Source organism: Barbus barbus, assembly GCF_936440315.1.
Source record: "Barbus barbus genome assembly, chromosome: 4".
In the NCBI taxonomy this organism is placed as follows: Eukaryota; Metazoa; Chordata; class Actinopteri; order Cypriniformes; family Cyprinidae; genus Barbus; species Barbus barbus.
This window is the reverse complement of record NC_136732.1, coordinates 11,784,082-11,928,260: the sequence shown is the minus strand read 5'-3', so window position 1 is coordinate 11,928,260 and position 144,179 is coordinate 11,784,082. Positions and strand designations below refer to the sequence as shown.

General features: G+C 37.4%; 8 protein-coding genes across 11 annotated transcripts; 3 read left to right on the top strand and 5 right to left on the bottom strand.

The window, feature by feature from the left end:
* Window positions 1-3,568: 3,568 nt before the first annotated feature.
* sco1 (synthesis of cytochrome C oxidase 1) lies at window positions 3,569-11,787 on the bottom strand. 4 transcript variants are annotated; one of them, XM_079405928.1, is made up of 8 exons: window positions 11,680-11,785; window positions 11,541-11,603; window positions 10,141-10,254; window positions 9,892-9,982; window positions 9,556-9,753; window positions 8,600-8,692; window positions 8,394-8,509; window positions 6,303-6,681 (listed from the first exon to the last, which is right to left on the bottom strand). In XM_079405928.1, exons 4-8 carry the CDS (start codon window positions 9,920-9,922, stop codon window positions 6,547-6,549), a joined length of 573 nt encoding a protein of 190 aa, XP_079262054.1. In that variant the 5' UTR covers window positions 9,923-9,982; window positions 10,141-10,254; window positions 11,541-11,603; window positions 11,680-11,785; the 3' UTR covers window positions 6,303-6,546. The 4 variants fall into 4 exon arrangements, with proteins under 4 accessions (XP_079262053.1, XP_079262052.1, XP_079262054.1 ...); XM_079405929.1 differs by having other exon boundaries at window positions 10,141-10,257; window positions 11,680-11,765; XM_079405927.1 differs by having other exon boundaries at window positions 3,569-6,681; window positions 11,541-11,787.
* Window positions 11,788-12,088: 301 nt separating this feature from the next.
* On the top strand, window positions 12,089-38,576 carry LOC306862817 (transducin beta-like protein 3). Its single transcript, XM_079405830.1, has 23 exons — window positions 12,089-12,259; window positions 12,370-12,421; window positions 12,502-12,597; window positions 13,485-13,532; window positions 13,610-13,751; window positions 15,176-15,260; window positions 15,358-15,528; window positions 15,607-15,682; window positions 15,833-15,929; window positions 17,286-17,497; window positions 17,599-17,740; window positions 21,163-21,221; window positions 21,348-21,454; window positions 22,112-22,247; window positions 26,319-26,549; window positions 29,395-29,465; window positions 29,682-29,838; window positions 31,229-31,287; window positions 32,146-32,249; window positions 33,944-34,015; window positions 34,407-34,565; window positions 34,719-34,812; window positions 37,706-38,576. The coding sequence occupies exons 1-23, from the start codon at window positions 12,228-12,230 to the stop codon at window positions 38,055-38,057; spliced, it is 2,754 nt and encodes a 917-aa protein (XP_079261956.1). The 5' UTR covers window positions 12,089-12,227; the 3' UTR covers window positions 38,058-38,576.
* A 1,003-nt stretch (window positions 38,577-39,579) lies between these two features.
* LOC306862517 (NADPH oxidase organizer 1-like) lies at window positions 39,580-43,097 on the bottom strand. Its single transcript, XM_079405350.1, has 8 exons — window positions 43,008-43,097; window positions 42,455-42,535; window positions 42,297-42,369; window positions 42,021-42,204; window positions 41,723-41,907; window positions 41,518-41,625; window positions 40,996-41,113; window positions 39,580-40,722 (listed from the first exon to the last, which is right to left on the bottom strand). Exons 1-8 carry the CDS (start codon window positions 43,071-43,073, stop codon window positions 40,113-40,115), a joined length of 1,425 nt encoding a protein of 474 aa, XP_079261476.1. The 5' UTR covers window positions 43,074-43,097; the 3' UTR covers window positions 39,580-40,112.
* A 4,652-nt stretch (window positions 43,098-47,749) lies between these two features.
* gid4 (GID complex subunit 4 homolog) lies at window positions 47,750-54,534 on the bottom strand. Its single transcript, XM_079415410.1, has 6 exons — window positions 54,188-54,534; window positions 53,428-53,487; window positions 51,928-52,035; window positions 51,696-51,797; window positions 50,647-50,777; window positions 47,750-50,542 (listed from the first exon to the last, which is right to left on the bottom strand). The coding sequence occupies exons 1-6, from the start codon at window positions 54,374-54,376 to the stop codon at window positions 50,479-50,481; spliced, it is 654 nt and encodes a 217-aa protein (XP_079271536.1). The 5' UTR covers window positions 54,377-54,534; the 3' UTR covers window positions 47,750-50,478.
* A 2,295-nt stretch (window positions 54,535-56,829) lies between these two features.
* LOC306868056 (dynein regulatory complex subunit 3-like) lies at window positions 56,830-61,113 on the bottom strand (the record flags this gene model as incomplete). Its single annotated transcript, XM_079414047.1, has 12 exons — window positions 56,830-56,940; window positions 57,287-57,418; window positions 57,581-57,694; window positions 57,781-57,861; window positions 58,631-58,762; window positions 58,866-59,040; window positions 59,134-59,246; window positions 59,403-59,522; window positions 60,033-60,179; window positions 60,329-60,495; window positions 60,569-60,685; window positions 60,960-61,113. The coding sequence occupies 12 exons, from the start codon at window positions 61,111-61,113 to the stop codon at window positions 56,830-56,832; spliced, it is 1,563 nt and encodes a 520-aa protein (XP_079270173.1).
* Window positions 61,114-61,657: 544 nt separating this feature from the next.
* On the top strand, window positions 61,658-92,150 carry tom1l2a (target of myb1 like 2 membrane trafficking protein a). Its single transcript, XM_079410949.1, has 14 exons — window positions 61,658-61,752; window positions 73,677-73,761; window positions 77,291-77,369; window positions 77,647-77,796; window positions 79,069-79,203; window positions 79,298-79,459; window positions 80,872-80,988; window positions 81,486-81,619; window positions 81,832-81,874; window positions 82,928-83,108; window positions 83,257-83,374; window positions 83,455-83,530; window positions 91,178-91,214; window positions 91,436-92,150. The coding sequence occupies exons 1-14, from the start codon at window positions 61,701-61,703 to the stop codon at window positions 91,573-91,575; spliced, it is 1,509 nt and encodes a 502-aa protein (XP_079267075.1). The 5' UTR covers window positions 61,658-61,700; the 3' UTR covers window positions 91,576-92,150.
* Window positions 92,151-96,018: 3,868 nt separating this feature from the next.
* LOC306868734 (sterol regulatory element-binding protein 1-like) lies at window positions 96,019-118,723 on the top strand. Its single transcript, XM_079415041.1, has 19 exons — window positions 96,019-96,830; window positions 100,097-100,609; window positions 104,377-104,546; window positions 104,645-104,791; window positions 105,003-105,221; window positions 105,387-105,501; window positions 106,116-106,270; window positions 106,445-106,622; window positions 106,719-106,903; window positions 107,009-107,270; window positions 108,466-108,632; window positions 109,932-110,100; window positions 110,223-110,331; window positions 112,176-112,285; window positions 112,569-112,701; window positions 113,959-114,124; window positions 115,196-115,378; window positions 115,906-116,017; window positions 117,090-118,723. Exons 1-19 carry the CDS (start codon window positions 96,728-96,730, stop codon window positions 117,308-117,310), a joined length of 3,417 nt encoding a protein of 1,138 aa, XP_079271167.1. The 5' UTR covers window positions 96,019-96,727; the 3' UTR covers window positions 117,311-118,723.
* Window positions 118,724-126,920: 8,197 nt separating this feature from the next.
* Window positions 126,921-139,047, bottom strand: LOC306868047 (retinoic acid-induced protein 1-like; the record flags this gene model as incomplete). The annotated part of the gene is made up of 4 exons (XM_079414034.1): window positions 126,921-127,055; window positions 131,994-132,043; window positions 132,770-132,863; window positions 133,300-139,047. 4 exons carry the CDS (start codon window positions 139,045-139,047, stop codon window positions 126,921-126,923), a joined length of 6,027 nt encoding a protein of 2,008 aa, XP_079270160.1.
* Window positions 139,048-144,179: the final 5,132 nt, after the last annotated feature.

The window sequence follows — 144,179 nt, the reverse complement described above, 5'->3', positions numbered from 1 at the left end:
CAATTCAAGTATATTTTTGTAAAATATATATATTTTTTGAAAATATACTAAATTACAATTATTTTAAAGTGTGTTAAAAGTTGTATTGTGAAAATAGTCAAAAGCATGCTGCTAATATACTTTTTGTATATTTAAAAATAGTAAATGTTTAGTTAGTATTTGCAATGTACTATTAAAACAGGAAATATATTACAAATACAATAAAGTATACTTTTTTTTCCCACTAGGGTGCCCTTACTTTTCATCTGTTGTCTAGAAGCATAAGTGAATGTGAGCAGTGAGGAGGTTTTTGTCATGCTGTGAATCACTGTGATACCCATTCAGAGTCATCCCATGTCTTACAGTAATACACTGCAGAATCATCCACATCCACATTACTGACTGACAGATGATAGTCTGACTGGGTTGGATAAGACACTATAAGTTTAGACGAGGAGAATCCAGATCCAAATGTTGGAGATCTCCAGCTGTGATAAGAGTTTAAAACAAACTGAGATGCTTCTCCTGTGACCTGTTTATACCAGTGTCCACCATCAGTAGAGCTGCCTGTGTTACAGACCAACGAGAGCGTTTCTCTTTTACTGACTGTGATTAATGGAGGACTCTGAGTCACTTCAGTCACTCCACTGACACCTGCAGAATAAACACACACCATCACTGATACACAACACTTAATCTTTTTTTTGTTTGTTTGAATTTACAAACCCAATTCCAAAAAAGTTGGGACACTGTAAATTACGAATAAAAAAGTAATGCAATAATTTACAAATCTCATAAACTATATAGAGAATATAGATAACATCAAATGTTTAATGTGAGACATTTTGAAATGTCATGCCAAATATTGGCTCATTTTGGATTTCATGAGAGCAACACATTCCAAAAAAGTTGGGACAGGTAGCAATAAGAGGCCGGAAAAGTTAAATGTACATATAAGGAACAGCTGGAGGACCAATTTGCAACTTATTAGGTCAATTGGCAACATGATTGGGTATAAAAAGAGCCTCTCAGAGTGGCAGTGTCTCTCAGAAGTCAAGATGGAAAGAGGATCAACAATTCCCCCAATGCTGCGGCGAAAAATAGTGGAGCAATATCAGAAAGGAGTTTCTCAGAGAAAAATTGCAAAGAGTTTGACGTTATCATCATCTACAGTGCATAATATCATCCAAAGATTCAGAGAATCTGGAACAATCTCTGTGCGTAAGGGTCAAGGCAGGAAAACCATACTGGATGCCCGTGATCTTCGGGCCCTTAGACGGCATTGCATCAGATACAGAAATGCTACTTAATGGAAATCACAACATGGGCTCAGGAATACTTCCAGAAAACATTGTCGGTGAACACAATCCACCGTGCCATTCGCTGTTGCCGGCTAAAACTCTATAGGTCAAAAAAGAAGCCATATCTAAACATGATCCAGAAGCACAGGTGTTTTCTCTGGGCCAAGGTTTATTTAAAATGGACTGTGGCAAAGTGGAAAACTGTTCTGTGGTCAGACGAATCAAAATTTGAAGTTCTTTTTGGAAAACTGGGACGCCATGTCATCCGGACTAAAGAGGACAAGGACAACCCAAGTTGTTATCAGCGCTCAGTTCAGAAGCCTGCATCTCTGATGGTATGGGGTTGCATGAGTGCGTGTGGCATGGGCAGCTTACACATCTGGAAAGGCACCATCAATGCTGAAAGGTATATCCAAGTTCTAGAACAACATATGCTCCCATCCAGACGTTGTCTCTTTCAGGGAAGACCTTGCATTTTCCAACATGACAATGCCAGACCACATACTGCATCAATTACAACATCATGGCTGCGTAGAAGGAGGATCCGGGTACTGAAATGGCCAGCCTGCAGTCCAGATCTTTCACCCATAGAAAACATTTGGCGTATCATAAAGAGGAAGATGCGACAAAGAAGACCTAAGACAGTTGAGCAACTAGAAGCCTGTATTAGACAAGAATGGGACAACATTCCTATTTCTAAACTTGAGCAACTTGTCTCCTCAGTCCCCAGACGTTTGCAGACTGTTATAAAAAGAAGAGGGGATGCCACACAGTGGTAAATGTGGCCATGGCCTTGTCCCAACTTTTTTGAGATGTGTTGATGCCATGAAATTTAAAATAAACTTATTTTTCCCTTAAAATTATACATTTTCTCAGTTTAAACATTTAATATGTCATCTATGTTGTATTCTGAATAAAATATTGAAATTTGAAACTTCCACATCATTGCATTCTGTTTTTATTCACAATTTGTACAGTGTCCCAACTTTTTTGGAATCGGGTTTGCACTTTTTGTATGTACAGGTGCATCTCATGTTTTTTTTTTAAATAACATTTCAAAAATGAAAACATTTAAAAAGTTCCTTTGTTTTATTTTTTGATGATTGGAGCTTACAGCTCATGAAAGTCAAAAATCCAGTATCTCAAAATATTACAATATTTGTAAACTATATATAATAGTTTCAATTAATGATCATCCCTACAGTATAAATTCTGTGTGTCTCTTGTTCTTTGAAAGTTGACTGGAAGGAAAAAATTGGGCAGGAAAAGGTGCACAAACAACAGGGATGACAGCAAGCTTGAGAATACGATCAAGCAAAGCAGATTAAAACACTTGGGAGAGCTTCACGAGGAGTGGACTGAAGCTGGAGTCAATGCATCAAGAGTCACCACGCTCAGACGTCTTCAGGAAAAGGGCTACCAAGCCACTTCTGACACAGAAACAACGTCTGAAGCATCTTACCTGGCTAAGGAGAAAAAGAACTGGACTGTTGCTCAGTGGTCCAAAGTCCTCCTTTCAGATAAAATAAAAATTTTGCATTTCATTTGGAAATCTAGGTCTGGAGAGGCACAGAATCCAAGCTGCTTGAAGTCCAGTGTGAAGTTTCTGAAGTCAGAGATGATTTGGGGTGCCGTGACATCTGCTGGTATTGGTCCATTGTGTTTTATCAAATCCAAAGTCAATGCAGCCATCTACCAGGAGATTTGGGAGCACTTTATGTTTAAATCTGCTGACAAGCTTTATGGAGATGCTGATTCCCTTTTCCAGCAGGACTTTAGCACATGTCCACACTGCCAAAACCACTTCCAAGTGGTTTGCTGAGCATGATATTACTGTGCTTGATTGCCAACATGCCTGACCTGAACCCTGTATGGAATCAATGGGATATTTTCAAGACAAAGATAAGAAACAGTCAATCCACCAATACAGACGAGCTGAAGGCTCAACATGCCGCAGCATTGCCACAGGCTGATCGCTTCCATGCCACACTTCACTGATATCAGAGTTTGTGCTAAAGGAGCCCCGACCAAGTATTGGGTGCATAAATTAACATACTTTGAAGAACTTGAACTTTTGTTTTGCAAATCCTTTTGATTGTTCTTAGGAAACACGCTAATATTTTGGGATACTGGATTTGACTTCCATGAGCTGTAAGCTCTATAATAAAAAAAAAAAGCAGTTCTGAAACTGAAAAACCAGTTTCCCATGTTCAAACTCCGAGTTAGGAACCTCCTTACTGAAACAGGTCCCAGCTCCTTTTAATAAAAAAAAATAAAAACACTTTATTGAAGTATGAGATTTATTTGGATTACAAACAGGTACACCATCTCCTGAATGAAGCACTGAATTAATCTCCAAAATGTGAAATTTTTTCCGACGGACAACTCTGCACGATTTAATGCATGCATAGCCACGGGCGGTTGGGCAACAGCTCTTTTTGTCAGGACACTGGCCATCATGGTAACACTTTCTATCACACACTGGAGGCCTCCTCGGTTTGGGACATCGACCCGGCCTCACTGCATGGACATAGATAGTCAGTCCATTTAGTGGCATTAAGTCTCCAACATACAGCACTAAACTGGGCATGAGGAGTTACACCTACAGAGTGAACCATTTTATTCAGGTAAATTAAGTAAAGCCAATCTGTGCTTGAAACATTGCTATGGGCTTAATATTTTAAACATTGAAAATTTGATGAGTTATATTAAAAGACATGAAAAAAAAAAACAACTCAAAAACGATTCATGAGCCAAAAATGAACGCAAAAACATACCTATATATGGAGCCATACAGTGACGTCCACAACCATTGCTGCAGCATCTCTCTTAATTTGGACATTCACGGTCATCGTCACAGAACACAGAACAAGCTCCTATTCTAAAGCTTTCATTTGGACACGCTCCAGGCTCTGCTGATATGCAGGAAGAAGAAAAGAAAAGAAAAGAAAAAAACCCACACACACACCACTGCTGACAGTCTCATTCACTGGAAAATAATAGTTTTTGGAATTTCAAAGTAAAGATCATTGGAGTGCATTTTAAAAGAAAATACCACTTCAGTCTGTCAATTGCATTACTTGCTGCTTCTTTGTAATTGTGAAACCTAGCATTTTCTGAGCAGAAAATGTTCATAACATTTTATTTCCGTTTCTTTTGGAAGACCTCTAGCAACCATTAACCAAAATTCACTGAAAACAGGCAGCAAGCATGCGGTCACAGAGTCCTCCAGAGCAGTCTGAACCACATCCTCCACGGGAAGGCACAACCATCAGCTCCTCTAGACAGTGACCGGGTCTTATAGAAAACGATTCAAGAGGATCATTAGGGGAAGCCAGGGAGCGCTGTAATAGTGCATTTCTGTATTTGCAAGGTTTGTGTATCAAACCTTAAAATAAAAATGTAGGCTTATATATTTATCAGCTTCAAAAGAAAGTAATAATATTCATCCCTAAACTGTCAATTGGCTTATTCAAGTGCAAGAAGCTATATTTAGTTGCCCAGGCTATACTGCATGTAGTTGTTAAAGAGGGGAAGATTTTATTATTTTTTTTCCAGGATTTGATGGCATGGTAACAATTTTGAAGTCATATTAATACTAGTGTTCTTGTTAAAAAAAGCCTACCTTGGTCTTTTTCGTTTTCCTTGTAAAATGAAGAGGAAAGAAGATGCCTAAAAGAACTTAAGCATGAAAGTTTTATGTAGCCTACTTAAGCAAAGGTACTGCATGGGTTTGGAGTCTTATTTTGTAAAGTAATTATTTCTGGATATTATATTCTGGATATGCAGACACAATAAAACAGCAGTCACGAGCTGTCATCTTCTCGACCTGCGCTCTCACGATGATCTCTGCACTGAACTCTACCAACCCTGATCAAACTCAGCTGCCTGTAGCTTTTAATAGCCTGATCTTGAAGACCTTGATTAGCTGGATCAGGTGTGTTTGATTAGTGTAGAAGCCAGTAAGAGCAGCATTACGCCGATTTCACACCGCAAGCGTGAACAGCATGTATTTTTTTCGGCGTCCGTGTTAACGCCTGTTGCACTGGTCAATATAATTGATTTTCAATAGCTTTAAAACCTTGGTTAGGCTATACCACGTGGTATGGAAGATAATGATAGACTACAATAGCCATTGAATTGAAACGTTGATATGCAGTGCTGTACACTGTAAAAACGAACACGTTGATTCAACTTAAAATAATTGTAACCTGGCTGCCTTAAAATGTTGTGTTAAATGAGCTAAAAAAACGTATGCGTTTTAAACATATGTTGGAGTTCCTTAAATAATTAATAGTTGGGGTAACAAAGGTGAAGCTGAATATAGACATTGCATGTAATGTGTACAGCGTTACCGGTGAAACCTTGCTCTCTGCCGCTTCAACAGCGCCTCCTGCTGGCAGATAATTTATTTGCATATATATATGCCTCCACAAATAGTGTAAATCTGTGAGACTATGGTATAAATAAATTCAACTTTATAACAGTTTCACTGCAATTCATGTTATAATGTTAGAATTAAAGAACAATAAACATAATACATGAACTATGGACCTATAATTTGACTTTACATGTATACCCTTTTTTTTGTTAATTATTATTGATTGATGATTGATCCAGGGGGGACTGGGACAAAATTTTAGGCCGGGAAATCTCACACTCATCCAGGCCATCCCACAAATTCTGAAACACAGACAACCCTATTTTTGTATGGCCATTACATTAAAAGGTTTAAGACTAATAGGTTTAGTAAAATATGAGTATATTATGGTGTAACATTTTTGTGTAATAACCTCAAAATTTACATACAGCTTTTCTGAGTCATTTATATAAAACTATGTTGTATCAACAGGTGTCTCCTGTGTTAGTAAGAATTGGTGTTCAGAAAGTACTCACCTACATAATGAATTTGACTTATAGAATTTACAAAAATAAATCATGAATTTATGTATTGAATGTATTGGTGTAAGGTTGTGATGTGATATGGTACCACATAATTCATTAACAAAAAAAAAAAAAAAATCTAAATCAGAAGAATTTATTGAAGTTGAATTATTTGAATGTCATTGCTGTTCACTGAAACTAAAAACAAGTGTCAACAAAAGTTGGACTGTAAAGAAATGGGGAATGTTGCAAAAGTCTTTGATTTTTTAAATTAGAATTGCACTTTCAATATATTATCAATATAACCCATTTCACAGAGAAATGACGGTATTCTGAGACGGAAATAAGTGCTCTAACATGTGCTGAAACAATGCCATTTCACTTATTTTCCATGCTTGTTCTTCCTCATGTAGGAAGCGATGGATGATGAGATCTCAGCAGATTTCTTGTTCTGTCCAAAATACTCAAGAAACTGGCCATCAGGTCCCACCAGATACATTATGATGGTGTGATCAACCTGCAGTTATGAGAAAATACAATATATGCATGCTGAGTACAGGCTTGTGAGATTATTAGGAATTATTTCATTAAACAGACATTTCACCCAAAAATTTAAATTCTGTCATCATTTGCTCACCCTCAAGTGTTTATTTCTTCTGCTGAACACAAAGAATATGACCCGAATTCCGGAAATGTTGGGACATTTTTTACATTTGAATAAAATGAAAACTGAAAGACTTTCAAAATCACATGAGCCAATATTTTATTCACAATAGAACACAGAGAACATAAATGTTTAAACTGAGAAATTTTACACTTTTATCCACTAAATGAGCTCATTTCTAATTCAATGCCTGCTACAGGTAAAAGATGGCACGGGGCAACAAAGGGCTGAAAAAGTAAGAAATTTTGAAAAGATTCAGCTGGGAGAACATCTAGCAACTAATTAAGTTAATTGACATCAGGTCTGAAACATGATTAGCTATAAAAGGAATGTCTTAGAGAGCCAGAGTCTCTCAGAAGTAAAGATGGGCAGAGGCTCTCCAATCTGTGAAAGAGTGCGTAAAAAGATTGTGGAATCCGCTGTGCCATCTGCAGATGCTAACTAAAGCTCTATCATGCAAAAAGGAAGCCATATGTGAATATGGTCCAGAAGCGCCATCGTGTCCTGTGGGCCAAGGCTCATTTAAAATGGACTGTTTCAAAGTGTTCTATAGTCAGACGAGCCCAAATTTGACATTCTTGTTGGAAATCACGGACGTCGTGTCCTCCGAGCTAAAGAGGAGGGAGACCTTCCAGCATGTCATCAGTGTTCAGTTCAAAAGCCAGCATCTCTGATGGTATGGGGGTGCATAAGTGCATACGGTATGGGCCGCTTGCATGTTTTGGAGGGCACTATGAATGCTGAAAGTTATATAAAGGTTTTAGAGCAACATATGCTCCACTCCAGTCGACGTCTATTTCAGGGAAGGCCTTGTATATTTCAGCAGGACAAAGCAAAACCACATACTGCAGCTATTACAACAGCATGGCTTCGTAGCAGAAGAGTCCGGGTGCTGAATTGGCCTGCTTGCAGTCCAGATATTTCACTTATAGAGAACATTTGGCGCATCACTAAACGAAAAATACGCCAAGGACGACCACAAACTCTCCAGCAGCTGGACACCTCAGGCAAGAATGGGACCAAATTCCAACACCAAAACTCTAGACACTAATAACCTCGATGCCCAGATGTGTTCAAACTGTTTTGAAAAGAAGAGGAGATGCTACACCACGATAAACATGCCCCCGTCCCACCTATTTTGAGACCTGTAGCAGGCATCAGATTTGAAATGAGGTCATTTTGAGCATAAAATTGTAAAATGTCTCAGTTTGATCTATGTTCTATTGTGAATAAAATATTGGCTCATGTGATTTTGAAATTCTTTTAGTTTTAATTTTATTCAAATTTAAAACACGTCCCAACATTTCTGGAACTCAGGTTGTATATTTTGAAGAATGTTGGTAACCAAACAGTAGACAGTAGCCATTCCAAGGTATTTTTTCTCTCTCCATACTGTGGAAGTCAACAGCTACCATCATCTGTCGTCTTTTAGGTGAGTAAATGACAGAATTTTCATTTTGGGTGAACTATCCCTTTACTATAAGGCAGGAAAATATCTGTTGTCTCACATCAGGTTATTACACATGTAAAACTAAATTATTTTACATTATAAACTAAACACTCACAATGTAGTCGTTGTCTTCATCTTTTGGGCCCTGGCTGTAATACACTCTGTAGGCTCTGGAGATTTGCTCAATCTGAGCAGTTGTGCCTGTCAGACCAATCAGCTTGGGGGAAAACTCTGCATGTGAGACATTGAAAATTATAAATGACAAGGAATCATATTACAGCATTCGGTGAGTGTAGAGTGATAAAGATGATCCCTGCTCACCTTTGACATAGGCTGCCAGAGCTTCTGGTGTGTCTCTATCAGGATCAATGGTGATGAGAATTGGTGTTATGTCTGGAAGTGTTTTAATTCGATCTGTGACAGAAAATTAACAGGTTTTGCTTGAAAATGTTTATGGTGTTCTTTCTCTTTAAAATAAATGCCACTTCTTGTGATTTTACTGATTTAAGAATAATTATAATACAAAAAACAAGTATTACATAAATAATAATGTATGTAACGTAATTTAATATAATATAAATTGCATTTTTCATATAACACATTTCCAAAGTCTATTGATACTTTAATATCAATCAGATATTTAAAAAAATATATGTACATTTAAATATATTATATATTTAAAAATAGGAAATCAAGGTCTGAACTTGATTTTCTTAATTTGTATAAAAAAAATTTAATAAAATCAAGCCCCTATTTCATTGCAAAAATTTAATAATTGTCATTATGAACTATTTTTGTATTTAAGAACATCCAGTTCTTGGAATCACAAAAATAATTGTGGTTAACTCTTTTAATATATTAACACTCCCAGTTTCTGTTCATAAAAAAGACTGAAAACAAGTAGCTTTATCATAATTACAGTAGAACATACTGGTGGAAGTATAATAATTTATACGAGGGGCCTCTGAATATGACGTTGGACAATGGGGGGCCTTTAAGTCAAAAGAGTTGAGAATCACTACTTTTTATTTGGAAAGCACATTTCCATAGTCCAAGGACACTTTAGTATGACTTAACTACTATTTTTAAATTGAATAGTAGTTTAAGTGAACAAATACTTTATGACCACTGTATAAAATACAATTCAGCTTACAGACATTTTCATATGATTTTCAAAAATCTAAAACATGAGAAGTGAATCAATGCTGAGAGCTTTATAAAGCATGTAAATCTAAACTGTGGCTCTACGTAATAAAAAAAATGAAATGCTACATTACCAATCTCATCAACAGCCTCAATCATTTTCTCCAGTTCATCAGGACAGATGTCTGGACAGTGTGTGAAACCAAAATAGATTAGCAGCCACTGGCCGAGGAAATCTTCACTCTTTGTGGGTTTATTGTTGTGGTCGATGAGTGAGAATGGACCTCCAAGTGCTGCTTTTCCCATCGACTTTGTTCTTTCTTTCTCAATCACTACAACACCAAAAACACATCAACAACAACGCTCTCATTATGATGTGGAGGACTTGCATAAAATAAGGAGGTCAAAGCAATGCGGTGTATATTAATCACTTATACATGCTGTTCAGGTGCATAAATCCATGTCCTTACTTTCCTCTTTTTCTCTCTTGAAGTATTTCATCCCTAGAAGAAGACCTCCACCCAACGCAAACGTGATAGCAAGAGACTTCCATGTAACTGGCTGTGGAAAAGAGACATCAGTACCATTGGTAAGTCTGATGGAAATACACTTAATAGTCAGTAATGTCTGAAGAAATGTTGAACAAATCTGAGAAGTGCCCTACTTTTGGGCTAGTAAAATGGTAAAGAGAGCTGTGTAGTGCTGTAAATGATGCTTACGCCACTCTTCTTGTTGTTTGATTTGTCTCTTTTAGATGAGGGTGGTGGAGGTAGAGTGGACAGAAGCCGTATGTTCAGAAAGGACACACACGGTGCTGCCCTACACGTCCTTAACTGCTGAAGAAGAAGGTCACATAGAATAAATAAAAGGCAGCGGCAAATAGATATAAAAAGTACAAAAAGCTATAGATTTTATTTACACTATGTTAAAATAGCAGGATTTTCTGCTATTTATACTACTGCAAATAATGCCAATCATCTGCACCTCAGTATTGTAGTACATTATAAAATAGTATGCAATGATAACATAGTGTAAATTATAATTCTAATTCAAATTATTAAATGGAAGCCACCATACTGGGACAATATAAGCCCTCCCTACACCTACACTAACCCTAATCGATACTTTATTTGAAACTTTTCGATTATTTCCCTCATTTTTATTGAAAATAAATGCCTTTCCGATGTGATATGAGATTTGAAAAGCAAGAAAAAGTTCAGCAAAAGGTGGATTCAAACTCAGGTCAATCGTGTCAAAAAAGACCTAATTCACTGCAAAATTTAAAATTTATTTAAAAAGTACTATTATTTGAATGATGTAGGGCCTTGAAAATGAAGATTCCAAAAGAAACAATTCCCAATATCTCTGGAACCGAACCATATAGGACCTTAAAAATGAAGATGCCAAATGGGAAGTTTGTTAAGACCCAATATCTAAAAGGGTATTATATCTCTAACACTTTTTGAATTACACGCCTGCGAACTTTGGAGAAAAAAACTTGAAAATTGCTCTCTCCCCATTTTTGAAAGGTCACCACTGGCACATAATGCAACAAAAATAGCTAAAATCAACAGATTATAATAATAATCTACCGATCTTGGTGTAAAAATAAAATAACGATGCTGCCATCTTTCAAAGTCATTTTTAACCCTGTGTAATTTGGCTCTGAATCTCAGGTGCAAACTGACATTTTGACCCCCCCATGGATTATTCATCCATGACATTTCTTGGCTTTCATTACTATACAGTATATGTCTATCTTTCTTCAGAAAACATATTAGCAAAATAAAAAATTGAGCCAGGAACCTGAATTGACACGGAATGACCCAGGCGATATAGCAGAACATACCAATAGGAATATAATAACTGTTATGAGGGGCCTTTCAATATTGTGTTGAACAATTGGAGTCAAAAAGGATGGGAACCACGTTACAATATAAGTGACATCACATTTAAAGGTACAATAACACAACACATTTAAATGAATATTAAAATTGATTCAAACTAAACTGGTAACACTTCAGTCAGACCAACTACTTTACACACAAAGCCGTAGGTTACATAATTAGTATTTCTGGCAGTATTTATGAATGACTGAATAAAAGAGCCAGTGGCCTACCAGTGTGTTGCTGTGTGACAGCCCTGCAGGCGCGTGCGCTGATCCGGACACACTGCAGGGACTCTGGACATTATAACACTTACTTATACACATCGATCTGAACGCCTGACATCTTAAACTCTTTAAACTGAACACTAACCCCGTTGTGCTTAACATCATGCTTCCCCGACGCGGGACTGACTGTCGGCTTACACAACCTACGCTGCGTTACTTAAGGCGCATACTGACTAGATACCGGATGTGACGTAAGGTAACCGCTTTTTCGCTTTAAATAAAAAAAATTATAATAAACAAACGATTACTTAAAAAAAACTGAAACATGTATTTGTTTTAAATAATTATTTTGCGCTTATGAACATATACTTACAAAAACAGCACTTTCTCCTTTACTGTAGAATTGTAGTGTAATTACATTATATTTTATTATTATTATTATTATTATTATTATTATTATTAATAGTAGTAGTAGTAGTAATCTAAATATTTACCAAATATTTTTGTTTGGCATTCGTTTGTTTGCCGCTAGAGGTCCCTGGAGCTTGAGTTTTAGTGTTGTCGTCACATTTGTGCGACACTTAGATGAACACATGTACCATGCGTGTAAAATATAGGGGTATATGAAATAATACACATGCTTTTAATAATAACTGTATTGTTCACGAGAAGTTGAAAACATCCCGGGTTATCATGGCTGGAAACTCGCTGCCGTTTAAATCAAAGTAAGTGTAGTTTCTCTTCTCGGTGAGAAAGATTCTTTAAAATGTGCTGAATTTATAGTGACTGGTTGAGGTAGACAGCTACTTAATGATCATCTCGTTTGTTTGTTTAGTTATGCAGTCTCCAGCAGCATAGAACCGTTCTATAAAGGAGGTAAAGTGCAGGTAAGTTCATCATTTAGTACATTATCAGGTCCGTGAATAAATTACAGCTATTATTTTACTCGTTTTGTTTCTCCATCCAGATAAGTCATGATGAGCAGTACATATTTTGCACATGTGGTCCAAGAGTCAACATTTTACAAATCAATACCGGAAAAATTGTCCATAGCATTGAGCAGGTCAGTGTCTTACAGTTTGGTTTTATATGTGTTTCTTCAACTATGGGCAGAAATAACTCCCTTAGAACCCCTTTTTGTTTGTCTAAAAACAGTTAACACACCCATCACAGGAGAACCTGGTCTAAATAAATAAATCTAATTGTAACATAAATATTTAAATGATTTATGAGTGTAGATTTTCCATAAAACATATTTTTAGACTAGTGGAAATAAAACATCCAAAATACAAATTTAGGTGTTTATTTTCTTACACTTTATCTAATTGCATCAGCAGATTTAAAGACTATTGATGAAAATATTAATAAATAAAAGGCCATTTAAGTGTACTTTCATGACTATGTAGTAACTTATAGTTAGTAGAATGTCTAAAGTGGACTTAACGTGTAATAATAATAATAAAAAAATACATTTTTACACACATAAAAAGAGATTAAAAGAGATCAAATCCCCAAATCTCCTCCATAAACACTCTAACATGTCAACAAAATGAAACAAGAACTTTGAACTTAGCTTTATCAGACATTCGTATTCCTATTCTGGAAATGTATGCAAGTAAGTGAATTAAGTAGAAATGGCCTTACTTGTATATTAGAACATATAATTTCAGGAAACTTGTAGTACAAAACCGTTATCTTAATGTATTGCGATTAATCAGCCGGGGAAGATATGGTCTGAGATGAGGGTAAAATACATAAATATGGCCTTTAATAATAACAGAGTGATTAAGTGATGCTTTATTTGTGAACTTTATGTAACGAAAAGAAAAAAAGGTGAACTATTTAGTAAAAAAAAAAAAATCAACCCCTGGGATGCAAAAGTGCCCAAAATTGAAGAAATATGACTGCAGATGGTTGCCTGTATTTCTCACTTTTGCTTTCCCTGAGCAGGACGATCAAGAGGACATCACCTCATTCTCTCTCAGTCCTGATGATGAGGTGAGATGAGCTTCATTTGCTTGTCTGCTGCTTCAGCACTAATCTAGACTGAGGTTGTTTCTGCTGTTTCTCTGCAGATGCTGGTGACCGCCAGCAGGGCTCTGCTCCTGAAACAGTGGGACTGGAAGCAGGAGAAGTGCACTCGCTCGTGGAGGGCCATCCACAATGTGCCTGTGGCCAGCATGACCTTTGACTGCACCTCCACCCTGCTGGCTACAGGTCAGACACAAACCAGATCTTTGATGAAATGAGTGACAGTAACACTAATGGCTCGTTTCCACTGAGCGGTACGGGTCAGTACTGTACGATTCGGGACCGAACACCCTGATCCAGCTTGCATTCTCATTGCCAACAGTACCCTTACTTGATGGGCATAGTGTATACCAGAAAGTAGAGATCGACGATAAAGTATATAGCCCTGTTCACACCAACAATGATAACTATAAAGATAACTGTATTAGCGTCCACACCAGCGAATGATATTGTCTGTTTCTTCTAAGCACATGCTCATCTGCCGCTATAAATTCTCGAGCTCATTATAGCAGGATGGATTCTGTTTGGGTGTCAATGGTTTTTATCGTTATCAGCTGGAAAAAAAATCATTTTACGATATCGTTTTTCTGTGCCTTTATCGTTATAGTTGGGGTGTGACCTTGCTGTACTATTCTTTAATATTGAGAACCATTTTATAAAACTACTGTATATCTTTATCGTTATCTTTATAGTTATCATCCTTAGTGTGAACGGGCCTTAAGAGGCTTATATGTGACCCTGGACCACAAAACCAACAAATGAGACCATGAATGCCTGTTAAATATACCCAAAACGAATTGTATCTCATGTTTAATCACTACAGAGACATCAGAGCCAGTGGCAAATGTCGAAAGGACTAGCTAAGCTATTGCTGCTCGAGGCGGAGACAGGATCACTGAGCGCCCGGTGTTCGCCTGGAGCTCTGCAAATTTTCAAATAGGAGCTATCTTTATAAATAAACCACAGATTTGAATTTTAAACAACTACATTCTCACCTGAAAAACTCTTAAAACTACATTTCATGACACAATAACAGTAATATTTCGAAAATTACGCGGGTTTTTGGACAATGACGTTTCATAAGTTCACAAGAACAGAAAATAACGCATATTGAGAAACGACTATTGCCTGGGTGAAAATATAAAATGATAAAATACACTGTTATATTTTTTGTGTTTGCGCACTCTGATGTAAATAAGCCCAACAGCAGAGCGGAACGAGTGAAGGAAGCAGAAGCTTTATCCCCGTGTTTCACGTGAAAGTGTCGATTCTAGTCAACCAATCAACGTTCTGCAGTGAGTTTAGCTCCGCCTTGCTCCTGTGTTCTTTAATTTGTGCGTTGTCAGTAAATCACCCGCAGAAATTTTCACGCCCATTGGCGCTGTTTTAGAATTGCGCTCTCACGCTAATTTGCCCTGTTTCGTAATCCTGGCCAATAGTCACGAACGTGTGCTTCTTTAAGTGCACTTAAATCGCATTTATATTATCTGCAAGTGCTTTATTAAGATTTGAAATATACCTTTTGAAAGTGAACCTGAAGTACACTACAAGTGCACTTTTGATACAAATTAAGCACACTTTTTCAAGATGATTTGTTGCTGTGTTTATAGGTGGTTGTGATGGCACCATCAAGCTGTGGGATGTTCTGAAGCATTACTGCACACACAATCTGAAAGGATCATCTGGTGTTGTACAGTAAGCACTAAATAAACTTCCAAAATTGAATCCGCTTTGAGATCCGTCTCAGCTGATTGATATGCCATCTATAAGAGCTGTAACGTCTCTCTTCTAGTTTGGTTGAGTTTCATCCAGACATCAGCAGACTGCAGCTCTTCTCTTCCTCTGTGGACTGTGGGATCCGGATCTGGGACCTGCGGACCAGCAAGTGTATCTGTGTTTTGGAGAGCCACTACAGTGCCGTCACATCGCTGGCCTTCTCTCCTGATGGCCAAACTCTAATTAGGTAAAACGGCAGGAAAAAGGGAATTTTTTTCCTTGTAATAGTCAAATTTTAACAGAGACGTGCTGTCTTCATTTTCAGTTCTGGCCGAGACAAAATCTGTTCGGTTTGGGACCTGAAGAAGAAGGCTGTTAAGAAGACTGTCCCTATCTATGAGGTCAGACTGTGACTGTGGCCCATGAGCTGCGCATTTATCTTTATAGCACCACAACTAATAGCGGTGTTTCATACCTTAAAAACAAGCAGAATACTCTGGAAATACAGCATTGTTATTTCACATGGAGTTCTCTTATTTGTCGATGTTCAGGCTGTGGAAGGTGTTGTTCTTCTCCCTGGGAAGAGCGATTGCTCTCAGATGGGTGTGAAGGGTGAAGATTTACACTTTGTCACGGCAGGCAGTAAAGGTAAATGCTGTAGTTCAAATCAGAATCCAGTTTAATATAAAATGCTATAATGTAAACTCATAAAAGTAGGAGCAATTAGGGGTGCAATTACCCTCTTGTTGGGGCAGTAACAGTGTTATTTTAGTATTATTCATGTACTATTATAATAATATATATTAATATTATGTGCTTTTGTAGTTTAAATGTTTTTATTTAATTTGTTTCTAAAGTATATTTATTTGTTTTAATTTTTCAATAATAAAAAAAAAATTACTTTATCTTATTTATTTAAGCTAGTTACCAAAGCAACATTTCTGTTTTTTTAATTTAAGTTGAAGGTATTCACATAATATTTATGTTTTAAAATTTTTTTAAATTTATGTCTATTTTTTATTCCATGGATTTTCATCGTTTAAGTTTAAGATTCAGTTTTAATTATCTATGATAACACTAGGAAGTATGCCAAATTTTTTTGGACAAACCACTTCAACACACAGCCAAGAAAAATACACAAAATATTAATACCAAATTGGGTTTTGACCAATACTATTTTTTATTGATATTGGATAGTTAATTTTTTTTATGCACATTTCCCATATTTTTACATTTAGACCTTTGCCATCATCTAATTCTCTCTTTAACCTAATCTTTAAAAACACTAGTAATTTAATAAAACTGTTAATGTAACACTAAGTAAATCTCAGAATGATCTACTTTCGTGCATAACACTGTGATACCTACATTCACATGTAGCATTTAAAATGATTGATTTTAGTATTAATTGCTGCATGTAGTTAAAAAGCTTTTTTGGGTGTTGTTTTGAAAACAAATTTTAAAAAAATTAATTACTGATTCAGCCAGTGGTTTTGAGGTTAATGACACATAACACTGAGACATGATTTATATCTTATTAGAAAAAAAAAAAGTTATTTTATTTTGTCAAAATAAATAATGCAAAAATGCATACAAACCCTTTCAAATTATGTATAAAAAAATATATATTTTTAAATATTATCATTTAAATATTTGCATTTTGGTTATTTGTAGTCTTTTTTTTTTTTTTTTTTGTCATTCATAAAAAAATATGGTTTCACTTTATTTAACAGTACCCGTACTTGTGTGTACTTACATGTACTTACAATGTACTTTTTTGAAAGCACTGGTAATATAAGGTAACTACATAGGGTAGGGTTAGGTTTAGGTTTAGTAGTTATTGTAATTACTATAATAAGTACATGGTATGTACATGCGGAACAGGACTGTAAAATAAAGTGCTACCTAAATTATTTTGGTGCTGTATGGTGCATCTATGCACCGAATATGTTGAATACCCTCAATGTGGCTCTGAGTATTTTGATGTTCTGCTGTTTTCTGCAGGTATTCTTCGAGTGTGGGACTCCAGTTCAGCACGCTGTGTGTTCACTCAGACGCTGCCTGATGCTCCGGCTCTCAACACAGAGGCGGGCGATTTAAACCCACGCTGTCTGATGCATCTTCTGCCCATGCCACAGTCCAACAGACTGGTCACCGTCACTGCGGAGCACAACATCCTCATCTATCAGATGCCCACCCTCACTGTACAGCAGCAGGTGAGCCTTACAATCCACCTTCTACCCACTGTAGATATATGCTAAACTTAATACATATCAGAATCTGGAACAATTTAACATGTTTTTCTCTTCTTATTAAGTTTGTCGGCTACAATGATGATGTCCTGGATGTGAAGTTCCTGGGGAAGGGTGATACACATATAGTTGTGGCCACTAACAGCTCTCAGCTGAAGGTGTTTGAGTTGGCCACTAACAGCTGTCAGATTCTGTATGGACACACAGGTGAGTGAGCCACTAGAGGGCGGCAGAACTGAGGATATTAGATTAGATTAGATTCAACTTTATTGTCATTTATGCAGAGTACAAGTACAGAGCTAATGAAATGCAGTTAGCATCTAACCAGAAGTGCAAGAATATAGTGTTTTATATACATATAAGTGCAGAGTAAATGAAGATATGATTTACAGAATGTACAGTGGAATTGCTATATACAGTATTGAGCAGAGTATATACAGAATATAAATAGGAATGCAATGTAGGGATTGTATGTACATTATGAACAGAGCAATGTAGGATTATATACATTATGAACAGCAGAAACGTGAGAACAGTGGTAATAAATAAATACAGCTGGATGAGTGTGCAAAATATTGATAGAACAATGTATTCTATGCAAAATAGCAGTAGTGCAATATTTTATAGAAATAGTTTACTGTGCTTTGTATAGTAACAACTTTATACAGTTTATATTGTAATAACTTTAACAATGTGCAGTCTGTGCAAAATATGAGTAGTGCAAATGCATGTGTGTAAAGTACTGTGACCAGTGCAGTAATAAGCAGGTGCAGGTTAGATTGGTGGTGTGGCGTTCAGAAGTGTCACAGCCTCGGGGAAGAAGCTCTTCCTGAGCCTACTAGTGCGAGAGCGTAGGCACCTGTAACGCCTGCCGGATGGAAGGAGGGTGAAAAGTCCATGGTTAGGGTGAGAGGCATCCTTGATGATGTTTCTTGCCCTGCCCAGACAGCGCTTATGATAAATGTTCTCAATGGAAGTTAACTGGGTGCCGGTGATCCGTTGAGCAGTTTTCACCACCCGCTGGAGTGCTTTGCGGTCAGATGCAGAGCAATTGCTGTACCATACTGAGATGCAGTTCGTGAGTATGCTCTCAATGGTACAGCGGTAGAATTCCACAAGGATCCTGGGATTCAGGTGAACTTTCTTAAGGCTCCTTAAGAAGTAAAGGCGCTGCTGTGCCTTTTTGACCAGAGTGGAGGTGTTATGGGACCAGGTGAGGTCATCAGAGATGTGGATGCCAAGGAACTTGAAACTCGACACACGCTCCACTACAGCTCCGTTGATGTAGATGGGTGTGTGTGCATGACTCCTAGTCCGCCTGAAGTCCACAATGATCTCCTTTGTCTTCTGGGTGTTTAGCTGTAGATTGTTGGTGGCACACCACACAGCCAGGTGCTGCACCTCATCCCTGTAGGCTGACTCATCGTCATCCTTGATCAGACCTACCACCGTGGTGTCATCTGCAAATTTAATTATGGTGTTGGAGCCATAAACAGGAACACAGTCATGGGTGAAGAGGGAGTACAGGAGAGGGCTCAGTACGCAGCCCTGTGGCACGCCGGTGTTCAGGGTGATGATGGAGGAGGAGAGGTTATCTAACTTAACGGACTGAGGTCTGTTAGTCAGAAAATGTAGAATCCAATTGCAGATGGGTGTGCGGATTCCAAGCTGGCTGAGCTTGGAGATCAGCTTGGAGGGGATTACTGTATTAAATGCAGAACTGAAGTCTATGAACAGCATTCTCACATGTGTGTTTTGACTGTCCAGGTGGGTGAGGGCAGAGTGAAGTGCTGTTGAGATGGCGTCCTCTGTTGACCTATTGTGGCGATAGGCAAATTGGAATGGGTCTAGTGTAGCAGGGAGACAGGATTTTAAGTGGGATGCAACCAGTTTCTCAAAACACTTGGCAATGATGGGGGTGAGTGCAACAGGACGGAAGTCGTTAGGGACCGAGGCAGTGGAATGTTTCGGTACTGGTACGGTATGTTACGTTTACTACACACCACAGGATATACTGTGTGCTTTTAATTCAAAACAGTTTGTTTCAAGCAACAAAAACTTATTTTTTAAGTTTGGCTGTAATGAAAACAGATATGGGGAAGTCGTGGCCTAATGGTTAGAGAGTCGGACTTGTAATCCAAAGGTTGTGGGTTCGAGTCTCGGGCCGGCAGGGATTGTAGGTGGGGGGAGTGAATGTCCAGCGCTCTCTCCACCCTCAATACCACGACTGAGGTGCCCTTGAGCAAGGCACTGAACCCCCAACTGCTCCCCGGGCGCCACAGCATAAATGGCTGCCCACTGCTCCGGGTGTGTGTTCACGGTGTGTGTGTGTTCACTGCTGTGTGTGTGCACGTTGGATGGGTTAAATGCAGAGCACTAATTCCGAGTATGGGTCACCATACTTGGCAGTATGTCACTTCACTTCACATGCAGAAAAAACATTTGAGCAATGATCAAAGATCAGTAGAAAACATGCGTGACTCGTAACCAAAACTAAAATAGAACCAGGGTTATTATAATGAACTAAAACTAAAACCATGAAAAATTGTTACTTGAAATAAAATGAATATTAATTTATTTTTATTTCACTAGATGCCAAGGCAACACTTCTCATGTTCATTTAGATTAACTTGATGTACTAAAATAACTCAAATTAAAGCTGAAATAAAAATGACCAATTACTGTATAGAAATTTAAGAACGAAATTGACAAATAAACAGCAAAATTGCTAAAACTTTAAAATTAAAGATAAAAGATATAAAAGAACTAAAGTAATTTAAAGTATTAATAAAAAGTAGTATCTAAAATAACACTTGATTAAAACAAAAAAGATGAATATTATAGGGTTTCGTGTGTCAGGTGTGTGTGTGTGTGTGTGTGTGTGCGTGCTAATGCACTTGTTTATGGTGTTTCTCACAGTGTATGTTATCATTACATTCATATCTGTAAAGGAAATTCATGCGAAGCTTTCACTGAATGACAGTGAAAAGATTAGACTAAAACATTAATTTTCAATAAGATTTAAAAGGAGTACTGTTGTCATTGTTAACTAAAACAATAAAATTTAATATTCTGCAATTGAAACAAAGCTGTAATGAAATAAAATATAAATATTTGATGAAAAAATTAGAAGTCTGAGCTAAATAAAATCTAAAATTTAATTATAATGCTAACACTAAAACAGAAATAAAATTAATTAAAAGTATATTTAGAAAAATACAAAAGTGCATAAGAAAATTACTAAAACTAAAATTGTATAAATATAATGATAACTGTATAATGCAGCAAAGCTATTTTTTAAATTAGGCTTTGGTTTGCACATTGTTTTGAGGAAATGATCAGGCAGGAAGAACTATAAATAATGTTCTTTATAAACCTAATAGGTGTGTGCTTTCATTGTGTTTTCTATTTACTTAATGAAAGAACCATTGTCAAAACCATTGTTATTTGCAGCCCTACATCCCAGGCATGTAAACGCATTTGTTTTCTCACTTAGGTCCTGTAGAAACAACTGTCTGTAAAACCTTAAAAAGTGAATGCCAGACTGGATTCCACTTCAGTCATCAGTCTGCATTGTTGACATTGTCAGCACTCCGTTATCTTTAAATCGTCTGATAATCTCTTTGCAGATACCATCTTATCTATTGATGTCTACCGGAAAGGTTCCATGTTTGCAAGCTGTGCAAAGGTGATTCTTTCACTTTTTCACGAAAAGCTGCACCGGTGGCTTAGCGCGCCATTCAAAACATCAAATTCTGAATGTACAACTTCGCCCACATTTGGAAAGATGATGTATATGTAATCTTTTGCACAGGACAAGTCCTTGCGGCTGTGGAAAATGGATGTGAAGAGTGGCCAAGTGCACTGTGTGGCTCAGGGCAGCGGACACTCCAATGCCATGGGCTCTATCGCCTGCTCCAGGTCTGATCTCCTTTAGAAATACCACTTCCATCCGTCACATTTAGATCAATAATTGCAACATTCTTGATCATCATAACCTATTCTAATATAGCTCACTAACTTTTTCGGTTGCTAAGCTATGTAGCACTTGCTGGCAAATTTACAGCATTTTATAACCGTTCACTGGTTTGTAAATGAATGAATTCTTAACACTTCTTACTCTTAAGTAAAGTTTCTTAACACATCACTTTATATTATGTGAACTTAAAAACCGTTTCCCTCTTTGTGTACCAGTGTTCTTTTAGCATTGAGATCCTATTATAGTTTTATTAATTTGAATTATTTTTATATTTTAAAAGTTTTAGTCATTGTATTCGTTTCTACAGTTTTTATTCATTTTTGTATTTCAGTTTTATAGTTCAATTAAAAAAAGAGAAATGTTGCATTGGCAGAAGGCTGAAATAAAGTGATATGAATTAGATGTTTTTGAACTGATTTATTTACATAAACGTTTATATTGAATATCGCAAATATACAAAATAAAAACTAACCAATAACAATGGGAGACAGTGATTAACAGTAGCATGTAACTTATATTATTTCGTGAACTGTTCGTTGTTTAATTGTTTTAGTTAAACCTGTTAACTAATAATATAATGGCCCTGTTGCTGTACGCAGGTTAAAGAAAGCCTTCCTGGTGTCGGGCAGTCAGGACTGTACTATTAAGGTGTGGGATGTGCCTGACCCTCTTCCTGATGTGGGATGTGAACCGGTCTTGATGACGGCACGACTCACAGAGAAAGCTCATGACAAGGTGGGTTGTTGCCCCGTCACGTACTAAGTGTTCAACGAAACTGTCAGATGAAACGTGGATGAAAACATATAGAAATTGTTCTGTTGCTTTAGCTTTTCAGGCTTCCATGTTTTGTATTGTCTTTGATGTTTTTTGTGTGCCCATTGTGTCAAAATGGTGTTTAGGAAAATGTGTAACCATCATTCATCTTTTGCTGATAGCAAGACCCAAACAGTTTTGTCCAGTGTTGTGAAAGATGTTAGAATACACTTAAGCTTTTTAAAAATCTGTCTGTCTGTGTGTGTAGGCATTTTGGACTAATTTATTTACATAAATATTTCCCACCATTACACAAACTTTACACTAAGTACCAGCTAGACAAAAATGGTAACATAGTAATTAACAGCAGCATTTAACATATTACTGGTTTGTTATTTTGTGAACTATTTGTAATACATGCTATTATTTGTTTAAATTTAATCCACAAAGTATTTTGTTGATTGCTGCATAACAGATTATATAAAAAGCTGCACATAATTTTTTAAAACTGTATACCTGTACTACAAAACCGTATACTAGCACTCAAAAGGTTGGAGTTGATAAGATTTGTTCAATGCTTTGGAAAAAATGTCTTATGCTCAGCAAGGCTGTAATAATTTGACCAAAAACACAGTGAAATGGTAATATTGTGAGAATTATTACAATTGAAAATAACTGCTTTCTATTTTAATATATTTTAAAATGTTATTTATTTCTCTAATGCAAAGCTGAATTTTGAACGTTTCTCCAGTCTTCAGTGTCACATGATTCTTCAGAAATCATTCTAATATACTGATTTCCCAAAAAAAGCATTTTTAGAATTGTTAAATAGAGCTATTTATAAACATTATACATGTCTTTACTGTGACTTTTGATCAATTAAATGTGTCCTTGCTGAATAAAATTTCATTTCTTAAAAAGAAAAGAATGAGGCTATATATATATATATATATATATATATATATATATATATATAGCCTCATTAAAATGAATCAGACTTCCCAATGTTTAGGTGAATGCATTTGATTATTACCTCAGTTCGTACATCCAGTACAACCCAGCCAACATTGATATGTGGGCCCCATATGGGTTATACCCGGGCAGCATGGGTTCCATGTGGGCATGGGCTGAAAATGGGCAATTTATGTGGGTCCCATATGTTTTTCACAATATGGGTCCCATATAGGTTTGGACATATGGGACCATCGTGGGATCTATGTGGGCTTAGGCTGAAAATGGGCAATTTATGGGACCATTGTGGGATCTATGTGGGCAAAATTATTTCACACTTAAAAAACATCTTTACACCTTTAAACTTTTGGTTAATGGTCACTTTTTAAACAAGGAATATAACCGTTTAATATTTTATGGATCTGATCAAAATAACTCGTTTTTTTTATGAAAATGTGTGAATTATCAATATTACAATTGTACCCTGTGCATTTATCAAAATGCATTTTTTCTTTTACTACGCACATTTTAGCAGGGACAATTACAAACACAAACTCTAGAATATATATATATATATATATATATATATATATATATATATATATATATATATATATATATATATATATATATATATATATATATATATATATATATATATATATATATATATTTTTTTTTTTTTTTTTACAAATTCCAAACTCTGGACTTATATCTGTCTCAAACGGGACCTACACTCTCAAATGATCTTCTGACAACACCTTCCGCTTGACAAAGTAGTCCTGTTGCATTAAGTTTTTAGTTTGGATTTTTTTTTTATCATCATAAAACATATCATAATATAATATCATTGATCTTGGCTGAAAATAAGCGTACATTTAAATTTATAACTGTAAGATTTTAAATATTAGAAAAAAATTCCCGCTCTGGCGCAAGGATACAGTCTCTTCTAAGCACAGTGGAGCGACAGCACGGCCGGAGTCACTTTGATCAGTTCACAGAGGACCAATCGGAGCGAAAATAAGCAGGTAAATTGCATATTTACAATAAATAATTTTATTATCCACGATTTCAAGTATTGAGAACATTGCTTTGACAGTTTAAATTACATTTAAAGTAATGTAGCCTTTAAAATAATGATGTTGTATTTTTTTTCTGGCCGTGTACTCGCTAAAATGTCTGCATAAGCTTAAAACATGTCTTTTTCGTTGACGGTAAGGTGTAGTTTTGTTTTTTGCCTGATGTTAATGAAGTAGGAATCTCAATTGTTCTTTATTTTATGCTTTACTGATGCATTTTGTGGCCGTCTATCCGCCATTTTTTCATCTGAGGGAAAACGGAATTTCCACACAATTTATTATAATAACCGTGTTTGAATGGCAAAATACTGAGTTTTTAAAGTATCTGACATAACTTGCTCCTAAAAGCGGACAAATGCTGCTTTCGAATGCCAGGTAGGGTGGATTTCAAACAGTTTTGAGACCACCTTTCTCTTTAGGCCTTTCTGTGCGCGCGCCTCGCGCATGCGTGAACACCTCCATGAGCTGACAGCTCATATAATGACTAGCCTAATTAACATCAACCCTTCACTTTCTCATTCATGCATGTTTCTTTGAGTAGTACTGTGCTACGCATGTATATGAAAATACAGCAAAATAAACTATATCAAAAGATAATCTCTAACAGTAGACGCTGTAAACTGTAATACACATACAAATCTTAAGTATTTTAAAAGTAACGTATAAGTTTTCGTGTATGTACTGCAGTTAGAAGTTTGATAGTGCTCTTAAGCAATTTATAAAGGATTATAAATGAATTTATACATTGATGTCAGCCACATTTATACATGATTTTATACATCGATTGCTCTCCATATAAAAATACTGTATATATATAACTGTATGTAGAGCTTTATACCATATACACTATTGAAATTATTACTAATTTTGTTTTTAGATAATGGAGTACAACGGTGCAAGTTCACGTACTCCACGGCGACGAATCAAAACAAAAGATCCTTTCAAGATTCTGATGAAGAGGAAATGGAGCCTCAGCTTGACATTAAGACAACATTGGCTGAATGGGCAGCTAGTCAGAATATCTCTGTCTGCTTTGTCAGAATTAGTAACACTAGTTTTCATTTCTTGACTGTTGATTTTTTCATTTTGGTTATGTGAAATCAGATGTTGGGATAGTGTCACCCTATTTTAAATTAAACTGGTAACGTTGGTGTATAACACTTTACAAAAACTTCAAGTTTAATTGAAAATGTCTGAATTATAATAAAGTATTTGATATACTGTACTTTTACATTTTAATTTTTTATTTATTTATTTTTTAAATTGCACTTTTCATGTTTTGAGATTTTGTAGATTAACGAACAGTGGAATATTCAAGCAAAAAACTGACATTTACCTAACTAAAATACTGATTTTGCTTTTATCAATTATTCATTTATTTTTTTATTTTTCTTATATCACAGGTAAATTAGAATTGATAATTATAAATACTGTTCAGGCTTGATGTGTCAAAAAACCTCATAAGAACAGGTACATATGGTGTATGCCATATGGGTTTCAAAACGAGATCAATATGGGTCTTATGTATGTTGCCCAGTTGGGCCCCATTCAGGTTCTATATGAGATTTATGTGGGCTAATTCATATGGGGCCCAAGTGGAACCCGCGGACAAACCCATCTAGGCCCCATATTGGCCCCACCTTGGATTGTTAGCTGGGTCATAAGTGGGACCAATATGGGTCTTATATGTGTTGCCCAGTTGGGCCCTACATTAGTCCCAGTCAGGCCCCATATGAGATTCATATGGGCTACTTCAGATGGGGCCCACATGGAACCCATGGACAAACCCATGTAGGGCCCATATTTACAGCCCATATGGGGCCCACACGGGACCCGTGATAGAATGTTGGCTGGGAATATGACAAGCAACAGCATTGTAGTATTTTATAGTGGAACAAAAATGAAGTTATGTTATTAGTGTTCCTACATTTAATCCATTACTCTCCAGTTTTCCTTAAATGTCATTGTATTTTTCTTCATCCCCTCTTCTGTTGTCCCGTCTCTTCCTCGAACATTCTTGTAGGATGTGAACAGCGTGACTATCTCTCCCAATGACAAGCTGCTGGCCTCTGGCTCTCAGGATCGCACGGCTAAACTCTGGTCACTGGCTGACATGAGTCTGTTAGGCGTCTTCAGAGGTCATAGTCGAGGTATTTGGTGTGTTCAGTTCTCTCCTGTGGACCAGGTCCTGACCACGGCCTCAGCAGACGGCTCCATCAAAATCTGGAGCATTCAAGACTTCAGCTGCCTCAAGGTGAGTTACACGTACATGTTTAGAGAGCTGAATTCTACAGAGTATTTGGTCACACTTTATTTTATTTCGCTATTAACAAACCATTAACTTTGACTTTTGCCTCAATAAACTCCTAATTTGCTGCTTATTAATAGTTAGTAAGGTAGTTGTTAAGTTTAGGTAAAGGGTAGGATTAGGGATGTAGTATTTGGTCATATATGATTTCTAATAAATTCTAATAAACAGCTAATATGTTAATAATAGACAACAAATAAATAAGCTACTAGTTAATAGTGAGAATTGGCCCCTATACTAAAGTGTTACCGAGTATGTTTCAGATTTGTTTGTTTTTTCGTAAGGTAAGGATCTTAAACTCTTTGTTAAAGAGGTAGAAGCCATGAACCAGGCCAACAAGCTATGATGTTAATCACAACATTACTAACTTTGATTGGAATCAAACAAAGAGGGAAAGAACTACAATCCCATGAAGCATTGCAATTTAAAAACTTTTTTAAAAATTAAAATTGAAATATAAAACTGTTGATTTAATTTTGTCGATTATGCATATAGAATCAACATATTGTACATTCATTGCAATATATGCACATATATACAAATATTTAAGTAGTTTGGCAATGTAGGGAAACTGACTCTACTTTAATCTCAGTGCTTCATGTTAGTGGTCAGGCCCTGAAGAGTTTTGATGTGATTTCAGTTCTCTGATTGGTGGAGATTGTCAGCAGAATTATGGGTAATGTAGTTTTTCACCAGGAATTCAGCTGTTAATCATCATTATTAAAAAAAGTATCTCACAGTAGTACTGTCTTTAAAGGTTTATAAGTAAGGGGTTAAAAATCAGTTCCCCTGTGGAGAAAATATATGGGGTTTTTATTTCTGTAACCGACTGTTATGCTGTGTAGTAGTGCTTGACAACCTCTCAAATTGTCGGCATCTTAGTGATGAGTGTGCATGGGCAAATCTGATTTAGTTAAACATTAAACTGCATTTGCAGCCCATTATAAGTCCATAATTTAACGTGTTTCCAACAAAATGTGAAGATGGAATTTCATTTTATTCAATTTGATAGTAAAATGAGTGTTAGATACCATAACGGTGCCAAAGGTTTGGAGAGGATGGCTTTAAAAAATAGCAAGGCTTGGTGGCATTGTTGGTGTAGTGTTTTTTTTTTTTTTTTTTTTTTAAAGCAAATGTTTTTTTCTTTAGTTTAAAATACACTGATGAATCATTGAGGACCAGTAACAAGTATTAGGAAATAAAACGGGGGAAATTTTGATTTTGTATTGACATCACTGTGAGAAATCAAACTGTATTTTTATTTTTGAAAATTAAAGGGATTGATTGTTCACCACAAAATGAAAATTACCCCATGATTTACTCACCCTTAAGCCATCCTAGGTGTACAGGTGCATCTCCAAAAATTTGAATATTTTTTGTAACTTATTTCAAAAAGTGAAACTTTCATATATTCTAGATTCATTACATATAAAGTAAAATATTTAAAAAATGTTTTTTTAATTCTGATGATTAGAGCTTACAACTCACGAAAGTCAAAAATCCAGTATCTCAAAATATTAGAATATTTACATTTGAGATGCATTAAAGGTCCCATATTGTCAATTTCTTGGCTGGAAAGTCTGGAGGAAGACTGGAGAGGCACAGAATCCAAGCTGCTTGAAGTCCAGTGTGAGGTTTCTGAAGTCTGTGATGATTTGGGGTGCTGTGACGTCTGCTGGTGTTGGTCCACTGTTTTATCAAGTCTAAAGTCAATGCAGCTGTCTACCAGAAGATTTTGGAGCACTTTATGCTTCCACCTGCTGGAACTTTATCACCTGCCCACAGTGCCAAAACCACTTCCTAGTGGTTTGCTGAGCATGATATTACTGTGCTTGATTGGTCAACATGCCTGACCTGAGCTCCATGTGGAATCCATGGGATATTTTCAAGAGAAAGATGAGAGAGAGTCGATCCAACAATCCAGACGAGAGCTGAAGGCTCAATAGTGCCTCATCAGAGCCACAGACTGATCGCTTCCATGCCATTCCTCACTGATGCTGGAGTTTGTGTTAAAGGAGCCCCGACCAAGTATTGAGTGCATAAATGAACATACTTTAAAGAACTTGAACTTTTCTTTTTGGCAAATCCTTTTTTTTTCATTGATCTTAGGAAATATTCCAATATATTGAGATACTTGATTTTTGACTTTCATGAGCTGTAAGCTCTAATCATCAAAATTAAAACAAAAAACCGTTTGAAATATTTTACTTTACATGTAATGAATCTAGAATATATGAATGTTTCACTTTTTGAAACAAGTTGCAAAAAATAATGAACTTTTTCACGATATTCTAATTTTTCGAGATGTACCTATATATGACTTTCTTCTTTCAGACAAATACAATTAGAGTTATATTAAATGTCCTGGCTCTTCCAAGCTTTATAATGGCAGTGAATGGTGATCAAGATTTTGAAGCCCTCAAAAAACGACACCAGCCATCATTTAAAAGTGCTCCACACAACTCCAGGGGGTTAATAAAGGCCTTCTGTAAAGCGATGGATTTGTGTAATAAGGCCTTTATTAACCCCCCTGGAGTCATGTGGAGTACATTTTATGAAGGATGGATGCACTTTTTGGGCTTCTAAACCTCCATTCCCTGCCATTATAAAGCTTGGAAGAACCCAGATTTAGTTTTTTTAAATAACCCTAATTGGATTCGTCTGAAGAAAGAAAGTCATATACACTTGAGCAAATCAGAGGGTAATTTTCATTTTTGGGTGAACTATCGCTTTAACATTGACATTCTGTTAGAAAACGGACATTCAAATAATTTCTGTTTTATCTCTGCAGACGTTTGAGGGACATGATGCCTCTGTGCTAAAGGTCATATTCGTCAGTCGAGGAACTCAACTAGTGTCTAGGTTGGTAATCTATTTCCTTACATTTTCTGACCGCGGTTCAGTCGGTTCACATGGACTTTGGTCAGCTATGTAAACTTTCACTTTAATTTTAATAAGAAATGTTTGCAGATTTTTATGATGTTTGCAGTCTTTCACTGCAGTTGGGCTTGTAGTTCATAGACCAGACGCTGCAGCTTTGCCCTAGTGACCCAACTCCATTTCTCTGTCATTCTTCAGTGGTTCTGATGGACTTGTGAAGTTGTGGACTATAAAAACAAACGAGTGCGTGAAAACATATGATGCTCACCAGGACAAAGTGTGGGCTCTGCATGGTAGCAGCAAAGATGACCTGATGGTGACAGGATCAGCTGACTCCACCATCACACTGTGGAAGGTCAGTCCACCTGACGCACCTGAGCAGTGTGCTAAAACACCATTAAACACAGGAATGTGAAATGCAAACTATGTTTTGTGCTGCATGTTTGCACATATGAACTTGCAATCATTAATGTTTCCCTTACCAAGACAAAAGGGCCATTGTTTACCTTGTGGCACTGTTCATTATAATTAATGCATTTCACTTCCTTATTTCTGTATTCTTATGTACTGCTGTTCCAAGCAACACTACCATGATGATGAAGTAGATATAATTTTCTTTTTTTTATGGTAAAGAAATTAATACTTCTATTCAGAAAGGATGCGCTAAATTGATCAAAAGTAAAGACATTTATAATTTAGCAAAAGATATTTGTTTCAAATAAGAGGTTTTTAAAAAAATCTTTGTATTCAAATAAAAGAAAGGTTTCTTAAACAGCAAATCAGCATATTAGACTGATTTCTGAAGGATCATGTATGAAGACTAGATTAATGATGCTTTGCAGCACAGGAATAACTTGTATTTTAAAAAAGAAAGCGCAATTTTACATTAAAATAATATTTCAAAATATTACACTTTTACTCGTTTAACAGTAGTGTGGCTCTCAGTGAAGCAAAATATTGAGCAAGATTTCTACAATATTTCCATGCAGGAGAATTTGATTCATCCATCGTTTTTCGATTAAACATGTAATTGATATCATTGGCCACATCAGCAGAAAAAAAGTAATTTCAGAGAAAGACGATCTTTTTTTATTTTCTTTGTGCTGTGCAAATTGTGTGCCAACAACACACACAAAAATGTAGGCTATGTTTATGATTTACTAATTCAGATGTTGTCTGATTAACTTTTTGTGGCCATGTCAGCAGGTTAATAGCAGATGTTTTACTGCCAGTGCATTATAGCATGAGACAGATGCAGTGATATATCCATGCTGAATACAAATGCTGACATTAATTCTAGTCCTAACTACGTTGACGGATGTGAATTTGAAAAATTGTGCACTAATGAGTTTACCAGTACCAGTCTGTAGCATAACAGTTCTTCTTTTATAGTTGCATATAAAACAAATGAATGGAATTTCACAACTGGAGGATCATTTCATTCACGATTCTTATTAGATAACACACATTACATGACCAAACGTCTGCACATACCTCTTTCTAATTAACAAGCTATTTCTGCTACATCCATTACTGTGTGGAACTGGGTGCTGATCTATAGTGACACGCTCCCAAAGTGGAATAAATAGATCTCTTTCCTGCACAAATAATCATTTTGATTACAGCAAAAGCATTTCTGTTAATTGTTATGGTTGCTGTGTTTTTGTTTTCATTGTCTATACATACTATGCAGTTTTAGTGCATTCGATTGTTTCTATTTCTCATTGTCTTTCTCTTCTGGTTAGGACGTGACTGAAGTGGAGCTGGCAGAGGAGCAGGCCAAACAAGAAGACCAAGTCCTTAAGTAAGTCACTGCCCGCATTGCAATATGTAACAAATGCAGTCAGCCGATTGAAGACTGACTTGGCTACATGTCAAAAATTTTAGCAAGCTAAGTACACACCTTTTTATCTCTTGACAACTGAATCCTGATGTTGAAACAACATTGTTTCTTGAACCCTTAAAAGAAATGTAGTTTTACCTTATCTGATTCCATCTATGCTAGTCTTAAAACATCAAAGCTTATACATAAACATGACAACTGGTTGAATTATGGGCTCGTTATGGTCATAGTTCACCCAAAAATTCAATTCTGTCTGACTGTTATGTAGTTCCAAAGCCATAAAACTTTCATTTGTCTTCAAAACACAAATGAAGATATGTTTGATTATTATTGACCATTAAATATCATGCTATAAAGTTAATAAAGACATCATGAAAGAAATCCAAATCAATTGAGCAGTCTAATTCAAGTCTTATGGAAAAACACAATGACTTTATATAATAAACAGAGTTTTTATTCACAAACAAACATTGATCAAATAAAGCACAAATATGGTAACCTTCCAAAAGTGGATTAAGCCACTCAATTCAAGTGGATTACATTTATTACATCCTAATGAAGCTTCACAATGTTGGTGTAATGGACCTTCATGGACAGAAAATTCTTATGTTTTATTAAAAAATATTGTGTTTTTTGTTTTAAAAGCCTCTTGTTTCAAGCCTTATGTTTTTGAATGATGTGATGTTGAGTTAAATGACTGAATTTTGATTTTTGGGTGAACTACTTTTTTTTTTTTTTTTTTTTTTATAAACCTTTTTGAATTTGATGTGTCACAAACATGTAGTTTGAGTGTTTATGAATTCTGTTTCGTCTTCATAGGCAGCAGGAACTGTCAAATTTACTTCATGAGAAGAAGTATCTGAAGGCTCTGGGAATCGCTATCTCTCTGGATCAGCCGCACACTGCATTACGAGTTATCCGAGGTACTTTTTCTTTCATTTCTCTGCGTAAATATGTCGACATGCTTGCTTTACATTCCAACCACATTTATTTTAAATGAGCACTTTGATTGTTAGATATAAAATCAGGGAGTGCCACATTTTTATACTCCATGATGTTTTTTTGCTTGAAATCTGAGACAGTCCTCCGCTTTTGTTTAATTGTCCTGTTTTGGGTTTTTTTGACTGGATTATTTTTAGAATAAAGTGAATGAGCTTTAGTTTTCGAATGTCGTAACACAAATTTCCGATGGTGGCTTATGATTGTGTAAGATGATGTTAGGTGCATTATTACTCATTGTCTTTGAATGAGGTTCTTTTAACCACAGTCATTTGTAAACACAATATGACAGGTGTTTTCAACAGCACTCCCTCAGAATTTCCAGCGCTCCTCTTTTAGCTGAACTGGTCAAATCTCAAAAATGCCAAATCCAAACTTTCACTATTTGTCAAGAGGTGATGCAATCCTAATGAATGGACCTATTCAAAGTGTTTATTTAAAAAAAAAAAAAAGTTTTTGCTCTGAATATGTTCATATATATTATCCAAATATAATCATCTTGTTTATTTAAAATATACTGTGTAAATACAGTTTACATAAACCTTGCAGAATCTGCTAAAGTACCAAAATAAAAGAGATCATAATTCACAATGCATGCTATTTTTTTTTTTTTTAGCACTGTCCTCAATAAGATATTTTAAGACTCAAGTGTATGTAAACTTTTGAACAGGTTCATTTTTATAAATTCTGTTATTATTTTGTGGTCTGTATGTAAATATGTTTTGTAAAACATCTTATTCAGGACAGTACTAAATAAAAAATAACATGTATTTTGTATGACTCCTCTTGTTTTGGTAAAATAATTAACATTTGATAGATTTTGCAAGGGGTATGTAAACTTTTGACCACAACCGTAAACAAAGTAAATGATATATAAATAATACATTAAGAATGATTTCTATATTGATTATTGTATAATTTAGGGTACATTTCATGTCCATAGATGATAATTATATATTGTTTAATTATTTTATTCTGAGATATTATATTTTATACATTGAGAGAATACATACTATAAACTCACATTTATTTAGTGAACCCTATTTTTCAGTTTGTTTGAAATGACCTTTGTCCCTTAAATTAAAGTTCTTTTAGTGTCTGCTTTTTGAATTGATAAGCCTTGAGTTCAGAAACAATGAACAATGTTAGTCAAAAGTATCTAAATTGTTTCTACATTCTAAATACCTTAGAAAAAGAGTTTAATTTTAATTTTCTTTCAAATAAGAAAATATTTCACTTTACTCATGTCTACCAAAATTCTATTAGATATGTTACTAACAAAACCCTTGAAAACTAAAAAAATGGTTTATCATAAAACTATGTGACTAGCATCATGTGACGTGACATTTTGAGCAAATTATGGAAAATGGCTTCATTTTCTTTCTGTTTGATCTCCAATGATCTACTGTCAAGGAGTATATTAATTACCCATCAACTATGTTGGTAAATTGTTATGGTTTGCAAAATTTGTATGATTTTATAAATTAGAGGTTAACCTGATCAAGAAAATAACATTTGGTTGGCTAGACAAAGCCTGCCATTGAAATTATAAATCAGATTGGTGAAATTATAAATGAATTGATGCAAATGAAATATTTTGTTCTTTAATCCTCAACAGAAATTCGCCAGCAGGAGGATGGGATACAGGAGCTAGAAAAGATCCTCCTGAAACTCCGTCAGGATCAGAAAGGTACGTGTCATATATTGGTACACTGTGTTAGGTAGGGGTGGGCAATTTGACCAAACTCTTATCACAATATGAGTAATGTTATTTCACAGTAATGACATGTATCACAATATAGCTGTTTTTGCTTTAAATAAGAGATTTATTATATCAAAATTCTTGTCACCAATGTTAAAAATGTCACAAAAAATGAATAGTCTACATTTAAAAAAAAAAAAAAAGTAAACCGACAGCAATTAAATAAAAATAATAAACAAATTTCAAGCAATAGGACAAAAAATAGAGTAGAACAAATAAATAAGAAATGTTTCTACTGTTTAATCATGTCTTCCGGTATATAGCCCACCCCTAGCTTTAAGTCACCAGATTGCCTGATTGTGATGTGTTTTGTGTTCAGAGTCTGTGTTGCGATACTCTGTGGTGTGGAACACTAATTCACGCAGCTGTCTGGACGCCCAGGCCGTCCTGCAGGTGCTGCTCACACACCTGAGCCCAGACGAAATCCTGCAGTATCAGGGCACTCGAACTCATCTTGAGGGCCTCATACCGTACACAGGTGGGTTACTGTTTTCATTCCAAATCAGTTCACCCATGATAAACTTAATAAACTGGTCTTTTTGAAGGTGAACACCTGCATAAATAAACATTTAGTGTTTGTGGAATATGCATTGAAAATAGCAATATAAATATGATCGTTTCTCATTTGCAGAGAGACATTTGCAGCGCATTGGTCGTCTCCTGCAGGCCTCAATGTTTCTGGATTACATGTGGCAGAAAATGCGTATTACAGGTGGTAAAGACAGGTAAAAAACAATTTCCCAAAACGTCCTTGTTGTGTATTCATTCAAATAGTGGTGTTTGCTAAGGGAAGCATCAGTATTACTGTTGCTCATGGATAATTATCTGAACAAGCACTTAAACTTTGGTGCAAAACAAGTCTTTAATGTGTGTGCTATAAAAATGAATGATGCAACAACCTAGCAAAGATCTTACAATGTCAGAGGCATGGGAAAGCATTACATCGTTCTCACTAGAGAGCATATATATAAATCTAAGTAGGAATTAATTTCGTTACAGTTGTAAAAACTGTAAACAGTACACAAACAGTAAAGTGCGTCACATACAAAATTCAATTATTTGAGAAGTTGTTTATTTCCTTGGTGACTCGTTCTGTAGAATTACACTAGTCACCACTTAATTACAATCTTTCAGGAAGTGGGTTTAAATAAATACAGAGCACACAGATTTAATTTTAACAAATGTTAAACATTTCTTTCACTGTTTAAACATTCACTCAATAAACATCTAGTCAAGTCAATATTTTATCAGCTTTATAGTATTTAGACGGGGAAATAGTTTGTCGAAATAGTGTCATTCTCCTCTGGCCAGACAAAATCTGTAGTTTAAATCTAGGCTAAAGCAGAGTCAGATTGTGCAAAGGACTCATCTGGTTCCTGTGGTCTTGTCCTGATGGCCGTCTTGGAGACAGGGTCTTCACATCAGTCTCTGGGGCTCATCTAGGTGTCCTGGCTGTAGAGGTCATCTCTAGGTGCTGACCCACCATCTGATCTGGATATAGTCTGGATCTGGGTGGCTACAGTGACCTCAGAATAAGAAAGAAACAGACTAATATTAGCGTAGATGCCATTCTTCTAACAATATAACAAGTACATCAGGTGTTTTGATGACGAAGTGTTCCCGGTTCCAGTTGACATAATTAATGCCTAATAATCCTTTAACGGATTTGAATTATAGAAATGCGATAGTGTATTATGTGTAAGCCAGGTTAAAGAGATGGGTCTTTAATCTAGATTTAAACTGACAGAGTGTTTCTGCTTCCCGAACAGTGTTAGGTAGATTGTTCCAGAGTTTGGGCGCTAAATAGGAAAACGATCTCCTGCCCGCAGTAGATTTTGATATTCTAGGTATTATCAAATGGCCAGAGTTTTGAGATCGCAGCGGATGTGAAGGACTATAATGCGATAAGAGCTCACTCAAATACTAAGGTGCCAAACCATTCAGGGCTTTATAGGTAATTAGCAAGATCTTAAAATGTATACAATGTTTAATAGGGAGCCAGTGCAGTGTTGACAGAACCGGGCTAATGTGGTCATACTTCCTGGTTCTAGTAAGGACTCTAGCTGCTGCATTTTGAACCAGCTGGAGTTTGTTTATTAAACGTGCAGAGCAACCACCCAATAAAGCATTACAATAATCTAGCCTCGAGGTCATGAACGCATGAATTAATGTTTCTGCATTGCTGGATGATTGCTATCAAGAAGTACGCCTAGGTTCCTAACTGATGACGAAGAATTTACAGAGCAGCTATCAAGTATTAGACAGTGATCTAGGTTATTACATGCAAAAGTTTTTGGTCCAATAATTAACACCTCTGTTTTTTCAGAATTTAGCAGTAAGAAATTGCTAGTCATCCAGTTTTTGATATCAACTTACATTCTGTTAGTTTCGCAAATTGGTAAGTTTCATCAGGTCGCGAAGAAATATAGAGCTGGGTATCATCAGCATAACAGTGAAAGCTAACAAGTAAAGCGTGAAAAGTAAGAGGCCAAGTACTGAGCCTTGAGGTACTCCATACTGCACTTGTGACTGGTATGATACCTCTTCATTTACTGCCACAAATTGATGGCAGTCAGATAAGTACGATTTGAGTTCTCATTGACTTTCACTTATTAAACGTCTTGCCAAACTTTCCCTTGCTATTGTCGTCATCGGTTTTCGTTACTTTGGAGTATATAAGTTAGTAAAGCTGTGTGAAGCTGCTTACAAAAATAGGAGTTTCTTCAATTGTTGACACTTTTCCTTGAGTAGCTTATAAAATGAAGAATGCCCAAAATTTTAAATATAGTGTCAATTTAACACTCCGCTATTGTAGTCACCAAAACATGTAACATGCATTTGAAATCTCAAAGAATAACACTAATATGTAAACCATATGCACTAAGTCAGCAGAAAGTCTTGTACAATCTGCACATTTTTGAAAAATCAGGACAAACGTTACTACCTGTGCCTCATCATGGCCATCAGCCGACGTCTGGCATCACTCATTGTCAGTGGACACGCACCATTAGTATTCATAAATATCAACCCTTGAGATGCGAAAGTACCCAAACATCCAGGTATTGTGAAAGAATGAGTTTTATGACAGGACAAATATGGTGGGTGTTCTCAAACTTTTAAATGTGCACACTACCTTTCAAAAGTTTGGGGTAAGTCAGGTTTTCTTTAAAGAAATTAATACTTTTATTCAGTAAGGATGCATTAAATTGTTCAAAACTGACCGTGAGGACATTTATAATGTAACAAAAGTTGTCTTTTGAACTTTCTATTCATCAAAGAATCCTTAAAAAAAAATATAGCACTATTTCCACAAAAATATGAAGCCGCACAACTGTTTTCAACATTGATAATAATAAGAAATGTTTCTTGAGTAGCAAATCATTATATTAGAATGATTTCTGAAGGATCATGTGACACTGAAGACTGGAGTAATGATGCTGAAAATTCAGCTTTGCATCACAGGAATACATTACATTTTCAAATATATTAAAATATAAAAAAAGTTATATACTATTACTGTATTTAATTTAATGGGCATTCTTTCAAAAACTGTGCGCTTCCCTTGTCATTCATTTGAAAGTTTGTTAAATCACCTGTTGGCCTGCTGGTTTTCTCTAGTGTGAACTTGGAAGATGATGATGAGATGGACACCAGTCCTCAATCCATCTTCATCATAGACAAGCAACCGATGGATATTCAAGCATCTCTCCAGCAACAAGATGATGAAGAGGAAGATCTGAAGGATTCAGAAAACAGAGAGGAGCTTCTTGATGAAGATGAAAGTGTCAGCACATCTAAAAGCGCTCATGTGAACGGCATGAAACCGAACGGTGTGAACAGTGTCGTAGATGGAGGTCAGGTGTCCAGTGAGGAGAGTGAAGACGAGGATGAAGTCATGGAAGTTACCACCAAATCTCTTCCTACCGAATCTACAGATTCAGACCCCTCCAAAACGGCAGATATAAGGTGATTGGCTGCTGTAACTGTCAATCATGAGTTTTTTTTATTCAGTACTGATTTTTGAATTGATGGACTACTTCTGATCTTTCAGAATTTTCTGATTCTTCAACACAGCGTCGCTTTCATTTAAACAGGGGTTTCCTGTTTGTATCACCACACCAATTGCAAAATACTGTTAATGTTTTTTATATTGTTGTATTTTTTCCTTCTTCAAAATAAATAATGCTCATATCAATTGGAGAAGAAAAGTATTCCCCTTCATGTGTTGGAAGTAATGTTCAGCTTGGAGGAATATCCCAAGTTAAATATGTTTGAAAAAGCAAAACTTGTTTATAGTAATGCTTTTGCAATTATCTAGAAGTCAGTGGGTAACATTTATAAATAGGAATGAACGTTAAAATTAAACCACTAAAAGGATGATTTAGGCTTTTTTACATATCAAATGCAATACATTTTAGTGAGTGGTGATATGTTTTAAACAAAAGTGTTCTCATTTTATACGAAATTAAACTTTAATTGTGTTTTTTTTTTAGATGCTTTTTCTGTGATAATCAACAATGTCACCGTCCACAGAACTTGTACTTATCCCAGAACATTCCTTTATTATCTGACTCTTAAGAGTATCACAGTGCTGCTAGCACTGTTCAAACAACATTTCCAAAAACATGCTTATTATAATAGTGTGTATTCAGTCCTTTTAATGATACTGTGGCTTTTTAGCTGCTTTGGTTTTCCTGAAATGTTCAGTATCTTGCGCAAGCAGTGAGTCTTGTCTGCTTTAAAAAGTATCGAATGTTGGACATCTGAAATTGCCATCAGTGTCATATGCTTGAGTTGAAAGAATGCAGGGTGTATACAAAACACTCAAATTTTTGACCGAATACCATCGTTTAATTGTCTGATTAGAACAATGTGTACAGTTTGACTGCTGACTTGTATTGGGTTTACTGTGCACTAGGCACATCCCATCCACTAAAGTCTTGGTTATAGAAAGACATGGTAGGTGAAATACGAATACAAAAGCTAAAACCAGCTCTTTAAAATGTCAGGTGTGTCCAATCCTGCTCCTTAAAGGCCAACGTCCTGCAAAAACTCTGCAAAAACAGTGTCCCTGCAGGAGTAGGACTGGACACCTCTGGTTTGTGCCATAGTGATAATAGCAATTAACTTAAGACAGGAATAGCCTGGAGAGCTACTTTCCTGCTGATTTCACTGCCAACATTTCAACACGGCTGGATGCTTTATCCAAAGCGACATTAACTTTTTTTTTTTTAGTCATTCATGCACGGGAATCAAACCCATGACCTTGGTGTTGCTAATGACAAACTCTACTCTTTCAGATACAGGAATAAATGAGCTGGTTAAGGTGGGATTGTTTGAGTTGGAGCTAAGGATAGGAGACCTCTGACTTGAAAGAACTTATCTGGTCCTAACCTGTGTTTTAGAAATCTTCGGCATACATTGTGCTTAATATGATATACGTCTTTAACAATCCATTTGTAGGAATGAACACTCCAGTAATGCCAGTCTTTCGGTTAAATATTTTATTTTGTTTACAGGCACACAACATGGGGAAAAATATGCAAAAAGTCAACTCTTAAGAGTATACAGTGTTCAAGTATAATATATGTCAGGATATACAATGCATATAAGGCACAAGTGATATTTTCCACTATGGAAAAAGAGGGGGAAACTAAGAAAGATGCAAAGCTTGGATAAATATTCTATAGAAGATTGTATAAAAGATTAAAGATTTCTAGGTTGTCGATCATTATCTTTTCTTCAGTTAAGAGATAATCTATATTTATCTGATCCAAAGAGCAGCTTCTCTAGAAACATGTAGACCCATAATTTGTAACATATGTAATAATTCTGTTCCAAGAATAAGATCTAAACTTTGTCCTAGTAGTATAAATGTGTAGCAAGAATCTCTCCATAATTTGTCCATCAAATAATCACATTAGCATCAAGCAAGTGTTATGGTAGTGGACATTAATGCTTGTCTGGACCTGGACTCTTGGATGCTCTCCTCAAACATGTAGCCTGAAGTGCTTGAGACATCGGCCTAACTGGTTCTCTGCAGGTTTTTGCGTGTGACGGTGGTGCAGCGTTTGAGTATCTCCTGAGCTTGGGGTCTGGGTGGTATCTTGGGGGTGGAGGGCATCTTGATGAGACTGGGGTCTGATCTGCTGCCGATCATCTTGACTTCTTCTGCACTCTCAAAGCTCAGGCTGCGAGAGGAGTCAGGCATAGGGGTGCGACTCTGGCGCAATTGCTCTTCCGCGTCCAAGCGGTTTAGCGAATCGCTGGCGGACAAGCTGCTGTCGTTGTCGCTGAGCTCTTCACTGTCGTCACTCAGACTGCTTTGCTGGCCATTCTCAACAAACTGCACTCGGACTGACGGTGGAGCCAGCTGTGTTGTATAAGCATCCGGCAGTCTACTCATTGATCGTGACATCTGCTTATCTATAGGGTCCAGGGTGCTTCCTGGAGGTCTCAGGTTGCCATGGGATCTGCTGAGCTCACGGCCGGAGACCTGCAGGAAATTTCCTCCAGGATGTGCCAAGTCAAGAGTGGAGCTGGTTATCTCCCTCTTAGCAGGCATCAGGTGCATTCGTGGGTTATTGTATGGTTGCAGGTACATAGATGGTACAAATCCTGCCTTTCGATGGTACCTGAGGGATAGACAAAGACAGCTCTCAATCGTTGAGGAGTGATCTAGAAGTAGCATTATGTATAAAATCAATGGGTAATTTGGTTTCATTCTTTGGAAGTAAACAAGGCACAAACTGCCAAAACAAGTCCACAAAAATGAGGATGTAAAGCAAGTGCCAAGTTTGTTTCCAGACTACTGCATTTCAAATGAGCAGGTAAAGGTTTCCTGCCTCTTAGATTACTGGTGTGTATTTCATCTGCTCATTTTCGTAGTAAACGATATGGATATTTACCTCACTATCCACCAGCCGTTGTCGGACTTCTGTAAGACCTCCACCAGAGACCCGATCTCCACTGATAGTTCATCACTGTTCATGGCTTTGTAACTTTTGGCGGCAACATAGAAGACACCTGACGAATGGAAAAATAAGATCCGGTTAAGAACAACTTGGTGAACAAATAAATAGTTTCTTAATATACAACAGCATGTGTTTCAAGTCCAATCAAACACACCAGGACCAGGAAATCAAGGTCTTCGGGATTACTACAAACAGCCAGGCAAGTGTGTTGGGTACTTTGCAGATGTACAAGGGTTATTATTTTGTAAACTGCTACTTTTGATTTGTGCATTTACAGTGATTTGCTACAAAGTGACCAAAATTCATTAATTTTAAAAGTTAGTGGAATAAGCATAATTAGGTTGGTTTCCAAAAAAAAAGGCTGCTTCATGACACAAGCATGTAAAACATGGTGCAGCCAAACCGGTTTTCTTACCAAATAAATACAGCTAGAATATGTTAAAGACCGGTACTTACTTTCGCCATCCATCACGTTAGGACCGTCATCATCCATCTCAGCTCTCTTCAGATACGGAGCAGGAAACCAAGCGAGATGTTTGGCTTCATTTTCCACCAGCCACCATCCTGATGAGAAAGCACAACAATGTCAGCAAACACTGAAGAGAGACTCTGTGCTTTTGTGTAGTCTGGCAAACGATTCAAAGGCCAAATGAGTTCTCACCTTTTTGGTCTTTAATGAGTACATCCACCATCTCATCCACCTCAACCTTGAAGGGCTGGTTCTTGGTGTCCTTGGTCTCATAAGTAGCTATGCATCGGTATGTTTCAGTAACAAAGGGTTGAGTAACATTGTTCATTCCAACATTACCGTTGCTCAGAGAGGTTTCTGATGGCATCATCATGATACTGTCGAACAAAATCTTTAATTAGGTTCTGTTTCAGAGACTTTGTATAGTTTTGAAAATTCTAGCATGTATTTATTATTTTCTGCTCTGCGTGTCTTTGCAGCATCCGTTTACCTGTTTTTTGCAAAGTCAGAATCGAGGTCCTGGGGTTTGGGAAGCAGGAACTGTATGAGCTCTGAGCTGTGGCAGATACGGGGATCGCTCTTCAGCAGTTCACTGCAGTATTCTTCCAGAGCCTTTAGTCTGAGCACCGACTTACTGGGGCTCCACTTCTGCATGTTCTTCTGCACTCTTGCAGCTGCAAATTTTAGTTTTTTCAAAAAATATATTACTTCATGATGAGGGCTTGAATTTGCACATTGTTTAATGAACAACTGGTAAAGTATTTACCTTTAAATTTGGGAACAATCCTTCCTGACCTTCCAATGGGGTTTGAAGGAGGGAATTTCTTCTTGAGTTGTCTCTACAGTAATACGCATATAGATGTTATTCTACTTGACTATATATATTATATATATATAATAAATTAAATGAAGAAAGAGACTTACATGCAGCATCTTGAAGTCTTTAAGCGATCTGTACACAGTAATCTCATTTTGATCTGACCAGAATACAGTGGCCATGTACAACTGGAAAGAGAAGAATATATTAGACACATTTCAGTACTACTTCTTAATTACATCAGTCTTTTTGTTATTATGTAGCTATAGTGAAGTAGCCTATGTTCAGAGTAGTGTTAATGCTGATGAATTCAAATAATATGTGTGTAAAAATTGTACTAGGCTACATTGATTGACACAAACATCATAATCGTATTCAAAACAACGGTAGCCTATATTAAAATGCTAGTTATTTTACAGTGTCCTTGTTACATGTAGGCTATACTATTATAATAACAATAAATTAGGCTATGTCTGTAATTGCATAATGCAACTAACCCTAAACCAAATCCTCATCCTAACCCTAACCATATAGTAAGTAGTACATTTAGTTTAATATTACTCAGTACTTAAATGTATAATTACTGTAACAAGAACACCTTAAAATAAAGTGTAACCTGTAATAAAAAAAAAAAAAACGAATGCAAAAAATGTGTCTTACTTTAGCTACTTCTTTCTGCATCACTCCAAGAAGCTGAATATTGACGGGGTGTCTTTGCTCGCCCATACTGACCAGCTTGCTGTTGTTTGACTGCCTGCTCTCCCGATGCGCGCGTTCTATTTATACCTCCTCCTCCAATCAGAGGCGGGAACGGCGTCCAGCACGCACCCGCTGCTATTTCACAAACCGGAGAGTCCGCTCTTACATCACCAATATTCCTCAAAAAACACTGGATGGAATATAATCTGAGTGTCGATCAATCGATTGATAGTTTTTCTCTTTAAACTTTCTTGGAAGCCTATAATCGACTGTTCTGTGATTATGAACCACTTTATGTGATGTGCCAACATGCCCCACTATTGTCAAGATGTGTTCAATTAACTATTTTCTTGTACAATAATTCTTCAGTTTTCAATAGCGTTCGTCATTTTGAGGTATCTGTCTAAACAAACACTGCTTTATGTAGGCTAAGTAGCCTATACTGTAACTTTAATTGTACAATTAGTCAACCTTAGCCTATATCAAAGAACTAGTACTTTCATTCTACCATTGTACCACAAAAGGGCTGGATTTATATATTTTTGATTTTTTATATTTGTATGTGCATTTTGATTAGCATTAGCTACATTGTATTTTTCATTAAGCCTTTATGTAACCAGGCAAGTCATTAAGAACAGGTTCTTATTTTCAGTAACAGCCTTGCTGGAGAATTAATATCTCCTAGAGGGGGAAAAAAACGAAATGTTACTAAAGTGATAGTTCACCCAAACATGATTCATCCTGCTGTTATGAATTTCTTTATTCTGTTGAATGCAATCTGGTATTTTTAAGGAATATAGGTAATAAAACTTATGGAAGTCAATGGCTACCATCAACTGTTTGGTTACCAACACTCTTTAAAATATCTTCTTTTGTGTTCAGCAAAAGAAAGAAACTCATACAGGTTTAGAACGACTCAAGGGTGAGTAAATGATCATTTTTGGGTGAACTATACCTTTAAGATTCACCTTTATTAATGCAACACATTTTAGAAACTGCTAACAAACAGCAGCAAAGTCCTTATGTTCGTTGAAATTGTTGATGGTGAATGAAGTTCATGATTTTCTTTAAAAGAGTGGTATTGAAAGGAAAATTAAAGTTCTTAAAACTGACTTATATGTTGCAATCAGTCATACTGAGAAATATGCTAAAGCTAGTCTATGTTATGATGTAGTAGACCGGAGAGAATGACTGATTAGGATACTTAGAAAAAAAATGAGTTAGTACTTGTAGCCCTTCACATCAATGCATATGTCATAAAACTGTGCTGACATATTCATAAATCTACGAGTGATGTGTACATAATAAACAAGAGACATTCCAGGAAATAGAAGATAATAAAAAGAAATGGTTCCTGTTGGGTGAAGCTTCAAGGAAATAGGCATAGGCTATATGCAGGGCTTCCTCTCAGATGTTTGCCCAACCTATATTTATTGTTACAACGCTGACTGTATTTAACAGCAATGACTTACTCACTGAAAAAAACCTATCATTAAAATACCAGATGCAGATTTTACATAATGCATATTAGTTTCACTGTACTGATCTTTTTAATTGTAAACATGATTATTAGGGGCATTTTGATATATCATTGATCAGTTTTAGCTTGTTTAGATTTAGTTGTTTTATTCCTTTAACCTTATACAAAAAAAACAGAAATAAAAAGAGATTGTTTTTATTCTATATAATTTAATGTTTATTTGATTTCAAGTAATGAGAACGTTTTTAGTTTTATAGATAGTTAAAAATAATAACACTGCTTTATATGACAAATAAATAAAAACCATACATTACAGGTACCATAAACTCACAGACCATTCATATAACAGAAAAACGACAACAAACCTCTAATATTCATAAATCATAAATACAAAGTGTAGTTACTTCATTGCAAAGCCTATTTACAATACAGAATCTGAAAAGCAATCATACTGACTACAAAAAAAATTCTATACAATAAAGCATACCAATTCAAGCTAATTTTATTCTCAATATTTTAGCAGATAAACACACTGGAACCAGATGCAAATAAAGAACCTTTATTTTAAGAGTGTTCCTGTTTTACTTTCCATCCTCACTCTCTTTGGTGATTATACTCTTTTACTGTTTCCTGAAAACAACCCATAATACCCTTGTGACGTTTAGATGGGCGTTTTCACATTTTCTTATAATGCAAATATAAAAATCGAGTTCACTGCACATTTTTCTTGTATCTTGGACTTTTAAACTCCTGACAGACCAGAAACTCCTTTTTTGCTCCCTGTTACTAATAATAAAACCATCACAAGACAATTGTCGCTTTATCCTTTAGATTTACGCTACGATCCGAATGGTTGCAGCCTTTCCACTATTGCGTATGAACTGTGAAGTCCATGCCGTGCGAAGCAGGTGAATGTGGTAGCTATACTAACACCACAGACACCGATAACAGAGTTTCCCAGAGATATGGACATCAAACAGAGCTGGACCATTTGTGATTCGCTTAACAAAGTCTGTGAATTTTCACCTCAAGCTTTATCTTTTAGCTCTTTGATTGGAGCAGCTTTTGAAACTGCGGCCTCTGTTGAATATTTCAATCATTTGAAGTCACATTAATAATGAACATTGTCCAGCGGACAACATATTTTCATTTTTGACATTGCATTTGCATGATGCACAAAGGTAACATTATATAACCTATTCACTATTGTAACTTGATTTCTTCCTTTAAGACCGTCATTGCGAAAGGAAATTAACTGGCCTCCTGAAGTCCATCATTTCCTGTTGTGAATCATATGGATTGCATTGGCTTTCACGGGATAATATAAAGAACTGTCAGTGTTATTTGATTGTTGACGTCAAGTGCATTGTGAAACATGCAATATGCTGGGAAATTTGTTGGTTTATTACTGTTAGCCACATGACATAATATAGTGATAAAAGTGAAATGCAGGTGTGAATGATAGCAAATGTCCAAAAAACTTGGAGAAAAAGGTGAAACCTACATTTAACAATGGAAAAAATATTTGTTTTAAATACACTTCAGTATTAATTCCTCTTCCTTGAATTCATGTGCAACATATATTTAAATGCATGCACTAAAATTGATAAAATTATCAAATTTATCAAAATGTTTCTGTTTCAAATAAATGCTGTTCTTTTCCACACAAATATGAAGCAGTACAACTGTTTTAAACATTGATAGTATTAAATGTTTCTTGAGCTGCAAATCTGCATATTAGACTGATTTCTGAAGGATCATGTGACACTGAAGACTGGAGTAATGATGCTGACAATGTAGCTTTGATTGCATTTGATTTGATTGAAGTTATAACCCCAATTCCAAAACAATGGGGCATTTTATAAAATGCAGTGAAGAATCAAGAATCTGTGGTTTGTTGATTCCCTTGAAAAGTAAAAATAATAGATTTCCAATGTTTTCACTGACCAGCTTAAATTTATTTTGTAAATATAAACACATTTTGATGTTGATGGCTGTAACACATTCCAAAAATGCTGGGACAGAGGCAAAATAAATGTGAAAATGTTATAGTTTATCTAAGTTACACTGTTTGAAAACAGTCCACAATAAGCAGGTGAATTAGTAATAGGTGAGGGAATCATCATGTTTGGGTATAAAAAGGAACATCTTAGTCTTTGTGGCAAATTTCATGAGATAAGTGTCAAACAAATCAAAAATCACATTTCTCAATGCAAAATCGCAAATAATTTAGGTCTTTCACCAACTACCATACATAGTATTGTGAAAAGATTTAAGGAATTTATGAAAGGCAGGAAACCTCAAGTGAATGTGCGTGACCTTTGAGCCCTCAGATGGCATTGCATAAGAAACCGTCACGCTGTGTTAAATATAGCCACATGAGCTCAAGAGTACTTCAGAAAACCACTGTCATTTACCAGTCTGCTGCTGCAACAAGAAGTGCAACTTGAATCTCTGTTGCAAGGAGAAAGCTATACTGGGCCAGAGCTTGTCTGAGATGGTCAAAAACAAAGTGGAAATGTGTCCTGTGGTCAAATAAGTCCACATTTCCACTTGTTCTTGAGAAAAATAGACGTTGAGTTCTCAGTCCCAAAGACGAAATGGACCATCCAGACTTTCACCAGCCAAAGCAAGCATCTGTCATGGGGTCCATCAGTGCAAACAGCATGGGTGACGCATATGTGTGAAGGTACCATTGACATGGAGGCATATATTGGGATTGTAGAGACATACTGCCATCAAGATGACTTCTTTTATGGGAAGTCCATGGTTATTAGACAATGCCAGCTCTCATTCTGCATGTGCGACAACAGCGTGGTTTGGTAGACAGAGTGAATGCGTTAGACCGGCCAGTATGGTCAATCTGATCTCATGGCAATTCATACGCTTTTTTTAAAGATTTATTTTTGGCATTTTTGCCTTTAAGCGAAGTGGGAGAGAGAGAGTTTCTTTGTACTTTCCCCCAATTAAATAAAGTTTAAAGAGAATTGACAATTCAATTATTGTTTAAAACGTTTTGGTGCATAATGGGTAGATGGTATGCAGAGTTCTGTATATTTCTGAGTCGCTTGCATCTTTTGATGTGTAATACATTGAGTAACCCAAATAAAAAACACTTTCATTTCACTTTCCGTCTGCAGTTTGCACAAACCTATGAGCAAGTCAATCCATGTCCTGAACTCTTTCTCACTCTCTCTCTCACACACACACACAAAACTCACATCCGGATCAATATTCTTTATTTCTTATCCTTTTGTGCCAATAAAAATATCACTCATAATTGTAGAGAATGAAATCATTTGTGTACACCACAAACAGCCCTATATGTACATCCCTCCTTCTGTACTGTAACAGCATGTGCGGTGGCTTTTCATTTGCTTAGCATTTCTTTACATAAATCTTGACCTTCAGGCAGCAGATTATTAGGTGCAGCAAACAAACATCCCACATCTTCATAAACACTTCTTTGTGACAACAAAAGAACTCAAACAGTAAAAGATGTCAAATTTACACATTTTAGCAAAATGTCAATTATTGGGTGTGTTTTAGACATTTTGCACGAGTTAATGTGCAGCATTGGTGGGATTTGGCCATGGGAGGAGCCAAAATAAAGAATTGTCTATGTACAAAATGTCATTAGGACATCTCAACATAGCTAGGTTGAAATGTGGCATGAAACTGTTGTTAAACACTCGCTAGTCTACAATTAAAGAGGAGGTTTTGGCGGATGAGGTACAGCAATCTTTCATTTCAAATGCCTTTTCGTAACACTCACATTCTTATAAGTCTTTCTTTCTGTACAGAGCTTAAAACTAATGATTATAAAAGTGGTTTACAGACAAATCTCTGACTTTTAAGGCAAAGGGTTTGACGAAAGCTTAAATGGGTTTTGTATCATGTGTCTCCCGATCTTTCAGCACCTCATGAGAAGGTTCCTTAAAGCCTCAGCCGTTACATTTTGTGCGTTGGTAGGCTGTAAGAGATGTAGATCGCCAGAGATGCCGTAGCATCACATCACGGCCGTCAAAAATTGCGCCTCGAGGCTGATGGGTAGTTTAAAATAACAGTGTTGTCCACCATCTGGACTGTTTGCTTTGAAAAGTCTTCCTGAGCCCTCCAATAAAAACATTTGCTTATTCATCATGACATCCTTGGCAAGGACAAAGCCATTCTACGGCCTTGCGTTCCGACACGCCGCGTGACATGGGTGCCGATACCAATCAATACTCTCTGAGCTGTCAATATTAAAGTGAACCAGTGAGAAGTGATTATTCTCAAACCTAAGAGACTTGTAAGGAAGCCTGTTTCCACCTCAGAATAATAATAATAAAAAATAAAAAAAAAGTTAACTGCGAATTTCTGACTTTATTTCTCTCAGTTCCAACTTTTTCTTTTCTCAGAGAAAAAGCCAAAATTATGAGATGTTCATTTAGAATTCCGGGAAAGAACAAGTCAGAATTCCAAGATGTAAATTTAAAATTCAGATGTTAACTCCAAATTCTGGGGAAAAAAAATCTGAATTGCAAGATATATACTCTGAATTCCAAGAAAAAAAATAGACTTTCTTTCCTGGAATTCTGAGATAAAAATTTGAAATTCTGAGAAAAAAAAAAAAAAAAGAGCCAAAGCTGCATGATATAAACGTGAAATTCCAAGGAAAAAATTTGAATTGAGAGATGTTAACGTTTAATTTTGTGGGAAAAAAGTCAGAATTGTGAGATACAGATTTGGAAATGTGGAGATATGAACTTTTGAAAGATTTTGTCTCAGAATTTTGGGGGAAAAATTCAGAATTGCGAGATACGGATTCAGAATTCCAAGAAAAAATTCAGACTTTTTCTTTCCTGGAATTCTGAGATATAAATTTGAAATTCTGATGTAAAAATTCAAAGCTACGAGATATAAATTTGAATTCCCAAGGAAAAAAAATTGAATTGTAAGATTTTAAATCCAAACTCTCAGAAAAGTCAAAATGGCAAGAAAAAAAGTCTCAATTGCAAGATGTTAACTAAAAGATATACACTTAGATTTGCCAGAAATAAATGAAGAATTGTGTAATAAAAGTCAATTACCTTTATGTTTGCATTGCGTGGTGGAAACAGGCTTCCGTATACTTGAGATTCTTATAAGCTGAGATTTTTCAGGTTGCATAGCAAAACAAGGAGCGTAAAACTACCAACAGATTTTTTTTTTCCAAGCTCAGAAAGAAATGTTTCATCCAAAGCAGCTTTACCACCATGGGATAATATATATATATATATACCTCTTTCCAAAACACCTGACTCCATTTCATTTCATAATAAAAAATATATCACACGTAGAAGCGAAGGACCCAGCTGCTATATATGTGACTTTTGATGATACACCTTATGTTAATAAAAAAACGTCTGAGGGCCAAGCAAGCCGCAGACAATAGCAACTCTCCATATCCATCATATCGCACACTGAATCTTTGATATGTCTTCAAAAGACGTCCCAGTGTCCCCGCTCACAGTCTTTTCATACAAACTGAATCAAAATAAATTAAAACAAATTTCTAAACTTTTAGATTGGCCATGCTCTTTTATCAAATTACAAGGCGAAAAAATGAGAGAAATATCACCACTGGCTCTTCCATCCAGGGCAAAGAAAAACTGTGATTTTAATCCCCAAACCTTAAGGATCAAAATAGTTTTCTAAGATGATCGGAGGACAGAGGCGTTAAAAACGCAGAAACATAAAAGGAAAAACAAAACGCTAACACTGCTGCGAATCCCCGAATCCCACTCGTTTGATCGGCTTGTGTAGAGAGTCTCCTGAAAGAGTTCCTGCCTCCACCATCTGTACCTCTGTTTATTCTTTCATTGAGGGGAGAGGACAGCCGAGTCCTGGGAGTAATCATTAGACAGTTCCTCTCTTTCTCTGATGTCCATTTCCTCTGTCTGCTGTAGATTCACCTCGAGGACTTCAGTGTCACCGGAACTCGTAGATGGGTGCGCTGTGTTCTGGGACGTGTGTGAGGTTCAAAGACTGATACCTGATAAGAACAGGATACAAATTGGGTTCTTGAGCTGTGATAGGCCTATTTATTGAACATTTATCATAAACGTTCATATTTAATGATTTTCTAGAATTCTATACCATTCAGAGCTTCTGTGGTAGTAGTAACCCTCTATGGTGGCTGTAGACTTCTGGAAACAGATGTAGTAGAAGCCAGCGAAGGAAGCACCGCTGATGTCTTTGATTGTGTGATCTGGAACTAGGAACTGCTCCTGAAACAAACAAACACAACATTTGATTTATTTACATAATTTCACTAGATTTGTATATATATATTTATTTAACTTCTATGGATTTGTAGATATACACTACCGTTCAAATGTTTGGGGTCAGTAAGAATTTTCTTGAAGATGTTTCTGAAAGAAGTCTCTTATGCTCACCAAGGCTGGATTTATTTGATAAAAAAATACAGTAAAAACAGCAATATTGTGAAATATTATTACAATGACTGTTTTCTATTTTTATATATTTTAAAATGTAATTTATTCCTGTGATGCAAAGCTGAATTTTCAGCATCATTACTCCAGTCTTCAGTGTCACATGATCCTTCAGAAATCATTCTGATATGCTGATTTGATGCTCAAAAAAACATTTCTTATAGATTGGATGCTCTTCTTTTCCGGTCTCCATAGGAACCCATTCAAATAGTGCCCATCTGTTTTTAATGTAGCTAACGTCGGCAGCTTCGTGTCATCTAAACTTTGAGGAGTGAGGCACTGACAAATGATGGTCATTGCCACACTGTAAAGTGATATGGAGCCATGTGCTTTTTAAAAACATTTTAATAGGTTTAACATTAGATTACCAGCTCCGAATATATAGGCCTACGTTAATTTGACTAGAAACACTGGAGACCGGTTTAGAGTCAGGAAAAACGTCTATAATTACCAATAATGAAACCAGTTGTGCTGCTTGATACTGATACATCATTTGTTTTCAGAACTCTTTGATGAATAGAAAGTTCATTAGAACAGCATTTATTTGATTATTATTATGCCTTTTATGATAATCCTTACGAGCATCCTTGCTGAATAAACGTATAAATATCTTTCAAAAATCAAGAAAAATCTTACTGATCCCAAGCATTTGAACAGTACTGCATATGGTTTTATTCATAAAATATAGCATACCTTCCACCGCATGAAGACATAGTCACTGTTCTTTAGTTCTTCATAGTCGAAATCATCCGAATTAAAGCTTTTTGCGTACTGATAAAATGCTTGAAACTTCCCCTGTGGAAAAAAGAAGACAAAAACATGTAACAGATCAGGTTCTACTACCACAGTCATGATGCATGATGATTCATAATCGTGATTTATGTAAAGCATTATGCAGACACTGTATCATGACATTATTCATTACCCAGTGTTTACGGTCAACATCCTCATCTGCGTCCCATTTCCTGGTTAAAAAAGGCCGTTTCTTGCTTATGATCTCCCCAGCAAAGAATGTAGTAAGCGTAGGATATTCCTACAGAGAGCAGCAGAGCAGGATGAGTAATGCTTTCCCTTTCAGTCAGCTTGGCTGTGATCGGACATACATTTCTAATACAGTCACACTAATTATTCTAGAAAAATAAAGTTAAAGAACATCAAATCAAATTTATTTGTATATATATGTGTGTGTGTGTGTGTGTGTCTATATATTTATTGAATAACACAATATTGTCAGTGTACATTATATTTGGCCATACTTCCTTGTCTCTTGATGTTTCAATAGCATTTCTTATTTAAACTTAAGTATAGCATTGAAGTTAGTAAGTTCAATTAATCTTAATTAATCAGTTCAAACTCAAAGTGTCCATTTAAAATAACTAGGTTATAAAAAAGGTTTAAGTATTTATGTAGTATTTTTATATATTAGAATGTTTTAATAAAATATACTGTAGCATTCAGTATATTTTATTTTAATAACATATTTTATAAAAAATAATTTTAAAAAAGCCTATATATATATATATATATATATATATATATATATATATATATATATATATATATATATACACATATACATACACGCATACACATTTGTCATAATAAATTAATACTTTTATTCAACAAGGATTGATTAAATTGTTTAAAAGTGACAGTAAAAGGTATTTATGTTACAAAAGATTTCTGTTTTAAATAAATGCTGTTCTTTTGAACTTTCTATTCATCAAATAAAATTGTATTGAAGTTTAACAATTTTGCAATTTTCAACATTGAAAATAATAATGATAAATTATATTTCAGCACCAAATCAGTCACCAAATTATTCAAACGATGAGTAATGGTTGCTGAAAATTCAGCTTTATCATCATTCGGTTTTATTACCCTCATGTAATAAATGACACTTTAAAATATATTTAAACAGAAAAGAGTTATTTAAAATTATATAATCATCTGGATAATCTTGTTTGGCATTATAGATGGCTAGATTGGAAAAAAAAAAAATATATATATATAAAAAAATCAATTCAGGGAAATTACATAAATACCAAAATAACTGTTATATCCGTTTTATATTTCCTTTGACAGTGACACATTATAACTGAGCTGCAGATCAATCGATCTTTGTGCATTCGGCTGTTTAAAGTAGATTTAGACTTCTGTATCTTGATGAAATCACTGAGCAGCACTTTAAAGATCCGTGTCTAAACACACTGTAACCCACTGTGCACTGCTCCAGTATCGCAGACAAACCAGAAGACCACAAAAGCAGAAAATCTCAGACAAGCAAAAGTAGTTTTTGTTTATCTCACATCCTGTCATGCTCTGATCACCAGCAACTAAATATCACATTACAGATCAAGTAAACAGATCACAGTATGATTATAACACAACAAATGCGGTCGCACTGACCACAAGTCTGTCTCACCTCCGTCAGACCTTTGATCTTGAGGTATCCACACAGGTACGAGTCCTCCATGGTCACGTGCTGTGGGTCCAAAGCAGATGTTTTTAATTAAATCACTGATGAACAGATCTGCAAATGTGGGTCAGTGCAATAACATTCAATAAAACTATTAGAAAGTGCTAACTTGGCATCAAACATGAAGTTATGACACTAAAATAGCTCTGTTTTACTTAAAAATGGGTAACTGATCCATACTGACTGTAACTCCATTTGCACTGACATACAATAATATTAGATATTATATTACATACAGTTATATTAGAAAAGTCAGTTATTTCTATCTTTTGCTGTAGTGTGTCTGTAGGAAATATCAGTTTACATTTCCAAACATTGCCATGAATTGTAATAATCGAGTGAGATTTTTGTGCTCCACGCTGAGATCTGATCATCATCATCCAGTCTGTCTGGAGAGACATGAAGAAACACAACAAACTGAGACAGACTCAATCCAGAAGAACTGTGGCAATGTCTCCAAGATGCTTCAAGAAACATACCTGCAAAGTTCACTGTATGTGGACCCCCTAGACAGCATTTATAGACTCAAAACTACCTAGTAGACTGCCTACTTACAAACAAAACATTTTAGGGCTTCGCAGTCACAGTGAGCTGCCTACCTAGACAGCAGTTCTGGACAGCACAGTCATTTGAATTCGCAGGTGCGCTGGAACCCAGAATGCTGCCTAGCTAGGGAGCTCGCTCGTTGCTAAGCATGCGTGTTTACCTGCAGAACCACCTCGACATCGTAGGAGTTTCCTTTGCTCTTCTGGTAGCCGCGGAACTGGGAGCCGCTGTAGAGCAGGGAGGTGTTGACGCCGGGCTGATGGGTATTGATCGGCGGGGGCGGAACGAGAGAGGCCGAGGCCAAGCAGGCCAGCGGCGAGCCCTGACAGCAGTCGGTAGGGACCGGCATGATCGATCGCTTCCACGGGGCTCTCCCCGAGCTCGAGCGGCGCTTATCGGACGCGCGGGAACGGGAGAAAACGCGACACTGACAGCGCGATGCGTAAGTTTCGGAGTTTCTCCCGCAGGACGCGCGGTTACGTCCTTTCACAGCAGAATGAAGGCGAGTCATGTGACACAGCATGCTGTTAATTGATTGGATGACAGACGTCGAGTAACTGTGACGCTGAATGCTCATTGGCTGCTTTGGGAAAAGCATGAAGGGATTTGTAGTTCTACTTGGTGGGAGTCGTTAATGTTGTAGATGTGACAGCTGATTCTAAACAACGAATTTGCCAGTAAAACATGTTTGATGGTCGTCATTTTGTATAAATATATACACAATAACATTCTTGTTGGTATTATGATATTTTTAATGTGTGATATTTTGAAAAACAAAGTACATGAAACACATTTTTTTCGCAGAAAGGATCGTGTTAGCTATGGGAACTAAAGTAAATTTAGATACGTGTAATTGTAATGCTAAATTTACACACACACACACAAAATATATAATATATAGCTGCCTACACCCCATTTGAGAAATGACCTTTTATGTACAGCTCTCTTACAGTCAACAAATGGAATTGCTGTAACACAAGTACTTCCCTGTAGATGGCAGCATTGCATAATACATATATATATATATATATATATATATACAGGTCATTTTCAAAAAATTAGCATATTGTGATAAAGTTCATTATTTTCTGTAATGTACTGATAAACATTAGACTTTCATATATTTTAGATTCATTACAACACAACTGAAGTAGTTCAAGCCTTTTATTGTTTTAATATTGATGATTTTGGCATACAGCTCATGAAAACCCAAAATCTCAAAAAATTAGCATATTTCATCCGACCAATAAAAGAAAAGTGTTTTTAATACAAAAAACGTCAACCTTCAAATAATTATGTTCAGTTATGCACTCAATACTTGGTCGGGAATCCTTTTGCAGAAATTACTGCTTCAATGCGGCGTGGCATGGAGGCAATCAGCCTGTGGCACTGCTGAGGTGTTATGGAGGCCCAGGATGCTTCGATAGCAGCCTTAAGCTCATCCAGAGTGTTGGGTCTTGCGTCTCTCAACTTTCTCTTCACAATATCCCACAGATTCTCTATGGGGTTCAGGTCAGGAGAGTTGGCAGGCCAATTGAGCACAGTAATACCATGGTCAGTAAACCATTTACCAGTGGTTTTGGCACTGTGAGCAGGTGCCAGGTCGTGCTGAAAAATGAAATCTTCATCTCCATAAAGCTTTTCAGCAGATGGAAGCATGAAGTGCTCCAAAATCTCCTGATAGCTAGCTGCATTGACCCTGCCCTTGATAAAACACAGTGGACCAACACCAGCATCACTGACTGTGGGTACTTGACACTGGACTTCAGGCATTTTGGCATTTCCCTCTCCCCAGTCTTCCTCCAGACTCTGGCACCTTGATTTCCGAATGACATGCAAACTTTGCTTTCATCCGAAAAAAGTACTTTGGACCACTGAGCAACAGTCCAGTGCTGCTTCTCTGTAGCCCAGGTCAGGCGCTTCTGCCGCTGTTTCTGGTTCAAAAGTGGCTTGACCTGGGGAATGCGGCACCTGTAGCCCATTTCCTGCACACGCCTGTACACGGTGCCTCTGGATGTTTCTACTCCAGACTCAGTCCACTGCTTCCGCAGGTCCCCCAAGGTCTGGAATCGGTCCTTCTCCACAATCTTCCTCAGGGTCCGGTCATCTCTTCTCGTTGTGCTGCGTTTTCTGCCACACTTTTTCCTTCCCACAGACTTCCCACTGAGGTGCCTTGATACAGCACTCTGGGAACAGCCTATTCGTTCAGAAATTTCTTTCTGTGTCTTACCCTCTTGCTTGAGGGTGTCAATGATGGCCTTCTGGACTGCAGTCAGGTCGGCAGTCTTACCCATGATTGCGGTTTTGAGTAATGAACCAGGCTGGGAGTTTTTAAAAGCCTCAGGAATCTTTTGCAGGTGTTTAGAGTTAATTAGTTGATTCAGATGATTAGGTTAATAGCTCGTTTAGAGAACCTTTTCATGATATGCTAATTTTTTGAGATAGGAATTTTGGGTTTTCATGAGCTGTATGCCAAAATCATCAATATTAAAACAATAAAAGGCTTGAACTACTTCAGTTGTGTTGTAATGAATCTAAAATATATGAAAGTCTAATGTTTATCAGTACATTACAGAAAATAATGAACTTTATCACAATATGCTAATTTTTTGAAAATGACCTGTATATATATATATATATATATATATATATATATATATATATATATATTAAAACATAAAAACTAGTGCATCTCAGTATTTATTTAACAAAAATAACACAGCTGCATACTTGTTTACTAACAACAAAAATAGCCAAATTAGTTTACAGTTATTTGTTTATGTATCTGACTTGAGAAACATTTTAATGGTCCTCAGACAATCGCATGTCCTCCAGCTCATCCTTCACGTAACTAACGTAGTTTCGGATCTCTGAGATGCGCTTGCGATTCCTCTTCACTTCTTCATCATGTATCTATTAACACAAACACAAAGATTCAAACATTTGCATTTTATTTAATAATAAAAAGTCTGTGAGGACAGCTGCATGGTAGGCTGAGCTGTGACAACAATATAATATAATATAATAATTATTATAATATATAATAATATAGTATAATAATAATTCATATATTAATATAATATAATATTAATTATAAGTAAATAAATAAATGTGTTAATTAGTATAAAGTTCAGGCACAGGAAGCTGGAGCTGCATGGTAGGCTGCTACACTATGACAAAACAAAACAAAATAGGCCTGCAATATAATATAATATTGTTAATGTGTAAAAGCACAGGACGCGTGTTCATAATTACGTACTGATTTCAGCAGTCCGCTCATCCAGCTGTTGATCCGTGTCAGTAGCTCATCCTCCCTGTTATCAATCTTCAGCAGGTGGGTGTCATGGGAAGCACTGACTGCATTGGTCACTGTGTCTTTATCTACCAACAGCTACATAGCAGCATAAGAAATGAGGACGAAACAGCAATCAATACTAAAATATGTGTCTGGGACATAAATAGTTACCATGACTTCTTCTTCATTATTCATAACGAATAAACACAAATTCTTATTTGTTTCTACGTTAAGTGATCAAGACTGTTTTCCACTGACCATGGCCATATCATCAGATATTTCCTCCTCTAGCTCATTTTTGACCACCTTCTCCAGTGTTGCCAAGGCAATCTCAAGCTGTTGTTCATGGTGCTGGTTCTCCAGGTCTCGGCACTGTGCAAATGTGTGCCAGAGTCAAAGAAGTATTTTTGAATAAATGTATTTGTATGTGTGTGTGTGTGTGTTTAGGATTTGTTGAATAAAGGATATATCCCTTGCACATATTCAAGAAACCCTCCAACCATGTCTGAGATGTTCCTCTCAAAGTCTTTGAAGATGTCCTTAAAAAAAGCAGATTTGTGAAACTTCTATTCCATTATTATGTTACAATATGGTCCATATATAATATACATTAAAGGAATATTTCTCTCAAAAATGAAAATTTGCTGAAAATGTACTCACCGTCAGGCCATCCGAGATGTAGATGAGTTTGTTTCTTTACAATATTTGGAGAAATTTAGCATAACATGCTCACCAATGGATCCTCTGCAGTGAATGGGTGCCGTCAGAATGAGAGACCAAACAGCTGATAAAAACATCACAATAATCCACAAGCAATCCGCACCACTCCAGTCCAGTCCATCAATTAACATCTTGTGAAGATGCATGTTTGTAATAAATAAATCTATCAAGATGTCCTCTATCCATAATATTACTTTCTCTAATGAAAGTAATCTCATCTGAATCAGGAGAGAAATATGCACAGACCATGCACTGTTTACGACAGTCCAAACAAAAACACAGCTTTTCGCTTCACAAGGTATCAATTGATGGACTGGAGTGATGTGAATTACTTGTGAATTATTCTGATGTTTTTATCAGCTGTTTGGACTCTCATTCTGACGGCACCCATTCACTGCAGAGGATCCGCTGGTGAGCAAGTGACGTAATGCTAAATTTCTTCAAATCTGTTCAAATGAAGAAAAAAACTCATCTAAATTTTGGATCAAGGCCTGAGGGTGAGTACATTTTCACTAAATGTTAATTTTTTGGGGGGTCAACAATTCCTGTAACAAATTAATATACGTCTATAGGTTTTTTTATTCTGACCTCCAGTTGGTCCACCAGCTGCAGGTCCAGACTCATGAGGGTTTCAGAGAGCTGGCTGATCTGCTCCTGGCAGGAACCAATGTGATCTTCAAGTAGCTCGACATCTGTGATCTGTTGCATCTCCACTATTTTCTGCAACAGAATGGGATTTCATTTGTGAGCATTTTGTTGCGTCCAGCTGGTGAGAAATTGCTTGTATCATTTTCCCAGCTTGCCTGAGGAAGAAGAAACTAACCTGCCTCCTGGAGCTTTCAAAATCAGCTGCTATTTGTGCTGCTTTCTGCCGATTGTCAGCCACAGCCTCATGGGAACAGGTAAAAAAGGATTCCACCTCAGCCGTTCTCTGAGCATGCTGAGTCAAACCAGCATCAAACATCTGCACACATAGAGCCTCCATTTTGCTCTTAAATGTACATGGATTGTCAAGGTAAATGGATTGTTTTGAGGCCTTTTAGTATTTGTAATAGCAGTTCTATTATATTTGGCATTCCTGACAAGGATATGACTCAAGCAATGCTTCCATTCCAGGAAGGAGAGCCAGTTTCTCCCCATCAGGATCTTCATCAAACATGCTGTTAAAGAGCTGAGGTCCATTCAAGAACTCCACAAATGCATCCTGTAAAAGAAGGAAGCAATATCTATTCACCAGCGTGAAGAGAATTGCCTAGGCTAGTCCGGTAGAATAAAGTAAGAGGGAATTCAATACAGTAAATGTGTAAATCTGAATTATGAGAACATTAAAGACCTTTATCTAAATGGTAATGGTGGTCACCTTGTGCAGCTGAAGCTCCTCGTTGCTGATCTTCTGAGCCTCCATTGTCTGCTGCTCCTGCAGCTCATTTTGTTGCATTCCCTCAATTGCATACTTATACTTTGTACTGGCAATCTCACGCTATATATGTAAATATATGTCAAACATATTAATTATAAACAGAATCAAATAAACTAAAATATAATAATAAAACATAACAACATTAGGACAAATGTTATCTATCCCTTGTGAAAAAGAAGTGTGCTTAATTGTACTGAATGCGTACTTCAAAACTGTACTTGCAGATAAAATATTAATTAAATAAAAGGCCACTGTACTTATAGAGAGTGCACCTTCATGACTTACAGGAGTACACATGACTACTAAAGTACTTGATTATAATTTTAACCGCAGTGTGTTATTTTATATTAAACTTAAGTTAACATTTTAAGCGTACTAAATTACAACTTCATTACAAATGTGTAACTGAAAAGTATTTGTCACAAGTACTCTTGTAAAAGCATGCTAGTGTGCTTCCTTTTCACGAGAGATATCCATAAGTCCACAAAATTAAGCCAAACAACTATAATTATATGCAGGTCTTATAAAACAGTCAAAAAATTAGAAATGACTACTTAATGTCTTCCTTACCGTTTGTTCATCCAGCAGTCTGTAGTCCAGATAAACTAAGTCTGGAAGATACGCTGCCACAAATGTCTTGTACCTCTCTTCATCACAGATGGGGTTTCCCGCAAGATTGAGAGTGCGTAAATTCTTAAACTTTCTGAGGAATAACACCTGCAGAATTGTATGCGATTTTCTTCAGCTTTATGTTTGAGTGACATTCATTAATTAATTAAATTAATTGGATAAGTGGATAGCTGCATACAATGAAACCAGACACGCTTTATCACACAAATGTATCATATACAATACAGTTGGCTTACATTTTCAAGCTGAGCAATTGCATTGTTTCCAAAAGAGAGGATGTGCAGGTTTTGCAGCGTATCCAGGTTTTCAATGACAGAAATGCGGTTGTTGAACAAACTCAAGTCCTGAAGTTTCACAAGAGAGTCCAGTCCTTCAATCACCTCAATATTATTGAATGACAAATCTGAGGAATACAAGAATTACAGATTATTAGCGTCCGCATCTGTTTTGATATCAATAAGACAACCTGAACTCACCAAGCCAGACCAAATTAGTGAGGTTTTCTAATCCTTCAATCCTCTCAATAACGTTATTATCCAGCTGAAGTTTCGTTAAAGAGGTGAAATGCCACATGTGGTAAATCTTCAGGATGTCTACAAAAAACATCAATATAATTATATTTTGAAAAAAAAAGACCCATATTTTTGTACCATTTTCTTAAGCAATTCTCATTAATGTAATGTGAAAAAAATACAATATATATTTTGTCCTATGGTGTGACGGAAAAATGTAAAAAAAAAAAAACAACCTAACATTGGAGCTCAAAAAATAAATAAATAAATAGCCACACATATATATTAAATGTTAACTGAATTAGTATAATAAAATGATACAGTTTATGTGTGAAATGATCAGTGATGTTCATACTCCTGTAGTCTAGTCTTAGCTGTAGCACGTCTTCATACTGGATGCCCTCTTTCTTGGATATATCTCCAGCTTGTCCCAGAGGTCTCTGTTCCTCAATTGCTTTTTTTAGCATCTCCTCATCTATTACTTTAGGTTCATCCTGTTGCCAGTTCATTTTCCACTGCTTTTGGTGACTGGAGCCGTTTATTACCTGCAGAAACACATGGCCAACGCAAATCAAGCGCAATGACGCGGTATCTGGTGCATATTATAATTATTATTTTGGAGACCTGTCACCATAAAATCAGTTAAACATTGTAGCAGTCATAATTTCAAAGGTCATTTTCGGTAATAAACTCTCAATTGATAACAGACCTGACTGGAACAAGCACACGTCTGCAGGACGCCAACGCAGTTGCTTAGCAACCGCAGACTACCGCTTGCAACTTCCGGAGATTTTAGTAGCTTTGAGGCGGGCTAAAATAATTAAAATAGAATTTCGTTACTTTTAGTTTAAAAATTGAGCCTCACACAGTATGCACCAAATGTTGATGAAATAACTTAAAGCAAACATGTCCATAAATTCATTTGAACTGGAATTTATGTTTTTTAAAGAGGAACTTGATTTCCATGATTGACAGGAGTATTGATCAATCAATTAAAAGTAGCGTTTGTCTAGACCAATCAAACAGCGCTCTGGGCGGGGCTTACGCGCGCTGTCCGCCAGCCTCTCTCTGTCGGCGGATTGTTGTTGTTGTCAAGATGGAGTTCTTGTTGGGGAATCCGTACAGCACTCCCGTTGGCCAGTGCATTGGTGAGTTAGCGGCTTATAATAGCTTCTTCTTTAATATAATGTGTTTTATAACAGTTAATGGGCCATATTCATCCATTGCTCGTGTTAAAATGCTTTAAATGTGTGTATTAGATAGCTGGCAGCATCATACAGTCAGCACTGTTAGCTAAATGATGTGCTAGCCAGTATCTTCATCCGGTGTAAACACACAGCTGTTACCAGGAAACTCTGTTTATTATTGGAAAATTAGACTAAAAAAATTTAAACTAGAGAGTGAGAGTGTTTCGCCAGCAGATTTTTACTCTGAGTAGGACTGAAGCTGAAACTGAAGTCTGTCTGGACTCAATCAGATCACATTCACTCTAACATTTAGGACATTCTTATCATTTATTGAACATTTCATTTTACCACCTCTGGTTGTATATATCATTTTGATTACTCTCAAACATGTAATACTTTGTTTAGTGCTGTAATGCATCGGGTTGACAGTTTGTCCTTATAGTATTTCTTTATAATCATTCAATTCATTATAGTATATTAGTTTTACATTAATAATTCTGTCACTGCTGAGGGATGTAATAATGCGGAAAAAGGATTTTATTTTAAATACATGAAAATGATCTCATAAAATGATACCCTCACGGTAATTTAAACAAAGCCAAAATAGCTTAAATAAATATTATATATGTGATAAATAAGTAACAAAAAGTACTGTTCATTAACCAGAATAGAAATATTCATGATTTTGCTACAGAATGTTTAATTATTATTATTTTTTATTAAATATATTTTAATTTATTAATAATAATTAGTAAAGACGGATGTTCAGATGTGTAAAAACTTTCATTTTTGGGTGAAGTATATAATTGCTATCCACGATTTTTATAATATGTTATAATATATATATATATATATATATATATATATATATATATGTATATATTAATATATTTTATTATTAATATAATTTGACACAATATATTGTTATACCTCATAGTTACAGGACCTTGAATATGTTTCTTTAAATAGCCTATGTATAGTTTTAACCTTAAATCTTGAAGTTGAAAAGTTAATGTTCATTTCATTTGTTGACAACTAGTATTCAGTTTTAATTGCTTTCACTAATAGTTGACATGCGATTTATTGATGAATCTTTAAACCAGTTTGTGTTGGCATGTATGGTCCTGAATTTGGTTACAAATGTCATAAAGCAGCTGTGATCCAGTCATGTGACTTTGGATTTATTGACAGTGCAGGGTGTGCAAACTGGTGCACATGTAGCATCTTTAACCACTGTGACTTGGCTTTCTCCCTGTTTTACATGAGCGGTTATGCAAGGAAATGCCGTTTGTTTGCAGTTGAACGTTTTTATTGTGTTTTTGCGGTGTGTGCATTTGACGGAAGTTCCTAGGTAGCATTAAAATCTCTGAGATCAGAATAAATTGAATGATTTGTCTGTATCTTAAACAGTGGTGTTCTGTATGCCTTACAAATGTATGCTGCACATTGGCACCACAGTTTTAAATACCAGATGATCTGGAAACTGTTATGTTCAGCTGAAAGAATAGTTTTTTTGTGTGTTGTAGGACATTGATCAATACAGGTCAGTTTTGGCAGTGTATGATGAGCTTTTTTTTTTATCAGTGTTAAAGTGAAGTCACGTTTACTGTTCCTCTGCAGCATTTTGTGGGTGAAAACTAGTCATTTCAATAGAAATCTGCACCTTTGGGAGTTTCGCGTGAGGCCGAAAAATTCCCCACGCAGATTTAGCTCGTTTTCAAGTTGGTCACGCAAATTTGCAGCATTGACCAATAGACATCTGCATGGTTTAAAAGTCACTTACATGAGAGCTGTACTTCCTTTGCTATTGACAATATAGGCCTACAATTGGTCTTTTTTGCTCATGAAATATTGCTATCAGACCCCACTTTTAAGGTATGGCCACATTTACCATTGCTCCGCAATATTCGTGGGCAAAATCCAGCTATTACAATATGAATCCAAGCAGTTGGGAGTTTCAGGAAAAATTTCTTTCAAATTTAGTTTGTGTTTAAGTTGGTCATGCAAATTAGCTTTGTTGAACAACAAAAATCTGCTTGGTTTAAAAGTGACTTCTGTGTGAGCTGTGCTTTATACATTGCTGATGATATAATAAACAAAGTGGCTTTTTTGGCCTGCAAAGTTTTGCCAGAATTTCACTAATGCGACCACACCTTTATGCCAAAACTTGCTCTGTGCAAGCATGCAAATCCAGACGTGAACGCTTAGCCATTATATTGCAATTATATTATATTATACTTTTATGTTTATTTCAATTAGCTGTATATCATGTTCAAATGTTGAAATAAGAATCCCTCCTTTGGTTTTGAGACCCAAGACCATGTTGATGTAAATTGATTAATTATTACCCTGCAAGATGTGGGAAAATGACAGGTTTAGGAAAAGACTATAACATATAAGCGAAGAATGTCTCTCTCAGCTGTCATGGCATCATAAGTACATAAGAGGGTGAATTGTATTATGGACACTCTGATTTGATTTTGGTAACAATTTGCGAACAGTGGCTCAATATTTCTCAGCACCATGCACATGTCTCTGGCCTCGGGCCTGTAGGTCATAAGTTGATCCTGCAGGTTCAGGATGTGCTGACCACAGGACAAAATCCTAACAGATGAGCATTTCATTATGGGTCACTTATTGTTTTTTTTCCCATAACTCAGCTCTTCTACAGGACTGTTATAAGAGCTGAGTCTTCAATTAGTAGAGGAGACAGTAGTGTTGTCAAAAGTACCGACTTCGGTATCAGTTGGTTCTAGTGTTGTCAAAAATATCGATATTTCGATAAATATCGATACTGAAATATCTGAACGGTACCAATATTAATTTCCCGAAGTATCGATACACCGATACTAGCCGAGCTGTCACTTTCACTTCTCTCCAAAGGCGCGTGGCCAAGCACCACACGTGACCGCACTCGTCTCCTTCGCTCTGGTTAAATAGCAAAAGTGAAGTGAATAGAAAGATGACTGCTCTGGTTGTTAAAGAACACAGCAGGAGTGCTATCTGTAGGGATCTAAGATCTCCGCGATGCAGAGAACGCGCACGGAATCCAGTCATAAACACGGAATTTACAGTTTAATGCGGAATGTCACGGAATTTGTCAAAGTTTGGATGAATTAATAAGTAGGTCATTGCACTTAAATCAAATCGCGATATGGACTAGTATCTGTAAATATTAAGCAAAAGTCGATTTAAATATGAATCCTGCATGTTCTGCGCGTCTCTGTGTGAATGTGCTGCACGTGCGGTTTTGTTTACTAATGTGGCGCTCGCGATGATTTCAGCGTCTGCCGTCTCAATGAAGACATAAATACATCAACAATATCTCCAGAACTGATCTGAAAGGCACTTTACGAGCATTGTACCATTTAATTTGAGTCAAACTAGCGTCATATCATACACACACAGAACTTTAGAAGTATTCACGGCAACCCGTCAAAATAAAAGTTCGGTTTAACTTAGCCTATTAAAGACCGTGTGCCAGAAATAGGCTATATTACTATTATTTAGTAGAATGTACATAATACTACTACTTACTACTACTGTTAATTTTTTTTAAAAGAAATAATCACAAAATATTTTAATTTTAATAGTAAATCCCCTTCATTTGCCAAAAATGTAAATGTTTAATTTTCATTAATTCAAATATAAATGAATTAAAATAGTTTTATGCCTTCATCTGATATCCAGTAAAATTTAAATACACAACACAGAATTTCTGAGGGGGAAAACACATTTCATAAGGCTACTGTAAGAATAAATAAAAATTGTTTGTATGCATTCAAATAATAGACATGCTAAAACACAGAATTTGGTAACAATAAAACAGGTGAGAAAAAAATAAAACATTTCATACGGCCCAAAACGTGTCATTTTTGTTACACTTTTAATAAATTAAATGTTAAATTGTATAATTTTCATGATTTTAATGAATTAGACATGCTTTTAGATTAATAGCATTTAATTTGACCATTTAAAAAAAAAAAAAAGAGTCCAGAAAAATTCAAACGGAAAAAATTGAATGTAGAAAAAAATAAAATGGAAATTGGGGAAAAATAAAACGGATTTCATAGGGCCCTATATCTGGAAATATTTTGGTTATGAAGCAAATGAGAATATCAACAAATAGAACTTTGGATTTTAATTAGTACATGTATTAGTAAACGTTAGCTTCAATTAACATTTAACTAAGATTAATAAAAGATTAATAAATAAATCAACAAATGCAGTAAATCAACATTTTTTTTGTTCATGTAAAATATACCGCATGTTCTCGACTTGTTACATTTATCTTTAAACTAAAAAAATTACCCCCTTAATATTGTGGCAGTTTTTTTCACCGTGGTATCGAAAATGGTATCGAGTATCGATATTTTTCAAGGTATCGGATCGAAGTTAGAAATTCCAGTATCGTGACAACACTAGTTGGTTCTGAAATGTAAAAAATGTCCATTTCCTGCTAAGATTTGAGGACTGTTGAGCGGATTCTTAAACGGCGCTGATTGGCCAATGTGTTCACACGCTCAACAGATATGACTGTGATTGGCTACAATGATCATCGCTTCACACTCTTCACCGAGCACTCACACAGAAACACACGGGAGCCTGCTTTCAAATGTGTTTTTCGAGGTACCAAAATCTGAAGAGTGCCTCCCCAAAGGGCTACCAGGCTACCACATACTAAAAACAGCTGTTAGAGTAAACATTTTTATTTCTCTTGTGCTTACCAAGGTTGCATTAATTTGATCAAAAATACAATAAAACCAGTAATTTTGTGAAAAATGATTGCAATTTAAAATAACTGTTTACTAATATATTTTAAAAATAATTTCTGTGATGCAAAGCTGGATTTCCAGCATCATTACTCCAGTCTTCAGTGTCACACGGTCCTTCAGAAATCACTCTGATACTGATTTGCTGCTCAAGAAACATTTTGGAAACCATGACACATTTTTTATGATTCCTTGATGAAAAGGTAAAATATAAAGTAAAAAAAAAAATAGCATTTGTAATAAATCAGCTTAATTATTAATTTATTAAATTGATAAATAAGCCGATTTATTACAAATTACAATTACAATTTTTGTTCAGACTCCAAAGTTGAATGGTAGTGTATGTATGAATGAGGAAAGCAACATGAACAAATTGGTACTAATATGGACAATGCACGCTTCAGAGTTCCTTATTCATTTCCTTTGTCATCAGAAGTAGCAGTTCTGAAATAGATAAGGCAATAACAAAGTCAATACCAGTAACCACTGCAAAAACTATATTAATATAAGTTTTTAAAAGGGTCATCGGATGCCTATTTTCCACAAGTTGGTATGATTATTTAGGGTCTTAATGAGAAGTCTATAACATACTTTGGTTTAAATTTCTCAATGGTAGTGTAAAAACACCTTCTTTACCCTGTCAAAATCAGCTCTGTTTTCATCAAGCCGTTTTTTAGTCCATGTTGCTTTAAATGATAATGAGCTCTGCTGACCCCACCCCTCTCTTCCATGGGGTGACGAGCAGTACTGTTTACTTTAGCCGTGAAACTGGCTAACTAGCACATTATTAGGAAAGGCGATTTGCAAAGATTCGTAAAAAAAAAAAAACGTTATACTTCTTTTATAGATGAAGCTGGATCACGAATGATTCGCATGAACATAGACGCAATTAGGCAGATCGGGGATCATAGCATTCACTTCAAAGCAAAAGTAACGTTAATCCTCTGCGTCTTCAGCGGCTCAGATGTCAGGAGTAAATGATGACTGCTTTATTAATTATTATCCAACAGCAAAGCACTTCAATCGCTTAATCGGAGACATCTTGTCCTCCCCTGCACCGGAGTCGACACATTAGCTGACAGCTCTCAGCTCACTCAGGGCGGGTCTAAGGTAAGACGGCTTGTCAATCAACTATCGTGGGAGGGGTCTGTGCAGAACTACGTCATTCTGACAGGAACCTCAGAATAGCCTGATTTGAGAGAGGGGATTTTAAAATAGTGATTTAAAAAAAAAACACTGGGTGGATTTTTATAATTATAGGGTGGATGTGTACACACACTTCCAACACACATTTATGTTCAAACATCTTGAAAAGTGAATTTTGCATCCAATGACCCCTTTAATGCAAATAAATATAATAAAGATCCTTGTAGTTTTGTCATATCAGTCTAGACTGTTGTGAAAGAACGTAGCTACCAAATTGAACCTGGATTACCGATAGAAAGACTAGTGTTGTCAGCCTACATTTTAAGTTTTAATATTAGATTATTACTGATGCACCTCTGAGGTCACTTGAAATGGTTTCCTCAGACATGTCTCGCTGTCATTTTTAGCTGTAGCATGTTCTGTAAGGTCACTGTTAATGTGGCGACAACAAGATTATGTCCTCAGAGAGATTAAAGGATGATGGTAAAAGTGTTGGGTCCCCTCCTTTCAGACCAAAGTGGACGTTATTCAGGTCTGAAACTGGCCCACTGAGGCATGAACTTTTAAGGAAGGAAAACACAGACAAGGACTTAGTGAGGCTTCACATAAGTAGCTTTGGAATCTGAAGCGTTTAAGTGTTTAGCATGACTAAAATATCTAGCTGGCAGCCAGCTTTCTTGTGAAATCTTGTCATTAAACTTCTGTAAAAAAAAAAAAAAAATCCCCAAAATGAAACTACTTGATCTACAATACTAGCCAATTATTAATATTAAAAAAAAAAAAAATTCAATAGTGCTGTCAAACAATTAATCGCATCCAAAATAAAAGACATGATAATAAAACATAAAAAAACATGATAATATAAAAAAAAAACATGATAATATATAAATTAATATACATGTAAATATTTCCTAAATATATACAGTATGTGTATGTATTTACATAATAAATAAGCACAGTACACATACATATATTATGTAAACACAAACATTTATTTGGATGCGATTAATTGTTTGACAGCACTAGTTTGCAAGTATATTAATGAAACATTTTATCACTGATTTAAACCTCAGGATCGTAACATTTCACACATTCACAAACTTGTTCACGAGTCTGTAACTGGACGTAATGACTTGTGGTCAGTGTTGTTATTGTTAACTAAAACTAATACTATTAAAAGTCATTTTTGGTCATTAAAATAAAGCTGAAATAATATATAAATAGAAAAACTTAGCCTAAATGAATATTAGAAATGTTGCTTTGCATCTACTGAGATAAAATAAGTTTAAGTGCTAAAATTATTCAAGTTAAAACTGAAATAAAAATAAAATAAACATATATATATATATATATATATATATATATATATATGTATATATATAAAACGAATAAAATGAAAAGCACAACAAAATTGCTATAAATGAAAAAAATAAAAATTTAATAATTTAAAAATTAAAATGAAAACTACTATAAAAAATAAATGAAAATATTAGTATATAAATAATAATTCAGTTACATTGCTTTTGTTCAGTTCATTCAGTGATGGGTTTGATTAAAAGAGAGTCATTAAAAGAGAATCAGCTAATTAGGAATCAAGAGTAATTCATGAATCTCTGTATGTTCAGCAGTTTCAGCAGCACTATGATGAATATTAGGAAGCACTGATGTGTACAGGTTTGGCTGTATGGCCGTGTGGTGTTTGGCAGAGGTTGGTACGGCCGGTGCACGTGATCCAGCTCCCGGTGTTGGCCAGATGGGCTGAGCACTCGCTGTCTCCCGCCGCAGGGCTGTACTCAGCCATGTGTCTTGCCTGTTTTACACTCGCTTTCTCTACCTGTCTGACATTTTCCAGCACACAATATTGTCCAGTTTTTATTATTTTCTTGCTCTTGTTCATTTACTTATTGCCTTCTGTCTTGCACAAATCTTCTTGAGGAGATTACCGGAGGATTTTCCATAAGATGTTGCTTGGTTTGTTAATGGAATATTCTGGGTTCAGTTCAAGTGACGCTAAATTGACAGCATTTGTGGCATAATGCTGATTACAGCAAACAGATATTTTCATCTCCTCCCTCTTTTTCCAAATAAAAATTCAAAAATGTAGATTACATAGGAGTAAATGAGGATTTAAAAGCAGAAATGTGAATGATATAAGTACTTACATTATTTCTTCTGTTAAAATGTGTGTATTGTTTGAGCTGTAAAGCTGTTTAAGTCATTTTTACAGCTGTTTTATGTTTTTGTTTTTTTAATCTGTATAAGAAAATAGTATTCAAAAGTTTGAAGTAGGAAAGGTTTTGAAAGAAATTTCTTATGCTCACCTTGGGTTTGGAAAGACATGAGGGTGAGAAAATAATGTGATCAAGATGTGTAGATGTGGAGCTGAAACTCTTCTTTTAAGTAATCATCTCAAAATGTCCAACAATTGAGATATCAGCTGTACTGTATGGTTTTTCAGTTTTGTATAGTTGTAGTGAAGCACTCTTCTTCCTCTTTCCTGTACGCACTCTCACGGTGAGACTGCAGCCTTTTCAGCCGATGTCTCCTCATCAACACGACTCCCAGCCAGCCTATAGGTGAAGCAGACATGCTGTTGGACAGGAGAGGAAGAAGAGTGCTGCTGTAAAGTGTGAACTCTGCTCTTGTGTCTAGTGAGCGAGCAGGCAGTAGCAGCAGTCTTCTCTCCGCCTCGTCACATCTGTCAGTTTGATAGAACAGCAGCTCAGGGGTATGAATAAGCTATGAAGTACTTCCTGCGGCTCTGCAGACTACAAGAAGAGGCCTCACCCAGCCGTGAAAACGGTGTTATGCTCCAGACACTTCCCAGTTTGTTGAGCGAAAGTTCACTGGTACTGCCAAGCTGATGTCCAGCGCTGTGGATTGATGGGAGTTTTGGTCCAATTGTAAAAGACACTTTGGTGTAGTAGTCTGTATATTTGAAGAAACCACCCAAAAATTAACATTTGCTGAAAATGTACACAGCCTCAGGCCATCCATGAGTTTGTTTCTTCATTAGAACAGATCATAGTTATCATGCTTTAGATATGGGGATAAAATATACATCAGCTGTGGAGAGATTGAACTGGTGCAGGTTCTACATTTGGTTGGTGTTTCACACATCTGTGGTGTTGTATGTATGTTACCAAAATGCAGACTTGCAGAAACACATTTGATTGTATCTTGATGAACAGAAGTTTCAGTAGCTATGTTTCCATCCCAAGTTACGAATTAAACGTTTTTTTTTAAAAAATGTTTATTAAATGTAGCTAAAATAAATTGTTTGCGACCACTTACCTTTTTCAGTGTAGTTTGCTGGTTGAAAACCCAGATTTGGGAACTAATTATAACAAAGCACATGGACGAGACTTTGCTCAAGCAGTTTAGAACGACAAAACTAGCATTTCAGATGCTGTGCAATTTATTCGGTGTAAATATACAGAATTTATTCTGTAAAAGTGTTTCCATCGTAGTTTATGCGCATGTTATCTTACCAGATAAGACATTTATCCTACTTAGTTTTTTTTATGTGCATTTTTAGAATTTAAGCACATCTTGGCGTTTCCATCCAGCTTTTTTTATGCAGTATCCCAAAATGCTCAAGTATGTGGATGGAAACATAGCTAGTGTGTATTTCCGTTGTTTATCATTGGCGCTTTGTTACTCATGTACACATCCTTTTCATATAACAGAAAAGTCTGTAAATATAGGGCCCAAAGTACTGTTATAATGAAAGAATTTCCTTTTTATATTTTTCACTTTTACCTGCAGTTTGAATTTTGCATCGCATGTGTTGTGGATTAGGGTTTGGGGAAATGTCTGTAAACTTTTACCATCATTTTTTTTTTCAGTGAGGACTTTTCATGTTATTTTGGTGTCAGCAGTCTTGGTGCACTTAGCAAGAATTTTGTCAATGCTTCAAATAGACACATTGGTTCAGCTATATAGGCCTAGTTCACCTATATATGCTCATTTTATTTTGTCCTCATTATCCAAATATTGTGACTAATATGCGTTGTTACATTTAGGGTCAATCTAAACTGTATTCCTAACTAACTAACTAACTAACATGGGCTTGTTTCCAGAATGAATTAATTCAGGGCAATTGCAACTTTTTATCTCACAGTTCTAATTGTTTTCTTTACAATAATTGTGAGATGTAACTCAGAATTATGAGAGAAAAGGTTAGAATTTTGAGATATAAACTTGCAATTTTGAGAAAAAAAAATTATATATATATATATATTAGTCCACTTAATAAGGTCGTTGCTTGTTTGTATACAGGAAACAGACGTTTTTTTAGCTTGGAATGCAGTTTAGAGGCAGATGGCCAGATTGTGAACATGTTATCTGCTCACTCAGTGCTCCTTTGCTATATTTCGTCATCTGTCCCCATGCACCCTTATTCTGAGTCACTGACCAGGAAAGCAAAGCCAGCTTCATGTTGAGCCCGCAGTAAAATCTCATTCATGCGTATCCTCAATAAAACCATGTTTAGCTCTGTGGCAACACAAAGATGTGAAAGCACATTTTTTAGCTGCAAGCTCTTACATTATCTACGAGGATCACACCCATGTTACTTCACACCTAATTTCAAAAGATTGAGACACCAGATCTTGTTTCATCACACTCTTTCTAAAAGTTTCTGTAAATGTTTAAATAATTCTGAAACTGTCGCTGTCTCATTGTGTCTTTCTTTTCTTGCAAAAGAACACCTTGGAGTTTGACTTGAAACGTTATCTGTGCTACTGTTTTGTAAGCAGTGAGGAAAATGACATCTGACAATTAAGTAATAATCCAGGCCTGGTCAGTTCAGGTCAAGCCTCCTCGCAGATGGACGGCAGTAAAGCTGAAATCTCTTCTGCTAGAGACGCTGATCTTTTCTTGTAGTGTTTCAGAAAGAAGCAGTAATGGGAAGACACTGAAAGTTGCATCTCTCATTTTTGTGACAGTGTTTGAATCTTATATTTAAATTTGAACGTTTCTGTAACTTTGCTGTATCTTATCATTTTTATTATTTTTTGTTATGTGTCTAATGTCTATATAAAATGAGAAATATTGCTGTGAAAACTAGCTGAAATAAAAGTAACTGCATATTTTTATATTTTATTTCAGTTTACTTTTATTTTATTAATTAGCCATTTTCGTGTAGGTACATTTTTGCAAGCATATATAAGTACTGTGCATATATAGAACCACTTCCTTCTGCCACGGTTTATGTATAGCTGAGCCCAAGCCTCCTTTACTAATTCCAAAATGCCACTTTAGAACTAGTAATGAAGGAATGTTGAGTTGCTTCATTGAAAGCTTATTGTATTAAAAGCTCACTGTATAGTGGATTATGAAAGTAACTGGCCGAGGTAAGGCTGCTCTTGGCGGGTTCATGAGCGGTTGAAAGTTCTGAAATGGTTGGAGTTCTGTTATCACTAGAATATTGCACTCCTTTCAGCCAATCAGATTCAAGAACCAGAAATAACTGTTGTATAAACATGTATATTTGTTCGACTGACCGGGGGAGTGTTCAGGACAATTTTGAAACCAATCATATTTTGCAATAACTTTTGTTGACAATAGTGGCGCAGAAATCACATTGATTTGCAATAGATCTGTGAATAAATTTTTATTTTTATTTATTTGTTTGTTTGTTTTAATGAAGCGCATGAGATGCAACAGTTACAATGCAACCATCATGATTATGGATAAATGAGATAAAACACATATTGAATATAACCAAACAATGTTTTTTTATATTAAAACATTAAAACATCAAAACAAGCAACAGGGAGCAGTGAGCACACTGCTAGACTGTTGATCGGGACGCAGTTCTAGAATTGGTCATGTGGCTGGAACTCATAATTGAGTTTATGCTGTGTGTTGAGCCACTGGGATTAAATGTTTTGTCTTGCGTGTGTTTGTTTGTGTTAGTAATTGAGACGGCCTGCTGATCTGTGTGTGGTTTGTTTCTCACAGAGAAAGCCACAGATGGCTCCCTGCAGAATGAAGACTGGACACTCAACATGGAGATCTGTGACATCATTAATGAGACCGAGGAGGGGTGAGAGACCAGCACACAAACACACACTCGCACACAGCGCCTGCTGATGACTCACAACGACTCTCACTGACTCGTTCAGCAGACTGACCGGGAATGTGCTGTCGTAGCGTTGTGTTCATCACTAACGGGTTCTCACAGTCCCACACGGCCCTGTTTAAAGCTGATGTTAAAAAGCATAACACCTCTATGACTCTCTTGTTTTGTCTATACAGTGAAAGTCCAGACAATTCACTTTCATTGTATTTGCTTTAAAAAAAAAAAAACATTCTTTTTTTTTTGCTTCATAGAAGAAATAGTCTTAAATGTACAACCTTGGAAGACAATAACTGTTAGATTAAACATTTTTATTTCTCTTATGCTCACCAAGGCTTCATTAATTTGATCAAAATTACAATAAAAACAGTAATATTGTGAAATGTTATTACAATTTAAAATAAGTATTCTGTTTGAATATATTTTAAAATGTAATTTATTCTTTTGATGACACAGCTGCATTTTCAGCATCATTACCCCAGTCTTCAGTGTCACATGATCCTTCAGAAATCACTCTATGCTGATTTGCTGCTCAAGAAACATCTATTATTATTATTATTATTGTTATGAAAACAGTTGTTCTGCTTCATATTTAGTCAGTGATACATTTGTTTTTAGTGCTGTCAAACGATTAATCGTGATTAATCGCATCCAAAATAAAAGTTTGTGTACTGTGTATATTTATTACGTATATATAAATACACATACATACAGTATATATTTAGAAAATATTTACAGGTATTTACATATATATGTTTATATTTGTATAATTTATATTTTATATAAATATATTTAATATATAAACCTGAAAAAAAAATTATTAAATACAAATACTTGCATTTGTGTGTATTTACATAATAAATATACACAGTACACACATGTATAATCTAAACAACAACTTTTATTTGACAGTTTGACAGCACTATTTGTTTGAAGGATTCCTTCATGAATGGAAAGCTCAAAAGAAAAGCATTTATAATTGCATTTAAAATGACTTTACTGTCACATTTAAACAATTTAATGCATCCTTTATAAATAAAAGTATTAATTACTTTTACTTAAAAAAATTATAATCTTATTGATCCCCAAACTTTTGAAAGGTAGTGTATGTAGTCAAGTAACCAGCTAGATGAAAACCAGTCACAAGTACACTTGCAGTTTTATTTGGTAACTGTGTCTCGGCTGACCACTTGTGATTGGATCACCTGAGATTAATGTTCATACCAGGTATAAACAGAGCCTTTACACAGAGTCACAGTGCTGTTCCTACTCCATATGATTCTTCACTTTCTCTTTTTCTCTCACACACTCTGTCGTCAGACTGGCACTACAGGCTTGTCTCTGTTCTGTGTGAGGGAACACAGGACTCTTTGTGCTCTCCTCTGTTTTTTTTCTTGTTGCATTCAAAGTTGTGGGTGTTTTCAAAAATTTAAACAATCTTTCCTGTTTTATAATGATGCTTTCAAATATTTGCCTCTTTAAGCAGATTATGCCAGACTAAGCATACATTTGGACTAGAATAGTGCAGTCTTAGGCTATAATACTGGTAGAAAGTGCATTCAAGTATTCATTATTGAAATTGCCAGTCTATTTTGTCCCATGCAGTTTTGATTTTCACTTCTGCTATTTTGTACTTCCCATAATGCAAGAGAGTATTACTATAGTTCCTCCTCTCTGGTAGACTTTTCTGTACATGATGCTATATCCGAAATCACATACTTCCCTAGTATCGAGTAGGCGAAAAACAGTATGTGAAAAGAGTCTGAATAAACTATTCATTAAAAAAAGTAGGTGAAACCTAACCAGATGACCAACTGCTTCCGGCGAGATCCGAATCTGATTAACATTTTACTGGAGGATTTGTGAATGGCAGTGAAGCAGCACACATGACAGTGACAACAACATAGCATGTAATCTGTATTTCATTCATAATAAATACATATTAAATATAACATACTTTTTAGTGGTTGTGAAGTACTTAAAGAAGTACTACTGAGGGAGTATGCAATTTGAGTCTGAGCAAATTTCCTTTTCAAGACTAGTCAGTTGGCGGACATCTTCATGACAGTCCTTATCAAAAGTGCTGATTGCATTTTTTTTTTTTTTACTATGGTGCGATATTGAGCATAATTTCTCCTATTCATTTTTACAGTTAAATCGCCTCTACGTTGGGTTCAGTTTTTAGTAGCTGATGTTGTTGTTCTTGCTTACGAAAGCTTATAAAAAGATGACATGGGAGCTTTGATCCCATCATGGGAAAAAGAGTTGATGAACTTCCTGTCAGTGAATTACATTGTGTTTATAAGAGGGCTTTCAGTAGTGGCGCTTTGGTGGCATCTAGTCGAATTGAGTCTTTTAATTCCTATCATGAGCTCACAGAGTGCTCTGCGAAATTGCATGTTATGAAATGGATAGTTATTATCCTGGATGCTGATTGGTCAATCCAGTCATGCTGAATTACACAACACAGAAATGTCTACAATGCAAAACAACAGCTTTTTACAGTAGCTACTTGTACGGGTTTGTTCAAATCCTTAACCCTAAATTTGAGCAATACAACTAAAAATGGTTAATATGTGATACAGCTACTTCAATAGAGTATGTGTTCATATCAATAGCTCTTTAGAGCCTATTCACACCAATAGCGATAACTAAAGTAATTAATAAAGGGATAGTTCAGCCAAAAATAAAAATTCTGTCATTAATTATTCAGCCTCATGTCGTTCCAAACCCGTAAGACCTTCGTTCATCTTCAGAACACAAATTAAGATATTTTTGATGATGAAGAGCTTGCTGACCCTCCATAGACAGCAAAACAACTGAAATGTTCTCAGACCTAGAAAGGTAGTTAAGGACATCGTTAAAATAGTCCATGTGACATCAGTGGCTCAACCGTTATGTTATGAAGCTACGAGAATACTTTTTGTGTGCAAAGAAAACTAAAATAATTACTTTATTTAGTCATTTCTTCTCCTCTGTGTCAGTCCTCGTTGCGACAGTCTGCGATTGGGAATTTCATGTGAGGGTGAAAGATTTTCCCACAAATTGGTCATACAGATTTGCCATGTTAATCTACAGAAATCTCGGTTTGAAAAGTGACTTCCGAGTGAGATGTGCATTTATACATTGTTACTTTATTTACAATAAACATTGGATCTTTTGTTCTTATGAAATTTGCCAAAATATTGCTAATGTAACTGTCTCACTTTTTTTTTTTTCATAAAATACAATAAAAGAGTACAGTGTAGTCCACACCACAATTATTCCAGCCGATGAATGTTAAAACATTGACAGCCGATCAAAATTCATTCAAAGTGCTGGCTGTAATGTTGTCAGAACATAACTGAAGCTTACGCTTAGAATAAATATACTATTAATGAGTGTTGTAGCTATCGTTATAGTTATCATTCTTGGTGAGAATAGGCCTTTAAGCTGAATAGGCCTTGCATCACAGGAAGATATATGTGACAAATCATCTAAACTGTGTGCCCCACAGGCCTAAAGATGCCATGCGCGCGGTGAAAAAGAGACTCAACGGCAACAGGAACTTCCGTGAAGTGATGCTGGCTCTAACCGTGAGTGACAGTGTGCTGGACATTCTCTCACTTTCACATAAACCCTTGTGTTTATACTGTCATACAGTAAATGAAGGTGGAGGAGCCACCGTTAATTGTTAATGAAGACTGAGTACTTTGTAACCCTCCCCCAGGCCTGCCGGAGGCTATTTTGACATTTGAAGAAGGTATTTTGTGAGGATTTGAATGCATTATGTTCCTGATTTGTGTGGTCATCTGGGAGCTTCAGCTTGTCTAAATAATCAATAATCTCTGCTTGTATAATTGTGTTTTCTAGGTGCTGGAGACTTGCGTTAAAAACTGCGGCCACCGTTTTCACGTCCACGTCGCCAATAGAGATTTCATCGAAGGTGTCCTGGTGAAGATCATCACTCCGAAGACCAACCCTCCTGCTATAGTACAGGACAAAGTGCTGTCACTGATTCAGGTGAACTGAGTGAGACGAACCGCCCAAGCCAGAATGCAAACTTCCTCCTGATCTCTTCCTTCGTTTCTGCAATAAAACCACCACTGATGGCCATGCTGCATTTTCATTCAGAATGGGTGCGGGCTGTGCGCTTTCAGTAGGGCTGGAAACTAGGTCTGATGGACTTGGTCTGTGAGGCTGCTTGTGATTGCATTAATTCTAGTTGACTGGAAGCCATTACTGAATCAGATTGACTCAGTTTAGAGTAGATCGCTGACAGTTTCCTTGATGGTATACAGGGCATAGTTGCATTTAGTTGTCTCTTGCATTTTCTCAAATCAAATGGTTACATGGTTTTTCAGCCTCTAAAATTTCACACTGAATTGTCTTTTTATTTTATTTAATTGAGTTTTATTTATTTTTGATTTGGCAACTACATTTTCGGGCCGTCTGAGAACAAATGAATCAAATCCATCTTTATTTGACCCTCCAACTCTAGCACTCTGTATTCTAATTCTATTTTATTTATTTGTTGTTTTGACCCTCTAACACTTGCACTGTCTATTCATTTTCTAACTGCTTGTTTTCAACCGAGACTTGTCATAGCACTTGCATATTATTGCTCATTTGTTGGTTTTGAGTCTATTGTCATCATTTGTAAGTCACTTTGGATAAAAGCGTCTGCTAAATGACTAAATGTGGTCTTTATAACTACCACTATTAGATAACAAGTGTATCCCTAACATCCAGAGCACATTTTCTGCCAAACTTAGCAATTATAAGCATTTTCTAACCTAGTGTTTCTCAACCAGGGGCCCAGGGCCCAATAGGAGGCCTCAGCAAACTTCCAAGGGGTTCTTAAGATGACTTAAAGTGTTTTAAAGACAAAACAAACAAACAAAAAATCTGAATATATACAGTCACATAAAACTGTAAAAGTCATGATGCGTTTGAATATTTTTGTGAACAGAGGAGGGGCCAAAAATAAAAAAAGTTGATCAATAACCTGCTCTAACCTATTCCATGTACTTGGACCTCAACGATTTCCACCTGTGTACTGTAAATTTATCAAGAATGGCCATTAGCAAGAGTGATTAACAAAATTCAGTGTGCACATGCATTGAGTTGTGAGTTCCTTTTACCTGCTAAAAACCATGTATTGCTAATGGTTGAAAACTTTACCTGATAATGCCAAATTAGGTGTAAATTAGGAGTCACTTCCTGTGGGATAGCTCTTGTATAGTTCCACTATACATTAACCAATCACCTCTCTGTCTTTGTGTTTCGGTCCAGGCTTGGGCTGATGCGTTCAGGAGCAGCCCAGACCTCACTGGAGTCGTGCACATTTATGAGGAGCTGAAGAGGAAAGGAGTTGAGTTCCCAATGGCAGACCTGGATGCTTTGTCACCCATCCACACACCACAGCGGGTGAGAAACACACAACACTCACAGGGTTTAGCAGTGGGTTCTTCAATAAGTTTTCAATTATTTTCGCTTCATGCTTTCTTGTGTGTCATTCTAGGGAGTCCCAGAGGTAGATCCAGGCACACACAAGTACAGAGCGTCTGTTCAGCCCAACACAGCATCTCAAACGGGCCCTAAACCTGCAGCTGCTGCAACAGCTGACTTCAACCCCACCCAGATCCCACCTGTATCGGGACCCATCACAGCAAACCCAGAGCAGGTCATATTCACCTCAGAATAGACTTTGATGTATTCAGTGCTAAGATGAAATGTGTTGAAAACCTGCTCCAAAACCAATGAGCTGACTACACGTGACGCGACAAGCAATTTGGGTGTCTACACCAAACGCGACGCGACAGAATCAGTATCACAGCCAATCAGAATTGTGTGTGGGCGGGCTCTCTCTGAAAGAGCACTGCACTCGCAACGAAATGGATAAGTTTATAATCTAATTCGTAAATATCAAACCTTTTTAACATCATTACATGTACATACTGAGTGACTGATAGCATTATTGTCATGGAAAACGTTTGTATTGTGTTCGCAGTTTTAACGTACATGTTTGCTTTAATTTACTTTCAAGATCTGAGGGAAACTATCTGCTGTATGGCTATAATGTCACGCAAAATGATATTCAAACTCACATTAGACACGTTTAACTTTGAATAAAGCACATAATCAGTACCTGAGATTATCACTGTCATATAGTTTGTATGTTGTTGTTCTTATTTTGTTCTTAAATAGAAATTTCGCATGTCGCCGTCGTGGCTAGTTAGGACAAAATCTCCGATTAACATGAAAAAGCAACCTTTTATCACGTGTCACGGCATCTCCACAGAGTTATGATGGGAGCACACCAAAAGCAAATTTAATTATTTGCGCAAGTAGATTGCGTACAAAGTCAATGCAAAGACACGAACAGATGACAATATATGCGTTAATTGCGTCTTCCGCGCAAGAACTTGAGAGGAAAAATCGCACGACACATTGTCGCACAAGCCGATCAATGAAGAATTTATTGACCGTCCGGTTTGACAAGTCCAGTTTTTATCAGAAAATGGGATGATTTTATTTGTGCGAGTGACAAAAACACTGTGCAAGTAATCTAAAGCGATAACGCGAAACAAATATTCGCTTCACTTTTTGTGTGGACACACCGTTACAGCTAAGAACAGTTTATTTTGAATAATGCTTTAGAAATAATCTTAATCTGAAACATTTTCCTTTCTTCCATGCAAAAGTTTGGGGCATTAAGATTTTATTATTATTATTATCAATACTCTTATTCAGCAAGCATGCAAAAAAGTGATAAAAATTTGACACTAAATATTTAAAAAAATATATATATATACATTTCTTTACTATCGCAGTATCACAGTTTCCACAAAAATATTAGGCTGCAACTATTTACAGCATTTGACAATAATAAGAAATGTTTCTTGAGCAGCAAATCAGCATATTAGACTGATTTCTGAAGGATCATGTGACACTGAAGACTGGAGTAATGATGCTGAAAATTCAGCTTTGCATCACAAGAATAAATTACATTTGACAATATATTCACATAAAAAGCAGTTATTTCACAATATTACTGTTTTTGCTGATTCGGAAGTGTTTTGTTTGTGTGTACAGATCGCAAGGCTGAGAAGTGAGCTGGACATTGTGCGTGGGAATATTAAAGTGATGTCGGAGATGCTGACAGAGATGGTGCCAGGCCAAGAAGACGCCTCTGATCTCAAACTACTCCAGGTCTGAGAGTTTTCCCACTACGCTCAAATCTTTTGTACAAAGAATATGCATATAAATGATGCCATATGTTTACCTAGAGCAGTTGAACACAAATTCAATTCAATGAATCTGTGACCTAGCAGCTAGCATAGCTTCTCGGGCATATTGAGCTGTGTTGCTCATGTTGGCTATATTATATGGGTTCTAATCCAGCAACATCCCATTCTCCTTTCTTCTCACCAAAATTTTCCATGTTCTTAATTCTCACCACTACAATAAAAGGCCATATTAGTAAAAAAAAAGATATTTTGAATCTAAATATCACCACTAGAGGGGTGTAGCAATACAGTGTTTTAAAATAGACAAGCACCTCATATACTGCATGTCTATGATTCTGTTCATTATATAGGTTTGTTTGTACATTATTATGTCCTTTCTATACTCGTCTGGGAAAATGTTCCATAATAATGTACACTGATTAGAATAACAGCAAAGCTGAACCACGTCTTGTGTGTCAGGAGCTGAACAGGACGTGTCGAGCCATGCAGCACAGGGTAGTGGAGCTCATCTCTCGCGTGTCTAACGAAGAGGTCACAGAAGAGCTGCTACACATCAATGATGATTTAAACAACATCTTCCTGCGCTATGAGAGGTGAGAAGTGGTGTCTGTCACAAAAAGTTTCCCTCGTCAGCCTTTATCTGACAGCTCTCAGAGGAAGCTCTGACGCAATGTCTCCGCACTCAGCTCAGGCTTCCCTTTGATTTCCCTTCCTTTGCTTTAGAGCAGAAAACACATTTACATTTCTTTCATCTCCATCGTGATGAGTGCTTTTGATATTTCATCGGCGCTCTGTGTTCTATCAGGTATGAAAGATACAGAGTAGGCAGAGCAGCACAAAACAACGGGGTGAGTTTGACACTGCTGCAGCACTGCCTTCTTAACACACAAAATACTGTCTGTATCAGTATAAAAAAATAATCTTTTAATTGTTTGTCTTTGTTGTGGAGTTGTATGGTACAAATATGCCCAATGATAATATTTGTCTGTTGAGTGCATGCTCATATTTTGCTTTTTTGTGTGTTTTTTTTATTTATTATTATTTTATTGTTTGCATGATGCTTAGCTGAGAGAGGCAAGTATGATGCATCATTGTTGTGTAGATGTGAGTGAAGTGGAGTGTAAACCATGGCTGAGTGTAATGCATTGCCTATTAACTCTAGAGAGATTTAGACCCTAGAAATAAAACTATTGTTTCTCATTGTCTCCATTACTTGTCCTGTCCTGTACAGATGTTATATGCCTTGTTTCTCTAACAATTTGTACAGCCTTTCCATAAAAAAAAAGATCTCAGACTCTTTAGTCTGAGAGAAGTGTAATCCTCACCTGTGTATGTGAATTTGCAGGTTTATTATGATATTTAAATTGATTAATGGATGTAATTAACTTAAAAGTATGGTAAATCAGGAAATATTTTTTACATGAATTTATTATTATTATTACTATTATTATTAAATTATATTAATAAAATATTATATATGTTATAAAAATGTATTAATAATTACAAATATAGGATTATATATATATGTATGTGTATGTGTATATATAATCTTGTATTTGTAATTACTAATTTATTTTAAACTAATTTATAAAAGTTATTCAATTACATTTATTAAAGTTGTAATTAATTATACTGTTTTCATAATCTTTTATGTGCTCTTCTATATATTAATCTGAAATTTAGCTAAAATATTAATCTAAAAATAAAATTGCTTAAATTAAAAAAAATGCTACGATATTCAAGGGCTATTTAACTGCTTTTTAAATTATTATTTTTTTTTTTCCTGAATTAAGTTTTATTAAAATATTATTAGAATGCCTTTATTATGCCACTATATAACAGGTGAAGTAATAGTTGTTTTGACTCTTATTGAAAACTAAGTGTGTGTTGTGAATGCACAGGTCCTGAATGAGGCTTCAGAGGAGGATAATCTTATAGATTTGGGCCCTGCTTCTCCAGCAGTGGTCACTCCTCGAGTCAGCACTACACCCACTCGTACACCCACATCCACCCCGCAGCCTCCTCCGCCTGCTCCTCCTGCTGCTGCTACTGTATCTCTCTCGACACAGCTGACAGGACTTGGTGAGAGTCTCACACGCACATCTTAATTAGGATGACAATATAGACTAAATACAGCCAATAAACCTAAAAATCTGTTAATTTAAAACCATATTCATAAAAGTAATTAACATGATTTTTTTATGACTTTGTCATGATTTACCCCCGGTAGATGTGGGTGCAGACAGCGTCAGCGGCACTCTCAGCTCTCTGACCGCTCACAACCCTCAGGACGACTTTGACATGTTCGCCCACACCAGGTCCAGCTCTCTGGCTGACCAGCGCAAAAAGTGAGTGCCATTTCCACACCACTATAGTCAAACCACATAAAAAAAATCAACTCTAAACTGTTTTCTCTGCTTATTTCCAGCGTTAAATACGAGGAACCTCAGGCTCTGGTGGGCCTGGCGTCTGCTTTAGACATCAGACAGCAAAATGCCACTGGGGTGAGTTTCCTACCGCATGCGTGTACATAGAGTAATGAAGGGTTTTGGTTTTGTGTGGTGCTAATGGCTGACGAGACGCTCTGATCAATGCATGTTATTACTTAGACTTCACTGTTTCTCAGAAGATGGGGACTTGCACTAGTTTTGAATGGCAAATTTAGCACATTTCTAGTCCTTTGCCTTTGCATGTCAGTCGTAGCCACTTTTGGCATAAAAATGCTCCTGTTTCCTATGTATTGGCACTGTGAGGTCTTCATGAAAGAATATAAGTTGCTGCCTTCATAAGACCATTGTGCTATGTATAATCCTTACAAAATACCACTAGAATAATTGTTGCTGTAATTAAAATGTGATGATTGGTATTAGCCACCATTAAACTTAATGCCAAAAAAGTTGTTCTATGTTTCTACACTCAACTGTTTGAGAGCATTTTTCTAATATTTTTTGTCTAGTTAATAATATATAATAATGAAATATACAAAATAAAAAATAACCCATACATAATTATTAAAGTATATGCCAAGCTATTTCATAAGGTTTTCATTCCTTTAAAGGGATAGTTCACCCAAAAATGATAATTCTGTCATTAATTACTCACCATCATGTTGTTCCAAACCCATAAGACATTCGTTCATCTTCAGAACACAAATTAAGATATTGTTTATGAAATCTGAGGGTTTTCTGACCCTCCATAGACAGCAATGCAACTACCATGTTCAAGACCTAGAAAGGTAAGGATATTTTTTAAAATAGTCCATGTAACATCAGTGGTTCAAGAGAAGAAATTGTTGAATTAAGTTGTTATTTTTGTTTTCTTTGCGCACAAAATGCATTTTCATAGCTTCATAAAATTAAGATTGAACCACTGATGTCACATGGACTATTTTAACAATGTCCTTACTGCCTGTCTGGGTCTTGAACGTGTCAGTTGTGTCTATGCAGGGTCAGAAAACTCTCAGATTTCATCAAAAATATCTTCATTTGTGTTCTGAAGATGAACGAAGGCCTTATGGGTTTGGAACGACATGAGGGTGAGTAATTAATGACAGAATTTTCATTTTTGGGTGAATGAACCCTTTAATAATTTAATTCTTTTAACAAGGCTTTTGTATCACAGAACAGTTGTATTATCTTGCCAAAAAAATACCAACAAAAATTCACATTGGATTTAAACTGAATTTTCACATGAGTCAAGCAGTGTTCAAGTTATTGTATGTATCGTTTTATATTAATTTATGAATAAATAAATAGATCTGGTCACAAAATGAGCACCAACTCATTGACCCTTAAATGAGATCCCTTATTATTCTATTAGTGGTGTTTGCTAAGGCAGTTTAAGGCAGCTAACTCAGTTTTTAACTTTAACACAAAAACATGTTTTTGAATAAACGTAATATAAAGAATTATGAAATCTTCAAGAGTGATATTAGGAAATCGTTTTAGACTGATTGTATCTATGGTACCAGACGTACATGTGTTGAAATCAGCCAAGGTTACATAACGGACGTGGCTTAGAGGTGCAATTCATAGCAATCAGCCCATGGGTCAAAGTTTACACCTCTTTTTCCCCCTCTTTGTTTGTTTGCTTTTCCACTCCATCTACCTTAGTTCATTGACTCCCAAGTTACTTTCTCTTGCCTTAAATGACACCAGCTTCAGTTCTCCTGAAGATGGAGGTGTATGTGTTTGTGGTGGGTGCTTTGTTCTTCTTCACATCTGTAAGGTGTTTTCTGTTGTTGATTTAGCCGAATGTAAAAGGTCCTAACGCTGAGTTGGAGCCCATAGACAGCTGGCTCATTACCCAAGGAATGGTGAGGATTTCACCAGAACCACTGTCCCCTCCGTGTCCACCCACGTCCTCGATCTCCATCCCTTACCTCCCACTACCACTAAAACACACCCACAGTAAAAGGGAGAGGCGCTCTCTCACAGCCTGCTGCGTTGATATGCGGAGGAGCCACTCGCATGTGTTAAGAGATCAGCCAAACATGAAAAATCTGGCTTTATTTACTCACCCACAAGACATGACTGACTCATGTCGTGCTGTTATTTTTCCAAGAAAACAGCTTTTCATAAGTTTATAATGACCACAGCTGTCAAACTCCACAGAAGCACTATAAAGGTATGTAGTGCAACAGTTGGGTTAAATAAGTAAAAACTACATTCATATTCTCTATAGGAAAATTATTTTTTAACTGATGAACTTTTAAATGAAAACTTCACCCAAAAATGAAAATGCATTCACTCTCAGGCCATCCAAGGTGTAGATGAGTTTGTTTCTTCATGAGAACAGATTTGGAGAAGTTTGATTTGAAGCATTACGTAACTTGCTCAGCAATGGAGTGAATGGGTGCCGTCAGAATGAGAGACCAAACAGCTGATAAAAACATCACAATATTCCACAAATAATCCACACCACTCCAGTCCATCAATTAACATTTTATGAATGGAAAAACTATGTTTGTAAGAAACAAATCCATTAGTAAAGGGATAGTTCACCCAAAAATGAACAGTCTGTCATTAATGACCTTCGTTCATCTTCGGAACACAAATTAAGTTATTTTTAATGAATTCCAAGAGCTCTCTAACCCTCCCATTGACAGCAATGTAATTACCACGATATAGGTCCAGAAACGTTGCAAGGAGATCGGTACAATAATAAGTGACATCAGGGGTTTTTACGAATTTTACGAAGCTACGAGAATACTTTTTGTGTGCAAAGAAAAAAAAAACGACTTTATTCAACAATTCGTCTCCTCCACGTCACCCTAGTGCTATTTTGAAGAGTATCTGCTGAACGTAAACAGCGCATGCTGTTGTGTGTCAGCTGCGTCACGCAGATACGTTGTTTTCGTTTAGATCAAAGCATAAACAACGTAGAAAACGTATCCGTGTGGCACAGCTGACACACAACAGCATACGTTGTGTAGGAAACAAATTGTTGAATAAAGTCGTTGTTTTTATTTTCTTTGCGCACAAAAAGTATTCTCGTAGCTTTGTAAAATTACAGTTGAACTCCTGGTGTCACATGGACTATTTTACCGATCTCCTTGCTACATTTCTGGATATTTCTTGATCGTGGTAATTACATTGCTGTCTATGGAGGGTCAGAGAGCTCACGGAATTCATCAAAAATATCTTGATTTATGTTCCGAAGATGAATGAAGGTCGTACTAGTTTGGAATGACATGAGGATGAGTAATTAATGACAGAATTTACATTTTTGTGTAAACGATCCCTTTAAGTCAACTTCAAACTATTGTTTTTGGCTAAAATATGAATCGTCTGTCCATAAAATTGCTTTGTCCAGTAAAAAAGTTGTCTTGTCTGAATCAGGAGAGAAATATACTAAGATGAAGCACCATTTACAAGCAAAAACTGTTCTAAACAAATATGAATTTTGATGTGAGAGGACAACGGGACTTTTTCACTGGAGAAATTGTTTCAATTATGGATTATGGACTTTGCTCAGAAGTGTTTAAAGTTAAAATGCCTTAATTATGGATTTGTTTCTTGCAAACATGCAGCTTTTCTGTTCACAAGACGTTAATGGATGGACTGGAGATATTGTTACTGTTTACTCCGTTACAGCTGAGTTACTGTGGATTACTTGTGAATTATTGGGAAGTTTTTATCAGCTGTTTGGACTCTCGATCTGATGGCACCCATTCACTGCAGAGGATCCATTGATGAGCAAGTCATGTTTTTTATTTTTCATTGTAAGGAAAATACAGCCATGAAAAAATGCTTTTTTTCTCTCAACATCTCTGATCTAATAACTCTTGAGAGGCTCTAGGGCCATTTCTGGGCTTTTATCTTTGCTCTGTCCCTTTTACTGTGAATTTCTTCATCACCTCATTTTCATTGATCATCACAGGTAGGAAACCCCTACTTTTTTCAGGGTAAAAGCAGTAGATTTCATCTTATCTATTTCATACACTAGCTAGACCCTGGACTTTAACATGAATTAACACAGTTATAACCGGCCCTCGGCTCGTGGAAGGTTCTGGATCCTGTGTTCAGTACAGCTCCAAACGTTTCAAAAGACGTTCACACTGATAAAACGTTCCCTGAAGTCGTTCATTTTTAATGAGAGCTGCTAATTCCAGATAGCATGAGCAACAGTGACTGTTGACGATGCAGTGTGGATGTGTCTAGTGGTGCAACAAAGTTTAACTTTATGCAAATGAGCTGCAACACCAATAAGAAATTAAGATCTGTCTCCCACAGGAGAATGTTAGTTTTAGTGTTCAGCCCATCAGTAACATTACGGCACCCAACAGTATGATGAACACTAAAAAATGCACTACCGTTCAAAAGATTAGGGTTTGTAGGATTTTTTTCTGCTTTCTTTTGCTTACACAGGCTGCCTTTATTTGATCAAAAATTTAGTAAAAAATTGAAATATTTTTAAAATTTAAAATAGCAGTTTTCCATTTGAATGCAGCCTGTATATTAAAATGTAATTAATTTCTGTAATGCAAAGCTGAATTTTCAGCATCATTACTGCAGTCTTCAGTGTGACATGATATTATTCTGATACCGAGTTGCTGGTCAAGAAACATGTATTATTATCAATGTTGAAAATATGGCTTAATTTTTATGGAAACGGATAATGTGTTTTTCCAGGATTCTTTGATGAATAGAAAGTTTAAAAGAACATCCTTTATTTGAAATAGAAATGTTGTGTAACACTAGAAATATATTTACTGTCACTGATCAATGCAATGCATCTTTGCTGAATAAAAGTATATAATACATAAGTAAATAAATCTTTCTGACCCCAAACTTCTGAAGGGTAGTGTAAATAAAATTACTGTCAGTGTGAATACACTTTATGCTGTCCAGCAGTTTGGTTCTTCATATCTTAAACTGGACAGCTGTGTGGTCAGAGCCTTTCCATCTCCATCATCGCTATTATTGACAATAACATAGAAAAACTCCCCTCCTCACCTCATTAATTCACAACATTCTAATCTGAATGACAGTCCTCTTCTCACTTTTGTAGTTTAGCAGATTTAACTTAACCAAAATAGCCGAAAATATAACCTGGGATGAAATAAAAATGAATGAATGCATATTTTTTATTCTTATATTATAATATATTATCCTCCACGTTTGGCTGCTTTTATGATTTCTTTCCTGATTCCAAACATTAAAATAAATAAATAGGTATTACGTACACATACAGTACATACTAAGACATCAAATTAAGAAAATGAAATTTTCTGTTTGTAAAGAAATTCATGCATTGCCACAATTTAAATGTGTCCACAAAACAAATTTCATACAGCTGAATAAATACTTAGTTTTGTCCAAACTTTGGACTGGTAGTGTTTAAAAACTTTTATTTTGAATCTTGATCTTAACAAATAGAAGAAATGACACTGAAAACTTCTTGTGGCTGTTACATTTGATATATATATATATAAAACAATGTAATGTACAAACAATTCTGTCCTGTCCAGCAGAAATACATGGAGAAATATTGACTGTAGGGGGAGCTCTTGTGCCGTTGTTCTCATGTTGCTGTCAAACTATGATTATCAAGCTCTGATTATGGAGCTTGTCTCACAGAATAGTCCTATATTCTTAATGATAAACGCTTCTCTATTCATTCATTCCTTCTGTGTCCTTTCATTTTTCACTGTCACAGCATGTGAAACAGTGTTGCTCCAGCTCTATGTGCAAGCCGTGTGTGTGTGTGTGAGAGAGAGAGTGTGTGGCGTGCGTGTTTTGGCTCGGTTTGACATTGATTGCATTTTTCTGTTGTTGTTATTTTCCTCTCAGACCTTCTGGTGATTTTATTGTTTGTGTTTTTGTTTGTCGGGGGTGGCTTTTTTGTTCTTTCGTGGCTTTGGGGGTCTTTGGTTTGTCCATGGCTTTGCTCCATAGATCCCTGTATCGCAGTCCTCTGTCATGGATGACATTGAGGAGTGGCTCTGTGCTGATGTGGTGAGACTTCTTTACCTTGATTTCATTCTGTCTGTTTTTGTTTCCATGTTAACATCACGTCGTCTTACTCGCTTTCATTTAACCAAGTCTGTTTGGTTCTATTTTCGGATTTTTTTCCCACCTCAGTAATTCATTTCCACCAATCACGTTGTCTGTCCACCATATGCCACTCATTCACGTGATACTAATGAACATTAACTAGGGATAATTTATTAGCAATTTAAGATGTGCGTAAAGCTCCAGCCTGTGGTGTTGGAGGAACTCATGAGCGTGTTCAGATGCACAGAGAAGGGTGATGTTGGTGAATGTTGCAGTTCACTGGTGCCGGATGCTTTCTCTCATCTGTTCTTATGTCATTTGACGGAGTTGTGTTTGTACCGATATTCAAATAACTGTGTAGTTTGTTGAAGCCAATAAATGTGAGGTGTTGTGATATATGTCCATTGAACAGTGTTGGGGAAGGTACTACAGGGATTCAGTTGTTACGATATTTGTTTTAAATAGCCAATACTTATTTAGTGATAATACCTTGGACCTAAAAAGAATTGCAGAGAATTTGAAACAAACTCCAAATTCATACAAATTTACGAAATCAGAAGAATGTAAGCATTTGCTGACAAAGCTGATCCAAAAATGTCCAATAAGTTGATTTATTTGGCCTGTTTTTTGAAAAAGTAGTTAGAAATACTACAATTTACAATTACATTGAAGCTGTTTAACTGTATGTGTCTTTTAGGTAATTGTCAGATAAAATATAGCAATTAAAAAAAACTAAGTATTTTTACCGTTCAATGTTTGGATCCATTATTCCATATCCATTATCCATTGGACATATTAACTTGATCAAAAGCGACAGTAAACACATTTATAATGTTACAAAACATTTCTATTTCAAATAAATGCAATTCATTAAAGTATCCTGACAAAATGTATCAATGATTTCCTCAAAAATAGGAAGCAGCAAAACTGATTTGAACATTGATAATAATAAGAAATATATTTTTTTGAGCAGCAAATCATTATATTAGAATGATTTCTGAAGGATCATGTGACACTGAAGACTGGAGTAATGATACTGAAAATACAGCTTTGATCAAATCAATAAATTACATTTTAAAATATATTCAAATAGAAAACTGTTATTTTAAATTGCAATAATATTTCGCAATATTACTGATTTTACTGTATTTTTGATCAAATAAATCAAGACTTTTTAAGAGACTTTCATAAATAATAAAAAATCTTACCAAGCCCGACTTTTGAACAGTAATGTAATTTACATACAGCTGATCTGTGGCAAATCTAAACAGTAGGGAAAAAAAAAGATCCTCATTGAAGACAGAACCGACTGATTTACTGAAATAAAATCATTTCTCAAAACTACATATAAGTGAATGTGTTTGATCACGCTACACTTAGTTTATTGGATGTTACCGGAAAAGCTAGACTATTTCAAAAACAACTTAGTTAAGTTAGAGGGATCACTTTCAGTCAGTTTCTTCCCAACACTGATAAGGAAAATGCATACATATGTACCTTTGTTTATAAAAACGTCACTCTGTAAAGTGGTTTTCCAGCTGAATGGTAGGTACTTGTTCATTCTGTGTTTATATGGCACAATGTGGCATTTAAGTAAGAAAACTGACTGGTCTGAAGAGTTAATAATTTTATTCTCTTTACTTCCTTAAACAGAAGGGTGAAGAGGCCGAGGATGGAGTCACGAGTGAAGGTACAGTGTGAGAGCTAAAAATTTAAATATTTAAATACTATTTCAAATTTGCATTACCTATATAAAGCCTGCTCTATCATATTTGAGACACACATTTCTAAGTTCACATTCATCTTAACCAACAGATCCATGTGGAACGAATCGATTTTTTGACTATTATTTCATGGCAGGCTTTAAACTCATGAATGTAGTTGACAGTTGTTCTCCTGATGTCTCTTTAGAGTTCGACAAGTTCTTAGAGCAGCGGGCCAAAGCCGCAGACCAGGCTTCACCGCTGGCCCCCGCCGCAGAGCCCAGACCTCCAGTGAGCAGCAACCGCAGGAGGACACAGCAAACGGAGGACAATCTCTTTGCCTTGTAGAACAGTGACGGGACAAATGCTCTCGCTGGTGACAGCAACCACATTCCCTCCAGCACTCCACCTGTTCCTTTACAAACCTACTGATGTTATACGGCAGCAAGACCCCTGTCTAAGATCCCCGCCTGATAGAGCACTGTGAGAATCCTCGTAACCGCAGACTTTGAGCTGAACGGCGCAGTCAAGCAATGGCTTAAGCACACATGTAGCCAAAATGATTCTCTTTAGAGGGCTCGCTTCTTTCATTCCTGTCAAATAATAGTCGAATAGAGCTGCTTGGTTTTGTATTTATCGTTCATTAATGAACTAACGCTCTGAAAGTTTGTCATTCCATGAGGCGAGGTATTCATGTGGGTCAGTTCTTCTGAGTCAGCTGTGGATTGTGATTCAGTCTGTCTCTGTGGTAAATAGAGCAGGAAAATATTAGATCTTAATCAGGCGTAGGAGCGCAGAGACAGCGGGCGTCGCTCGTGATTGGCTGTCATGTTTATGAGGCTCTGGTGACGAAAAGTGGCTATATTCTCGTACTTATCATGTGCGGATTACCAAAGACAGAAGAATAAACGTGTTTTCCATCGATAAAGGTTTTTGTAAAAATATGTTAACTCTATTCAAAGAGTTGAGGTTTGCTGAGCCATCACGGTTTTACGGTTTTAAAGGCACCGTTTGAGGGCATTTTAAAGCATAGATCAGATGTCTGCATATGAAATTTAGTGATTCAAAAATACGAAACATTTGCTTTGAAAAAACGCATCCTAATTTTGGTTATGATGTAGGATTTACTGGAACAGGCTCATTTAAAAGCAAATGTGATATTTCATCCCAAAATCAAAGGAAATATTTTGTTTTTCAACATTGCTAATAATAATAATTATTATTATTATTATTTTCAGCTGTTTTTAAAACTGATTACAACATGGATAATAATAATAAAAATATTTTCAGCTATTTTCAACATTCATAATAATAATAATACATATTTTCAGCTGTTTTCAACATTGATAATAATAATAATAATAATTATAAATATTTTCAGCTATTTTCAACATTCATAATAATAATAATAATAAATATTTTCAGCTGTTTTCAACATTGATAATAATAATTATAAATATTTTCAACTGTTTTCAAAACTGTTTTCAACTTTGATAATAATAATCATAAATAATATTTATTATTATTATCATCAATGTTGAAAACAGTTTTGTAGAAACTGTTTATTTTTTATTTATTTCTTGAGCAGCATTTATTTCTGAAGAAATCAATTACATTTTGAAATGTATTTAAATAGAAAGTTATTTTAAATTGTAATGATATTTCACAATATTACTGTTTTATTGTATTTTTGATCAAATAAATGTGGACTTTTGCGTGTAAGAGACTTCTTTCAGAAACATTAAAAACAATAATTTAAAAAAATTTAATCAAACCCCAAAGTCACACCGTTAAAAATGTTCACACCACCGGTATTTACACTTTTCTGAGCAATTAACTTACAAAAAAATATTTAGAATTTACTCATAATTGAAGCTGCAGTCAAAATAATCCAAAATCAATATTTGAGCAAGTACATAACCAGACAGTGTTCAAAACCATCACCTTATTTTAGCCCGATTCACAACGGTTAGCTAATAAGGTTTTCTAATTTGAGTGGTACGGGTAGGTTTTCGCGGGAAATTAGAGCATGCAGCTGCGTCATTACGTCACGTCTGTAAAGATAAAGAAGTTGTCCCGGCTAGTAGGATATCGCTTGTGAGGATCCTGCAGGTGACGGAGCGTTCATAGCCTTTTCTCACAGCAGCTAGGATAATTAAATCATTTTGATGGTGGATTGTGATCCAGAAAGGATTATGTGTTTATGAAACACATGTGAATGAAATTAAATTATATTCCAGTTTTAAATGTGCTTCTGATTACAGATAGCCTGGGATTACACAAGATTTGTATTTTAAAGAAAACCAGTTCGAAGGGAGCATAGTTTGCTTTTTGGGTTAAAAGAATTTCTTAATATGAAATTTGAATGGCATGACAATTAGAGATTAGACTGTACAGAAATTTAAATCTACACGTTAATACACACTATACTCAGTCATGCAATGCTGATGTTGTTATCATTAATAATTTGAGAATAAAGTATAACAATAATAATCATTTGCACGGTTAGATGTGACATGAGCTAACTGATCTTTAGATTAAATCACCACTGGTAGTGCGATTTATGGTATTGCTTTTTTCCTCAGTTGGTCAGAACAAACGTGGCAGACTTGTTACTTACTTGTTCAGATGACAATATACAGAGAAAATTCTGATTTGGGTCATATATTCCAAGACGTAGGCTAGAATCTGTGATTCCTGAGTATTGGATTGCGGTGACTGACATTCACCTCAAAACATTAGATTCATCTGCGCTGGAGCACAACCCCACGCTCGGAAGATAATTCCGCAAGTAACTGCAATTCCAGCTTTTCAAACAGAGGTGGCGACAAAGGCAAAATTAGACCGCAGCTTTAACTTCTACAGACTCTACATATTTAAACTGATAGAGGGGAAAAAATGGGCTTCGTTTGCTTGATACAATATATCATTTCTGAAATTTCTTTTTTTGGGGTATATGAAACATGACAGACATTTCTTCATAAAATTCGCCCCCTTACTGCATCTTTATGTCAGATTCCTATTTAAGGATTGATTTCAGTCAGCAAAAATTGGCAGATTTGGCAGTGAAGTTAGGAAATGAATGGATATTTTGCTTTGACAAGACCTAACCATGAATTATATTAGCCTAATGGCGTTTGTAAAATATATCCATACGTATACAAAAATGTGTATATATAATAGAAAAGTGTGTATATTACTTAAAGTTTGTATTAACTTTGGTGTAAAAAAAAAATATAAATTTTTAATTGCGTCCCTCTTTTTTGTTTTGTCATGAAAGGGCTTTGCAGGATCGCCAGTGGTTTTCATTCCAGTCCGTTTACAGTCACTTCATTTAAATCATGCTAAATGTTGCACTGCTGTCTTCAAATAGTAGAGCATGGCGCTTGCAACACCACGGTCATGGGTTCGATTCCCAGAGAAAGCAAGAGCTGATAAAATGTAAAAACTGTAACTTGAATGCAAAGTAAGTCGCTTTGGATAAAAGCGTCTGCTAAATGCATAAATGTAACAACACGAGGAAGATCTTCACTTCAGTATTATATGTATATAAAGTAACTGCAGCTAGATCAAGCACGATGCATTTTAAACTCGGAAACCTCAATTGTTAAGCGTCTAATGATGAGAGGGGTTATACTAACAAACCTCCATCACTCCCCTAAATCAGTAAATCAGCAGTTAAAACGTGTAAAACACTGGAGGGCCGTATGCTTTACTCGAACATGAGGCGCAAGTCACTGTGGTTTTGATTGAAATGAAATTGCAGCATGTTCACAAATCAATAATGGCCTGATTTCTTAGCCAAGGCCGTTTGAAAGATATAGCTATTTGTTATGCCATAATGTAATAACAAACAGATTACTGTTAATCTTAAAAAGCTGCAATATCTATTTTTGTTTCCAGCCTTCTAATTACTTGTAAGAAGGAAAGCGTGATACCTATTAGTAATATCTGGCTTGTTCTAAAGAGCTCTGCTTTCATCCGGTGGCAATCATTATTTGGATTAACTGCTTAAATGAATGTTTGCCATGTAATATTAAAAGTCTTAACTATTTTGATTATCTCATAATGTCTTAAATGTATTTTAGAATAATGAAATGTAATAATTTTTCCTATTGTCAGATTTATTGTTTAATCAAACTATTTTATTAAAGTGATCCATTTGCTTAATGCAAACATGTTCTTGTGTGATTCATTTTAACAAGGTTAATTTGGTTTTTAATTTCTCAATTTATTGTATTCAATCTTTACCATGTGTGCAAACGTTTTGTCTTCGAGTTAAAACTTCATTGGTTGCTTTTATGTGATCAAACTACATTTTTAAAGTTCTGTGAAGGTATGAGACATCCAAATTATTAAACGGTAAAAGTACTTCACTGTAAAATAAAAAAAGTTGAGCCAATTTAAAATTTTAAGGCAACCAGCTTCAGCAGATTTTTGAGTTTTCTCAACTTAAATAAAAAATTGAGAATCTCCTCCTATGTTTTCATTTTTGAGTGCATAATATAATTTCTGGATTTTTTTTTTTTTTTTTTAGATTATTTCAGTATTATTTAACATAAATCCCCGTTTAAGTGTATCATCCTTATTCTATGAGAAATACATGATGTAATCACGGAGCCACACGTGTGACGTCACATCACCCCACTCGCTCTCTGGCTCGCTATTGGTCGTTTTCTCTGGTTCTACAGGCGGAGTCATCACTGCGCCTCACACTAACATGATCGCCCAGCGCCCTCCTCTGCTCAGCTCTGATTGGCTGACGGAGACAAGCCCACTGAAGTCCCGACCATGCCGTTGTCGATTTTGTAAACAAAAACGGGCTGTTTATTCGGCGATTTACGTTAAAATATGTAGAATACTTATACTCTTTTAACACACATTGACGCTCAGCGTATTAATTAAACAGGTCAGTATAATTATTAACGTGTTTAAAATGCTTTTAAACATTTAGATACTTGAAATAGGTAATAAGATATGAAAAAACTACAACAACAAAAATAATAATAACAATCTAAAACATACTCTATTTTGAGGAAAACAAATGACAGTAAAAGTCAACCTAAAAAAGTGAGTTAAATTGCAGTTTTGTATCTTTCCAGCCTTATATTACAAGCCACTTGAATGGCAGTACCGCGAGCGCGCGCGTCACGTGAAAGAGCGTCCGTTAAAAGCGAAAGTTCTGATTGGTCGAGCGGCGTGTCAATCACTCACAGCGCGCTGGCTCTCCCTGTTAGCATGCTAATGTGCAAAGCAAACTCTTAAGTCAACTTTGCCGTGTGCGACAGTATGGAAACGAACGCGAGCAGGTAGTTTGACTGAATCAGCAACAAAGTTGAATTAAACGAAAATTAAGCGGACGGATCCTACAAAACGCAGCCAACAAATGTCCGGGCGTATTTGCTCTCCCCACAAGTGCAAGAAGTTCCTAGTTTACATGGAATAACGCTTGTTATACTCGAATACATCTGAAGTCAGCTTGAAAGAGCATTTGAGGACCATGAATCTGTCTTTTGACGACCCCTCACTGGACACCTTGGAGTCCAGTTTGTCTTTAACCGATCCGAGTGATATTGACACGGCTCTGCTCAATGACATCGATGGTAAGAGATCGTTTGTTTACACTGGCAGTGCTGGATAAAGTGAATTGTGTGTTTGTAGTTTAGGGACGTATTTACAAATATAGATGGTGGTGCCAGACGTATACACGTGTTTAATCATTAAACTAATTTGATTTAAATCTATAATGCACGAGTTATCATATTTAACCACTTTGTCATGATATAGGATGCTTGTTTTACTCAGAATCAGCGTTATTTATATCAATACTACACAGGTGTGATCAGGTGGGCGTCAGCTACGAAAACAAATGCCTGGGTGCTTTATTTGCACATGGTTATTATTGCTTTGTATGCTAGATCTCATTAAAACGAAAATAAAATGCAAGGTGTCATTCGATTACGGACAGAGCTCATTGTCTGGCAGCAGAAGTTGCTTTGAGAGCGGCCCCGCCCCCTCCAATTTAGTCTGAGGTTACTCTCGGCCATTCTGACCTACCAACACAGTTCCCTTATTCACATTTAGGACCTAAAACATAAACATGACGGGCAAAACTTCAGCAATTCTGTATGTCGTACTAAAATGTGTATTAGAAAACATTTGAACATTGAATTATCTTCAAAGTGCGAATATGTGTATTGATGTTTTTGTAAATGTACATGAATGTAAGTGAGGTGACCGACAGTAACCCTGCGCTGAAGCGGATTGTGTCCGATAGTAACCTCATAGCGAGGCGCTTTCCAGGCCGCTGATTGGCTGAGCGCGATCACCTCATATAAACACACTGCCGCCGACATGCTTGTGCACTGAAGGAGTCTTGTTATATTGGGTCACATCACATGCATTTTGAGCAGTTAAAATATTTGTATTTTATTATATTATTTGTATTTGTAATAATAAAATAAATAAATACATTTAAATAATAACTGTTATAATGTACATAAATATAATCAGGAAATAACAGCAATAATTCATAATAATAATAATAATTTTTCATATAATCTATTTAATTTAATAATTATAATGTTATAACTGTACATAAATATAATCTGAATAACAGCAATAATTAATGATGATGATGATAAATTTGCATATAATCTGCTTAATTTAATAATAATACTACTAATAATAATGTTATAACTGTTACTGTACATAAGTGTAATCAGTAAATAACAGCAATAATGAATAGTAATAATAATTATTATTATTATGATTTTTATTATAAATATTCATATAACCTAGTAAACTGACTTGATGATAACAATAATAAAAATGTTATAACTGTACATATTCAGTAAATATACTGCTTATACCGAAAAGTATCAGTAAATATCAGCAATAAAAATGATACCTAGTAATAATAAATAAATACAATAAAATGAATAAGCATATAACCTAGTAACATGACTTAATAATAATAGTAGTAGTAATAATAATAATAATAAAAGTCAACAGGTTACTCTTCTGGAGAGTTACTTGGAAAATTAAAAAAAAAACAAATTTCTTTTGAACAGTTTTTTTTCTGATTTAAGCAATTAATGTTTATGTAATATGTAATGTTTATCACACACGTGTGTAATTTTTTTTTAGTTCTTTATCTCAGATCCTAATAATATTATTGTATTATTTAATAAAAAAATATGTGATTATAATAGTGCTTTGTTCCAGTAATAATAATAATAATAAACTCTAACTGTAATGTTACTTTCAAATGGATGACTTGTGCCTTTAGGGTGTGTCTAGAGTAAATTGTCTATTAAAGTCAAGATAATTAAAATGTCATTATGCTGGCACAACTATAGATGAATGTGATTAAATGATCTTCATAAATGGTCACCCAGTGTTATCGTTAATTATCAAACTTTAATTTCGTCAGTGTTTTTGTAGCCTGCAGGTTTTTGCGTTTCATAATCAGTAGTTTAAACATTTGAGGTGTCATGATTTCCTCTAATGAATGTGTTTTATTGATTGGGCTGAAGGTGGTTGTGAGACGAATGATCTTGACCAAGGCTGTGTCTCTGTCCTTGTGCGAGAGGATTTGCAGTGACTGATGAAACTCTGTAATGAGGCACTCTGCAGTCAGATCAGCGTCTCCAGCCTACAGCTGAATTAAAGCCAGGCAGCATGAGCTGAATTCGCCATGGTTTAGTGCTGATGTGGGATCAGACCCGATGAACTTGTGCTCTGTGGCTCTCACAGGCCTCGACACCTCAAACTCAAAGTATACAGATACTGCAAACACAAATAAAGTAAATCTTTGTTAAATAGAATAGAATAGGGAAATATTATTGGAGGATATTCAAGGAAGCATGATCATAGTTGTCACCAAGTATATTTCACATTAAAGAAACAGCCAGTAAGCTTTAGTTTACCTCATAGCCTGGCAAACCCACGCTTAACAGCTTGTACCAAGAGAGAAAGCAGTGAAGACTTCCATACTTCCTTCACAAAAAAATTAATGGTTCAGAAAGAAATTAAATGCATTGTGTTTATTGTGTGCCAATATGATCTGCTGCATGCTATTGCTAGCTAGGCAGGCTTTTTAAAAAACATTTTGTTGGGAAAAAAATTTGGGCAAGATGAGTCATTGGTATTTTTGGTCTGTTTTCCCAGAAGTGAGATTATTTTATTTTATTTCATTTAATTTTTTATACTTTTATTCAGAAAGGACAGGTTAAATTAATAAAAAAGTGACAGTAAAGACATTTATAATGTTACAAAATAATTCTATTTCAAATAAATGCTGTTGTTTTGAACTTTGTATTCATCAAATAAATCTATTTTTATCAGGTGGCACAAAAACCTGTTTCTAAAGTACTATATAATCCTGTTATTTTGTAATTTCAGTCATTTAATAGGTGCTAGTTTATTGTTCGTATGTAGGGTAAACGTACCTATTAAGCTCACCAAAATCTACATTTAGACATTTTTAGTGCACAAGATATTGGTTTCAGTACAAAAAGTTATGTTAAAATATTAATCTCTCACACAAAAGTGTTTTATTTTAAATGACAAAAGCATTTCAATTAAGATATACATCATTAAATTTAAAAAAGTCTGGCTGTGCTTAAAGGAACACTCCACTTTTTTTGGAAATAGGCTCATTTCACAACTCCCCTGGAGTTAAACAGTTGAGTTTTACCGTTTTTGAATCCATTCAGCCGATCTCTGGGTCTGGTGGTAGCACTTTTAGCTTAGCTTAGCTTAGTTTAGCTTAGCATAGATCATTGAATCGGATTAGACCATTAGCATCTCGCTCAAAAATGACCAAAGAGTCACTGTATCCGTCTCTGTTTCCATGTTTTAACAGATATGCTCCAGCTTATCAGCAACCAGGACATGGAGTTTGGAGGGCTGTTCGATCATGCTTCATTTCCTGCCCCCGCAGCCCCCACGCAGGACCTCTCAGTCCTGCCTCACTCCAGCCCTTCCTCTCCCCCACCCGCCTCTTCTACACCCACCAACACCTCCTCCATCCTCAGCAGCAGCCCTCACCTGGACGCCCTGCTGGGCCCCCCCATCACCCGCAGCTCCTCCATCTCGGACAAGGTGTTCCACCCTCCCACTTTCCAGCAGTCTCCTCTGGCACAGGTGACCTCCACCCCCGCAAACCCCACCACACTACAGACCACGCAGCCCAAAGCTCAGCCTGCGCCATCTCCCAGCCTCCACCCTTCCACCCCGGCGGCCCCGAGCCAACCTGCCCCAGCTGGGAAGAGCCCTACGTTCGGCGCTACCCAGCAGGCCGTCTTCAGCTCACCGACACCCCAACCACAACAGCAGCAGCCCGTGATCACTTACCCCAACCAGAACGTTTATACTGGTAAGTTTCAGTATCTAAAAATAATATGATCAATAAGGGGGCACTTACATGACCATTTTCAACTAAAAACTGAAACAATTTTTTATGCGTTTTAGCCGTTCATTTACACAACAACACCATTTTGGAGGCCTGAAAACGCAAACAGGTTTCAAAGTGCAAATTTTTCAAAGCAGTACCATTATTGTCTATGTGTAAACTACAAAAATGGTGAAAACTGTGACGTCATGCAGTTTTGCGAAATTCGTTTTTCGAATTGCCTGAAAAACCACCTCATGTGAGCGTTAAAACTTGACATGTTTCCACTGGCCGTATTTTCAATTCACAATTTCAGTTGGCCCAATTCGAAGGGTAATGGAAATGCTGCTAGTGTCGTGTGTACACGAAGCTTTTGAAAATCACAAAGGAAAAACAGTTTCAGTTTTTAGTACATCATTGTTGTGTAAACATCATAAGTCTAAATCATGGCAACATGTTTTTTTTATTATTATTACTGTAACTCATCCAAAATAATTTCAGCAATTTCAACTTCATTGTTATACAAGACTAGACAACTAAAGTTGTCAGCTAGACAACATTTTTAAAAAGGAACTGGAAATTGGATTTTAGGCAGTAACTGATTTTAGGTTTTTAAGATAGAATTACCGGTAGGTAACATTTTTGTACAGTATGTTTTTGACATTGTTTTTAAAATGTATGCCACAATTGGCCAAACACAGCACTCTGAAGAGACAAATCTCTCATTTGTGTGCAAGATCTACCAGTGGAAATAAAACTGCAGACTTATCTTACCGTAAATGTGTCAGTTACATCTATTGGCACTTCTTCTCAAAGGGTATAAATCACAGCTAACTGAGAAGCTAATTGTTCACACGTTTTATTAGTTGTCTTTAACGAGTAACTACTATATACCTAAAGCATTTAATACAGTGACGGCGAAGTAACTTCCTTAAATGTTTTACATTTTTCTTATACCAGTAGGAAGGCTGAATAGCATCCCAATAAATTGGGTATTAAATTGCCAACTACATTTTTTTTTTTTCTCTCTCTCTAAATACTTCACATTTTATTAAATTATCACTTTAATTTTGATTCATTGGCCTCTTAACAGTAAAGTGTTAATGTGACTTCCACAGTGACTGTCAGACAGCAGAAACAAATAACTAAACATTCAATATTGAACACTGGCACCAAATAAAAAGTAAAATTAAAGTGCATTTTCCAAGAAGTGTGAAAAAGCTCTCTTACACTTGATGATAATAAGTTATACATGATAACAATGTAAGGGCATGTGTTGGCTCAGCAATAGTGGTTAAAGTATTTGTTCTTGTGTTATCGAATTATCAGTGATTTCACAGTCGTTTTTAAATCAGTGCAGTGCTTACATATTTAATTGAACGGTTGAATCAGTTGTGTGCTTTTATGAAAGCATGTGTTAATGACTCATGAAAAAACTTTATAGTAACTAGATCAAATGTTGTCATCAATCTCACTCCTTCTGCAGACTTTTAATTTTTATTTTTAGTTAAAGGTTTATGTCGTCTTGTGCTTGTTGTTCATGACTAATGCACAGTATGAACATTGTTCATGACTACCACTATTACTAAGACTATAAAATGCATCACCTTTGATCAGTCATATGTCAGAAAAGGCAATTTGAGTTCAAGGTGCAGACTGTGAAGTCACTGTTGTCAGTCCTGGAAACCTAGTGAACTTTTACTGTACATTGTGTTCATGTGTAAAGCTGCCCAGCCCACATTCTTTCTTTGTATATGCTTTTATCATTTCCTTTCATTCTGCTTATCGTTTTCGAGCCTTAGGTAATGTCACCACCAGGCCAAAGAGAGAATGCAACATCACACTAGTGTAGATCAAAGTTCAGTCAGGGTGAATCGAGTTATGAATTTCTGTAGTTATAAATGACCCTTCACCCCCTCGCTGTCATTAGTGTAGACGAGCATTACTGAACGTCCTATCAGAATGAACTGGAGAGTTCTGTGTTACGATAATAGTGTGATTTTGATTTGTGTGCATCGTTGACTAACTTAATTCTCTTCATCCCATGTGGGCTAGAAATAGATCTAATAGAGGTGCTCCGATTGATTGGCTACCGATCACTATCGGCCGATAAGCTTGGAAGTTTTATCGGCGATCTCTCAAAAAACCGATCTCATGGATTGACACGAAAATGTAGTAATAACACCATAAATGCATATAAAAGTCTACTGTGTTTCACAGTCAACACATAGGGCTTTTTGGCTAGGTTTAAAGGGAAAGAGCACTTTTAGATAAGCAAGGCAATAATAAATGGTACTTGTGGAGGTAGAAAAACAAAGTTCTTTATGAATCGCAGAATTGTTTGTAATAAAGATTTAAATGCAAAAGGAAAGGCAGTAGAGCTGACTGTTTCTGTCAATGGTAAGTTTGTGATGACATAAGAAAAGTAGTTTAAGGCCAGGTTTCACGGACAGGGCTTAGACTAAACCAGGATTAGGCCATAGTTCAATTTGGACATTTCAGTAATTTTTATAAACTTGCTTAGAAAAAAAACTAATATTTATTGTGTTTAAACACGTCTATGAAAGATTGTATTACTGTACTGTGTAAAAAAATAATCACAATGCTGAAAAAGTATTTTCAGTGACAATGTTTGGATTTGAAATCAAAATAATGGATAAATGTTGTGTTTGTGGTAAACGGCCACAGATCAGTTGCATACACACTCCAAACGGAGTAGGCCTATGTGTGAACCTGGCATAAAAGGCCACCTCATATACAGCTTGTGGTGTGTGTAAGCTATTGCACGATTGTAAAAATAAAAATGCACTGCATGATAAAACATTTAGGTGAGATAAATATATATTTTTGAAAAATGTAAAAATAAATTCCCCCTCCACCCCTCAAATTAAAACATCTCCTCTCACAAGAGTCACATAAGTGGGGAATTCATTCTTAAAAATGAAATTCAGGCCCTGAATAAATGTCTAAAAATCCTGGTTGGAGTATCGCTATAAATAATTCTACATAATAAAAAGAAGGCTTTTAAAAAGATCGGTATCGGTGATCGGATTGGCATATACTGCTTTCTGTGATCGGCCTTAAAAATCCTGATTGGAGCACCCCTAAGGTCTAACACTGCAAAGCATATTTATTGAAATCACTAAAATAAAACTGTGGAGGCTGAGAATCAGAATTATGGCAAACACTCAATCACAGTGAACTGAACAGGAAAAAAAGCAACATTTAAAAGTGGTTACAAGTGAATCTGAATACATGTGGTCCTATTTCTAACATCCACTAATTAGAGCAAATGTATGGTGTTCTACATGTTGATTTGGGCTGCAAGATTTATCACAATGATTGAAATTGCAAAATGGTTTGGTCCAGAGTAAATTCATTGTAAATTACTGTGTCCTATATACATCTGTTATTAAAGTAATCATTCATAGTTCACAAAAAAAAGGCTGAAAATGTTCTCATCCTCAGGCCATCCATGATATAGATGAGTTTGTTTCTTTATGGGAACAGATTTGGTAAATTTAGCTTTACAGCACCAATGGATCCTCTGCAGTGAATGAGTGCTGTCAGCATGAGAGTCCAAACAGCTGATTAAAAATGATTGATTTGTGTTCACACATCAATAGATTTCAAACAATGATAATATTTCCTCCATTGACACGGGTGATTTAAGGTTTCTGCCTGAATGCTATTTGTTGTTTAGTGCAACGTCTTGCCTTTCTTTCCTCTCATGATCTAATTGGTTCTTGCAGCTGTCACTCAGCAGAGCGCTCAGCCAATCCCGAGTCTCTCCACCTCTCCACAGAATGTTCAGCCAATGGCCATCCAAGCCCAGCTGCAGAGCCTGTCTGCTTCGCCAATCCTGACCACCTCGTCCAACCCTCCTGCACAGGCCATCTCCCGTCAGGTTCAGCAGGTTCCTGTAAGTGCTTTTATTGGCCTACTGATGCCCACATGCACAATAACTTACATTTTACACTCTTTATTGTGTGCACTAAGCATTCTTCATGTGTTTTGCAGGTTTTGTTGCAGCCGCAGTTCATTAAGGCAGACTCTCTCTTACTCACAACTCTAAAGCCTGATGTATCTATGGTAACAACAGTCGCGTCACCTTGCATCACATCGCTGGCTACATCCACGGCGCCAATCCAAAGCACCTCACTGCAGGTACACACAAAAAGTCCCAAGACCAAGAGTCAAAACTCACAGATTTGCTTCAATTTGCTGTTGTTCTTGGTGTGAACGGGCCTTCAATCGTATTAGTAGTGCTATAGTGCTTTTTTTTTTATTTTATTTTTTTATTTCTCACTTTTTTTTCCTAATGTGTCTCTGAAGACCTCTGTTTTTATTTTGTGGATCTTTACATCTCTTGTCTCAGGCACTGATGAGTGGAGGCACCATCCTGACCACCGTTCCGCTCATGGTGGACACAGAGAAACTGCCCATCAATCGCATCGCCATCAGCGGGAGACCAGGTGGCCAGCCGCACAAGGGCGAGAAACGCACAGCCCATAACGCCATTGAAAAACGTTATCGCTCCTCCATCAACGACAAGATCATTGAGCTCAAAGACCTGGTGGCTGGGACAGAAGCTAAGGTGCAGCCAAAACCCAATTACATTGAAGAGAAACTTTCCTTATTTTAGTGCAGTTCATTTGAAAACTTTAACCAGATGAGCTAACCAAAGTAGATTTTGTAGCTTTTATCTTACCTGGAAGATGCCTTTAACATCATTATATAATGAATTTTCTGTATTATACAGCTCAATAAGTCGGCCGTGTTGAAGAAAGCCATTGACTACATTCGCTACCTTCTGCAGTCCAACCAAAAACTAAAGCAGGAGAACATGGCACTCAAAATGTCCATTCAGAAGAACAGTAAGTTCTGTTTAAATGTATATTTAATGCAGTATGATTTAATGTTAAACTTTAGAGTGCTTTTGTGCACTCTCAAGTAGGACTTTAGCGCATTTTTATATGTAATTACTTCTGTTGTCTTTGTGTACTGCTGAATGTACTAACAATCATTGTCATTCTATTGAAACATATATATTTAAATTGGTTATTACACATTTGTAAAGATAAAATTGCAATTTAGTACATTTTAAAATATATATTAACTAAATATATTATCAAAAAACATTAGTTAAATGATAATCAAGTAAATCACATGTGCTTTAGTATGCAAATCAACATTAAAAAAAGTATACTTTAAAGCATGACAAAAGTTTATTAAAACATGTAAAATGTACTTTAAATAAAACCTCAAATTTGACATATTACAAAGTGCACTTTTAAGTGTTAAGAATTAGTCATGCAAGTGTCGCTCTCTCTTTAAGTATGGCCTTTTATTCCAGTAATATTATATTATCTGCAAGTACAGTTTTTTTTAAGTACACTTTTAAGGTTTGAAGTATCAAAAGTAAGCACACTTATTTTTCACATGGGGAGCATGGTTGTCTTTGCACTGACCTGTCACTTCTCCTCGTCAGAGTCTCTGAAGGACCTTGTGATCATGGAGGTGGATATGAAACCAGAAATCCCCACCCCTCCAGCATCAGATGTCGGCTCGCCTCAATCCAGCGGCCCCTTCTCCCACCACAGCAGCGACTCTGAACCGGACAGCCCAATGGGAGAAGACAGCAAGGTACACTCAGATCTTCCAGAGCTCCTATCATGCCTTTAATGAATTGGCTTTAGTCATGAAGTAATTGGATGTGTTGGTGTGCGGTGGATAATTTGATTGCTTGAGGTCAAGAACTTGGATGAATAACCATGTAATGATCTAACGCCAATTTCTGTTTCCTGTTCTCTCTATTAGCCTGTGGTTGAGAGGGCTGGAGGAATGCTGGACCGCTCTCGCATGGCTCTGTGCGCCTTCACCCTGCTCTTCCTATCCTTTAACCCATTGGCGTCTCTGCTGTGTGGCGGATGGAGCAGCTCTGGGACGACGGTCTCTGGACACACAGGAAGGAGTATGCTGGGAGTGCAGGATGCAGGTGCTAATACTCGCGTCTTTGCTTGTTAGAGACACGATAAGTTCAGAGTTGCGTCCCATCCCTTTCTAAATGTTGGTCTTGTTTTGATGCGTGTAGCCGAGTCTTGGGGGTGGATAGATTGGATGTTGCCCACTCTTCTGGTGTGGCTGTTGAACGGTGTTCTGGTCTCTGGAGTTTTGATCCGCCTGCTCGTGTATGGAGAACCTGTGACCAGACCTCACTCAGAATCATCTGTCTTCTTCTGGAGACACCGCAAACAGGCAGATCTGGATCTAGCCAGGGTATAAAACGCTTTCTTGCACTCATCTGTTATTGATATGGATGTCAAAGTCCACCAGACCATCTTCTACACATCTGATATCTGTTTGTCTAATGTTTTTCTGCAGGGCGACTTTGCTCAGGCCTCTCAGAACCTCTGGACGTGTCTCAAAGCTCTCGGTCGTCCTCTGCCCACGTCTCAGCTGGACCTGACCTGTGCGGTGCTGTGGTCCGCCCTGCGTCTGTGTCTGCAGAGACTGTGGGTGGGCCGCTGGCTAGCTAGCCGTGCCGGAGCCCTCCGTTCCAACCGCCCCCTACAGGAAGATGCCCGTAAGAGCTGCCGTGATGCCGCCTTGGTCTACCACCGTCTACACCAACTCCACATGACCGGTAAGTCTCTGTAGCATATCGAGGAATCGGGTAACCTCGTGAAAGTGTGATTGTTAGGCCACCTTTTTGCTATCTCCGACATTTGCATATGAATTTCGCCCCTTAGTTCACCGTAGTAAAATGAATAATGAATATATGCATTTATCCACACAAACGTATGACAGAAAGAAAAGTGTGGTTTCCTAGAGCTAATCATTGCAAATAATCATTTAACAATTATAAAACAGTTATTTTGGGCAAAACTATTCTTTATTGACCTTTTTTACAGATTTAGGTTTTAAAGAATATGGAGACATGAAAATAAAAGAGATTGTGACCACGAATTAAGAAATTATCACTAGTTTTAATTTGTTCCCTTCTTTTAGTTAAGTTATGGTCACATTGTACCACATTTGTTTCCTTGTTTTAATATAGTTAAGTTATGGACACGATTTAATTAAAATGAGAACAAATTATTAAATCTTGAGAATGAGTTAGTACAATGTAGTCACTTAATATGAGAAAACAAATTAATAAATCTTAATAAAAAAAAAAAAATCAACATGTCATATGCAAGGCTTCTTAAAAAATAACGTTTAGTTAAAAAATTGGCATTTCTCCCTTTGCGCTAATAGTTTTGATTTGAATGCATCACATCCAGTCAGGTGGTTGTTTACAAATATAATTCAAATGTTTCAACGCAACCAAACAGTGTTATTTTAGTTTCATTGAGATTATCATTTTTATTTAATGTTTTGAAAGTTAAAATTTTTAGATATTAGTTTTACTAATGCGGTTTCGTCATTTTTAGTATTTTTAAAATGTTTTTAGAAGTGTTTTTTTTTTTTTTTGAACATCAATTTAAACTTAATTTAAACGTGAAATGACTCCTTCAACGTAAGGTTTTTTTTTAAATTATATTTCTGATAACATTTATTTGAAGCAACAATTTTTTTTTTTCTTCTGGTTTTAATATTAGCTAACTGTAATAACCCTGCAACTGAAGCTCAAATTGGACCCAAAATTCTGCATATTCATATGATCGCTGCTCCTGCTCCTGAATGACTTATGGTCTGTCATTTGTTATTTGTCAGAAAAAAGTTTTAGAGCATTACGTTTTTCTACAGGAAACCGTGACACACCTTAATCAGACACGGCACATGATAAATCTTCTAGCCATTCATCGTATTTGCTCATGATGTTGATCTGTGTGCAGGCAAGCTCGGAGGAAGCCACCTCTCTGCGATCCACATGGCACTGAGCGCTCTCAACCTGGCCGAGTGTGCAGGAGACTGTCTCCCTGTTGCCACACTGGCAGAAATCTATGTGTCTGCAGCCCTACGGGTTAAAACCAGCCTTCCCCGCCTGCTTCACTTCACTACTGTTAGTACACACAAGTGCACACTCACAGCCCTGATCCAAAACCTAGCAAGCTGGTCTGCTGTCTACTGCAAATATCGACTAAGATCGAACCACAAAAGCAAGTGTACATGGGCAGCAATTGACTCCGAATTAAGGCCAAAATATATTAAATGTTTTCTAGTATGATTGGGTAGGTGCACAGTGCATGTGACATAAATTTCCTCATCAGCATAGTGTGCACTAGGGGTGGGCAATATACTGGAAGACATGATTAAACAGTAGAAATTTCTCAACCGGTAGAGATTTTATACTATCGTCTCTATCATGGTTACATGCTCACGTGACATTGCTGTGCTACGCAGTCAGGAAAACTTAGTGTTTGCACGTGTTTTTTAACATTGCAGTTTAAAACAAATGATTTTAAGCCGATGAATTAGCAGTGAAATAGAACTCATTTTGGTATATGCATGCGCAGTCTGAGAGACTGTTTCTGTGCACTGTCTTGAGAGGTGCGCGCATGTGAAGACGGTGCTCATTGATCACGGGAGAGTTTTGAATGTTATTTTGGAGTTACTTTTGCCGCTTTATAGGCTTAAACGGTTAAATACACACACTCAAAATGCCCATCTTTGCAAGTATCCACATAAACACAGTAATTTAGGTTTTAAGTGAAAGCAAACAGCTGAGAAAGAAAACACGTGTTACAGTATATTGGATCTGGGCAGCTCTTAAAGTGACAGCAGTCTAATATTCCTGCTGTCTGTCATTCATGTTAATCAAACAACAAAAGAGAGAAAATCTCTCACTGCTCTTTGACTAAATCACTTTTGTAACTTTAATAAGAAGAAATATATACACAGTGAAGAATATGCAGTGTTTTCATACATTTGTCCACTTTTTTTAGTTTCATTGCAGTGTTTTTATGAGTAATTTTCATTATTAAATGAATTTTACTTAATCAACATTTCTCTCACCTGGTCTCAGGTATGTATATTTTTTTACTGAGCTTGTCATAGTGCATTCTAGGATTAGATTTTGTGCCAAGGAAACATGCAGTGCTGCCTTAGACTAGGCCAAAATGTGATCTCTTAGAAGTGCACTTCTACTTTTCAGACTTGGCCACAGTAGTGCGCGTGTGACACCTAAAACGCTGCCTTGGTAGAGAGCTCGCTAGGTTTTGGAACAGCATCAAACTCTATCAAACAAAAATGAAAGCAAGAGCCATTCAAATAACTGCACTGGATGAAAAGACAGTGCATCCATATTTTGATGTGTGCTGCATATGGTACGTGGAGATGACTTAATTTTTCTGTCCTGCAGCGAGTGTTCTTGAGCAGCGCTCGGCAGGCCTGTCTGTCGCCCAGTGGCAGCGTCCCTCCTGCCATGCAGTGGTTGTGTCACCCGCTGGGTCATCGTTTCTTTGTGGACGAGGACTGGTCTGTTCGCAGCACCCCTAAAGAGAGCATCTACAGCCAGGCGGGAAATTCAGGTCAGCGCCATACAGACAAAATCAGGCTGAACGGAGCAGTTTTTTGCAGTATCGTGTGTTTATTAATGTACTATAATGATTCCCTGGGCTCACCCTTTGTGTGTTTTTGCGTTTGTCTGTAGTTGACCCGCTGGCTCAGGTGACCCAGGCGTTCCGCGAGCATCTGTTGGAAAAGGCCCTGTACTGCGTGGCACAGCCGCGAGGCGACAAGAACCTCACTGATAGAGATGGGTGGGTGATTATTCTCAATGCTAGTTTACACACAATCTCATCTAGGCTACTGTAGGGAATAGAGCTGCACTGGTTTCTAGACCTGGTAATAAACAGTTAGGCTATGTTCACACTTGGCGTCTTTTTTGAAGCTGCCAGCGTCTGTTTTACATTATAATCCTATGGAGTAAACCGTGTTTTCCAAAAAGTCCTGAGCGCTTTTTAAAACGCCACCGCCGGCGTCTTTTTCTGCAGCTCAGAGCGTCTTTTCAAGTTGAAAAAAGTTCAACTCTTCTGAAAAAGCGAGCGCCTTTTGACAGCTGACCAATGACAAGAGTGGGGAGTCGTTTCCATAACAAAAACAACGAGAAAAAAGGACTAAATTGTTGGAAGCACCATACAGTTTCCTTCCCCGTATAATGTCGTGCTCCCACAAACATCGTTATGAACCGACAGTACCCTCACCGTTAACTTCAAAAGCTGACATTTCTGCAGCACACAGCGCTACCGTTGCAGCTGTCGTTACAGCAACAAAAGACACCATCGGCTGCTATTTGTAACCAAAACGCTGCCAGCTTTTTATTTACTAAAAAAGCGCTCTTGTCAACTTTTTCTAGTCAAAGACGCCAAGTGTGAACACGCCCTTAGCTACCTTTTCAAAACGTTTTATACACCTTTTATAATATTTTGCTATCTGATTTCACTTGAAGCATGTGAAATTCTTGATTAGAGGTTAAGTGTGAACATGGTTTGTACATACAAGATATGTACATTGTCTGCCATAATATATTCATTAGTAATGGCCAAATATTATACACTGATACATAATTTATAGTAATAATGTGTATTCACTCCAAAAAATATATTAAATGGAAGTTTATTTTAATTTGTGTGCAAATATGATTCTTATGTTACATCAGAAAGTTATATCAGTCTACCTCTGTTGATGGAAAAATTTAATATTTACTCCAGATTTTCTAGAATTAGCTTTAAAATTATATATCGATGGTTTAATATTTAAATTTTATTTTATAAAAAAAAAATTGCATGCATTAAATTATTAGACGTGACAGTATAGTTTTTTTTTTTTTTATAATTTAAAGAAATTAATACTTTTATTCAGCAAGGATGTTAAATTGATAAGTGATACTAAAGACATAGTTAGAATTTTGAATATGCTATTCTTTTGAACTTTTTATTCATCAAAGAATCCTGAAAAAAGTATCACAGGTTCCAAAAAAAACCAGTTAAGCAGCACAACTGTTTCCAACATTGATGATAAATCAGAATGATTTCTTAAGGATCATGTGACACTGAATTCAGCATTGCATTGCAGGAATAAATTATATTTTAAAGTATAATAAAATAGAAAACTGTTGTTTTAAATTGTAATATTTCTCAATATTTATTTATTTTTGATTTTTTTTATCAAACAAATGCAGGCTTGATGAGCATTAAACATTAAAAATCTTGCTGATCCCACACTTTTGAACGGCATATATAATTTTATTTAAAATATAATTTTAAATTGTAATATTTGTAATATTTAATGAAGAAAAAAATATTCTTCCAAAAAAAAACTGTACCACACGTGCATATTTAAGTTCATTATTAAAACTAAATTAAATAGTTTAAACTAATTTAAATCAACTAAAACTTTTGTTTATCAAATCTAAAAATATAAATGTCGAATCAAAGGTACACGTAATATGTAAACTAGTAGCTTTTATATTGGTGTTAGCTACTATGTTTCCAACAGTTGCTAAATTGAACAAATTGTGACACTTTATTTGACATTCAGTGCCCCCTGTACTTATAATTGTATAACTCGGGTGCTAATTTGTGTTGTGTGTGTGTTTTGACAGTGAATACTCAGACTCTCTGGAATACCTGCAGTTACTCACCAGCGCCTCAGACGCAGCAGGAGCCACTACACAGTCCTTCGCCATCGGATCAAACATGGCCACCGTGACAGGTCAGTTTTCAATGAACTTCTGCTCTCACCCCGAGTGTTGTTTTGAGGACTCCTGGATCATCTTGGCAATATCAGAGAATAACATAGCAGACGAGTCACAGCAGAGAGAGTGGCCTCTGCTGGGCTCAAATAAGTTTGCGTTGTTGCTTTCTGTTCAGCTCAGCACATTTCACATCACACTGCGTTCATCTCAGTGTGTTTTCAGTCAAGCAGATGTTAGTCGAGTGAATGAAGTACAGTTTGTGCGTGCTTGTGTGATCACCATTGTGTCCTTGATCTCCAGGATGTGACCCTCACTCGAAGTGGTGGTCGTCGGTTGCCGTGGTGATCATTAATTGGCTCCAGGGAGATGACGTTGCATCAGAGAGATTGTACCCGGCGGTGGAGCATTTGCCACACAGCCTTCAGACTGCTGAGTGAGTGACATGTGACAGTCAAAAATAGTATTATTATTATTTTAATTAACAATATTATTATGTAAATAAGGATCTAATTGGTTGAAAGGTTCATCAAGTTCACACAGGTTTTCTGGTAGTAGTTCATCATGTTGCCTATGGACACATTTGACAACCACAAAGCAGTGATATTTTAGTATTATACATTTATGGTTTAATATTTAAATTTAGAAAGTTAAAAACAAGTTATGTTTTTCTTTTGTTTTTGTTTTTTAAATTGCATGCATTAAATGCTGTTTCTGCACAACTGGTTTGAACATTGGGTAGCACTTTATTTTAGGGTCTCTTAACTAGTAGCTAATTAGCATGCATATTACTAGAATATTAGCCATTAGTAGGAATCAAGCACATATTAATGCCTTATTCTACATGACCTTATTCTACATCCCTAATCCTACCCAATACCTAAACTTAACAACTACCTTACCAACTATTAATAAGCGTTTATTGAGGGAAAAGTCATAGTTAATAGTTAATAAGTGTTCCCTATTCTAAAGTGTTACTGAACATTGATTATAAGAAATATTAGTCTAGTGTAATTTACGTTATTAAATTATTTTTTTTATATTTTAAATTGTTTTTTATCTTTATATTCATTTTATTTTTTAATTTTTATTTAGCTATAATTAATTAATTTTTTCTATTTATCTTTTTTTTTTTAATAAGTTTTTGTTGAAGTACTAAAATGATTATTTTCTGTTAGTATGCCATTTTATCATTTGCGTAAAATTTTTGGTTTTTAGTTTATGTAATATTTGCATTTTATTACTGCTTTATTTCAAATAACAAAAACTAATTTTAATAGTTAGAATTTTATAATTGTAATTTTAGTTACCAATAACAACACAAATGTCTCAAGGTGTGTGTATGTATTTATTTATTTATTTATATATATATATATATATGAATGATTATTATTATTTTGGTGGTTTCTCCAAGAAAAGCTGTTGAATTCATCCCCTAATGCTACTCTCAGACTAGATTTACTTTTAAAAAAATATTATTAGCACAAGTAAACAGATCAAATTGGTTGTAAAGAGACTGCAGAGTTATCCGTTGCTCTCATCAGAGTGGCTTTTCCTGGCGAATCACTCTGTCGATACAGCCGCATTTATCTTTCCACTCGCCGTCTGGAATAACGCTTCGTTTGATGTGCGTTTTGTGTCGGTTTATTGTTTTAGCTCAGTCTATGCTAAGTGCATCCTGTTTGTGTTGCAGGAGTCCACTGCCCAAAGCCTGCCTTAACACTTTCAAAGCGGTGCGCTCCCTGCTGGCCAAACCCGAGAACTACCAGCTCAGCCTCAGCTACTGTGAGAAAGCCAGCTGCCTGTTCAGAGACAGCCTCAACCTCGGCCCACACTGCAGCAGCAACACGCTAGACAAGGTAGATGCGCACATGTAGATTCACTGTATCATGTGGAGCTGTTAGTTTGCGGTGGGTGTTTTTTCTTGGACAGGGCTGTAGTGCATTGTAGTTGCATTGCATGTGCCTCAACTGTGCAATGTTCCTGCAGTGCAATACAGAGCTGGACCGCAGTGACTCCTAAACACGCCGTTTTTTTTTTAGTTGCTTTTAATTAACCGGTCCCAGGGTGATGTACGAAGTCTGTTCTCCTCAAGTTCACACTGATGTCATGGTAGTAGTTATCATGTTGTTTTTGGACATGTACAACCACAAAACAGTGCTATCTTTATTATTTATATATTATTGTAGTATTTATAAATATTGAGTTGGCTTTTATTTTTAATTGTAGTTTTATTTTTTAATGTTAATTTTCAATAATAATTTTAGTTTTAGAAATGTTATGTGCTTTTGTCATTTTTAGTACTTATAATTAAACACTTAAATGAAAATGAGAAATGGCTATATAAGGTGTTCGTTTTATTTTATGTTAGCTTTATTTCAGTTAACAAAATAGATTTTTTTTTCAGTTTTAGTTAACAATAACAACACTGGCATAAAGTGTCACAATACTTTATTTTGAACAGTATCTTTTTTTTTTTATCACAGAGTTTTGGTTGAAAAGTGTGTGCTGTCTTTAAAATACGCAGTTTATGTTTTCAATATTTTTAATATTTAATAATAATAATATAAGATTATAAGATAGTAAAATGTGTAAATGTTTTTATATATCATTCCTTTTCAGTAAAATTGTAATAATTAAAGGCTGTTCAAAAGGCATTTAGTTCCGTTTTAAATAAAGAAAATCAAATTCGGATGAATGAATTTATTTTATTATTTTTCTCTCAAATTTTGGGGTGTTTGGCAGCGCCTAATTTTAATGATATTAAACAGATGACAACACATTAAACTGTTCTATATTTAAGCATTTCCTGTGTCACACACACAGATGGTTTTTGTGCTCTCAAAGTAAAATATTACTATTATATACTAATATAATACTAATATAACTTTGTTTTGAGATTGTCTGATTTGTTTCTGTTTGTGCTGTAGCTGGTGCAGTTGCTGCTGTGTGATCTGTTGTTGGTGACGCGCACTAACGTGTGGCGGCAGCAGCAGGTGGCGTCTCAACCGAGTTCCCCGACGGCCGCCTTGCCTGCAGAGCTGCAGGGCTTCCAGCAGGACCTCAGCTCGCTCCGCAAACTCGCCCAGAGCTTCAGACCGGCCATGCGCAGGGTGAGAAGCCAGAGTCCACACGACCACATGACCTGCTCATATTTATGTCTCCGGTTCACTGAACTAAGAAATTATCTATTTGAGCAAACTATTGCATACAACTTGTCCTGGGTCAGGCAGTGTGATCAAAATCTTATGTAAGCAGCAACAGTATAAACCCATAATGCCACCCACTCTCTGTCTCAGACACACTTAATTAATTGAATTCTTTCTGTATATATCAAAGAAAGCTAATATATAAATGCATTTATTTATCAGCTTTTTATATTTATTTTTTGAACTGCATTTGTAAGACTAAGTGTGTAAATAACACTACATATAAATTCTGCAAAGGTTGAATTCCTATTTAAAGCGGATTACAAAATAGGTTGCACACTAATCTTGTTTTATATGGAAGTATGAATATGTTTGACATCAAAAGCACGTTATTTTCTTGGTTTAAGTGACGTTCTGCAGGCAGGATTATTTAGTGTGGGTTTATTTGTTTGCCTGTATAACTGGATCGCTCCGTTTTTGTGTTCCTGCAGTTGTTCCTGCATGAAGCCACAGCTCGGCTGATGGCGGGAGCCAGTCCAACACGCACACACCAGCTCTTGGACCGCAGTCTGCGCCGCCGCGCCACGCCTGGAAGCAGAACAGGTGAACATGCTGTGTGTGTGTGTGCATTTCCAAGCATTTTTGACATTTAAAATGTTTGTCTTTATTTGAATAGAATTTATTATATCTGAGAATAATTATTTTTTGATCAACGGGGTTTAAATGTTGCAGTCAGGTCCAGGTTTCTTACCAGTCATGAAATGTTTAACTTTTATGTATCATATCACTACAGTTTTTTTGTTTTGTTTTTGGAAAGAAATTAAAACTTTTTTTTTTTCAGAAAGGATGCATAAATTTGATCAGAAATGACAGGAAAGACATTAGTAATGTTACAAATAGATTTCTATTTCAAATGAATACTGTTCTTTTGACTTTATTAAAGAATCCTGGATCATGGTTTCCACAAAAATATAAAGTAGCACAACTGTTTTCAGCACTGATGATAAGTTTTGGTTTTTAATCAGCATATTATAATAATTTCTGAAGGATCACGTGACACTGAAGACTGGAGTAATGATGCTGATAATTAAGCTTTGCATCACAGGAATAAATCACATTTGAAAATATATTCAAACAGAAAACAGTTATTTTATATTATAATATTTCATAGTATTTTTACTGTTTTTTTTTTTTTTTTTTCAGAGTTCAGATGCAAAATGAGCATTTTTATCAGGCTCCTATGTTTGTTCAATTATTTCACTTTAATGGCAATAAAAATAACCTATTCATTGCCATTGAAGTGAAATTACTTTTTAGAAGAAAATTTCAAACGGCACTTAGAGGCTTTTGCATCTGAATTCTTCATTTTTACCATATTGCTGAATAAAAAAAATAATTATGTACATAACGTATAATCATGTCATCATATATATGATATTTTTTAATGAGGAAAAAAAAATGGTGTTAAAACAAAAAGTGCAATGAAAACATTTACTAGTTGACAGTTTGATTTGAGTAACATCATCATTCATTCATTATTCCAAATCATTTTCAATCATGTAATTGTGTTGCAGTTCCCAATAAAGTTATGAGCCAATAGGCGTGTAACTCCCCTGTTAGTATACACTCTAATCACATTTACTGTATGTTTGTGTGTGTGTGTGTGTTTGCACAGAGGAGTGTGAGATGCATCCAGGCCAGCGGGAGCAGGCAGAGGCCGTGATGCTGGCGTGCCGCTACCTGCCCCCTTCCTTCCTGTCAGCTCCGGGCCAGAGGGTGGGCATGCTGGTGGACGCCGCCCGGACGCTGGAGAAACTAGGCGACAAACGCACCCTCCACGACTGCCAACAGATGATCATCAAACTAGGCAGCGGAACGACCGTCACGTCCACCTAGCCAACTACACACCAACACACACACTTTAGAGCACTTTTACAAACACATCCCAAGATCTCTCAATCGAGAATCAACACGCTCTTTATTTCAGGCCTCAGCCAAGACTGTTTCGACTCTCCCCATCAATTCATAGCTGCATGTTCAAAACCAGTGACGAGATGCAGAGGCAATAACGGGACCCTCATCCAAACACAGTGTTTTCTTGACCTTTTGATATGAAATGAAATATTTAACTTATTTATCTGCCCTAAAAGAAATCGAAGAGCTTTGTGAAACGAAGCACTGTCAGTGCTGACTTTAGCCACTAGATGGTGATTTGGTGGGGTGAACTGGAAGCTGTTCCGTGGTTGAGTTGGACACATATTGTAGAGCTTTGCTTTACTATAAGCACCTTTTGAGAGAATTGAACATTGCGATGCCAACCGCGAGTTGAATAAAGTAGTTCCTACTTACAGCATATTATCGTCTGGGATGAATTCTACATATTGATTTAAGAGAATTAATTCTTTATAAAAGTTCTTTTTCTTTCTATATATATATATTTTTTAAATAAGTGTATTTATGGTTTGTTTTATGCTGTAGGTGAGCAGTAATTGAAGAGGAGCTGATGGTGCATTTTGTCGTACTGCTGCAGTTGTTGAACCATATTACGAAGACAGAAAAAAACGGTTTCTATCAACAGTCACAATGTGATATTGTTCACTGTATTTGTGTCCATTTGCACTATTTGGTGAGTGGGCTGCCCGGTCACCTACAGACAAAAAGAAGCCCACCCGTTGCCATTGAATCCACAGTTCAAACCAGTCTTCCATTGGAGTTAGTAAATCCAAATGATGTAATCTGCATCGAATGTTATTGAAGTATTGACTCTAAAGCAAAGACATCAGCGTTAACATCTTTATCCAAAGATACGATTTGATAGCGATATGAGGATCTGCCTGCAGGGAGAGAAGCATATTTATATTTCATCTGTAGTCACCGTTATGTATGAACTCTGATTAGTAGACACGTTTTCTATTCGCAGTAACCGTGAGATTTGCAATTGACATTCATTACTTGTACGCTAACTTTTCTGTAGTGCTCGTCTGTGATTGAGTCTCAAAGACGAAATGTTTCAACTCACACACAGCATATCCTGTTGTCTTCTGTTTGATTTATTCCTAAGAATGTAAATAAGTCTTTTGTAATGAAATCTTTCATTGTGTTGTCTGCGTTTTTATTAATCTTGATTGGGGGGGTTCACAATTTGTGTGCTTTTTCTGGGCGAGTCTCTTGAACACGCACACAGAGACCAATGGTTAAATTAAGGATATTTGTTATTAGATTATATTATTTCGGTTTGTTTTTTTTAACAAAACCAAACCTCATCATCGTATACCCTCAGAAGACTTGTCGCATCTGTAGTACTTTTGAGTCTTTAAAAAAAAAAAAAAAAAGCTGCTGATCGCCATGCACTGCCATTATATGGACGAGAATGCACTGGTCTTTCTTTTTTTTAAACCTCTTCGTGGTCTGAAAAAGAAAGAAGGGCATATGGCATTAGAACAACATAAGGATGAGTAAATGATGACAATTTTCATTTTTGGGTGGACTAGCAATTCAAAATATTTTTGAATTGCCAGTAAACAGAAAAGAGTTATTTGAAATTGCTATAAAATTTCACAACATAAGTTTTTAATCAAATAAATGCAGCCTTGATGAACATGACACAAGACTAAATGTCTTATAGCTCGTCAAACACAAAACATTAGGGAACATTATTATTATTATTATTTTTTTACATTCGTTGTGGCATGGTGGTTATTAATGAACTGAAAATAACTTCCAGAGAATGTTCCCTAATGCTTATAATGACGTTCCACAAACCAAAAAACTAATGTTCTATTTTCGTTAAAAAAAACCTTTCCTGGCTAACCAAAAACAAACCTTAAAAAAACATTCTGCAAACCAAAAACTAACGTTCTATTTCCGTTAAGAAAATGTTCCCGGAACATTATAAGATTAGCGATGTTAGATTAACGTTAGAGACATTCTACAAACCAAAAATTAACATGTTTCCATTAAGAAGACTCTCCTGGCTAATCAAAAACAAACCTTAAAAAAAAAAACTAATGTTGTGGGAACATTCTGGGAACCAAAAATTGCTAGCCCCAAACTTTTGAATGGTAATGTAATTAGTCTGTTCTGAATTATAATGTAGTTCATTCAAACCAAAATTCCACTATATCAGTTTTTTTCCCTGTAGCTGCCAGACAAACAAGTTAATGTAATAAAAGGACACTGACATACATTCAGACAAATTTGAGTTAAAAGCTTGACTTGAGGAAATATTTACCGTAACCTATCTGTGTATAGAAGTAAAGAAATGTGACAACCAGCCCTGGTCTCCCTTATTGCGTTTAGGTTTTGTTTCCACGCTTGCAGAACTATGAATTTTTACATTTATTCCAAGGCAATCCATTGACTTCCTTTATAAGTGCATTTGTGCAAATGCACATTTTCACTTGTTTTTATATGCTGCGAGGCATGACAATATATGAATATTCCTTAGATACGGAAGTTATCATGCCCAGGGGCCAGTTGCATAAAAGGTTTAGACTCGTCTTAAAAAATAGTCATCTAATTTTGTTTAAGACTAAATTCGGTTACATAAAAACATAGATTAGTCTAAGCTGAATCCAAAATATAAGACTGATTATAAAATTCGGTTCACTGCTAGTTGGTCAAACTAGTTCTTAAGGCACTGTCTTAATAACATAGAGGCTAAGTTTATGCAACTTGCCCCAGAAATAAATATAGGAAGTCATGTGTGCCAGTGGTGAGATGCTCATTTCAGATGTGCTGATCTCTTTAACCTGAAACAGAATGGTTTTGTTTTTACCTTGCTAAACCAGCTGAAGCGCCCAGCAGAGTAAATAAAGGTGCTAAGAAAGCAAGCAGGCATAGATCTGTTTCTGTATGCCCCCAGATGTCGTTTCGGACCACAGGCTGTGAGACAGAGACATCTTTAAGGATAATAGCACTGAATTACTTGTGTTGAGCGTAAACAAAGACGCACAGAAAGAAAACAAAATGTGATTTTGATCTCAATTCCAAAGACAGCTGTTCATGTTCACACATCTATTATAGTTCATGGCAGAAAAACATCTCAGAAACACCGCAGTATGAGCTGTGAACAAATACAATAACAAAAAAAGTGCTTTTGATTCAATGTTTTAATAACTTTTGTAAGCAATAACATATTTGTTTTATAGAAAATAAACATCTCTAAGAAATACTATACACAATTATAATAGTACATCACATCTTACATTTAAACAGCATCAAATACTTATATACACAATTACTTAGAATCAGGAATCAAATAATTACGTGATGTTCTGTCATCTCTATGCGTGCTCTTACCTGTTATACTGCAGTGAAGTGAAGGCTATAATATGTTAGTCACATATACATCTGATTAAATGACTGTGGATTCTCATTTTCAGTTTTCACGTTGTCTTCTGGATCATTTCACACGTAACATGAACAGAAATGTCAAATCTGTTTGTGGTATAGATCGGTTCACAATGCTGAGGCTTTTGAAAGTTCGAAGTTCAAACCAAAAATGACAATTTTGACATTATTTACTTGTTCTGATGTCTCTTCAAACCTGTATGACCGACTTTGTGCATTTGAGTTATTTGGAAGAATGTCCAAGCTCAAAAAATTCAAGTCAATGGGGACTCACTGGAGGTGTCAAAGTCCAAAATGACCAAAAAAAAAATGTGTGTGATTTTAAAATTGTGATATACAGACTTGACAGTCTGAAATTGATCTTTTTTGTTTGTTTCACAGAAGAAACTCAGGTTTAGAATGACATGAGGGTGAGTAAATGATGACAGAATTGTAATTTTTTGGGTGAACTATCCCTAAATGCTGAGCAGCTGATACACATAACATGAACGCAGGATATTTTAGTCATCCGGATGCACAGTTGGACATCTCAGTGATGCTGTTTTGTCTTCAAGTGCACATGAAAATAAGCCTACATCTTGGAGTAGCAATATATTAAAATAATGCATTTATATGTTCTTTTTTTTTCATGATATCAGAATATTTAGACCTGTAAAGCACACCATGTACAATTTCATTTTTTTCTTTGTAACATGTAAATGTCCATTGAAATACATCCAGTGAGTGCATGTTGCATGACATCTTCAAATTTCAATTCCCCTTCCACAGAGGAAATGCGTCTGTGCCAGCCAGTGCTCTGCCACCAGGTCTCCCCGACTGATAGCATCCGCTCCAGAACACAGAATAAAATGGAAGAATGGCACATTCGGATTCATAACAAAAGCGTCTTTCCCTTTTTCAGTGTTTGATCATGAAGGTTGTTGTGTTTGGACCGGGCCGGATGGATGGATTCAGAGATCTGATCTTGGGTCGGTATTGCTACAGTATCTTTGTGCTTCGACTGAAGCTCCAGTTTTTCTCAGTGTTTTGGGTGTCCATAGCGCCTCGCAGCACACAGGCAGACGCATGTCCTTGTTCTACTGCATAGGTGACATTCACCAGTCCTCATTTGTCGGGATATTACATTGCCTGAAAAACAGAACCATTTGAAATGTGTAAGAGTGGGGAAATATTCTGGAGCTTTCTGAAATATTGCTGGGTCATATTACACCCCCCATATGTCTTAAAATACAGAATTAACAGTTTTTAAAGAGGAAAGTCATATTAGTAACATTTATCACAACTGAAGTGTATTTTAAATGATTTAGGTTATAATGTGTTCATATGTCCCTACTCAAATGGAAATGTTGCAAACAATATATTTTTTTATTTTCTTGGAAATTGTTGTAATATGTATTATTTTATTTTACGGCATCGTCAACTTTCCATGCTGTTAGTCTTTTGTAATATTTCTTTAACTAACAAAAGCCAGTTCCTATATAACATCATCCTCCAGAATGTGACATCATTTTGAAGGGAAAACAATAAAACAAATAACAGCATAAGTGAAGTGAAGTGACATACAGCCAAGTATGGTGACCCATACTCGGAATTCGTGCTCTGCATTTAACCCATCCATAGTGCACACACACAGCAGTGAACACACACACACACACACAGCAGTGAACACACACACACCGTGAACACACACCCGGAGCAGTGGGCAGCCATTTATGCTGCGGCGCCCGGGGAGCAGTTGGGGGTTCGGTGCCTCGCTCAAGGGTGGTATTGAGGGTGGAGAGAGCGCTGGACATTCACTCCCCCCCACCTACAATCCCTGCCAGCCCGAGACTCGAACCCGCAACCTTTGGATTACGAGTCCGACTCTCTAACCATTAGGCCACGACTTCCAATGAATTAATGAATTATGTGAAGACTTGTGGCGTTGGTTGATTTGTCTCACTTTAAAACATATAATGATATTATTACATATTTAATGCAATTACATTATTACATTTGAAATAAAAAATATTAAATAACATATTTAATACAATTACAGAAACATCAACGTTAGTTTAAAAAGTCACAATTCTTCATGAAAAGTTGTTACTCATACGCTCCCATGCCTAATTTATATCCTGTTCATTTTCTTGCCTTAAAAATGAAGTGTTGGTACTTATTTATTTAATTTATTTTTTAAATTTCTTGTTTGTTCATTTATGTTTATTTTATTTAAATAAATAAAAAAATAATAAATAACCAAAAATGAGCAGATATAACAAAAACAAAAATGTTATGTCATTTTTTACTATTTTATTATTATTAGGGGACAAGCCCGAAGGGCTGTAGCCCCTATTTTAGCTGTATGTTTTATTATTATTATTATTATTTATTATTTTTGGCCCATGGGAGTCTATGGCAGCCCTATGAAGGGAACATAGGAAAATTATGAAATTTGGTACACTTGTAGTGATGGCCATGAATAGTGATCTGGCCAACTTTGGGGTCTCTAGCACCAACTCTATAGCGCCACCACCAGTTAAAAAATTCAACATTGAAATGGTAATAACTCCTGAACCCCTAATTCTAGAAAAATGAAACGTAGTACACCTGATTACTCTCTTCATGCTGATCACATTCAATCTGCACAAGAATTGGTAGGGATCATGAACACAATGTCCTGGAGTTACCCCGGAAGAATGAAGACAGCGCCACCTAGTGTTCCAGAGATATAACGATTCTTGCAAAAACACTTATAACTTTTGGAAATGTTGTCTCGTTCCCTGGGTGATGAAAATTCTGACTTTGTCTCATTTGTTATTTTCCAATATGGTGTCTGTCCGCCATATTGAAGTAAATGAAAAACAGTGTTTTTACTTCTCCTCCTTCAAAATCTGTCCAATTCTTCCCAAAATTTGCTCAGATGATGTTTGGACTGAGCTGAACAGAAATTACTAAACAGAATTTTTAAACTTCTAGTGAAAAAAAAAGTTATGATGTTATGAATGCAACGAGGTTGACCCAAAATTGGTTCAGAGTCTTTATCTCTGCCAAACATTGATCAATCAAAACGAAACTTGGTACACTTTGTCAACACCATGATCTGAGGGTCCATGCCAAAGTTGGGAACAGCGCCACCTATGGGTCGTGAGATACACATTTTCGCTTATAACTTTTGAACAGTCAGTCAGAAAATTATAATCTTTGTGTCTGTGGATTCCTTGGGTCATGCTGATTTTTGCCAGGATTGGCTGAACCACGTGTCGCCATTTTGAAATTTGTCATAAATTGCAATATCTTTTGAATAATTTGACATATCTGCACAAAAATCGGTAGGGATCATGAGCACAATGTCCTGGAGTTACCCCGGAAGAATGAATACAGCGCCACCTACTGTTCCAGAGGTATAAAGATTCTTGCAAAAATGCTTATAACTTTTGAAAATGTTGTCCAAAATTTGTAATTTTTATGTCGTTTTGTTCACTGGGTTATGCCGATTCTGATAATTGATTCTCATTTGTCATTTTCCATCAGAGCCGATCCTCCCTATACGCAGAATACGCAAGCTGCGTAGGGCCCCCGAAACACCAGGTTGCTCTCAAAGATGTTTTAATTTTAGTTTTGTTTTTGATTTTGGCCAGCGGTGTCAGTCCTTGTCTTGTGTTTCCCCTCCTCCCGTGCCCATATTTGGCCTTCCTGTTCCTGTCCTCGTTTGTCTTCATTAGTTTAATTAGTCCCTAGCCCTGTGTTTTGATTAGTCCACACCTGTTCCTTATTTCCCTGTGTTTATAAGCCCTGTGTTTCCTAGCCCCTGTGTCCGGTCTAATCGTCAGTGATGTTCGTCTCTCCCCAATCTCCTCGTCTCAGTGTTTGTTCAATAAATGTGGTTATTGGAACCCCTACGTCTCCTCGCTCCTTGTGTCCCGAGAGGGAACGTGACAGAAGACCGGACCTACAACAACACTATGGCTGAAGACAGGCTTTGGTGTCTGCGGCAGGATGGTCGGGAGTTGGTAGAGTATGTAGAGGAGTTTCTTGAGCTTTCCAACGAGGTGAGCTGGATTGACGCCTCGCTCGGTGTGTGTTTTCGGTTTGGGTTGGACAAAGATGTCATCAGCTGCGATATCCCCACGTCCAGTTTTTCCCTTATCGGGCTGATAAATTATGTCCTCAATGTACATGGCATTGATTTCGAAGTCGAAGAATGTCAAACCGATCTTCGTCCAACCCAACCCGAGAACAACCCGGCCTCACCAGCTCACCGCTCGCCAGGACCCTCCACATGCCCTGCCAAATGTTCCGGCCACCCAACTCTTCCCAGCACTGCTGCTGTCCTCAGCCCAGAGCACCCCCGCAACCCCGCGCTTCAAGAGCGCCCTCCTGAGTTCCCGCTGGTTCCGTCCAGCCCTCCTGAGTTCCCGCTGGTTCCGTCCAGCCCTCCTGAGTTCCCGCTGGTTCCGTCCGGTTCTCCTTCGTCTCCGCTGGTTCCATCCAGCCCCGCGCCTCCCGAGCGCCCCCAAGTGTCCGCGCCTCCCGAGCGCCCCCAAGTGTCCGCGCCTCCCGAGCGCCCCCAAGTGTCCGCGCCTCCCGAGCGCCCCCAAGTGTCCGCGCCTCCCGAGCGCCCTCCAGTGCCGGCTCCACGCACGTGCCCTCCTGAGTTCCCGCTGGTTCCGTCCAGCCCTCCTGAGTTCCCGCTGGTTCCGTCCAGCCCTCCTGAGTTCCCGCTGGTTCCGTCCAGCCCTCCTGAGTTCCCGCTGGTTCCGTCCGGCTCTCCTTCGTCTCCGCTGGTTCCATCCAGCCCCGCGCCTCCCGAGCGCCCCCAAGTGTCCGCGCTTCCCGAGCGCCCTCCAGTGCCGGCTCCACGCACGTGCCCTCCAGTGCCGGCTCCACGCACGTGCCCTCCTGAGTTCCCGCTGGTTCCGTCCAGCCCTCCTGAGTTCCCGCTGGTTCCGTCCAGCCCCGCGCTGCAAGAGCGCCCGACAGAGTCCGCGCTGCAAGAGCGCCCGACAGAGTCCGCGCTGCAAGAGCGCCCGACAGAGTCCGCGCTGCAAGAGCGCCCGACAGAGTCCGCGCTGCAAGAGCGCCCGACAGAGTCCGCGCTGCAAGAGCGCCCGACAGAGTCCGCGCTGCAAGAGCGCCCGACAGAGTCCGCGCTGCAAGAGCGCCCGACAGAGTCCGCGCTGCAAGAGCGCCCGACAGAGTCCGCTCCTCTGTGGCTCCCAGGGGGGAGCTTCCCCAAGAAAATTTTGGGGGGGGGGGTAAGAGGGTCACAGCCTGTGTGGCCGGGCCAAGGGCCAAGGCCACACGACCCGAAAAAAATAGGCCGTGGCCTCCCGAGTCCCCTGACCCGCCATGGCCTCCCGAGTCCCCTGACCCGCCATGGCCTCCCGAGTCCCCTGACCCGCCCTGGCCTCCCGAGTCCCCTGACCCGCCCTGGCCTCCCGAGTCCCCTGACCCGCCCTGGCCTCCCGAGTCTCCAGATCCGCCATGGCCTCCCGAGTCTCCTGACCCGCCATGGCCCCTGGAACGGGCACCGCCCTGGAGGCCTCCAGAGCGCCCACCCCCCCTCCCCATTGGATGGTGTTAGGCGTGAGGACACGCCTTCCGGAGGGGGGCGTAATGTCAGTCCTTGTCTTGTGTTTCCCCTCCTCCTGTGCCCATATTTGGCCTTCCTGTTCCTGTCCTCGTTTGTCTTCATTAGTTTAATTAGTCCCTAGCCCTGTGTTTTGATTAGTCCACACCTGTTCCTTATTTCCCTGTGTTTATAAGCCCTGTGTTTCCTAGCCCCTGTGTCCGGTCTAATCGTCAGTGATGTTCGTCTCTCCCCAATCTCCTCGTCTCAGTGTTTGTTCAATAAATGTGGTTATTGGAACCCCTACGTCTCCTCGCTCCTTGTGTCCCGAGAGGGAACGTGACAAGCGGTTATGAAAATATGAATGATCATTTCTTTTAATGCGGTGCGCTGTCATGCTCTCTAAGAAAAAATCAGCCCAATCATGTAACGTGAATGTTGTACAGTGTGAAGCATGCCCTGACCGCAAGAGGTACTGTGGCAAGAAACGATGCAGAAGTTGCTTCTGTTGCAGGCTTTGTGCCTTTCCAAGGATGATCTCATGTCAATCTGTTAAAAATATAACAGTGCATTTAAGTACAAATTCATTCCTTTTAATTATTCTCAGATCAACTTCTGAAGTTCTGCATCTGTGTATATTCCCATCTCTCCAATGACGTAAAGGGCATCTTTATAACTGTGCAATTTTGTGTCACTTGCAGCCAATTGCTGCAGTTGTACCTTCGACAACTCAAGTCTCTGTAAAATTAAACAAACCACAGTGTATGATTTGCATTCTGTGTGAAACAAAAGGTTAAAGCTTTGAAGATTTTCTACAAATTCAGTGTGTAGCAAGTGTTTAACCATGGGAACTTTGCGATGCTTAAAAGTTTCCAAATTAAAATCCAAATATGTGCATCATTATGTGCATAGGCACTTATAGTATCTGTTGATTTTATTATTCTTATTCTTATTATTAGGGGCCAAGAACTGAAGGGGAAGGGGGGTAGAGAGGGGAAAGGAGGGTAGAGAGGGGAAGGGGGGTTGAGAGGGGAAAGGACGGAAGAGAGGGGAAAGGACGGAAGAGAGGGGAAGAGTGTGTAGAGATTAGAATGGGGTGGAGAGGGGAAGGAGTGTAGAGAGGGGAAAGGATGGAAGAGAGGTGAAGAAGGTGGAGAGAGGGGAAAGGGCAGTAGAGAGGGGAAGGGGTTTAGAGAGGGGAAAGGGCGGAAGAGAGGGGAAGGGGTGTAGAGAGGGGAAAGGGCGGAAGAGAGGGGAAGGGGTGTAGAGAGGGGAAAGGGCGGAAGAGAGGGGAAGGGGTGTAGAGAGGGGAAAGGGTGGAAGAGAGGGGAAGGGGTTTAGAGAGGGGAAAGGGCGGAAGAGAGGGGAAGGGGTTTAGAGAGGGGAAAGGCCGGAAGAGAGGGGAAGGGGTGTAGAGAGGGGAAAGGGTGGAAGAGAGGGGAAGGGGTGTAGAGAGGAGAATGGGATGGAGAGGGGAAGGAGTGTAGAGAGGGGAAAGGGCAGTAGAGAGGGGAAGGGGTGTAGAGAGGGGAAAGGGCGGAAGAGAGGGGAAGGGGTGTAGAGAGGGGAAAGGGCGGAAGAGAGGGGAAGGGGTGTAGAGAGGGGAAAGGGCGGAAGAGAGGGGAAGGGGTGTAGAGAGGGGAAAGGGTGGAAGAGAGGGGAAGGGGTTTAGAGAGGGGAAAGGGCGGAAGAGAGGGGAAGGGGTTTAGAGAGGGGAAAGGCCGGAAGAGAGGGGAAGGGGTGTAGAGAGGGGAAAGGGTGGAAGAGAGGGGAAGGGTGGAAGAGAGGGGAAGGGGTGTAGAGAGGAGAATGGGATGGAGAGGGGAAGGAGTGTAGAGAGGGGAAAGGGCAGTAGAGAGGGGAAGGGGTGTAGAGCGGGGAAAGGGCGGAAGTTAAATGCAGAGCGCAAATTCCGAGTATGGGTCACCATACATGGACACACGTCACTTCACTACCCATTGACCTCGGTGCACAAGTCTGGTCTCAAGTTGAGCCACCTTTGAAGACAAGAAGTTTGTTTGCCATTAATACTGAATGGTAAACTCATGAATCTATAATTAAACTGCGGAGTTTGTCACCCCTTGTGTACTTAAATCACACAGTCACATTGGTTCACAGTCAAAAGGGTTCACAGTCACATGGCTTCACTTTCACATGTTCACAGTCGCAAAGGTTGACAGTTGCGCACGTTTCATGTTCCTTATGCCCAGTTGGTAGAGTGGTTTGTTAGCAATGCAACAGTCATGGGTTTGATCCCAGGAAACATATGTACTGACAAATAAAAGTGGATAACTTGGATATGCTCTAAACTGATTTGAGTAAAAACATGTAGAAAATGCAGAATTGTTAAAGGATTATTTGTAAGTTGGTTTATTGTTATCACTAGGAGTCAAGCAACAAAAGCTGCAGCAGTTACATTGTTGTATTTAAGCTACTTATGGGAGTCACGGAACCCTTTGACAGGCTTGGCCCCAGAATTGCTGCTTGCAGCTATATTTATTATTATTATTTTTTTTTATCTGTACTCTGTGCATGACACGTGTGTTATGTATGCGGCAGCAGAGGCACACTATATGCGCATTGCTATGTGCAGCTTCACACGCATTGCATGAGCTCTCTAATTGCCTGCGTTGGAGCAGTGGCCGCTGCGCCAATATGAGAGGACCGTCGAGCCGGGATCTACAGCCGGCCCGTTCTCTGAAACACACTGCAGGACCGTTTCCTAACTGCGCTGGCATGGATGCTATTTTTGTTTTATGTATCTCTCCTCCTCCGCAGCTTTTCTTGCCGTTGCACTCGCTCTCTTTCCCTCCTCTGCTCTGGGTCTGATCCCTCGCTTTCTCTCTGATCTCTGAACTAATCCTCTTGCTCTTCATCGCTGGTAATCAGCATCTTTCTCACACCGCGATGCAACCGCAGCCCTTGTTACATTGTTTGCGAGGAAGGACTGCATTGATATTCATCAAACGTTCTGCTGTTGCAAACAAACATTGGCGGTTAGTTAAGCCCGAAATGCTTAACTTAGGATGTGTTTACATCTGGTAATAGCACCCATCTCGGGTGATCCGATCACAACTGTAATAACTGAACTTCGGATGTGCTTCACATGATCTGCGTCACTGAAATTACATATACAGACGGCTTTTCCCGATTTCATTTTTTTTAAATTTAGCAGAATCTCTTGATAGAACTTCAGCATTCAAAATCTGACTGCAATGGAACATTTGCATTAGTGTCCGTTTTCTTCCATATTTTGCATACTAAATATTGATTGGTTTTTAAGTTTTGCATATATTTATTAGTTTAATCGCGTTTAATCGCGATTAATGCATCCAAAATAAAAGTTTTTGTTTACATAATTTATGTGTGTATACTGTGTATATTTATAAAAATACAAACACCTGCATGTATATAAGAAAAAATATGTTATGTTTATATATTAAATATATAATATAAAATATAAGAATATAAATATATAAATGTATATACATGTAAATATTTTCAAAATATATACTGTATGTGTGTGTTTTTATATATATATAATAAATATACACAGTACACATACATATATTATGTGAACAAAAACTTTTATTTTGGATGCAATTAATCACGATTAATCATTTGACAGCACTAATGTTTTGTCACCTAGTCAGTGCAGTGACTACAGATGATTCCTGTGATCACCGGATGAACATGCGATTGCAAAATGACATTTTATTGGAAGTCTAAAACCTAAAGTTACCCAAAACTTTAACTCTATCCTTTTGCTGCCTGGCCAGAACTGGCATTTCCTTCAGGAAATGCAAATGGAGCTTTTCCTTTTGCAAGAACAGGGGAAAGAACAGCATCATTCTCTTGCCCTGCCTGCTGCGCTGCCCCCCTTTGGCCTTACCTAAAGCGTCGCCTGTGCTGCATTTCTGTTGTCATGCTCTCAAGCCACGTGAACCTAAAACAGAGCTCGCCACTGAGTGCGTGCGAGCACAGAGGAGAAGAGGAAGATGAAGAGGAGGAGGAGATTTCCTGGGAGACCTGAACGGGGGTGGTATCTCTACAGCTCGCTTTCATTAAAGCGGCAAATTGGCATCCCAGAGACCCAAAGCCCTTAGATCCCCCTGCTGATGTGTGCTCTGCTTGTTCTGAACTTTCTCCTTTGCTCTGTTTGTCTGTCTCTTTCTCTCTCGTTCCGTTCTCCTCTTCCTTTGTCGTGGGAGGGCGAAAGAGGAAGGGAGGGGGAGAGAGGAGGGCGGGGTGTTTTGATCTCCATCGAGGTTTTGTCTCGCTGTCTCCGAGAGGAAGCTATACTACTGCTGAATATCATTTCTCTTTCTCTCTTTCTGCCATGCCCATTTTCTCGGTCTTTCTTGTTCAGTCTATCTCTTTTCCTTTCTCTCTCCCTGACCTACCTCTGTTGTAGTTCACAGATTACCTGTAGGTGGCGCATGGGCCAGCAAAATGGAAAAGTATAAAAAGAATGAAGAGGCATGTGAATCTAAGCGAAGGTGAGCATTATGAATATTACTGCAGAAAGAACTAACCCTAAGTATTAAACTTGGACATGTAACTTGCCATATCTAGAGCGCTATGTAGCAATCTCGTAACAACCCACAACACCCTAGCAAATGCATAGAGTAGGCTAATGCTAAAATACACTCTTTGCAACCACAACTGGCCCAGCACAACAACTAACAAGTAAATGAAAATGTGTATATTGACCAACATTATGCCACAAGGGTTATCAAATGAGTTTAACTTGTGTTGAACCTGGATTATTCCTTTAATTCTGGTGCTGTTCCAAACCCATATGCTTTTTTTCAGTAGAACACAGAAGAAAACATTCTGAAGAATCTTCGTGCAGCTTCATGAAATACAACACAATACCATCAAGCTCCAAAAGAACAAAACACCATAAACACAGCACACAGAAGTAGTCCTTTTGAAGTCATATTAAAACCAGGACCAGATTGACCAGTCCCATCTACAATGGCAGCAAAATGGCACCTTGACCTGGATTGACGCTATTGTTTCCCACTTGTGTTTTAATGACTCTGAATATAATGCACAAGTCATGTGGACTTCTTTATGGTCTTTGGTCTTATTTTGGTACTTGACATTTGTGGTGAGCAGTGGTTGTTTGGAAAAAAAGATCTGTGTAAAGATTCTTCAGAGATGTTCCTGTTAGTGAGTTTGGAATGACATGAAGGGTGACTAAATAATGCAGAATGTTTTGGATTTAGGAATTTGAAAAACTCAATATGAGCTTGAAAGTTTTTTAGATGGCTTTCTGCTTCAGGCAAGATCCAAGACCTTGAGTGAAAAATTTGGCCGTTCCCCATCGAGTAATAATCATCAGGCAGCACTTCTAAATGTCTTCTATTTTCTGCTCTTTAAAGTTTGTGGCTCCTAAAGGGGAACAAGGAGACTGAGAGAGCCTAGAATGTCTAATTAACATCCCTTCACTAACTTTTCCTGTCAGCGGAGAGCTGCCCAGTCAATAGCAGACAGATAAGGGTGAGATGGTGCTGATGAGGAACTGTGCTCTGCTGTTTAGTTTCACTCCTCACTGTTGTTAGGGAGGTGGTAGAATGTTACAAGGACATTGAAGTTCATGGTATAATGGGGGTGTCTTTTAGATCAGAGATGTCCTTTGCTGCATGTGAAACCAATTAACCTGCTTACCTTGTGCTTTGGACACCTAATAGAGAAGGTCTCTTCTTGAAATGTGCAGCCTGGTAAAAGATACAGAGGAAAGAAAGGCAAAGAATTAAAAATAGAATTTAGAAGATGCCATTGGAAATGCAAAGCAAGGCCAGTTCACCCTAATTTCTGATTTAACCCATATCCAGTGATGCAACCACCACTTTCTATGATGGCAATTTCTGATGGCAGAGAGAAATTCATGATGGAGGGGAACTAGTCTCAGCCTTGGATGACACGCCATGGAGCATTCATGAACCATCTGGTGCATATTGTCCAGAGCGGACGATATCTGCCAGTTCCATTTCTATGCAACTTCTGGGATTTGGAGTACATAGGTTTTTATCAGTCAAACCAGTTCCCAGGAAGCTTCCAAGGAACAACTAGTCACAATAATTATAGTAGGTAAACTAGACATGGTCACATATGCGCATAAGGCTAATTAAGCAAAGTACCTTATAGAAAAAATATTCTGGTAGGTAGCACCAGTGTCAAAATTTACCTATAGCCAAATGTTACACACACACACACACACCCATAAAAGTGGGGTTAGTTGTTTTAACCTGTAGGTCAGAACCTTCCGCTCAGTAAGTTAATAGTTGAAAGTACGGTGTACGAGTCTAGGAGGAATCTAGTAATTATATATGCTTGCATACCCTGCTTAGTTCCTAAACAGAGCTTCATGGGTGGAGTCACTAGATGGACAGTAAATATTGTACACAAACTCACAGCACACTTCTAAGTGGCAGAACTCTTACCTATCTCTTTGGCGCAGACATAATGGTACCTCTGAGTACAGCTCTTCCAGCTACAGCAGATGGAAGCTCCTTCACCTTGGCACCTGGAGCATTTCTGTGATGAGACAGAAAGCCTGAGGAGCTTCTCTCTAAAATGTCGACTCTTTCCCTGACAGCCTCCTGAGCCACCACCAGTTGCAAATAATACAGTATAACTAATACAATTCCAAACCCACTAGAGTCAATGCATATTATTATTATTATTACTGGGTTTGTTTTAATATAGATCAAATCAACCTCATCTCAGAAATGCGGTTATAACTATTTTTTATCTAATTATATGTGTGCTCTGACAGTGTTTAGAAAAAGCTCACAAATGATATTGCAGTTGTTTTGTTTTCATTTGAGTCAAGCACATTGCATTGTGTCATACAGTGTGGTCTATATTGCTATTTCTGAGTATACTATTCCAAACATCAAAACATGTTCTGAAATCTGCTCCGTACAGGAAGTTATTAATGAAGTGCATTTAATATAAATGAAACACTTACTGCATGTGCAGCTTTCTGAACAGCCTCCATCAGCCCAAAGAGTTTGCCTCCAACAAGTATTATGCCTGTGGTCCAGACAGCACAAGCTTCATGAGCCCAGTGCTCTTTCACCTCAGCCTCTGTCTGCAGTCTCTGCAGAGCCGTTCCACTGCCCTCCTCACCAACAGAGGGAGAGGTTCCACTAAGTCTTCTCTGCAACAGCAGCAGCCTTTTGAACCTCATCCGCAAAGTGGGGCGGGTTCTTAACTGTTCCCTAATTGCCCTTTTCCCCTTCCTGGGATGCACTCTGTGTCCTTCACTTGCCCCTTCCTGATAGGCATCCTTCTCACATGCACCCTGTGAGTTCATTTGCTCTGTGATGCAGCTGACCTCTGTCTTATTTGCACAGTTGCTGTTTTGCCTGAAATCATTCCTGTGTGTTGATGACAGCATTTTTCGTGGTATGCAGTCCTCAGGATAATAGGGGCCGCACAAGTCCCCAAGCTCTCTGTAATTTGCTGGCTTTCCACATAGGCAGCACATTAGACACCTGTCAATTAGACTTTTGTTAACTAAGGGCCCCTGGAGCATTACCGAGGAGTTTGTTACTGCCTTGGTAACTGTGACTAGATTTTTCATTTTAGCTGCACTCTTTTTTCTTGCCTGGCTGAGCATCTGCTCTTCCTCAGGCCTGTTGACGATGGTACAAAGAGATGCTGGCTCCAAAGAGCTGTCAATGTGTACATATGGTCTAAATGAACATTTGTCGTTACTCATTGCTGGATACAAGTCTGATAATGTTCCTTTCACTGTTGGGCAGAGATCATTGCTGCATTTTGCCTTTATGTTTGGCCTCTTTACTACAACTTTGAGGACATTCATTACCTTTTTTTTTGGCCCAGGCTTTTTTTTCTCCGTTACTTTGTCATCTTCTGTTTGACTTGAGAGGCGCTCCTGTTTGATTTTGAGTGATGGCCGCCTGCCTCGTTTTGGTTTTATTAGTGGTAAGCATAATTCTTTTGGTGGCTCCTCATTCTGTGTCTGTTCACCTGTTTCTGGTAAAGAGAAGGTGGGAGGAGGTGGGGGCAAAATATCAGTCTGTACAGGCTCCCGTTGCTCCACAATGGAGATGCTTTCTGGTGGTTCAATGCCTTTTCTTCTCCTCTTTCGTTGTTTCAGATGCATCTCATGGTTGTTTTTAATGGCTTTCTGTTTGGCAAGCCTTGGTGTGTTGATAACGAGGCTCCCAGCCTCCAGGGCTACATCTGGTGCATCGCTGCTCTCTACAGTGGCCCACTTTCTCCTTTTTTTCCTTGGAGTTTGAATTCCTGTATTTTGGGTCTCTTGTGTACTTATAGTACCCTCGCCCACCTCATGAGTCACCTCAGGGGCATTCATTGTCTCTTTCTGCTGTGATACCTGTGGCACTGGTTTTAATGTTGATTCTTCTGGTATAGTATCTGGTTGGGTATTTACAGGTTGCTTTTTGGACCCTGGGGATGTGATTTTCTGAACCATTGCCTCATATTTAAGTCCCCTGCCTTTCCGCGGAGGCAAATATTTGGTTTTAGTGGGACACTGAGGAGGTACAGAAGGCATGTCACCGACGTCATCAGTGGGAAGGTTATCAGTGGTCACAGTGGCGCTTACAGTTTCTGCTTGCAAGTGTTGTCCTCTCTTTCGCTTTCCCTTTGCATTACAGACTCCTGTGACTGTATCTGATAGAGGCTCCTGTGTCTTCATTTCTCTTTCTTGCACACCTTTCTTTCTCTTTTTGGTTTCTGAGGATGGTAAACTGGATTTTCTTTTGAGGTAAACTACCTCTTCAGGTTGTTGAAGTGAATCTGTAGAAATATCCTTCTGCTTAGGTAATTCAAGATTTGAAGATTCAGTCTTACATGACTGATCCACAGTGGCATCCTGTATTTGTGAGTGTATGAACATTGCTGAAGGTGTCTCCGTTGATTTATCATTCTCTTGCTCTTTAACTTCAGTGAGCTTTTCTCTAGTTTGTTTCCGTGATCTCAGCACCATGGACTTTTGATCTCTTGCTAAGGACTTCACACAACTGCTGTCTAGAGTAGATTCCAAAGTGGAACCCACAGTTTCATCCTTAGTGGTGTCCACAACACCAACAAGTGTGTCCAAAGTTAATGCTGTGGTCACATCTTGCAAAATAAGTTCATGTGTACAGTGTGTGTCCTTGGTATGATCTTTTGTAATCTGAACATTTTCATCTCGCTTTATTGATTTGATCTTAGAGGTGATTCCTCTTGGTCGGCCTGGTCCTTTAGGTACCGAGCCCTCAATTGTCTTTGACTCTGCGGTGGTTTGACTTGGCTTTGGAACAAGTATTTCCTTTGTTAAAGCTGCAGGATTTGAGCCTAGTTTAGAAACAGATTTAGGACCAGGTTTAGGACCTGGCTTTAAAGCAGGTTTTGGACCAGGCTTTGCATTTTCTCTGGGTCCTGTGCATTTTAAACTTGGTTTGGGACCAGGTTTTACACTGGGCATAACGTCAGGTTTAGGTCCTGGTTTTGGACCAGGTTTTGGAATTGATTTTGCACTAGGCTTCGGTCCAGGTTTTAGATTTGATTTTGGACCAGGCTTTGGACCTGGTTTTGAACCTGGCTTCCCACCTGGTTTTGGACCAGGCTTTGGACCTGGTTTCTTTCTCTCTTGAGGGCAGACTTTTGGGCTACTTTGTGAACCGTAGGAGCGAGTGCACATCCGTGATGGTAAACTCTCTGTCACAAGTTTTGGTGTTTGACTGCTAATATCCTGGTGGGCAGTTTCCATCTGGTCAAGAATAAGGGTGCTTTTGCTGGAGGGCATACTGGGATTTTGGCCAGAAGGTGGAGCACTGTCTCCTTCTACACTTAGCTGCCTTCTGATTCCCACACTTGAATGCATTAGTCTTCTCCTGCCCCGTGCATGTTTCTTACCGAACATTCTTGTATGTGCAGATGGGGCCATAGGCTCTGGTTTGGCTGAGGGAGTCACTGCACTGGGACAGCTTATCCCCGGTTCCATATCCTCATCCCCTTTTTTGGGAGAGGGTGGGGTGTCAGCCCAAGATGGTGCAGAGTGCAGTATTGACTTGCCTGGCAACTGAGGAGAGTCAGGCTCCAGCACCTTTGCATCACTACGATCGATGTGATGATCCCTAGCCTGAGGTAAAGGTGTTGTTTTCTCATTGAGAGCTGAGAAGCCACTCTTGCCAGTGTGAGGCTTAGGTGCAATGTCACATATGGCTGACCTCCTTTCGTTGCCTCTGTGTTGTGTGTCCTGGGCAAAGCATTCTCCAGTTTCTGTGTTGACTTGTGGCATGTTTCCCATTTCCTCAAATGTACTGCAGACTTCTGCAAAGGACTCTTGTGGTCTTGCTCTATTATTAACAACCTCCTCTGAGGTTGTCAGACTCTCCTTTTCCTTTCTCAACTCAGTGGAATTATGGGAGAGGACAGACGGCTGCTCCTCAAAGGTGTCCACTGGTCCCTCAGTGCATGTGAGGTTCTCTATGGAATCCTCACTCTTTGAATTTTCTTCTTTCTTCGGCAAATACAGATCAGGGCCTGAATCGCTGGGTGATGTTTTCACAAGCATTTCAGCATTGGTCTGTGGCTCTGATTTGACATTTTCTGATTTTATTTCTGTTCCTTCATTACATTTGTGATTAAGTTCAGAAAAACAGTCCATCTTTGATGAGTTTTCTTTTTCTGAGTCACATTTTTTTTGCTGCCCTTGGTAGATATTTTCTTCCGTTTCATAAGAATAAGCTTCCTCTAATACTGGTTTATTTATTTTCTGAAAAAGAGAAGGACTTTTCTCATCCTCCATCCACTTCTCTTGCTTTTCTGCAACCTCTCCTTTGCACTCATGCTCTTCAGACAGCTTTCTTTGTCCAATTTCCTCCTCATCAGCCGTCCTCTCAGTCCATGCTGACTCCTCAAAGTTCTCCTTTAGAGTGCTCTCTGAACGCTTTATGTCTGGTGGTGAATTGCTCTCTTGTTTCATAGGACTTGGAGCTGTTACACTGATTGGAGACCTCTCATCTCTAATGCAGCGGAGAGAGCTGTTGGGCTCTTCTCCAGTCAGTACTCTCTGTACTCTTGGGTCACAGTTGAGATTATCCTCAGACGCTACACTCTGGAGACTTCGAACTGAGTCACCTGATCTAATGGATACATCGTCAGCTGAGTTTAAGGAGCAAGTAGACACTGTGTCAAGGCTGAGACGTGAGTGTGTCTGGGTTTGTGCTTGACCTTTTTCCTGACCAAAATAGTAGTAGCTCCTGTCCATCTGGTCCTCAGTGCTGCTAGAGTATCCTCCCTCCTGCAGTTCTGCTGTCATGGATCTGGAAATGGTGAAAGCATCGGATGGAGGAGGACCATGTTGGTTATCAGGACAAGATGACTCGTCCATACCCTTTAACTGACCTCTATAGTCTTCCTTTTTTGGATGATTTCGCTTGCTGATCTTTTTGTTAGCCATAAGGGCCTCGGACAGCAGCATCTGCTGGACATTGTTGGAGATGTTTTCAACCTGAGACGTCAGCGCATTGAGGCTCCACAAACTGGGGTTGGACAAGAGCTTTTCGGAAAACCGTTCTTTCATGGAGCCAGAATAGCTCTGGGACTGGTGGTTCACACTGGGTGATGAATGAGTATGAGGAGGCATCAGCATATTTTGGTCTTGCAGACCTGCGGATGATGAAGCCCCGGAGTTGATGGGAGGTTGGCCATACTGGAATGAATCAGGATTTGGCATTAAGGGGGAAGGTGTGGAATTGTATGAGGGAGATCTTCCCACAGACCTTGCAGGTGAATGACTAGAGCTTGGACTGCAGGTCTGATAGTATTGTTCTGGTGACCTTACAGAAATATCTGTTATGCAGTAGTTTTGCTGGGGCTGATTGTAGTGCTGGAATTTCTGAAGGTTCTCTTGTGTACCAGACATTCCTTGCAGGGAACCCTGTTCAAATCCAGACCTTGATGGAGTTTGCTGATAACCGTAATTATTCTGAGGTCTGTATCCACTCTGCTTTAGACTGCTGTGATTGCCGAGTTGTCTTCCATACTGGGCATTAGGTGCTATACCATAGCCTTTGTAGCCATGCGGAATTGCATTACATTTCTCCATATAAGATGATGAAGATGAAGACGGGTGTTGCGAGTGCTGGGGGAAATTGAGGTGACCCTGTGGATACATTAAAGGAGATGGTGCTGGATTGGGTGGGAGGCCCTGTTGATGGGGACTTGTATAGGTTGGGGCAGAGGACTGCGAAGGTAGATGGCACTGACTTTGAGAGATAGCTAGCATGTTCTGCTCTAGGTACTGGGATGACCCACTGACCCCAGATTCAAGCCGTCCCACCATGTCCTGCTCAAACTGGGTCATCTGAGGTGACTCATCCCATTTTTGCTGCAAGTGACCTTCACTCATGTACTGGGCTGTGTATCCAGTGCCCATGTGATTGCTGTAGCCAGCCTGCAGATGCTGGTTTGGAGTTTTGGCTCCTCTATAAGGTTTTTTAGTCTGAGTACCACTGGTGCTGGTGTAGATGGGATAGGTCTGCTGTCCATAACAGTCTTTAGAACCTGCTCCCTCTGTTGACATCCCTGCGGCAGCTAGAGAGTGTGGCTCATAGCCCTGTCTGGACTGGCTGTGATGATGTCTATAACTCTCAAGGCGTGATAATTCTTGGGGTTCCTGCTGGTAGCAGTGCTGGTTGCCATGGAAATCACTCCGCTCTCTGAAGGACTGCATGACTCCGGCTAGGGGACTCTTTGGAAAGAGAGAGAAAAAACAGAAAGAGAGAGGCTGTGCTTAGTGGCTTATTTTTCTTATCGGTGATCATTCTCTCATTCAATTAATTTGAATTCATTGGTGTGTTTGTCCTAAAACAAATCATATTAGAATACATACACTCTGTCATTCATAAAATCAAATCATGTATCTCTCAATGAGACTATAACATTTTACTCTCCCTTACTGCAGCTGCAATCAATCATTGTTGTATTTTATTGAATCTAGGAATCTGAGTCTATCTAGTCTATGTTTTGGTGGATACATCTACTGTGGTAAATACCTATGATAGGTGCAGCTACAGTATTATTATTAGGTAACACTTTAGTATAGGGACCAATTCTAACTATTAACTAGCTGCTTATTAGCATGCCTATTATTAGCATATTAGCTGTTTACATATTCTACATGACCATATTCTACATCCCTAATCCTACCCAACAACTAAACTTAACACCTACCTACACCTAACTATTAATAAGCAGTAAATTAGGAGTTTATGGAGGCAAAATTCTTAGTTAATGGTTTGTTAATAGCGAAAATTGGACCTTAAAATAAAGTATGACCTTTTTATTATTATTATTATTATTACTGTTATTATTATTAATTTTCTTAAACACACAATGGTTTTAAAAGATGTGTTTATGAGGACCATGTATACAAACTAACAAAACATTTTATTATTGGTTCATGAAGTGTTATATTAAAATACACCAGCATTATATTCAATGTGCAATAAAAGGATTCTATTATTGGTGTTACTTTGTTTTCGATCTGCGCTATTGCATATATCTTGCCCAGTAATTTGATACAGTTGGCAATGCAATTTTCTGGTAATTTTCTCTCAGCAGTGAGTTCAAAGTAGCAAGTGTGTGTTTTGTAGGCATAGATGGTTCTATTTCTCCACTCCAGTGCTGTAGGCCTGTCGAGGTATGGCCGCCCAGTCCCATCAGACACACACATTATTCATCTCACTAGCGCACTGTCTGAAGTCATCAGGCCCAAGAGCAACTTGCTTCCCTCTTAGCAGCCTCATGAGAGGCCCCACCATCCACTACTGCTTCAGTTAGGCTTGTTTGCTGCTCTGCTTGTTTACACAGTGACCCAAATAGGGCCACTTGGGTTCTATGCTTTATGCTTCAAAAATGCATACAGTATGTGGTGGAATGTACAAGCTGGCCAGAGTGAGCTAGTGACATGATTGATCCTGCTTTCCTTTCCACATATTATTGCAACTGCATTAATATGTTTAAGTTAAACATAAAATTTGTTCCCACACAAAGATCTTTTTGCGGAATCATTGGCATTCAGATCATTTTGCTTGAACATACTGCATGACATCCACTGTGTGCAGCTGATTAAAGACTTGTGTGTGGCTGTGTTGCTGACACAGCCACAGATCTGTTGAGAGCATGGTCTAAAAGCTACAGTAAGTTTTCTAGGTCTGCTGAGAGGGCAGAATTCGTCTCCTGGGGTCCCTAATAATGACAAAGATACTCTTACTGTAGAACTAACCATGACTTTAGCGGCATAGACTGGCCCATATCCAAAATGAGTCCAAATCTATGGCTATATTTTTCAAACTTAGTTTCTGTAGTGCTACAAAGTAGGTGTGAATGGATGGCAACTTTAAAAAAGATACATTGGTAAATTGCTATTCCTGTTTCTTGATTCGTAGGCGCTGTTTGCTGTGTTCCATCATTATGTTGTATTTTTGAGGCTTTTTGATTTAGAAACAGAGACTGTGGAGGAATATGTTTAAGCCAGCTGTGAGCTCAATGAGCTTCTACGTACTTTAAGGCAGAATTCCCCATGAGATTTTTTCACTACAAAATGCAATCATTCATTAACCGTATGTGACTGCATGTATAAATGGAATATGCTCTGTTATGTCTGCATGTGTGTTTATGTCAAATGCAGTCAATAGCCTTTCCTTGATTACATCACCTCTGGAGGCAGATTTCACTGTCGCTCTCAGATTGAGCGTTGGGCAATCATGTCTCAATTATGCATTTCCTGTGGATTATGCAGGGAATGTGGAAAGGTCTCTTAAAAATATAAAAAAATTCTGAAATATATGAAAGAAGTGAAAATATCTGAAAGAAATATCATTTGTAAATCTAATTTATTATTTAGTACTGAAAACTACTCTTTTTTTTAGTTCTATACATACAGCATTTGTTTATGTCCACTACAGTCACTTATGACGTTCTAATTTGATTTGGAGTATTCCTATGAAGGCATTCATGCACATGCAGTCAAGATCTGTATTAATAAAAATTCGCTGCTTGAGAAAAAAGGTGAAGGAATACTCTCACACTGATGATTTGAGAAATAATAAATCAATAAACCAGCTCTCTGGCATTTTCCGAATCCTTCATAAAACAGCTTAGTTATGAGACTGAGGGGCACAAGGCGCAAGAAAGACAATCTGCACATAAGGAGCTTTCAACCAAAGCAAACATTGAGTCAGGAAAGAAGATGCCAAGGAAGAAGGAAAGGAGGTGGGAGTGAAGGTCAGGGTAGGGGGTCGATTCAATTTCAGCGCAGTCCGTTAAGGACATGAGCTGAATTTGAGGACCAAATTTAATCTGTTTCCTGCAAGTACTGCACGTACATACACAAGTTAGATGCGTTCATTAAGTTAAAAAAAAATTACTTTACAACCAGAATCCAAAGACAAATATCATGTTCTAGAGACAATTTGGGGTTAAAAATATTATTATATAAGGTTTTCCAGAGATGGCTCATATGGCTTTGTATGGTTCACAGTGGACCGAAAGATGCTAATCAGATCGGAGGCTTTCAGCTGGACTGTCTGTCTTGGCCAGGCGTGAGGCCTATCTCTCAGAGATGTCATTTTGATTGACAACACTGAGGCTTTTTACTGACCTTTGAAAGAACAGAACCATACAGAGAAACAGCGGTCTCCGGAAAATAAAAGGAAAGCCATTAGCCACAATAGACACCTGGAATGTCTAGAACATTCTGTTCTTCTTCACAGTATTTCAAGTGTTGTTGTTTTGCTCACCAATATACCTTGAAATGGAATAAATAAGCATATCTGGTCACACTTTATTTTAAGGTCCAATTCTTGCTATTAACAATCCGTTAACTACGACTTTTGCTTCAATAAACTCCTAATTTGCTGCTTATTAATAGTTAGCAAGTAGAATATGGTCATGCAGAATATGTGCTTTATAGGTAGCCTACTAATAGACAGCCAATATGTTAATAATAGGCATACTAATAAGCAACTAGTGAGAATTAGTCCCATACTAAAGTGTTACCTCAAATCTAATACAAGATAAAAGGAAAGGTCAATAAAGAGTACACTATTATAGCTTTTCTTAATTACAGATTAATCAGCTTCATGTATTTTCCAATGTAGTTAAAATGTCCCATGCACAATTTTCAATAATTTACCTTTGCAGTAAGCATTTCCATCTACACCGTATAGTACACATTTGCTGTTTCTATTTTGCAGGACAACACTTCACACAAATCACAAATCAGTTTTAAATTGTACTTAAATTGTACAATTTTTAAAGCGTTTACTGTATACCTTGTGTCAGTAGTCACTGAAAAAAGATATGACTGCTTATAGATGTTATGTGATAAAAGGATTACGTAAGACCTTTTCAGATGTGGCAATGTTCCACATAACTGCCTTTTTTACTGACAACCTCATCATTCAAAAATCATGAGTCATAATATCAACAATGTGATAATGACTGCGTCTGACTGCGGAAGCAAGCGATACTTTTGAATCACTTGCACAGAAGACACAAATCCTCCAATTAGCTTAGAACTGCACTCAACGCTTTCCCCCCCGAATACATTGAGTTATTTTGCTGCTTCCTCTATTAAGAGGCTGCAGAGTGTGCCCTTTAAATGTTGAAACCTGCCACCGTTGGCATGGTGACGCTAAGGGGAGCGAAAAAGCAAACCTGCCCTCCCTGCAGTGAGGTGCCTGGCGCCCATTTCATCTGTGCCAGCGGTGCCCAAGGCATCACACCTCAGCGGTCTGAAATAAGAGCTGTTCAGAGAAGGTGCTGGGAATGGCATGGTGAGAGCCCTCTCCCTGTGATCGATTTTTGTCTGTGCATTAGAGTATGTGATACTAGGCGAAAGACGTGGGGTGTGTGCGTGTTTTTGAGGATGCAGGTAAATCAGCTCTAAAGCTCCTCTCCGAGAGCCCAAATAAAACCTAAATAAGATTGAAGTGCATGTTTGCACCAGCACGATAGGCTTTAAGCTGCTTTGTGGCGGACTTAAGAAACATAAATGCCAACTGCTGATGGCGCACAACATCTCTAGACGCCGAGAATGACAGATACAGCCTCTGTGGCAACAAGGAACAAGCCTGTACGTGTGCATATAACCAGGCACAGTATCTGGGGAATTGCGACGCTACATTTAAAAGAAAGAGCTGCTATAAATTGGGGCGCGAGGCTGATTGATATTCTTCGGCAGGTCTGCGTGCGCAGGAGAGGGGATTAGCAGAGCGAAGGGGTGAGGTGCAGCAGATGTAGAGAGAGGGAGGTTTTGCGGCAGGTGAGACTGCTGCGCTCTAGTCTCCCAGTACTGCACTCCAGTGAAGCAGCCCTCCGCTTTGATCTCACCTTCTCTATGCTGCAGCGCTCTGCTGTGGCCACACTCTCCACACCCCAGCCCGCACTCACGCTCACTGCGTTTCGTTCTCCCAGCATATTTTCCGTCCCGAAGATCACTTACATTGATCTTTCAGACGGAATGAGAAGTCTCAAATGGTGACGTGCCGAGGGATTATTTTCTTTGAGACAGACTTCATCAATAACGCTGGTACAAAGGCACAATGACATTACTGGCCTGAAATGCTATATTCCTTGCTGCGCTCAATAAGGGCACAGTCATTTATTTCTCCCTGTGAGGCACGCTACTTCGTGCTCGCTCCTGTTCTGTGCCACTTCAGCTCGGCTAATTGATGATGCGAAGCGGTCGCAGTGTAACTCACGCTATTGATATCGCTCTCTCTCTTTCACACATCTATTCTTTTGGTCTCATATCTCTGCACCGCACCCCTGCTCTGTCCTATTTTGGCTCCACCTTAA

What these genes read in the sequence shown, in the direction of transcription:
- sco1 (XM_079405926.1), bottom strand. Translation starts at nt 11,699, where the DNA reads ATGATGTTAAGCACAACGGGGTTAGTGTTCAGTTTAAAGAGTTTAAGA. An exon ending in TCTGGCAGCCTATGTCAAAG is followed by an intron (nt 8,510 to 8,599) that starts GTGAGCAGGGAT and finishes TCTCACATGCAG; the next exon opens with AGTTTTCCCCCAAGCTGATT. An exon ending in ATGAAGACAACGACTACATT is followed by an intron (nt 6,682 to 8,393) that starts GTGAGTGTTTAG and finishes TCATAACTGCAG; the next exon opens with GTTGATCACACCATCATAAT.
- LOC306862817 (XM_079405830.1), top strand. Translation starts at nt 12,228, where the DNA reads ATGGCTGGAAACTCGCTGCCGTTTAAATCAAA. An exon ending in CTCTCAGTCCTGATGATGAG is followed by an intron (nt 13,533 to 13,609) that starts GTGAGATGAGCT and finishes GTTTCTCTGCAG; the next exon opens with ATGCTGGTGACCGCCAGCAG. An exon ending in GGATCATCTGGTGTTGTACA is followed by an intron (nt 15,261 to 15,357) that starts GTAAGCACTAAA and finishes TCTCTCTTCTAG; the next exon opens with TTTGGTTGAGTTTCATCCAG.
- LOC306862517 (XM_079405350.1), bottom strand. Translation starts at nt 43,073, where the DNA reads ATGGGCGAGCAAAGACACCCCGTCAATATTCAGCTTCTTGGAGTGATG. An exon ending in TGCAGAAAGAAGTAGCTAAA is followed by an intron (nt 42,536 to 43,007) that starts GTAAGACACATT and finishes TTCTCTTTCCAG; the next exon opens with TTGTACATGGCCACTGTATT. An exon ending in AAGACTTCAAGATGCTGCAT is followed by an intron (nt 42,370 to 42,454) that starts GTAAGTCTCTTT and finishes GTATTACTGTAG; the next exon opens with AGACAACTCAAGAAGAAATT.
- gid4 (XM_079415410.1), bottom strand. Translation starts at nt 54,376, where the DNA reads ATGCCGGTCCCTACCGACTGCTGTCAGGGCTCGCCGCTGGCCTGCTTG. An exon ending in ATGTTGACCGTAAACACTGG is followed by an intron (nt 51,798 to 51,927) that starts GTAATGAATAAT and finishes TTTTTTCCACAG; the next exon opens with GGGAAGTTTCAAGCATTTTA. An exon ending in TACCACAGAAGCTCTGAATG is followed by an intron (nt 50,543 to 50,646) that starts GTATAGAATTCT and finishes TGTTCTTATCAG; the next exon opens with GTATCAGTCTTTGAACCTCA.
- tom1l2a (XM_079410949.1), top strand. Translation starts at nt 61,701, where the DNA reads ATGGAGTTCTTGTTGGGGAATCCGTACAGCACTCCCGTTGGCCAGTGC. An exon ending in TCCCGTTGGCCAGTGCATTG is followed by an intron (nt 61,753 to 73,676) that starts GTGAGTTAGCGG and finishes TGTTTCTCACAG; the next exon opens with AGAAAGCCACAGATGGCTCC. An exon ending in AAGTGCTGTCACTGATTCAG is followed by an intron (nt 77,797 to 79,068) that starts GTGAACTGAGTG and finishes GTTTCGGTCCAG; the next exon opens with GCTTGGGCTGATGCGTTCAG.
- LOC306868734 (XM_079415041.1), top strand. Translation starts at nt 96,728, where the DNA reads ATGAATCTGTCTTTTGACGACCCCTCACTGGACACCTTGGAGTCCAGT. An exon ending in TCCAAAGCACCTCACTGCAG is followed by an intron (nt 104,792 to 105,002) that starts GTACACACAAAA and finishes CTCTTGTCTCAG; the next exon opens with GCACTGATGAGTGGAGGCAC. An exon ending in AACCTCACTGATAGAGATGG is followed by an intron (nt 110,332 to 112,175) that starts GTGGGTGATTAT and finishes GTGTTTTGACAG; the next exon opens with TGAATACTCAGACTCTCTGG.